Source organism: Cupressus sempervirens, chromosome 5 (assembly GCF_028749045.1).
Source record: "Cupressus sempervirens isolate cs-2001-9-10 chromosome 5, ASM2874904v1, whole genome shotgun sequence".
Lineage (NCBI taxonomy): Eukaryota > Viridiplantae > Streptophyta > Pinopsida > Cupressales > Cupressaceae > Cupressus > Cupressus sempervirens.
In genome coordinates, this window is record NC_143122.1 from 88666918 (window position 1) to 88811096 (window position 144179).

At 34.3% G+C, this 144179-nt stretch overlaps 2 pseudogenes; both read right to left on the bottom strand.

The window, feature by feature from the left end:
- Positions 1–49773: 49773 nt before the first annotated feature.
- Positions 49774–115027, bottom strand: LOC149554681 (chromatin remodeling protein DDM1-like; annotated as a pseudogene).
- Positions 115028–122063: 7036 nt separating this feature from the next.
- Positions 122064–125035, bottom strand: LOC149554682 (cytochrome P450 CYP72A616-like; annotated as a pseudogene).
- Positions 125036–144179: the final 19144 nt, after the last annotated feature.

The window sequence follows — 144179 nt, forward strand, 5'->3', positions numbered from 1 at the left end:
CATCGCGTATACACCAATGGATGGGGAACTGTTTACTACTCTCTCTTATAGTATTTGGCTCACTAGGTTTTCCAAATAATGCACATATACTACCTTTTGATATTTCTTTATTTTAACATCTTCATATGACAATTTATTTGCATAAAATCTTTTTCGTTCATCCCTCTTAGCCCACCAAATATCTAAGTAACCACTAACTGAGGCTATCTGAGTGTTAATGGATTCAAGGGATGATACCAATTGAGCCCTCATTGGATTGGTTTGTCCGGATTCTTTCAACCGAGCAATGAGTCTTTCTAATTCAGTTTTGCCTCTCTGTATTTCATTTCTTATATTTTCTTGTGTGCCTAGCGGAGGTCTTGCAATTGGTTCAGGTTGTGGAATTTGTTGTTCTTCTTGAGGAGGGTTTTGATTTTGAGGTTCTTGGGGGTTTTGTGGATTTTTCAGTTGATTATGGACATTTCCTGATAAAAAATCAATTGAAATCCAACTAAATAAACAAATCTAAATGAAATTTGTAAAAACCCTACAAAAGAATATCAAAAACCAATAAAATAATATGGAAAACATATTAAACAATGCAAAGTTAAGTTTATATCACTTACCTCATCATCGTCGGTGTGCTCATTGTCTTGGATTTCGTCGATGAGGAGGCATTTTGGCAAATGGTGGTGAATTTTTGCTATCAAACCCACGTACGCATTGTTAGAGAGCCAAAAAGAAAAATGAAAATGATGGGCCGTGGGTCTGCAGCCCATCATATAACTTTTTTGATATCAGAATTGCGTGTACGCACTATTGAAAATTAGAAAGAAAAAAAAAAACCTTGTCATATTTTTGGCACCACAACTCGGTGCATATGCCCTTAATATTTGAATACAAAAAGTTTGTATATGTGTCCTTCGCATTGACACATTCTTCTAGTTGCTTCTCAAAAAATGATAACTTCATGGCAATGGATTCTCAAAAATTAAATCATCTCCTAAATGTTTGTTCCTTCTAAAGTTCTAGTGTCTTAATATTATTTTGAACACTGGCAGCTTGACTCTCAATATCATTGCTAGATGGGTGTTGGATTAAGTTGGATAAAGCCTCTAGCTCATTTATCTTTGCCTCTATCTGACTATCCAAATCTTTAGTTAGTTTGTATGATAAGGTACACATAACATACAAAGCTTTCCTTTCTTGTTGACATTTCTAAAGTTCTTTTATGCATGTATCAAGATTGATTGATTTGTTCTTGATGTTCTGGTATATGGTGCTAAATAGGTTAGCATCATGGGAAATTTGAGCCTTCTCCTCTACAACATTCAGAAAATTAGTAAGCTCTATTGGCATTAAGTCAAGTTTGTTATTAGTGACAACACTTATTCAGATTCTATATGGTTAACGAGCTCTTTGAATAGTCTTCAATGTTTACCAAGCAATTCAATGGCTACCAAGCTTCTAAAGTTTACATCGAGCATTCAAAGGTTACTAAGTGTATTTAGGCAGTGTAAAGACCAGTAGTTCTTGCCAAGTAGTTCAGTGTCCACCGAGCTTTGTAGTGTCTACCGAGTCATCAGTTCTTGTCAAGCAAAGGCAGTGTTAATCGAGTGATGAGATGAGTAGTGTTTACCGAGTGTAGGCATGGTAAACAAGGAATGTAGTTTTCACCGAGTTACACCATATCTATCAAGTCACCAATGTACACTGAGTTTGAAACTATGTTGAAGTGATTAGTATGGACTGAGCCTCTACTTCTATCGAGTGCATGATGATGCCGAGTAATGATAGTGGACGTTGTGTATCAGAAATTCACCAAGTTAGTCTTCAAAACCCAAGTTTCTACATTTGGGCCAACTCATTAATATTAGTGTCAACTTGTGTAGTGGAAAACCTTGTAATTATGTGAATTGGGTTGGTATATATGTAATGTATTGTATCATACCCAATAGGAGAAAATTTTGAGAAGAGTGAATGTGAATGAAATGAAAAGGATGAAAAGGTGAATCAGTAGTAGATTAAAGTGTATTGGAAGGCCATTTTCAGGAGCAGCAAAGTTACATCTATCACATAAAGGTGATCAGTACTTCAAGGATCTTAATAATCAATTTAGTTGTAAGTCAAATCTATTGTTTCATCCTAACAGGTGTATTAGCTTCAAATCCTTTAACAGGGTGGACTTAACAATCTTTCTTTAAATCTCTTTACCAAGTGCATACTTCATTGTATGTTTGTAAAACCTCTAACAAGGTGGACCTAGTAGTTCTAATTGCTCTTAATAGGGCATATCATTAGAAGTGATCATTGTAAGCCTTAATAGGCCAACTTTATGCTGCAGTATTGAAGTTTTGTGGGTGTCATCCTGAAATGTCCCTTTTCTGATTTTATATGATTTCTCAAGCCTCTAATCAGATCTTTAAGATCAAACAATCAATATTTCAAAGATCCACCAATTTCTCAATAAACCCCAAATCGGGTATGCCGAAAATAGTGCCAAAAACTTCACAACTTCACATATTATTAGTATATCTGAAAGTGGAAATTTTTATAGAAATTTCAGTAGCATAAAAGCCTACAAAATGAAATTTTCAGATCTGTATAAAATTTACACAACAGCTCCCAAACGGAGGATAAAAACAATGTTGATCAAGCTCCCAAAAACAACATAGAATAGCCCGGAAACACCACAAGAACACTCATAATCTATCATAGAAGTATAATCATGACCAAATAAATATATTCATATCTATTTTAACATATAAAAGTCTGAAATACAGCAGCAACCAAAACTGATATGAAATACTCAACCGGAAACACCAAACTCTTACAAAAAAATACACCCGAAAAACCACAAATCTGCACTGTTCAGCACAAAGGCAAACTCTGCATGAGCATGTACATGGAATGGATTCAAACTCCCATCCTTAGCCTTCTTGGAAACTTTCAAACTCCCGTTCTTGGGTCTCCTTCTCCACAGGTTTGGCAGCCTCTGAAGAATAACAAAGAAATGAGCAAAAATCAAGTTCTGGAATGAGCCCAAAATGCCTCCAAACTCCTTAAAAGAAGGCATAATGCTAACTAATATCCAAGAGGGGTTAATAAAACATATTTTAATAATAATTTTCATTTATTAGTCCATTAGCTTCCAAAGATTATCCCCTTTTTTTGAAACTTCACCTTTTTGGGCCTGCCTGCCTTAGAAAAGATTATTATTTTTAATTATTTGAAAAGGGGACATGACAAGTCCTCCCCTTCCAAATATTGCTTGTCCTCAAGAAATGGTTGAACAATAAACCAATCAATCCACCTGGATCCCAAATGTAGTCATAAACTATACTATTTTCAATTAACACAGGCTTCTGCAATATCCTCTGCAATATAACCAAGAGGAATCCATAATCAAACTGACAATTACTGCTCAACCAAACTCCAAAGTCACAACTTCCACAGTCAGAAACCCATGAGACACAAACTTGTAGAACATCAAAACCCAAGTAAAGTGGACAAATCAAACTACCAACACAGTAAATACCATCAACGCATTCCACTAGCCTATATGGAATGTACAATCCAACTCTGCAACAATGGTGAATGCTCCCGAATGAAATTGTACCAAGTATGGAGAAACCACACACTATAAAAATCCTACATTGAACACAACTCTATAGATCACTGACCACTGTCTCATAACCATAACTCCCATGCACCCCTGATGGTGAAAAGCCATCACAAGATAAACAACAAGAATTGGAACCCAAACAGAATTTTCCTGCCATCAACTCCTCAACACAAGGATCAAATGCTAACTAATGTACATACCTTGCAATATAATTTTGATAAAAAAAACCAACCTCACTCAATAGCTCACCATGAACAAGTGATACAACCCACTGTGACTGATCACCAGCTAAGTCAGGAGATGTCATAGCCAAAGGAGTAGAATCAATAACAACACCCGCTGAAGCATCACTCTAAAACTCCTTCTCTAAGTCACGTATTATCAAGTTGTCAACTACAAAACCTATCGCCATGTCGTGCCCATCACAACTCTCATCTCGAGGCATCAAACTGTCCCATAACTAATTATAAGCACTAGGAAACAAAGTACATCTCTGTATCCATCATCTCATCAAAATGGTCATCAAAGGTAAATTGATGAGCATAACTCACAATGTAATGCTGATAGAATGTGCCAATCTCAGTTAGTGGCTCAGACTGCAATCCAGATGTAACTAACTGCAATCAATCACTAACCAAGTTGGAACTGACTACTACTTCTAAAGACATCGCCAAGGGAGTAGTATTACTAGCAGGAACCATGCCAACTATCAGCTCACCAACATAACACATGGTCTTTGATACAGCATCTCTAGTCTTCGTGTCATTAGTGCTAGAGGTCACCACCATGTCAAGCATACCACAACAATCTGCTGCAGCACCCAACTCAACTGAACTTGACTCTAGTGGAGATGAACCCGATATGCCAATGTTAATATCAAAGATGGATGCATCCCCATCTCCACTATCTTTGACAATCTCAACCATGGACATCCTCGATCATCAGACACCACAACTTGTGACTGTATAGAATCTAGTAAAGACTGTAGTTGCTCTAACTCCATGGTCACCTTAGCCAAATGAAACTGTGACTCCTTGAAAGCCAACTATGTACTCTCAAGAATCTCAGAAGTCACCTCAAGCTGCTCAGTAAGCTCACTCACTTCATCTTCCTTGGCCAACAATGCATCATATGCTATACTACCCCACTCCATAAGATAATCTCTATCAGCTACCAACTGCATATAATCATGTCTCAGAATCTGGATAGCCTCCCATAAAGAGTGGAACTCTGTCAAGGAAAGATAACTACCTCCCTGCCAATCACTAGTAGGAGAACCCCATCCATAAACTGCTAACAATTGATGAGCAGCATCGAAATGTTGGCAAGCGATAGCAATGTCTCGCTCACTAACTCTCAACTAATTAGACACATGATGGCATTGGCTTGACTGTCTCCTACAAACCTCCTCTGATGCACTGTCTAAAGGAGTATCCTCAAAGTTACTAGTCTCTAGAGTATTACCATCCATATCCTATGAATCAACTCTAAAGCTCATATCAACATATGGAGTATCAAAAACTATAGCGTTGCTGTCCAACTCCTTTGTACCCAAGGAAACTAAGTCTTCAAAACTGCCCACTGCATCCTCCTGGATGTCATCAATGCCAATATGATCCTGGGACTCATCTGTACACACTGCCAAATATGAAAGATCATCAAGACATTCCAGCAAGTATGGTCAACTAGATATGTGAACAAAGCCCAACACCAGTGTATAAACACTAATACCAACATCGGACAAGCTGCTAGCACAAGAAAAGACAACACCGTGCAATCTGATAATCAAATCCATGATAGCACCCAAACAAATATTGCTACCAAAAAGTGTTAAAGATCTCTAGTCAACTAAATCCCAAATGCCAATATAACAATCTCGAGTCCATATCTGCAAACTAGAATCAGCTGGTAACTCAAGCAAAATCCTCACTTGAGTAATATGACCAATACCAACTAACTTCACATGCCTGTCATGATGAGATAATGAAGTCACAATACTGTCTTTGTTCAATTTCAGCTGGCTAGACAAATCGTGTGAAGTACTACCAGCCTCAACCTCATGTGACGAAGCATCTAACTGTGCCTAGTACTCTTTCTCAGCAAAGTCATGAATGCTCAATGTTTGTTCATCTCTACTAGGTATCTCACCATCATGCACAACAACATCCTCATAATCATCATCTGAACCCACTATGCTGAAGTCACTACTTGTTGTAACTATACCATCTTGAATACCTGTGATATCACCCTTTAATGACCTATATACAATTGTCTCAATTTGAGTATCAAGTTGACCATTACTATCAATCTGCGTAATATCCTTTCTCACTACCTCCTGTGGTAGAGTAGAATCTGAGACCTCTGCCTGGCTATAAGCTAGTTTCTCAAACTCATCATGCAAGTTCTTGGTAATTGTGTCACCTGCCCTATGAGAAAATCTACCAAATAGAAATCTGGTCAACTTATCCACCTTAGCTAGGTCAGACAACATGTCATTCATCATACGGTGGTGCTTAACCAACTATTTAGACATGTCATGGCTTATTTTCCTAAGTTTATCTCAAATGTCTAAATAACCATCCTTTCTACTATTCTGACTCTGGATATCAATTGTCCAAGATCATGTCCTCTAAGACTCTGTACTATACCTATCCATTCTGGGTAAAGTAGAGTGTAACCCCAATATGTTATAACTTCTTTAAACACCAAGAACTAACATGCAAATGATTAGAAGTAGCATGCAACCATAGATTTTGACATGCAGCTGACTAGAAGCAACATGCAACCACCAAATTCACCAAGAACTAACATGCAAATAATTAGAAGTAACATGCAACCATAGATTTTGACATGTAGCTGATTAGAAGCAACATGCAACCACCAAATTCACCAAGAACTAACATGCAAATGATTAGAAGTAGCATGCAACCATAAATTTTGACATGCAAACTTCTACAAACCCTCGGGCTAGCAATATCATAGCTCTGATACCACTAAAATGTCCCTTTTCTGATTTTATATGATTTCTCAAGCCTCTAATCAGATCTTTAAGATCAAACAGCCAATATTTCAAAGATCCACCAATTTCTCAATAAACCCCAAATCGGGTATGCCGAAAATAGTGCCAAAAACTTCACAGCTTCACATATTATTAGTAAATCTGAAAGTGGACATTTTTATAGAAATTTCAGCAGCATAAAAGCCTAAAAAATGACATTTTTATATCTGTATAACATTTACACAACAGCTCCCAAACGGAGGATAAAAACAATGCTCATCGAGCTCCCGAAAATAACATAGAATAGCTCGAAAACACCACAAGAACACTAATAATCTATCATAGAAGTATAATCATGACCAAATACATATATTCAGCTCTATTTTAACATCTAAAAGTCTGAAATATAGCAGCAACCCAAACTGATATGAAATACTCAACTGGAAACACCAAACTCTTACAAAAAACACACCCGAAAAACCACAAATCTGCACTGTTCAGCACAAAGGCAAACTCTGCATGAGCATGCACATGGAATGGCTTCAAAATACCATCCTTAGCCTTCCTAGAAACCTGCAAACTCCCATTCTTGGATCTCCTTCTCCATAGGTTTGGCAGCCTCTAAAGAATAACAAAGAAATGAGCAAAAATCAAGTTTTGGAATGAGCCCAAAATGCCTCCAAACTCTTTAAAAGAAGGCATACCCCTAAATCATGTCCAAGAGGGGTTAATAAAACATATTTTAATAATAATTTTCATTTATTAGTCCATTATCTTCCAAAGATTATCACCTTTTGTTGAAACTTCACCTTTTTGGGCCTGCCTGCCTTAGAAAAGATTATTATTTTTAATTATTTGAAAATGGGACATGACACATCCCCACCCAATTTTACTTATTTGAAATTTTTTTGGGTCACCAAATATTGTGTTCAAAATTTTTTATGTTTTCAATTTCTCATGCATGTAGTAGATTAGATTTATGATAATTAGATTATGTTACTAAGTGCTAAAATTGTTAAAAGTTTTGAGGTTACTGATTCACCCATCCCCTCTCAGTAACCTAGCTAGTCTTAAATATTTCCAACAATCGGTATTAGAGCTTTGTGTTTATCAGGATAAAGTTTGATAGCTTGAGCAAAGATCAAGTACAATAGAGATATTCAGACTTGACAAAGCTATTGACAATGACAACCTAGATCTAGAGATGGCCATAGCTCAACTCAAGAAAGCAAAAGAGCATCTTTCCCAATCTCTAAAAAGGAGAAAGGAACTTGCAAATTAGATTAATGACCACTAGTATGTTGAAGAGAAGATTGAAAATTTTTTCCCCTCAAGCAGTTCAGATGTGATGCAGAGCCCTCTGTATTTATCTTCAAGGAATCTTAGTTCAACTCAAGGGATTCACAATAGTCTATTACACCCTCAAGGAACCAAGAACATCTCAAAGATTACAACAAAAAACCCTGACATTATACACCAATAAAGACAAAATCTTCACTCACACAATCAGATTGCTATGTCTGATTGCATTGTTCATAACTCCAGTTCTAAATATCTTCTTGCAAAACCCTTTGGAGGAGTTATTCCAAATTAGTAATTCTAAAACATATCCAAATTTGAGACCAATCCAATAATCAGGTTATAAATTATGTACTCTGAACCAAAACCCATTTTCTCTGTCATAAACCAGAACCAAAACTGGTAACCTTGCCTAGGGCATCAAATATCTTTCACAATTTTTTTTAAAAAAATAATCTCAAACCAATTCCAAATTATCCATCTATGATTCTATTTTCCAAATCTTTAATCCATTTATTTTTCCCATTCATATATAATTTTTCAAGCACAAATCCTTGCCTTCATCTTGAATGGATATCTTTAAAAACCAGTTTTCACTCAAATATTCATAACGTTCCCAAATATAAATGAAAATGATTCAAAACAGTTGGAAATGAAAGCTAGTTCACATATCTTTCCAATTAATATTATTAGAGGTCTTTATTTTCCAAAATATTCCTGTACCAAATGTTTCAATCTGACTGCAGTTGGGCATTCTCAAATCTGCAATTTACAAGCTTTGCCAAAACCTGCATAAATTCTTCATTTCTAAATGAAACAAATCCAAAACAATGCCAAAAGAAAGGTTATTCACTTTTCTATCCAAATATACAAAATTTACATGGTTTCTAGGCTATACATGGTCGTACAAGACCTGGAACCAACACTAAAACTGAAAACCAATCAAAATAACAACTCAGAATATTACCAAATTTGTTTCAAAATGTATCTATTCCTTTCATTAATGCTTTGGTTCGACCTTACATATAGTTTTATAGATTTTTTGGTTGGTTATAACTTCCAAACCACCCTTTAAACCAACCCATTACATTCTTTTGACCCTTTTGCATTCTTGACAATGTTTTATGCATTTTATGCATTTTTTTTTACATTTCATCTTTCATACAAACCCAACCTAGACCAACATTATGACTCAAATGACTTTAGATGGATGTCAATAGATCCATTCACCAATTAAATAAACATTTTTACATTATTTATCATATTAAGACCTCCTTTGACAACTTATTACAAATGGCTTCTCTAGCTTTTATATCTTTGTCTTCTTGAAATTTAGGTGCCTCTGCACCATACTCCCAACCTTGAAAAGTTTCCAAGTCCCTTGGAAACATGAAATCAATAACCTGCAAGAAAAAATATTAGATCAAAATCCTCATCTTTTCCTTTGACTCTTCACCATCATCACCAAACACCCTTCAACAACTCCTATGAGATTCCAAAAGATCAATTACCAACTCTACTCCAGCATCAAGTTATGCCCGCTTTGTGTCACAGTCCTAAATGGCCAGTTTAGGCTGGGTTAAAAGGAAAGAATAAATAAATGGGTTCAAAGACTTGGTTCAACCCCTTGGATCTCTTCTAAACCTTTTATTTTTCCTTCTACACCCTTCACTTGAGTCAAATCAATCAACTTGGGAGCGTGATCCTTCGTTTTCCTTCAAAACTAGACTAGACATAAGACTATGTTCAGCCTAGGGCTTGCTGGTAAAAATAGGTGCCCAACTCCTACAGCCCTGAAACTCTTCCATCTTTAATTCACCTCTCCTAAATTGCATTCCACAAAGCAGCATTGAAATCCCACGGTGGGTTTGCAAGTTAGGAGGCCATCTTGTTGAAACCCTCAATGTGCAGCAATTTCAGACCTACCTCTACTAAAATAGGTATAACTTTTAACCCAGAATAGATAAAAACTTCAAACCAATTGCATTAGAATGCTGACTCAGTCCTCTTTCCAAAAATATAAGATTTGTACCACTAAAAATCTGTACAGGCCATACGGAATTGAAAAAATAGAGAAAATTGCAGAATTTCTGAGTTTTATTCACCAAATGCTGTCCACCCGTCCGTACCATGGCCTTCCTCAGAATATTACCAAATTTGTTTCAAAATGTATCTATTCCTTTCATTAATGCTTTGGTTCGACCTTACATACAATTTTATAGATTTTTTGGTTGGTTATAACTTCCAAACCACCCTTTAAACCAACCCATTACATTCTTTTGACCCTTTTGCATTCTTGACAATGTTTTATGCATTTTATGCATTTTTTTTTACATTTCATCTTTCATACAAACCCAACCTAGACCAACATTATAACTCAAATGACTTTAGATGGATGTCAATAGATCCATTCACCAATTAAATAAACATTTTTTACATTATTTATCATATTAAGACCTCCTTTGACAACTTATTACAAATGGCTTCTCTAGCTTTTATATCTTTGTCTTCTTGAAATTTAGGTGCCTCTGCACCAAGATGAAGCCAATGATGTAATCAAAGAACTCCTAGAAAATAATGGTTCCCTAGAAGAAGAAGTAAGAAAATTGAAAAGAGAACAAGAAATTTAGTCAATAAAATTGTGTGAAATCTCAAAATAGAGAAATAAGGAAAAATAAGACTTGGAGGTAAGGAACAATGAAATTCAAAATTAATCTTTTCAGCAAGAAAGTCTTATCAATCAACTCTCTAATGCAAATGAAGAAATCATGAGTTTGAGATTTGAAAATGAAAGGTTAAGGAATGATTTAAACACTGAAAAGAAAATCAATGAAAGGATGAAAGTTGATCTAAATTTTGAAAAGCAACTCAATGAAAGAATAATGAAATCCCAAGTAGACATGGATCAATTAAATCAGCAACATGAGCAAAATCTTTATAAGAAAAAGGGTAAAGTGGGACTTGGATACATAGAAGAAGGTGAATCCTCTAAACAAGGTACTCAAAGGAATCAAAGACCTACTTGCAATTACTGTGGTAAGATAGGTCATACATCAAAAAAATATTGGAGTCATGGAAAGGAAAAATTTAATGGAAAATGCTACAATTGTAGTTAGCATGGTCATAAGGCTAATGAATGCAAAGAGAAACCAAAATTTGAAGGCAAGTGTCACAAATGGAAGAAACAAGGTCACAAGGCATATGAATGTAGATGTAAGATATTCAATCCAGCTGAATAATTTGTAAAGGCAATATTTGGTTGGGACTAAAATACTTGGTGTAGATGTCATTACTATGGATAATATGGACACATTGGTATGAATTGTGTTAGACATCACATGAGAAGAAATGATACTACCATAAGATGTTACACATGTACTAAACTTGGTCATATAGCTAAGAATTGCATGAATACAGGTAGAGTTGAAGATGAAAAGAAAGCAAAAGCTAATAGCATCAGGAAGCAAATGAGATAGCAGTGGATTCCTAAATCTACTGAGCAAGCTAGTTCAAGCGATCATAGTCATGTCACTCAAGAAGTGGGTGACTCCACCATTTCCAATTAAGTTCTTAAGGAAAAACTGGAACTGCATTATCATGGTCACATCTAAAACAGTTCTAGAATTAGAAAGAAAGAAAAGATCCAAATCAATATTCTAGATACAAGGGGATCACAAAAGTTCAGCATTAGTAATCATTGAGTAAGGTTGGGTCTTACCAAGTGAAGTCAGGAGAAACAAGGATATGTTTGGTTACCGAGTTACAAGTTTTCACCAAGCGATCTATGTAGATAGTTGATGATAGGCTATCACGCACTATATCATTATGGCTCTCAATTGTACCGAGCATTAATGGAAGTTTTTCATCAAAAGGCAAGAAATTGATTTCATTTCCATTGTGAATTTAGTATATTGCAAACAGAGCAATTTGAGCATCCCAACGATCTTGAGTAAAAATTTGCAACAAAAGTTTTCAAAGATTTCTCTCAGCTTATCAAGTGATCATGGCATCTAGCAGCAACAGTAGTAGAAGAAATCAAGAGAAGAGAGAGACAGAAATTTAGGATCATTGAAAGTGATAAGAATATTTTGACAGAGGCTATAGGTGTTGATGTTGATTCTTCTCAACACATTTTGTTGCAATTAGAAGAGGTAGTTAGAAAATTCAATGAGGATTCTAGTGGTCAAGATAAGTTGATGGAGAAAGTAGAGAAGAAGTTTGATAATAAAGTGCTTGAGCACATTGCTTAGCAAATAGCCATTCAGCAAGTAGAACTTTCTTTAATTTTGACAAATCTTGAATCCTCCTACACTAATGTGACATCTCTTTTGGCAAAGCTATGTGAGGTTACTGAGTATACAAAGGAAATTAAGAGCAAATTGAATAAGATTGATGAAGATCTAAAGGCTTGTGCATAGAAGTTGCAACTTGACCCTAGTTCAAGCTCTGCACACCATACTAAGATCAGATTTTTATTAGATATGCAGGTAGAATTATTGAGAGAGGAGGCAAGGATCTAGTCTACACTCATAGACATCCAAAACATGATCCTTCCTATCATGGATACAATGCAGAAGCACATTGCCTATTCTAAAAAAATTGATCCATGACAATAATTTTTCAATTGCAGATCATATGATTGAGCTCTCTACATAAGTACAAGTTGCTCTTCAAACCTGCAACCTTTTGCAAGAAAACTGGGACAAGACATCAACTCTTGTTCTTATGGTACATTCTGAATTTGTCTCATAGTTTGGTGTCTCTATTTAAGTAGATTGTGTATAAATCTTTGGCATTATTGTCAAAAAGGGGAGAGAGAGACATGTATGTACTTAAGGAGGAAAGATATTTGTATATATCATAAGAGAAAGATACCATACTAGGAGATATACTCAGTATGTTACTATGCTTGATATGATATGTATATTGTATGGGGGAGATATATGCAAAGGGAATGCATATATAATAGAGTTACAAAGAAATTTTTTGAAAAATCTCAAAAATCAGCATGCCATACCAAGATAAGCATCATACTATGTTGTATATAAGTTTTGGTTGATAAGTGTTTTTGTCACCAATTCCAAAGGGGGGGGATTGTGGCATTAAGTCAAGTTTGTTATTAGTGACAACACTTATTCAAATTCTATATGGTTACCAAGCTCTTTGAACAGTCTTCAGTGTTTACCAATCAGTTCAATGGTTACCAAGCTTCTACAGTTTAGACTAAGTATTCCAATGGTTACGAAGTGAATTTAGGTAGTGTGAAGACCAGTAGTTCTTGCTAAGTAGTTCAGTGTTCACCAAACTTTGTAGTGTCTACTAAGTCATCAGTTCTTGTGAAGTGAAGCCAGTGTTAATTGAGCGATGAGATGAGTAGTGTTTATTGAGTGTAGGCATGGTAAACATGGAATGCAATTTTCACCGAGTTACATTGTATCTACCAAGTCACCAATGTACATCAAGTTTGAAACTATGTTGAAGTGATTAGTATGGACTAAGTCTCTACTTCTATCGAGTGCATGACGATGCCGAGTAATGACAGTGGATGCCGTGTATCAAAAATTCACCAAGTCAGTCTTTAGAACCCGAGTTTATACATTTGGGCTGACTCAATAATATTAGTGTCAACTTGTGCATTGGCCGAACTTGTAATTATGTGAATTGGGTTGGTATATATGTAATGTATTATATCATACCCAATAGGAGAAAGTCTTGAGAAGAGTGAATGTGAATGAAATGAAAAGCATGCAAAGGTGAATCAGTAGTAGGTTAAAGTGTATTCGAAGGCCATTTTTAGGAGCAACAAAGCTTAGTACTTCAAGGATCTTAATCAGCCATTCAATTGTAAGTCAGATCTACTATTTCATCCTAATACGTGAATTAGCTTCAAATCCTTTAACAAGGTAGACTTAACAATCTTTCTTTAAATCTCTTTACCAAATGAATACTTCATTGTATGTTTGTAATACCTCTAACAAGGTGGACCTAGCAGTCCTAATTGCTCCTAACAAGGCAGATAATTAAAAGTGATCATTTTAAGCCTTAACGGGCCAATTTTATGCTATAGTATTGAAGTTTTGTGGGTATCATCCCCACCCCAATTTTACTCTCTATATGGAAGGTTTTTGGGTCACCAAATATTGTGTTCAAAATGTTTTATGCTTTCAGTTTCTCATGCATGCAATAGATTAGATTTATAATAATTGGATTATGTTATTAAGTGCTGAAATTGTTAAAAGTTTTGAAGTTACTAATTCACCCCTCCCCTCTCAGTAATCTAGCTAGTCTTGAATATTTCCAACAAACTCTTCATCAAAATTATTTAGCACTACCTATGCTCTCAGTTTAGGATCCAACTTAGTATGTTGTACTATCAAAGTACTATGCAATCTATTAGTCACTTCCATTAGTGATATCTACAAACTTTTAACTTTATTATTCTTTTGTAAATATTTGGATAAAGATGAAATTAGATCAGTCTGATCATCATCATCAATATCTAAACAAGCAAGAGAGAGTAGAGTAGATAAACTAGATGGTTTAGTCTCATCCTCCTTCTATTTCTTTGTTGCTTCCTTAGCTTTCCTCTCTTCCTCTTCTTTCTTTTCCTTTTCCTCTCTTTCTTTCTTCTCTTCTGACTTTTTCCTTTCTTCCTCCTCTATTTTCTTTTTCTTTACTTCTTTTGTGATCCTTCTCTTATCTTCATCTTCCTTTCTTTTTCTATCTTCCTCTAGCAATTGTTGCTTGGCTTCCTCTATCTTCTGCTTTTCAACTTCTATTAGCCTCTTCTCTTCCTCAATTTGTTTCAAATTTTTCTTAACATCTTCAGTGTCTGGTATATTTGGTTCAGAACCACCAAATGGATTGGTGTCATCAATGTTGAGAGTAACATTGGCTTGATCAATCTTTATATTGTCACCACTGGCTGACACTTTTGAGGTTCTAGGAGCTAGAGGAGATGTTATTTGTGACTCTAAAAACATCTTGTTGATATTTGTTGTGGTCTCCTTTCTCAACTTATCCCCCTCACATACCATAAATAAGAATGACCTCAACTGATTCCTTAGGTATGGTGTGAGGTTATTTGGAAATCTCTTAATCTCGTCTTCATCATCTATCTTGCGAATTTTCCTTAGCATACATTTCAAAAGTTCAAGGTCTTCTTCTCTTGCTGGAGTCTTCTTTTCTATGAGTCTCTCATAGACTTTCTAGTTCACTACTCCTTTGATATCCTTCATACTTAGATCATTTGCAATGATATGTCTCACAGTAGATATATCCATTTGATCTTTCTCAAAACTATTATATAGATCATAAAACTTGTTCATTTGAAACAAGTTTCCCTCATTTGCAATTGTTGTGTTTATCTTCTCAATCTTTGGCTTCCATTGTTGCCAAGCTTTTCCTACTACTTGTTTAGGTGGAGTCACCTTCTCAGCTTGCTTGGTTTCCTAATCCTCAACCTCTTCATCATCACTAGATTCAATTTTCAACAATGCTTTCTACCTCTTTCCAAGTCCTATAGCCATCTATTTGATTCTCTTAGTCTTTGTTGACACTGCTTCAACCAATCTCTCTGATTTTCTCTTGTGTTCACTAGGCTGAACATCAGACATTGCCACATAAGGAATGTTTTGTCCCGAAGTTGTCAATACACCTTGTTTCATTTTCTATCTCATGGCCTCAGATTCAATTTCTGTCATTCTGGCTTGAGATAATGCCTTCTTCATGATTGACTCAACCTTATTATGAGAATCCTTCTCCAAGGTTGCTTGATGAGCATGTTGTGCAATATCATCATATGTACCAAATCTATAATCAACTTTATCTATGTCTGAATTCAACAACAAGTCAATGTAGCTAACTACAATATCATCACTCAACTCATAGCTCAAAGGATCCAAAAGTATTTCCCGAGGTTCTACTACTTGAATGTATGTATAGTCTGTATCAACTAGAATACATATGTCCTCCTTGAACTTATCCACAATTGTAGATGCGATCCTAAATCTCTGTTTCATCTCATTTTGGAATGTCCTCATAATTAGATTAGCACTATCCAATACCTTGTTTGCAGGGTGCCTTCTACATACCTCTATAATCTTTTCCATAGTGCATCTGTCACTACTCATTATATTTTGTATTAACAAGTAAGGAGATCTCTTCAACACATGAAAGTACATGTGATTTATTAGTGATTGGAATCTAAATACATCATTCTTTGTTCTCTTAATCTTTTCAAGGTTTTCCAAGAGTTGCATCCTTAGTATTTCACTCCAATTAACTTGCTCTTTCTCAACACATATCTTGTAAGTTGCATAAATAATTCCTATTGAAAGTTCATTTATTTTAGAACTTGCACAAATTGAATAAGCAATAATTCTACTAAGAAATCTCACATCATCCTGCTTGATGGAGTTGATTACCATGGATTTCCCATTGTATACTACCTTAATGTAACTTTCTACTTTCTTCTTAACCATCTTTTTACCTATGGGTACACTGCCTTGTTTGCTAAGACCAGTTACCTCATATATTAGGTGGGCAAAAATGTCTACTACATTGTCTTGCATCCACAATTTGCCATCATGTATCCTACTCAATATGATTTGAGTCCATTCATCTATATCTAGCTCATGGTATAAATGATACTTAAACAAATCAAATTCCTTTAAGTGATCAAATCCGGGCTTCATAGTCATGTTGTGGTTAAAGACTAGTTCCATATCCTTATTCACATATTCAATGCCAATCGACTCAAACTTGCAGTTTAAATAATTTTCTACATCTTCATGGTAAACTATGTTGTTCAGAGTAATAGACAATGTAGAGTTAGGGCTTCCATCACTACGTTTTATGAAAACTACCTCAAGCTTAGGTTTATCCTCATTCTTGACACTGTGAACAATTGACATATCCATGATCTTTATCAACAATATCTTTTATTGAACAAATTTTGTAGAAAAATGATAAAATACCTCTTTCTAAAAATAGGGTTTGAGATGAAATTGCTTTGACAAGTTGCTTTTGGATGCTCTTTTCTTCGAATGTGTTCACAATGAAGTAAAATTCAATTATGTACTCCATTTATCCATCAACTTGAAAACTACATTAATTGCATACTTTGCAACTATGAAAAAGTTGTTATTTGTATTCTGCAATTAGATAACTACCCAAATTTGTCTATTTGATCTTCGGATGTCACCTAAGGTTTACTATGGCCTCCTTCCATCATTACAAACATTTGTAAAACTTTGCATCAAAAAATTCTCTAAAAAAATATACTTTTCATCTTTTGTTATAGAATCAACTTTTACTGTAGTACCAGTAACTCTAAATTTCATCATAACTTGCTTAGATGAGCTCCAAATCATAGGAAAGATTAGGTACCATCTAAACATGAGTTAATACACCTTTTCCCAACTTTTCTACCTCTAATTTGGTCTCTAACTAAAGTTCTCAAATTTTGATGCTATGAACAAGCTTCATTCAACTTGATTGAATCTCAACAACTAACTTCAATCTTCCTATCTTATCACCTAACTTTTCTTTTGAGATATTTGATCCTTTCATGAGTGCTTCATTAATTTCTTCTTGAATTTTACTCACAATGTTTCTTTGTTCTTCATTGTTAGATCCAGAGTTCCTTTAATGGTTCATTCTATCATTCCTTTTGTTTTTGAAGTTTCTTCCATTGTTCCTTCTATCTCTAAAGTTTCTATCTATTTTGCAGTACTTTGTTATGTGTCCAAAGTTGTTACACTTATAACACACGATCTATCTTCTGTCATCATTAGATCTTCTTTCTCTCGATGTCCTTTCATTATATCTTCTTCTATCTATAGGGTTAGTATTTCTAAACATTCTAATATTTCTTCTATCATTATCATACTTAGGTTTCCTATAATTAATTGCATTATGACCCATACCATGACAATTATGAAAATAAAAGTCCTTAACATGATTAAATGACTTATTAGTACAATCTCTTTTCATATGACCTATTTCATTACATAAAAAACACTTACCTCTAAATTCATACCTGGTTGTCTTGGAAGTCTCCATTTTCTTTGGTTCATCCAAGATTTCAACTTCATTTATTTTCTCAATTTATTTAGGTTTCTTAGAAGATTGATTAGATTCAATCTTATCATCAGATTTTTCTTTTTCTTTTGGATCTAATCTAATCTTAGGTTTCTTTGCAGACATGTTGATCTGATAACCAAGATCAATCTTGTCATAAGAAGGTTTTTGTATAGACATAGAATCATCAAGTTTTTCTCTGCCAGAATAAAGTTTCTCAAGTTGTTGTTTGCACTATGTCAATTCACCTTTCACAATAGTATTGTACTTATGGAGTTCTTTGTGATCTTCTTTCAATGCTTCAAACTTGGATTTTTTCTTGGCCAGACTTGCTATCAAATCTGTATTTTCACTCTTCAAATCAAATTCAACTTTTCTAGGATCATTTCTCAAAGTCAACTTTAGATTTGTAATCATCAATTCATGCTTCAAGATCTTGTACTCCATATTCAACTTTGAATAGTCATCATCAGTAGTTCTAGATTCAGTAGATTCAGGCTTTTATTTTAGATGTTTAATCTTTTCTTTCAACTGACCAATGTATACTTTGGAGTCTTCATATCTATCCTTCAACTTGTTTCTTTCTTCAATAAGGAGACCAATTTGTTCAAGAGCTTCTTCGAGGTTCTTCACCAACTATTCCATATCCATAGGGATCTTACTTAAGTTGTTAAGCTTGTCTAAAGTAGCTATGCTCTGATACCAATTGTTAGAAATAAGGATTACTAGGGGGGTGAATCAGTAATCTACAAACTTTAGTTGCCAACTAGATATTATTACTTACTTTAAACCATCCACAAAAAAGCAATAAAGTAATGCTTAATAGTAATAGTAACAATACACAAAGATAACTCATGACACCATATTTTGTTAACTAGGAAAACCCTAGCCAAGGGAAACATTGGTGGGGATGATACCCACTAGATAATATACTTATATATATATTCCTTGTTAGATGATGGACCTTGTTAGGAGTCAATGAGAAAATTTAGTATAGGGTAAAAGTACAAAGTTGTGTCACCTTTTAGGATGACTTATCAAAACAACTGCATTTTAGTATTTCTATATGAAAATCAATTTTTTTCAAACATATGATCTAGATAAATTCATCTGAGCTAAGTTATATATGGTCTCACACTTTTCCAATTGGAAATATCTATTAAATGCATGTTTTATACTAGTTTGTATACAATTATGAAAGAATTAAAATTATTTTAGAAAAATGATGTTTTGATAAATATTACTATTTTTTATGATTTTTTTAATAACATATAATCACTATTTTATAGAGATCAAATTCAAGAATATTCTCTAATCTAGGTGGATCTACAAGGCCTAAAATTTTCATAGTCTTAGAATCTTGTGAAATCAAAATCATTGACTAGTGCTTCTTGATATGATCCTAACACATTTTGAATCACATTGAAAGGAGGTCATGGTGAAAAGTTATGCTTGGTCAAAGTTTGGGTCAATTTGGCAAACTAGAGGTTGACTTATTTAAAAAAAGGTAAAATTTGATCAGCTCAAAACTAGTCAACAATGGATTTCATATTGAAGAGCTCATTAAGAGCTTTCTAACACATTTTTTTAGTGATGATGTTAGCATGACAATTGTGGGAAATGTGACATAGCAAGTTGGTTGGATTTTAAAATGGTCCTTATGGAAGTTGAACTCCAAACCTCCCAAACACAATAGAGTCTCCTTGGCCATTACATCATTCATTCAACTTTGGTATAGACATGCACATTATTTTATTTAAAGTGTAATAACTACTCACTACCATTAGGATCACTTTGGCTACAACCAAGGACAACCAAACATGCATTATCTATTATGCTACCTTGATTTTTGGGATTTCAACGTTTGTTTCTTGAGATGGGTTTTGAAAAATAGTACATGCCATATTGGGGATCGAACCTCTAACCATCCAACTCCTAAAATTGCTTTCTACCATTACACTATTTGTTACTTCAAATATTAGTTAGCAACATGTCTTCTTTAAAAGAATTTAGCCACCAAGCTTATTTAAAATAAGGGTTATTGTTAAAACTAACCTTTATTAATGAGATGGGGATAATAGTTTTTTTGGAAAAGGATAAAAATCACCATGTAAAGGAAGTTACAAGGTTGTTAAGTTGTTGTCACCTAATTTAGCTAACTTTCATGTATTTAAATGGGTGATAGCCCCTTTGTAAAGGCATGGGAGTTTGGAGATTTTTTCTAGAAGAATTATTGTAACTTTGGAGGAGAATTGTTTTTGAAAGAGTTTTACAAGGTGTTATTTTACACCAACAATTGTAAAAGAAGAAAGAGATTGTGAAGGCTCAAAGCTTGGATTCTGTAACAAAGGGTTTTGCTAGGCAGAATTAATAGAGTGGTCCCCCAATTGAGAAGTGGACCCAAAGATGTAGTCTTACCCGAACAAACTCTGTCTCAAATTGCTTGTCTCTTTATTCTCTTTCTTATTCTCTCAATTCTTTAAGATTTTATTATTATTAAACACACAATTGATTAATTGTGTTTAAAGCATACATTTTCTTGTAATTTCAATGATTTAAAATACATACCATGCAATTACTGCCTAGGTCTAGGATTAAATTTGTATTTGGATTAAATTTGTATTTGGATTAAATTTATAAAACTTGTAAATCCTAGTTTATAGATCAAGTTTGGTATCAGAGCCTATTTTTGCAGAGAAATTGTAGGTAGTGAATGTTAGTCAGGTTGAAGTTGAAACAAGGAGAAGGTGAACTTGAAGAGTTCAATCCAAAAATTGGAAAAAGAAGAACTTTTTTGCGAGTCATGACATCTGAACAAAATCTTTCTGATTTTGATGTGTAAGCCTTCTAGAGAGCTTTTGTGGAGTTGAAATCTTTGGTGAACATTCTTCTTCAAGAGAGGCATTAATGACAGTTGAGAAAGGTGAACAAGGCTAAGAAGAAGGAAGAAGCTAAATCTTCATCAAAAGATGACAAAGGAAAAGGAGTAGGAGGTGGTAGTGACCCTCTTGAACCTTCATCTCCATATTCTTCATCTTCTTCATCATCATCTTCTTCTCTAACTACTTCTTCTAAATAGAAACATTCTATGAAGACACCTTTGTTAAAGCTTGATGTAAAGTTTGATTTGCCTATATATAATGGTGAATTGGATGCTAACAAATTGGATAAATGGCTTAAGAAAATTGAAGTGTACTACAAGGTTCAAAATATTTTGGATGATTCTTCCAAAATCCAGCTAGCTGCTCTCAGAATGGGAGGTATTGCATTAGTCTGGTGGGAGAGTAAGTTCTAGGATGATCTTGCTACACATGGTAAAATCATTTCATCTTGGTATGAATTTACTTCTACTTTAAAGAAACAATTTTATCCTTTGGGTCATATGGAACAAGCCAATATGGACTGTCAAAATCTTAGGCAAGGTAAAGGGAAATCTATCAAAGAGTATACACAGGTGTTTAGGAAGAAGGCATTAACTCTTGGAATTCCTCTTTATACTCAAGATACTTTGTTGAAGTATATAGGTGGAATGCATTCTTATTTAAATCATACAATATTGATGTTTAGTCCTTCTAACTTTGATGAAGTGTGTGTTCAAGTGACCCATATTGAAGTAGGTGGAGGAAATGCAAGTTCCAATTCAAAGAAAGAATTTGTTCCTCCTAAAAGTAACAAGATTGGAAAGAAAGTAGCCATAGTGAAGAAAGAGGAAGGTGAAAATCCTACATGTTCACATTTTTGAAAGGAAGGACATGCAAATGCTAAGTGTTAGAAACTATATCATGAATTGAAACCAGAGTGGTTTAAGAATAATAACAAAGGAAAGCAAAAGACTACAACTATTGTTCAGGATCTTGGATCAAATTTTGATGATGAAACAAAGATATCAATTGTGGGTTTGAAAGGTAAATTTTTTGTTGGTTCTACCACTAATGTTTCATATGCTTCCACTTCAAAAATTCAAGTTGTTCTTGAAGATAGTAAAAGGTGTGAACTTTTTCATATAAGGGTGATTTCAAAGAACACTAAAATCAACACATTGATAGATAGTGGGTCCCAAGTTAATTTGATTTTAGAAGAAGTTGTTAAACTATTGGGATTGAAAACCAAGCCAGATAAGAGGCCTTATCCATTAGGTTAGATGTGCAATGAGAACAGATTGCGAGTCACTAAGTAATGTAATTTAAGATTTGCAATAACATCCAAATGCATAGACGAGGGTGAATTTGATGTAGTTCCACTTGACATCTATGGGATTGTTTTGGGTAGCCCATACTTATATGATAGGAATGTTGTCTTCTATAGGGAAAATAATAAGTATCATTTGTTTAAGGACAGAATTGAATATATTATAAGAGCTCATCATATGAAGAATGAAAGATCAATTGTAAATATAGGACATTTGAAAATGATTGTAAATGCAAGTAGTAGAATAACATTCATATCTTCCACAACTAATGAGGATCAGATGCAAGCAAAATCAAGTCTTCAAATAGTGATGGTAAAAGAGGATTTGACCGATTCATTTTCTAATGGTGTTCTTGTGTAGGGAATCCAGAAAGTTGATATTTTTTCTATTTCATCAGTTTATTCGGTGTTGTTTCTTTTTTTTCTACTAGTTGGTACTATGTGGATGGTGGATGCATCAATGAATATTGGTGAATGTATGGTTAATTGTTTCAAAAATGCTATCTCATTTTTTTCTATGTTTATGATGAGTCAAACATTCAGAATTCTAGCAGGTTGTACAAGTGATACTAGACAAGTGAGGCAAACATGCTTTCACTTTCATTCTATGCAAAAATAAACTTTTGGAGGTCTATAAGCTTCTCAGTGGGGAGGAATGATCCAGGTGGATCTACAAGGCCTAAAAATTTCATAGTCTCAGAATCTCTTGAAATCAACATCAGCGACTAGAGTTTCTTGATACGATTCTAATGCATTTTGAATCACGTTGAAAGGAGGTCATGGTGAAAAGTGATGATTAATCAAAGTTTGGGTCAATCTAGAAAACTAGAGGTTGACTTCTAAAACAAAGGTAAAATTTGATTAGCTCAAAACTAGTCAAAAATGGATTTCATATTGAAGAGTTCATTGAGAGCTTTCTAATGCATTTTGAATGGACGAAATCCAAGCTCGTATGCAAAAGTTATGGCCACATGAAATTTCCAGAAAAATAAAATAAAATGCAGTTAGTGATGATGTAAGTATGATAGTCATGGGAAATGTGACATAGCAAGTTGGTCAGATTTTAAAATGGTCCTTATGGGAGTTGAACCCCCAAACCTCCAAACATGATAAAGTCTCCTTGACCATTACACCATTCATTCAACTTTGGTATAGAGATGCATGTTATTTTATTTAAAGTGTAATAACTGCTCACTACCATTAGGGATGCTTTGACTACAACCAAGGACAACCAAACATCCATTATCTATTATGCCACCTTGATTTTTAGGATTTCAACATTTGTCGCTTGAGATAGGTTTTGAAAAATAGTGCATGCCATATTAGGGATCAAACCTCTAACCATCCAACTCCTAAATTTTCTCTCTACCATTACACTATTTGTCACTTCAAATATTAGTTAGCGACATGTCTTATTTAAAAGAATTTAGCTACTTGTCTTATTTAAAATAAGGGTTATTGTTAAAACTAACCTTTATCTATGAGATGGGGATAATAGTTTTTTTGGGAAAGAATCAAAATCGCCATGTAAAGGAAGTTACAAGGTTGTTAAGTTGTTGTCACCTAATTTAGCTAATTTTTATGTATTTAAATGGGTGATAGTCCCTTTGTAAAGGCATGGGAGTTTGAAGATTTTTTCTAGAAGAGTTATTGTAATTTTGGAGGAGAATCATTTTTGCAAGAGTTTTACAAGGTGTTATTTTACACCAACAATTGTAAAAGACGAAAGGGACTATGAAGGCTCAAAGCTTGGATTCTGTAACAAAGGATTTTGCTTGGCAAAATTAATAGAGCAATCCCCTGATTGAGAAGAAGACTTAGAGACATAGTCTTACTTGGACAAAATCTGTATCAAATTTCTTGTCACTTTATTCTTTTTATTATTCTCCCAATTCTTTAAGTTTTTATTGTTATTAAACACATAGTTGATTAATTGTGTTTAAAGTATAAATTTTCTTGTAATTTCAATGGTTTAAAATACATACCATGCAATTATTGCCTAGATCAAGTATTAAATCTATATTTGGATTAAAGTTATAAAACTTGTAAATCCTAGTTTACAAATCATTCTGATATAGAGTTTATAGTATTTTAATTAGATATAGTATATTGTAATTACAAAATTCTACAAGTACACCATGTATTTTAACACTCAAAAAGATATCGATCATGAGAAGGAGAAAAATATTAAATGATATTAATTTTTTTAAAAAAATATATGATGTTCTAGAGGAGAGAGTCCTCTTCTAGAATGTATAATTTTTCTTTTGGTAAGAATAGATTTGTTTTGAAAAATGTGGTGGGAGATGAAAACTATCAATTTTAGGTGAGTTGGAATTTGAATCATTATAAAAGAGAAAATATATCTCTAAAGCCAATTTTTATTTTTGATTGTTCTAGATATATATGTTATCTATAACATAATCTAAGATCAAAGGGAAATAAGTTTATTTTCATATAGTTTTGTGGTGGGAACTAGGCCCCTAATTTTTAGCATTTTTCAAAAACTAAAAATTATCTATAAAAATTAGGAAAATATATCAATTCTTATTCCAAATAATTATTAAAAATTATAATCATAAATTTCATATATTTCTACACATTTCATTAGTTTACTTCATTTTCAAATTTTAAACAATACCAGTTTTATGTTATTGAAGGTGAATAGTCATACTTTTGTTAGCCTTTTTGTTTACAAAAGGGTGACACAGGTTTGTGCTTTTACCCTATAACCAATCCTTGTTAGGATACTTTGAATCCCTATTAGGAGATTCCAATCCTATTAGGAGTTGTAGTATAATGTATGCAAGAAGAGCCCACTGCCCAAACATGCAGTTTCAACTACAAGAAGAGCTCATTGCTCAATCAAGTAATTTACTACTATTTTCCTTCCTTGTCTGATATTTGATCTTCAACCTAACCTTCGATCGCTAGATAAAAGATTTCATATATTTCTTTCACAAAAGTTTTCTCACTTAGCTATCTTACAAGATAGCACTAATACACCAATATTACACACTTCTTATCACAAGAAGTCCTTTGCATAAATAACATGCATTTACATAAAATACTATTGGGTTAGGTAAGAGCATGATTCACTTTTTCAAGTTAGATTAAACATCAATGATGTTGGACCTAATTGGAAAAGTAATTGTTTTGCAATCAAAACAACTCTTTCCTTCAATCTCGCTATCTTGCTTCATCAAAACACAATTAACTTTGATCCGTACAATACATACAAACTTTCAAGGCTATACACATCATCACCAACATGTATACTATCTCCATGTAACTTTGCTTGACATAATATGATATCTGCAACATGTTATAAACAAAAAAATACACTTTTGTAAACCAAATTCTATACTTCGACAATTTTCTGATAGCCAAATACTAAGTATCTTTATTTTCGAGGTTTCTTGTCAACATGTAGTGTTTCCAGTAATGACAATAATTTCATATCACTATTAGCCAATTTTCAATAATATTGGGAAGCTAGATTCTAAAGGGTAAATTCAAGGTTTGAGACCTTCGTGTCATCCTCTTATCTATTCTCATGAACAATTTGTGGATGATACCTTCCTTGGAAAATCTGAGGTTAGAGAGGTTAGAAATATTAAAAATTCTCTTAACCTTTATTCTTGTACAATTGGTTAGGCAATTAATTGAACAAGAGTTCATTATTTTTTATTAACACTCCAACTACTAGATAGGGTAAGATTGCTAACATTCTTGGTTGCTCTATTGGTTATTTTCCATGTAACTATCTTCAGTTACCTTTGGGATTGAATCCTCCAGAGATTTTTTGGGAGGATCTTATTATGAAATTCAAGAAGAAATTGGCTGGGTGAAAAGGTAATTTACTAAATCAAGTTGATAAAATTATTCTCCTCAAAGCTTATATTTAGAGTATTCCTATGTATGCTTTGAGCCTTTTTAGGATACTAGGAAAATTTGTTGATGCAATTGACAAAATTCAAAGGAGCTTCCTTTGGTCTAGTATAGAGAAAAAGAAGAGAATGGCTTTAATTTCTTGGGATAAGATTTGTAAACCTAAACTGGAAGGGGGATTGGGTATTAGATCTGCTAGAAGTATGAATAAAGCTTTATTAGCTAAATAGGGGTGGAGAGTGTACCATGATAAAAAGGAATGGAACTCTATCTGGGAACATAAGTACCTTTATGAGGCTCCTTCCCTTGCTAATTTTCTCTCTTATCCTATTGTTCCTTCTTCTTTTACAATTTGGAATGTGGTTCGGGGAACTAAACACATTTTAAACAAATGTTGTAAATGGAAAGTAGGTAATGAAGCAAGATTAGGTTTTGGGATGAATGGTTTCTGTATCATCCTCTAATTGAGGATTTTAATTGTAGGGCTTTTGTGGATAGGTGCAAATAGGTTTATGGTGAATTTGTGGAAAATTATTGGAATCAAAGTAAATGGTTCAATATTGATGACATTAATCAAGCTTTTTCTATAATCTAGTTGGCCCTGAATGTTGTTAGCATTTACCCTCAAAAAGAAAATTCTTTTGTTTGGAGGATTGAACCAAGAGGATGTTTTAAGGTCTCTTTTGTGTTCAAATCATATCTAGGAAACCCTCATATATGGGCTAGAGCTTGGATTAAAGGGCTTACTCCTAAAATCAATGTCTTTTATTAGACTTTTCTTCAAAATAGAATCTTAACTCTGGATAATCTACAAAAGAGATGAGTTTACATGGTGAATAGATGTTGTCTCTATAAGAAAGACTTTTAAGGCAAGAACCACCTTTTTTTAAAAAAAATTTTTTAGCCAGAATGTTTGGAACTATCTTCTCAAATTCTAGAATTTAAATTGGGTTCAGATCAATGATATTGATCTTTTTTTTCAAGGCTGGACTTGTCCTACTAAGAATGATGACATTGGTTTTCTTTGGAAGATTTCTCTACCTCATCTCTAGTGGTGAATCTAGAAGGAGAGGAATGATAGAATTTTCAAAAATAAGAAGACTCTTGATTGGGTTCTAGGTCATAAAATTATTAGAGCTATAAAAGAGAATTTCAAGTCTCCAAGGAAAATGTCTAATGAGATTCAAATAAATAATCCTATGAATGTTAAAGGAACTAATACTAAACAAAAGAATTAGATATAGAATGTTAAGTGGAGATCTCCCCCTAAGGGTTAAATTAAGTGAAATTTCGATGGCTTTTCCAAAGGGAACCCGAGAAAAGCTAGAAGTGGTGGTGTTTTGAGAAACCATTATAGTATGGTTGTGGATGTTGTTGTAATCCCTATAAATCTAAGGTAACGACTACTCTTTTCACTATAAGGATGGCTATGGAATCTAGTTTTTAGAATCTTTGATTGGAAGGAGATTCTCTTAACATCATTAATATGTTGAAAAATAAGAGCCCAATTAGTTGGAGTATAGAGGGAAGTATATTGGAAACAAAAGAGCTTATGAATAAATTTGATAATGTCTATATTTCTAATTTTTTTGGGAGGGAAACAAGGTTACGAATTGGATTGCTAATCAAGTGGTCTATAAGGAAACTAGGTTGGGCTATCAAGATGACCTAAGAAATGAAGTTGAGATGATGAAAATAGTTAATTATGATATGGCACATGCTAATGAAGGAAACATCACACAAGATCAAGGAATTTATTATGGGAAGTGATGGGTTTGTGGTGGATTTTCTGAGTATGATGGTACTTTTACATAATTATGGATTGTACTTGGCATGCATGCAAGGTTAAAGGTTTCTTGGAAATCATTAATAGCTTACTCTACTTTTTGGTTACCATATTTTAGCCCAGTTGCAAGTGCAGAGTCGAAGAAAAGATGGGAGGGAAAACAAGAAAGCAAGAGCCGAACAACTACAAATAATGGAAGGCAAATTTAGATGTTTGGGAAATTCTAAAAAAAGGGAAGGTCATGAATTATATGGAGAAACTTCAAGGGTATAAGAAACACATTTTAGAGGCCGTCTTCAAAAATTGGATTGAGGACAAGGTAACATTACATGGGGTTACTATGAGATTGTCAGAGGAGTTCATTGTTGGGGTTACGGGTCTTCTAATGGAGGGTCTTAATTTCAGCAAGGAAACTAGTATCTCAAATGCAAGATTTAAAAAATTCACCAAAACTGAAGACAAGGATAAAAGAATGGAGAAGAATGGTGATTTTTATGATCTAAACTAGATTAAGGTTATCTAGAGGGATTTTCTTTCATGTATCCATGAGTATTTTATCCTTGATGGTAGAGCTAAGAGAGTCCACAAGTTTCATTTTGTGTTCCTAAATTATTTTAGGTATAAAGATAGAATTTCCTTCCCATTCTACCTCAATTTCTCTCTAATACAAAGCCTCCAAGCATATAGGAAGAAGGATTCTCATCCTATGCTTCATGAGGGTTTAATCCTTCTTATTGAAAAGTATTGTAATAATAAGTTTGTTAAACCCTCTCCAACTTTGGAGAAAAAAAAGAAAGTGACTGGTAATGAACCCTCTAAGAAAAAGGTTAAAAGTGAGGAAGGCACAAGTGATAGTAAAGAGCACTGAAAAGGGTCATAAGAGGGAGATGACAAAGAAGAATATTGTGAAAGTGACATATTGTAAGAATTCTGCCAATGAGGACAAGAAGATAGAAATGGGAGACCTTAGCTCAAATTTGGAAGGTGTAAGGGTATGTATACTAGTAAGGACCAAGTAGAGCAGATCAAAGATAGAAAAATTAAATCAAATGTTGGGTCTAAAGCTTTAAAGGATGATGGGGGGAAGATAAAGTTCTTCCTTCTCCTCCTACTAAACCTAGTGAGGAGAAAATGGACATTGACAAAAAATAAATAGTGAGGGTAATGTCATTGTTATGAAAGAATAAAGTTTGATAAAGGAGAAGGAAGAGGAGTCTAAGGAGAAGTATGATGTTAATACTGAAATCCAAATCAATAATACTTCTATTGATGCTATCATTAGAACTGAAGATGATACCAAGGATGTGACCCACCATGCAAAACTCTCCTTTCTTCATACTGCCAAACTTAAAGTGGAAGCCTCTCTACAAGTAGATTCATGGCTATACAATGAAATCATGGCGCTCATGAAAAAGGTTGGAGTCATTTAGAAAGAACTAGACCATGAGCATGTTATTAGAGCCAAACTAGAGAAACTCCTCGGCAACATACCTAATAAACTTAAGGATCATGAGCTAGAACTCCATAAACTTATTAAGGAAAGTAGGAAGAGAATGGAGTAGGTCACTTCCAATTTGTGCATTGTTGTAGCTAGTTTGGGCAAGAAAAGCAATGAGAAGATTATATCCCCAAACACTATTGCGGTGAGGAGTCTAGGAGGGCCTAGCAAGAGAACAAGAAAAAGTATGAGAAAAAATATTGTTGATGCTCCCAAGGTTCCTATTTCTACCACAATTGATATTATCCAGGCTATTGCTGAAGCTAGTAAGGAGGTGGAGAAGAGCATCAAGGAACTGGTGTAGGTGCTGGTTATGGTTGCTAGTGTGTTGGTTGCAGATCCAGGTGTTTTTTCTGGTTCTTTTTCTTTTCTAGCTTTCTGTTTAAAAATTTTAGGTTCCAGGTCCTTGTAAAACCTGGGGGGTTTGGTAAAAACTTGTGGTTTTAGGTCCTTGTAAAACTTGTTTTTTTGTATTTTTGCTTTACTCTAGGTTTCACGTCCTTGCAAAACCTAGTTGGTTCTTAGTACCTATCTTTTTCTTTTGTTAAAGGGTTTTGAGTCCCTTCAAAATTGATTTTTACCTTAATCTAAAACAAAGTACCTATTAGGGTTAAATTTTGATTACTTTTGATTATCTACCCTATGAGGAGTCTGCTCTATTAAAAGCTAATAAGACTACTAAGAATACTTTTATAAAAGGATTTAACTTAACAATTAAGTGAGTACTTTGTTAGGAGATTTACAATAGGTCTATTTAGACCACTCTTTTAAGAAATTCACTTGATACACTTGTTAGAATGTAACAATACCTTGATCCTTCAGTTTTCACTGATATGTTGATAACATAGATCTTCTCTTTCCAATATATGATCACCTCACTGTGATTGATTTGTAATATCTCATGACTACATTACTTGATCCCCTTACTCCACAAATCCTTGAATCTTCCTTCAGCTTTGCATACACTAATTTGCAACTACATATTCTATCTTGAAATCCTTCTTTTATAGCCATCTACGAAACTTCTAGATCACAATTATTAATCGACATTCATCCTTTTTTCTACTTGACCTTTCAATTTTTTGATTAGTCCATCATACTCCATAGGGATTAATGATATGTAATCATAGGTGTAATTACTTCCTTTCTATTCACCTCAATTATAGAAACATGATTCATGCTCAAATAAATGGTTTACATGGGATTTTGTGTGATTCCAAAATAGTATACTCAAATTGTGTAATTCGACACATATACCTTCCTAGGGTAAAAGTACAAAGTTGTGTCACCTTTGAGGCTGACTTGTGAGAACAAATGAATTTGAGTATTTCTATCTAAAAATAAATTTTGTTCAAACATATGATCTATAGAAAAATTCACTCTAGATAAGTTATATATGGTCTCACACTTTCCAATTGGAAATGTCTATTAAATGCATGTTTTACACTAGTTTGTATCCAATTACTAAAGAAATAAAATTATTTCAGAAAATTGATGTTTCAATAACTCTTACTATTTTTTATGATATTTTTTCAATAACATATAAACACCATTTTGTAGAGTTCAAAGTCAAGAATATTTTCATATGTAGGATCATGGTCAACCAAACTATGGCCTTAAGTGGCAATGAAAAATCAGCAAATCAGGGTTATGTCAACTTGACACATAATTTGTAAGTGGTTCTAGACTTTATATAAAAAAGTTGTAAGAAAATAATTTGTAGAAAATTGAATTTAGTTTCTAAAATACTAGGCCTTATTGGGAGAAAAAAATAATTGATTGGTCAAAAGTTTGGATTTTAATGCAGTACTATGAAAAATTTCAGGCGAAAATAAAAAGTAGGTGTATGTCTAACCATCTTAATCAAAATAAAATGATAATATTTTTAAAATATAATTATAGATATAAAAAATAGACTCATTCCTGGATGCGACACATATTTTTGAGTATTTTTATTCCAAATAAATAATTAAATATGAATTTTTTACTAATTTTTTTTTTTTAAACTCTCATGTCTGACCACCTTAACTTATAGAAAAATCTACCAAATTTAATTTTTATTTTATTTTTCTTATACTAGGTGAAGCATAGAATGTGACACAACTTTTAGATTTAAAAAATTTTATACTGTTTGAAAGTTATAGCTATTTTTCAATCAGTATGTCAATCAACACTTTACAATTATCTTCATTGAAAATTAACTAATGAATACTTATCAAACTTAGAGTTTGACAACAATTATGTTGATACAATCTTGAGTGTTATAAAAAAATCCTTTTCATTTCATTCAATTTTGATGAAAATAACATTGTTAGATGGCTACCCGAAGTCTGAGTGTCAGTGAAACTCTTCTCAAACATGTTTTTGGGTTGACCAAATAGACTAGTAAATATCGAGCCTAATGAGATACCCAAAATCAAATTAGGTATCCAATTTCAAATTAGGTATCCAATTTCAAATTGGATACATGATTTAAAATTAGGTATCTGATCAAGTCTGTGAATTTTCAATTGAAATTTTGGAGGGAAATTTGAGAGGAAAGATATTCCAATTGCAATTTTGGAGGGAGGGAAATTTGAGAGGAAATAAATTTGAAAGGGAAACTTTAGAGTGTTCTAGAGGGAAATTTATTCACGGGGAAGTGTGGACATTGATATTATTATTATTATATAGTAATATGTATGATTATTATTATTAAATATAATATAGTTATAAATATAAAAATAATTATTAAATATATAAAGTAATATTATATGATTATTATTATATATAATAATATATATGGTTATTATTATTATTAAATTTATAATCTAGGAACATATATGATTATTATTGTTATATAATCTAATAATATATTATTATTATATTAAATTATATAATAATATATTATTATAAAATATAATATTGTCATAAAATACATCAAAAGGGGTCAAAAGTTAACCTATGACCCCTTTCGACGCATTTCATGACAACATATGTCCCTGGGGCCCCTAGTGACCCCTTTTGACGCATTCCCAATGGGTGCCTAGGGGTCTTAGGGACATGCATTATCATGAAATGCATCGAGAGGGGTCATAGGTTAATCTATGACTCCTCCTGATGCATTGGAACTAACCAAATGTATCCCTAGGGGTCTTAGGACCCTTAGGGACATAGGTTGTGATGAAATGCATAGAAAGGGATCATAGGTCATCCTATGGCCCCTTTAGACCCATATAAATGATTATAATATGTCCCTAAGGGTCCCAGGACCCCTAGAGACATATGTCGTCATGGAATGTGTCAAAAGGACCTATGACCCCTTTTGACCCATATAAACAATTATAATATGTCCCTAGGGGTCCTAGGACCCCTATAGACATATGTTGTAATAAAATGTGTTGATAGGGGTCATAGGTCATCTTATGTCCCCTTTTGACCCATATAAATGATTCTAATATGTCCCTTAGGGTCTTAGGACCCCTAAAGACATACGTCATCATGGAATGTGTCAAAAGGGGTCATAATTCATCTTATGGCCCCTTTCGACCCATATCAAGGATTAAAATATGTCCTTAGGGGTCTTAGGACCCCTAGAGACATATGTTGTCATGGAATGTGTTGAAAGGGGTCATAGGTCATCCTATGGCCCTTTTTGACTCATATAAATGATTCTAAGATGTCCCTAGTGGTCCTAAGACCCCTAGCGACATATGTCATCATGGAATGTGTAAAAAGGGGTCATAGGTCATCTATGGCCCCTTTCGACCCATATAAATGATTCTAATATGTCCTTAGGGGTCCTAGGGACCTTAGAGACATATGTTGTAATAAAATGTGTCAAAAGGACCTATGACCCTTTTTGACCCATATAAATAATTATAATATCCCTAGGGGTCCTAGAGACATATGTTGTAATAAAATGTGTCGAAAGGTGTAATAGGTCATCCTATGGCCACTTTCAACTCATATAAATGATTTTAATATGTCCCTAGGGGTCCTAGGACCCCTAGAGACATATGTCATCATGAAATGTATCGAAAGGGGTCATAGGTCATCCTATTGCCCCTTTTAATCCATATAAATAATTCTAATATGTCCCTTGGGGTCCTAGGTCCCCTAGTGACATATGTTGTAATACAATATGTCAAAAGGGCCCCTTTCGACCTATATAAAAAATTATAATGTCTTTAGGAGTTCTAGGACCCCTAGAGACATATGTTGTAATAAAATGTGTCGAAAGGGTCATAAGTCATCCTATGGACACTTTCGACCCATATAAATAATTATAATATGTCTCTAGGCATCCTAGGACCCCTAGAGACATATGTCATCATGGAATGTGTCAAAAGGGGTCATAGGTCATCCTATAGCCCCTTTTGATCCATATGAACGATTCTAATATGTCTATAGGGGTCCTAGGACTCCTAGCAACATATGTCATCATGAAATGTGTTGAAAAGGGTCATAGGTCATCCTATGGCCCCTTTTGACCCATATAAATGATTCTAATATGTCCCTAAGGGTCCTAGGGCCCCTAGAGACATATGTTGTAATAAAATGTGTCAAAAGGGGTCATAGGTCATCCTTTGGCCCCATTCAACTCATATAAAATATTATAATATGTCCTTAGGGGTACTAAGACCTTTAGAGACAAAGAATGACCTATGACTCCTTTCAACTCATATAAACTATTGTAATATGTCCCTGGGGTCTTAGGACCTCTATTGTGTCGAAGGGATCATAGGTCATCCTTTGGCCCCATTCGACCCATAAAAATGATTATAATATGTCCTTAGGGGTACTAGGACCCATAGAGACATATGTCATCATGGAATGTGTCAAAAGGGGTCATAGGTCATCCTATGGCCCCTTTCGACCCATATAAATAACTATAATATGTCCCTAGGGGTCCTAGGAACCCTAGAGACATATGTCATCATGGAATGTGTCGAAAGGGTTCATAAGTTATCCTTTGGCCCATTTCAACCCATATAAATGATTATAATATGTCCCTAGGGGTCATAGGACTCGTAGAGATATATGTTGTCATGGAATGTGTCGAAAGGGGTCATAGGTCATTCTATGGCCCCTTTCGACCCATATAAATGATTATAATATGTCCTTAGGGGTCCTAGGACCCCTAAAGACATATGTGATAATGAAATGTGTCAAAAGGGGTAATAGGTCATCCTATGACCCCTTTTGACCCATATAAATGATTATAATATGTTCCTAAGGGTCCTAGGACCCCTAGAGACATACGTTGTAATAAAATGTGTCGAAATTGGTCATAGGTCATCCTATGGCTCCTTTTGACCCATATAAATGATTATAATATGTCTATAGGGGTCCTAAGACCCCTAAAGATATATGTCATCATGGAATGTGTCAAAAGCATATAAATCATTATAATATGTCCCTATGGGTCCTAGGACCCTAGAGACATATGTTGACATGGAATGTGTCAAAAGAGGTCAGAGGTCATCCTATGACCCCTTTCAACCCATATAAACAACTATAATATGTCCCTAGGGGTCCTAGGACTCCTAGAGACATATGTCATCATGGAATGTGTCGAAAGGGGTTATAGGTCATCTTATGACCTCTTTCGACCCATATAAATGATTATAATATGTTCCTAGGGGTTCTAGGACCCCTAGAGATGTATGTTGTAATAAAATGTGTCAAGAGGGATCGTAAGTCATCCAATGGCCCTTTTCAACCCATATAAATGATTATAATATGTCCCTAGGGGTCCTAGGACCCCTAGAGACATATGTCATCATGAAATGTGTTGAAAGGGGTCATAGGTCATCCTATGGCCCCTTTCAACTCATATAAATGATTATAATATCTCCATAGGGGTTCTAGGACCTGTAGAGACATATGTTGTCATGGAATATATCAAAAAAGTCATAAGTCATCTATACAAATTATTCTAATATGTCCCTAGGGGTTCTAGGGCCCCTAGAGACATATGTCATCATGGAATGTGTCAAAAGGGTTCATAGGTCATTCCATGGCCCCTTTCGACACATTAATAATTATAATATGTCCCTAGGGTCCTAGGACCCCTAGAGACATATGTCATCATGGAATGTGTTGAAAGGGGTCATAGGTCATCTTATGGCCCCTTTCAACTCATATAAATTATTATAATATGTTCTTAGGGGTCCTAGGACCCCTAGAGACATATGTCATCATAGAATGTGTCGAAAGGGGTCATAGGTCATCCTATGACCCGTCAAGACATAAGTTGTAATAAAATGTGTTGAAAAGGTTCATCGGTCATCCTATGGCCCTTTTTGACCCATATAAATGATTATAATATGTCTTTAGGGGTCTTAGGACCCCTAGAGACATATGTCATAATGGAATGTGTCGAAAAGTGTCATAGGTCATCCTATGGCTCCTTCCAACCCATATAAACAATTCTAATATGTCCCTAGGGGTCCTAGTGTCCCTAGAGACATATGTCATCATGGAATGTATTGAAAGGGGTCATAGGTCATCCTATGGCCCCTTTCGACCCATATAAATGATTATAATATGTCTGTAGGGGTTCTAGGACCTGTAGAGATGTATGTCTTCATAAAATGTGTCGGAAGGGGTCATAGGTCATCCTATGGCCCATTTCGACCTATATAAATGATTCTAATATGTCCCTAGGGGTCCTAGGGCCCCATAGACATATGTCATCATGGAATGTGTTGAAAGGGGTCATAGGTCATCGTATGACCCCTTTTGACCCATATAAATGATTATAATATGTCCGTAGGGGTCTTAGGACTTGTAAATCATGGAATGTGTTAAAATGGGTCATAGGTCATCCTATAGCCCCTTTTGACCCATGAAAATGATTATAATATGTCTGTAGGGGTCCTAGGACCCCTAGAGACATATGTCATCATGGAATGTGTTGAAAGGGGTTATAAGTCATCCTATGACCCCTTTCGACCCATAATAACAATAACAACAACAATAATATTATATGATGTTATAGTAACAAATAAAAATAATATAGTAAAAATAATAATAATATAATATTATATTATATATTAATAGTTAACATAGGTCATAATAATATTAATAACATATATTATGTTATTATATTTAATAATAATAATATAATATAATAATACATTATAAGCTAATACATAACTCATAACTCATAACTCATATAATAATATTATAAGCTAATACATTATAGTAATTCATTTTTCCCTCTAATATTTTGGTACAATATTGGATATTTGATTTCATATCGAATATTCAATTTGAAATCGGGTATCTGATTTGAAATCAGATACCCAATTTTATTGGCATTATTTTTCCAAAATATTTCCCATTACTGCAGACCCGACAACATCACTTTTTGTGGGCCTTTTTAACGGGTTTTTAGAAAAGTCACATTTTGGGGCCCAAACAATCGAAAAAAGTTTGATAATATATCCCTAGGTGTCTGATATTGTCATCTAAATGTGGAGCAGTAGTCACGCAAAAGCAAGGTATCTAATGAAGACATTGCAACATATAGAGAAAGGGACAAAGTATAACACCAAAGGAAAAGACAAGGTATATTAAATGTGAGTCAAGTTGATGATGAATTGGTCGAAGGTTAAATCATAGAGTTAGATAATGAGTATGTGTAGTTGGAGAATGAAAATGTACCAATTGAAAATGATAATGGCAGGATTGAAAATTTAGAGAATGAAAGTTTGGAGGATGAAATGCTACTAGGTCATAATGTAAATTGCATGATTGACCATGCCAAACATGACAATGCACAGGAACCTTACATATCTCCTAATTATAATCGACATGAAAGTTCTAGAACATCAAAATGGATAATTGAAATTGATGAAATGACTATTACCAATTTTGAAGGGAAAAAATAAAAAAGAACCATTTAGTTATGGGCTTCAAGACTATATAAGATTTTTTTCGGCAACAAGATAGTGGTGAAGCAATGTCAACTTTTTATGCACTTATTAAAGATGCAAAAGATGAGACCTATGCTTTTCAAATTGAAGATTTGTGTGAATAAAAAATTGGAAAGAAATGCCATTATTATGAAGAATCTTTTTAGTGCTCTCAATAGCATTGGAAAAAATAGCATGGAGAAGGATAAGAGAGCTACTTGAAGGGTTATTACAATCTCTTTAGTAAGTCATCATTTGAGAAAGGGTAGATATATGAGACATACTTGTATTGACTTGAACCTAAATTGTACTATTTTGAGAAGAGCACTTAGTCAATGAGAGAAAATTGATGATCCTCTTCAAAATGAAACATGGGCTTTTGGTGGGAGACTTCCACATTTTGATAAGAAGCTATCTAATGATGTGAATAAAGAAATTATACAATTTTGGTATCAACCAATGCTAAAGATGTGTTAAAGTTGAGAATTGGCATCAGAGACCACATGCCACATCCTAAACACTATTTGGAGGTAAGTCAAACTTGTTGTTCAAACAATTTAGAGAGAGCCATCCAAGTCTCCATATATCACAAAGGGCTTTTGCATCTTTGAAGCCATTTTATTGTGTGCCACTTAAAATTTGAAATACATGTTGTTGCAAATATCATGTTGATTTTTCTATGCACCATGAACTATTATGCTCCATCCATTCTACTTTGCATAGTAAAGAAATGTTGGAGAATTGTGCTGCTAGTGGGCTTCTAAAATCATCAAGAGACTTTCTAGATTAATTTTTATGTCGTAGAGTTGATGATTGTTTCTTTTATAGAAATGCTTGCTTAAATGAAAAAGTGTTTAGAATGTGGTGGCTTATCCAAGTTTGACACATATTTCCATGAGGGGTGTGAACAAGATCTTGGAAAGACAATAGTAAAAAAAAAAGTATATGAAACGGTGAAATACACATTGAAGATTGGGGGCAAGGGATCTAGATGTGAATTAGTTGCAAAAAAAATTAGTTTAGCTAGTTTTATTTCAGATTTTAAGGAAAATCTTTTCTAAAAGTATGCAAGACATAGTCATAGGTCTCAGTGGTTGGATAAACAATTCAGAATGTGTAAGGAGACTTTTCCCATTGGCACTATTATATCAGTTGTTGATTTTGCTGAGAACTACACATTGCAACCTCAAAATGAGAAACAATCTTAGTATTATAGAAGATTATTAGAGAGTATCATTTTTATATGAGTGATGATAGATCTCACTCTCACACATTTGTGCAACATTGTTTCAAGAATTATTTTGATTTCTTACAGGAGCATGCAATTGCTATGGATAGACATATCATTTGGTCAGATAACTATACAAGTCAATTCAAGAATGCTTGCATGCTTTATTGGTTGTGTAGGATGCATGTAGAGAGTGGGGTGCCTTATATTTAGAGTTTTTTTGAGTCTAACCATGGGAAAGGGGAATATGATGGAGCAGGGGCATGTGTGAAGAGAGCTTTAGTTAAAGAGCAATTGAAGATTTCAGCAACAGAGCTTCTCGATGCATGGAGCATTGTTGATTGGTGTAGTTTAGCATTATCATAGGGGGGGTTCTTGATTCAGTGGTATGCAGGGTCTTTTCATTGGTTGAGGAAGGGTCCATAGGTGATAGATTAGATTGTGCTACAGTGAGAGACTCATCAAAAATGCATTCGTTCCAGAGCTTTGATTCTAGTACATGGACCATTTGGACACAACAACTATCTTTCTTTTATCCTAGTTGTTTTCAGTGTGATTGGGATCACTGTGAGTCAAGTGAGTGGGTGGACACATGGGCTCTACATTATCTTACTCCATTATCTATCATACCCTCTATCGGAAATGATGACATGGAAAGTTAACTTGAGCATAACCATCTATCAGATCTTCTTCAACTAGGACATGTCTTTGCATTGGTTGCACCATAGGGGAATGATGAGAAATCTAATTTTTGGTTAGCAGATTGTGTAAGAGGTAAACAAAAGCTTGCACAACTGATCACAGATGATGATGGATTCACATATCTTACTGGTTCAATGGTTTTCGCTGGAACATGATTGTGGACATACATGCTTAGAAGGAATGGAATTCCTGCATTTGAAGACTATCAGAAGCACAAAATAATTCCCATATATTCGCATCTTATTATTGCAACAAATGTAAAGTTGTTGAAGCATCAAGGAAGACCAAAAGCAAAAGAACTTTTTACTATTACTAATGTTGATTATGAAGCCCTATTGGAGACCCTAAAATAGAGAGAGGACCCTACTAAATACTCGACTAGGTATATTTACTTCTTATGCTATTTTTTTCATAATGATTTAATGAACCAATGATTATCTTGTTTAATACAATAATATTTTTTATGATATTGGAATGTAGGTACATCATGAAGAGTTGGGGGGGCAAGGTGCTGGGGAGAATTCCTAAGATTTATGATGTATTATGATGTAAAATGTGAAGTTTTTATATATATGGTTTTTGTAATAATGAAAAAGATAGGTTAAATTAATTACATATCCTAATTTTTATTTTGGTAGGTTCTTTGTAAGGAATTATAAGAGGAAGATATTGAACAAGTTCTTGCAAATCATATTTGCATGTGATACAAGGCTATAAGGACAATTTTGAGAGCATTTATAGCTATATGAGTATTGAAGCAAGGAGACAATGAAAGATAATTTCTTGTGGATATCTTATTACAATTTTGGCTTTTTTCTTGTTTGACATAGAGTACTTGAAAATATGGATGAACAATTAGAATACTTGATTCCTTAAAAAACAATTTGGGGAAGGTGTCAATAAGTTTGAATACTCATTCACAATGAAGCATTGAAACAAGAAGTGATTTTACAATGCTAATATTGTGTAAGCCTTTTACTATAAGTCTTATCAATGCATTTCATTTATTTTTATGGTGTGAGGTTTCCATTGTATATTTTACTCATTATTTTATTCTAATAATGTGATCTTGTATATTGTGAAAGTTAAACCCTTGTTTTTTTTCCTCTTTACCTATCTTTGAAAAGTTCTTGCATACATGTGTTCTTTAGGGTTTCATGAATTTATATTGCTCAAATTATACAATGGAAAAAAACAAAGTAATGGACATAAGACCCCATGGTGCAACTATAAGCCTTGGGCATCAATTGGTCCAATAAAGTGGATTTTTAGTTATTTCTACATTTTCTAGGCAGTCTAGGTGTTTAGAACACTAGTAGGGTCCCTAGGAGTTTGTGGAATCCATTTACAAGAAAATTTTCAATAAAAGTTGTCTTAGCGCAAAAATTGCAAAAAGTTGCTTAGCAATTTTTGCAATTTTCTTGACAACTTTTCAAAATGTAACTCATAACAGCTACAACTATCCATAGGTTGGTTTAATCAGTTGCAAATAGAATATAAAGGCTCTGAATATTTGAAGAAGGAGATAGATTTAAAAAACACATTGTACTTACTCTCAAATTAATAAAAACTTGTTGTTTCCAGTGCATTTTTTCAGATTTCTCACGTGCAGTACAAAACCAAATGGTTGAAGGGTGAACTTTTAGGATTGATAAGTTGTCACTATTCATTTAGAAGATCTTGGTTTTGGTTTGAAGTCCCTATCAATCCTTTTGCAAAAGATATCCTATTTTCTTGGTTGTTGGTCTGATTTCCCAGCATATATACTTGGAAAAGGGTACTTGAATCAACATTTGATTTCCCAGGTCCTTTGGTAAGTTTTGGAGATATTGGTCAAAATCTATTTTAGGAGACCTAATAGGCTCCTAGGTATAATTGAGAAAATTGAGTTGTGGGTTGTTGGGAGTGCAACCAATGGCTAGTTCACCTTGTGTGTGTTGAGACCAAGTTGTTCCAAGCCCTTGCTGGTGGTGGAAAGGCCTAGAATAGAAAAATCCTCATTTTTCCCATTTTGAGGGAGGTTTTCATATTTTCATTGAATTGGGTACATGTGGTTTTGGGTCTTACTTGTGGAAGGTAAGTCTAGAAACCTTTTTCAGTGTTTGTTAGGAGGAGAATCCATTTAAGGAAGTAGACCAAGTCTTTTGTTAAAATCCTTGTGAAAACCTTGAAGGTTGTGTAGGAGTTGGCTTGATCCTTGCTTCCATTGTGCTATCTCTACATCATCCATGGTCAAGGAGTCCCCTCCTTTTGTTAAGGTAGATCAAAGCTCATAACAACTATCAACCTACTGAATGCTCTTAAGAAATGGATCCAGCTTGCATTCATGCTTAGAATCATTAGGAAAAATGAATATACTCTAAATTTTCAGTAGCAAGGTTCTCACAATTTTTTTTACAATACTATAAAACTAATCTTCTAAGCTTTGGTTAGCTACCATCTCATTCATATTTTTTATTGTGATTATATGGTTTGAATCACATCTTCCTCATTCTGCTCAACAAAAGAAGGTAATGGCATTTTAAAATCAAGATAGTTGGTCCAAGAAGGCCTCCATGTCAGTTTGATAATTTGACCATGTAGGGACTCATATAGGGGTTTTTCTATTTCTTTTGCAAGGCTATGACCCCTAAAACTTGGAATCTCAAAAATAGGAGGTATACCTGGATATTATAGAGGATCAACATGCCTAGAGCTTGGAAATTCATTTTTGAGGGCCTCCACCTTAATGGGTTGGTTCATTGACTAGGAACACAAGGTGGTTGGGTCTTTACCTCTTGAAATTGAGAAAACTGCAATCTCATCTACTCTTCTTTTATAGTTATCTCTCTTGCAAGATATTCATCATACTTCCTTTTTTGCCAATCCATTTTTTGTTGATCTTGGTAAGCACACTCATCATTATGCATGTAATACCCTTAGGCCCACCCTTCCAACTAAGAAAAAAACTAGTTCTTAGTCCAATAACATTAATGAAATACAAGGTTGTTGATCATTCACATACATAGTACATCTAATAAAAAGAATTTTCAAGAATGCATGACATGTTTCCAAATGCATATCCATAAAAATGTACAAAAATGAAACTCTACAATATTAAAGGATGCTAGTCCCTCTGCACACACCCTTTAGCATCTCTAGAAGAGCTAGTGATTTTCGTGTGGATTCAATATCACCTAAACATGTTGAGCCCTTAGGCCCACCCATTTGAATTAGTAGGAAAATTGATTGGTTATCCAACAATGCTCATGCTAAGAATGCTTGTTAATCAATCACATACCAACCACATGTCATAAAAATAATAATAATCAAGTAACACATACATGAGGTATGCACAATCACTAACCATTCCATGCACTTTTTTATCACATCAATTCATGGAACACTAGTGCAGAGCACCTAATATTTTTTCTTTTCTTGATGTAATAAAGTCTAGGGATAGATCTTATGATCTCCCTATGACCATCCACATTTGTAATGGACACAAGCCCAACTATAAGCCTTGAGCATCAGTTGGTCCAATAAAGTGGATTTTTGGTAAATTTCATGTTTTCTAGGCAAGTCTAGGTGTTTAGAACATTAGCAGGGCCCCAAGGAGTTTGTAGAGTCCATTTGCAAGAAAATTTGTAATAAATGTTTTTGATAAGAAAAACAGGTTTTAAGGGATCTTGAAACCCATAAGTTTTACATAAACAAGGCTGATAATAAGCCAAAGAAGCCCAGCCAAAATAAAGGTCCAACAGCTAAAAAAAGACCCGAAGGCCCAGCCCAAAACAAAGGCCCACAGAAAGGCCATAAAAAAAACAAACTAAAACAGACTACAGAAAGCCTATCAAAAAGCCAAAAGCCAAGAAGACAAAAAGACAAAAGACAAGAAAACTAGTCTTTAGTTATCTTCTCCATTTCCTGCATAGTCGTAGCTACCTTGATTATCTTTTGCTGCTCCTTTGCCATTTGATCCTGGACCTTCTCAATGCCCTGATCCATACTGGTGAGAGTACTGATTGTGGCTTTGTCATCATCCAACCTAGTGTTATCCCTATTTTATCCTCCCTCCTCCACCAGCAAGCCCCTGTCCTTAAGTTTACCAGCAAGGGATTGGATGTTGTCATTCATCAAACTCAGGAGAGAAATCATCTGATTTGCCAAGTTGTGGTTGTAGTTTTCAAGATTTCTTAATCTCCTTTCATTTAAGCTTTCTCTATTTTCCTAGTCTTCCTGGCTATCATTACCTGTCTTATGCTTAATACTTTCCATTTGGGATACCCTTTCTCTAACTTCCTCTAGCTCATGGAAGAGCCATTTGATTGATCTAAAGTTATCAATCATACTACTGTGGGCATTATTTAGAAGGTTCATTCTAGTCTCCCTTGCATTTTTTGAGATGGCCAGGATTGTTGGGTCTATGAGCTCACTGAGCCTAGGCTACTCCAGGTTGTCCACTAGGATCTAAGGGTTCATAGCTTCCCTAAAAATCCCCATAGTAGCAGTCCTCGTATTGAAATTTTTCCAAGCCTTTATCCTATTTTTGGCTTGCACTTCCCCCTCGTTCTCACCAGTGATGACATTCGCTTTTTCCTCTGAAGGAGGCTGAGACTGGACAGGGGAGAGGGGAAGAGGAATAGCATCTGTCCTCTGATTTCTAGTCTCCTCAACTCTCACAACCTCCCTTTTCCATTTTTTCCCAAGTTTCTCCTCTTCCACCTCCTCCTCCGACACTTTGTCAGAATCTTCCGTATCCATTTCCTCCTCCTCCTCAGCATAACCCTCTTTTGCATGAGCTTGGCCATGATCCCTAGGGCTTTTCCTGTTGGGAGTTGTAGCAGTGGAAAATTTGTAATAAATGTTGTCTTAGCACAAAAATTGCAAAAAGTTGCTTAGAAACTTTTGCAATTTTCTTGATAGCTTTTCAAAATGTAACTCCTAACAGCTAGAACTATCTATAGGTTGTTTAAATAAGTTTTAAATAGCCTATATAGGCTCTGATCATTCGAAGTAGAAGATAGATTGAAGAAACACATTGTACTTGCTCTCAAATCAATAAATAACTTGTTGTTTCCAGTACATTTTTTTAATTTTCCACGTGTAGTATGAAACCAAATGGTTGAAGGGTGAACTTTTTACATTGATAAGTTGGTACTATTTAGTTATAAGATTTTGGTTTTGGTTTGAAGTCCCTATCAATCATTTTGCAAAAGTTATTCAATTTTCTTGGTTTCTGGTTTGAGAAACCCTTAAAATTAGAGTTTGGTCACAAAAATGACCCTAGCTTGATTCTCCATCAATGGATTTGCTTCCATTTTGGCATGGATAAAGTTAGGGATGTACTTTATCAAAATTTGGAAGAGTTGTGTTGGTGATTTTTGAGAGCGAGCCCTAGGTCAAATACTTCTATGTATTTGACCCTATTTTAGAGGAATTTGAATGGATAGAATGAAGGAAAGAGTTTGAGGACTTGGTGTCAAAAAAAAGTGCCCTTATTTGAGTTTTAAGAATAGCTTGGTAGAGGAGATTTGATTTCATGCACCCATTCTTGACCATTTTCCTTGAATACCAAGCCTAAAGTGGCTAATTAGGTCTATGTACTTGGTGCTGGTTGGGATATGCTGGAGTGGAGATGGTCTCTGAAACTTTGGATTTTGTTAGTACTTAGAAAAGGGTACTTGAATCAGAATTTGATTTCCTAGGTCCTTTCGTAAGTTTTAGAGTTATTGGTCAAAATCTATTTTAGGAGACCTAATAGGCTACTAGGTCTAATTGAGAAAATTGAGTTGTGGGTTGTTGGGAGTACAACTAGTGACTGGATTACCTTATTTGTGTAAAAACTAAGTTATTCCAAGCCCTTTCTGGTGGAGGAAAAGCCTAGAACAAAAAAATCCTTATTTTGCCCATTTTTGGGGAATTTCGTCCTATTTGCATAAGTTGGTTCATTGTTGCTTGTGTCTTGCTTAGGGTGGTGAGACTTGAAATTTTATCCAGTGGTTCCTAGGAGGAATATGCATTTGTGAGAATAGAACATACCCTTGGCTTAACCCTTGGAGTATTTTTTAAATTTGTGTGGGAGAGGGGCTTGTTTGTTGACTTCCATTGTGCTATCTCTACATCAAACACCAAGCAAGTATACATGAGATTTGTAATAACACCATTGGTGAACATACTTATTCATTAATATTGTAGTGCCACCCAAACCTTTATTCTTGTGAGGGTAATGTAGCCATGGACTCTAGCTTGGATGTAGAAAGAGATAATCATAACTATTATACCAATGTATTAGTGTTAATGTATAGCCATTTTATAATTGTGAATGAAATAACACCTAGCTACATTAATGGATTCCATTTAATTGGTAGGGATGGGCTAGCATACCCAAAAATATATATAATAATTGAGGTGGTTGTTAAATGTGGAGTTAATCGAATGAGAAACTAATTTCCTTGTCCATAATTATCATTGATGTTTTGGGCAACAATTGATATATTGTTTATTTTGGGCTATCATTTACCAAGTGGGAATAATTGAAGCCTTTGCTTCCTATGTTGTGGTTGTGAACTGGTTGCATCATTTGATGTATGATGCGTGCAGTGGTCTCAAGTTGGCATGTGAGTTCATTTAAGCATTGGTTCCTCATGTGTTGATTTGTTGATATGCTTTGTTTCCTAGTTTTCATTTTTCTATTTGGGGGTCTTGAATTTATGTGATTTGTCATCTTGTGTATGCATTTGGTACATGTCATGACAATCTATATGCACTTGTCTCTTGTAATGCCTCAATGGTTCTTTACTAAATGTGAATTTGTAAATGTGCTTTGTTAATGTTCTTATTAAAATTATTGTCATTGTGATGTATGTGAATGGTGTATGATGTTGACATTTTGTATTCCTTCTAACTGAAAACTTAATCATTTGTTGATAAATTGCATGCCAAGCACAACATAAGAAATGTAACACATATTTCCAAAAACACATCCATAAAAGTGCATAAAAATAACATTCTATGACATTAAAGGATCACCAAGTGTAACTTTGAAACTGTTGATCTTCGTATCGAACCTTTAACACCATAAGCTTCAGGTGGGTGGGTGAACCCTATTGACACCCTAGTTCTAGCCATAGAGACCATCCATCGTCTATGGCCACTATGAACCGAGGAGTCTCCAAGGTGCTCTAAGTGCATTTTGAGGTCGATCTTTTGAGGGTCGTAACTCAGAGCTCGTGAGGGCTATCAATGAAATGTCAAATTCTACAGGACGATGATGCTAAGGCCTAAAATAAAATATCTAATTTTTGAGAGATCGTGTTCCATTTGGGTTTGGCACAACAATCTTGATCGATGCCAAAACTTGCAGTGTGCCTCAATTCATAGTATCACCACAACATAACTTTGAAACCATTAATCTTGGCATCAAATCATCAGTGTCATTAGCTCCAAATGGGTAGGTGAACCCTAGTGACACCCTTTTTCTAGCCACAGAGACCATCCATTGTCTGCAACCACTTCATAACAAGGAGTCTCCAAGGTGCTTCGAGTGCGTTTCAAGGTTGATCTTTTGAAGGTTGTAACTCAGAGCTTATGAGGGCTATCAATGAATTGTAGAATGCTAAAAGATGTTGATGCCAAGGCCTAAAATAACTTATCTCATTTTTGAGAGATCACCTTCTATTCGGATTCGACCCATCGATCTTGCTCGATGCTAAAACTCGTAGTGTGCCTCAGTTCATAGGTGCACCACAATGTAACTTTGAAACCACTAATCTTGGCATCAAATCATCAATACCATTAGCTTTGGATGGGTGGGTGAACCCTAGTGACACCCTTGTTTTGACCATAGAGACCCTCTATTGTCTACAGCTACTCTATACCGAGGAGTCTCCAAGGTGTTGTAAGTGCATTTCAAGGTCGATCTTTCGAGGGCTGTAACTCGGAGCTTGTGAGGACTATCAATGAGCTGTCAAATACTACAGGATGGTGATGCCAAGGTCTAAAATAAAAAATCTCATTTTTTAGAGATCACCTTCTTTTTGGATTCGGTACATCGATCTCGCTTGATGCCAAAACTCGTAGTGTACCTCAATTCATAGGTGCACCACAGCGTAACTTTGAAACCACTGATCTTAAAAATGAATCATCAATGCCATTAGCTCTGAATGGGTGGGTGAACCCTAGTGACACCCTTTTTCTAGCCACAAAGACCCTCCATCATCCACAGCCACCCCATACCAAGGAGTCTCCAAGGTGCTCTAACTACATTTCAAGGTCAGTCTTTCGAGTGTTGTAACTTGAAGCTCGTGAGGATTATCAATGAACTGTCAAATGCTACAAGATGATGATCCCAAGGCCTAAAATAATTTATCTCATTTTCAAGATATCACATTCTATTTTTATTTGGCACAACGATCTCGCTTGATGCTAAAACTTGCAGTGTGTCTCAGTTCATAGGTGCACCATAGTGTAACTTTGAAATCGTTGATCTTGGCATCAAATCGTCAACACAATTAGCTCTGTATGGGTGGGTGAACCATAGTGACACCCTTTCTCCTATTTTAGAGACCCTCCATTTTTTGCAACCACCCTATACTAAGGAGTCTCCAAGGTGCTCTAAGTGTGTTTCGAGGTTGATATTTCAAGGGTCATAACTCAGAGCTCGTGAGGGCTATCGATGAACCGTCGAATCATATAGGATGATGATGAAAAGGCCTAAAATAACCTATCACATTTTCAAGAGATCACATTCTATTTGGATTCAGCACAATGATCTCACTCAATGCCAAAAATAGTGTGCCTTAGTTCATAGGTGCACCACAATGTAACTTTGAAACAATTGATCTTGACATCGAATCTTTAGGGCCATTAGCTCTAGATGGGATGGTGAACCCTAGTGACACCCTTATTCTAGCCATGGAGACCATCCATCATCCATGGCCACCCCGTATTGAGGAGACTCCAAGGTGCTTTAAGTGTGTTTTGAGGTTGATCTTCTAAGGGTCATAACTCGGAGCTTGTGAGGGCTATCAATGAACCATCAAATGCTATAGGAAAATGAGTTGTAACTTTTTCTTGCAAAGTGAAAATGAGTGAAAAGAGTCAGTTAGGGGTTTGAGCATGACCAAACAAGGTTGGAAACACCTATATAAGATGTGAAATGATAACATGCATTAATGAAGCCATTTTTTCTAAGTGGATCAGTATGGGTAATCTGATCAAAGTGAGAAATGTATAGATGTTATTCATATGGATATGGCATTGGGGAACCAAGTTATAAAGGTTTGATCCAATCAAGTATCTTAAGTTGGGATATTTTGAGGTCATGTTAAAATTCAAAAGTTGTGTTATGAGGATAGTAACAAAGTGAAGTGTTAGTTATCAAAGATTACGATTCTAGGAATGAGTTTGTGGTTGAGAATAGAATCTATGGTTAAGGAGTGGAGTCCTTAAGTGTTTTGAGATTAGATTTGAAGCCAAGAGTTAGTTTCAAGGTTGAAGGTGCAGTTTAAAATCAAATTTGGGGTTATGTGAACCTAGTGTAGGAGGTTAACAAGTGTTTTTATGTCATGATAGCACTTCAAATTAAACATTGCATCCAAATTTGATAATAAAAGTTGTTAAAATATTATTCAAAAATTATTGCATTTGAATCAAATATAACAAACATAATTAAAATTAATGATATTCCATAAACATGAACAACACACATGATCCACGATAAATTGAACAATACTAGATACTAAATTAATATGTATATCATTGTGCACATAAATGAAAAAAATATATATCAGTATACATGTATCCATAGAAAAATTACACAAACATATATCAAAGATCATATATCCATAGACAAAGTACACAAATATATGTCAAAATACATAGATCTATCTACAAAATGTGGCTGATCATGCCATCAGAATGTGTATAATATCAATCTTTATGTAAACAATGTGGCATATGCCATCTCAAAATATCTCATGATGCATCCTAAAAAAACTATACTATCCTAGGGTACTGTTGGATGATCAAAATGTAGCCTCTTTGCTATACTAGATGGATTAGATGCCTCCTACATAAACAGAAAAGGAAAACCCAAAGTTAGACTGCTAAATTTATATGATTCTTTGTATGTAACATTGAATTACTCAAATGCATAATTATATTTTTTTAATGAAGATTTATGCTATTAAAATTTTATAATAAATACCTCTCTTGTTGACCTCCTGTGCTGGTCAGGAGTCCTCTTGTATGCCTTGGCAATGTTTATACCTCGCTGATTGTGGCCTATGTATGTTCAAATATGTCTGTAAGATGAATCTACAACTTAAACTATAACATTTTAATTCATAGCATGCTAAATTTATAACATATTTAATTGTGAATTCAAACTACAACTTACTAGTGTAAGCTCCTCCTTAGGATATAGTAGCTACATCATCAAATCTATAGAACTCTCCCGTCAAAACTTGTGTGTACTAGGAGTCTCCTATGAGATGCAAAATAGTAGTTGTTAATATAATGGAAATCAGTTCTGAATTTATTTATGAAGATAAGGAAAATAAAAAATAAATAATACTTATGGGGCTCTTAGTGCAACTGGATATGCCTGATTATCTATGATGCAAAATTTGTATGGGCTCATTGCCAATAGCCACGCCCTATATACAATAAAGAATGTAATTAAATTTCATTACCACAAACATTTTACAAGAATGCATCAATATTTAATCAAATAGAAAGCACCTAATTACCTTTCCTTTGTCAATGAGTGTTGGCTCATCCCTTGTAATTTGTCCCCCAGGGATAGGTGGTACCTACAAGATAAAAGAAAGATTAGCAACCATATATGCTATAATATCAAATAGAAAAAAAATGAGAACACACCATAATGTGTCGTAGATGTCTTAATGCCAAATAAAATGGCTAAGAGTGTGGCATCATCAACCTATCTCAGCTCCTCCTCAATCATCAACTAAACATGAATGAAGATCACATACATGTATAAGTCAGTATGGCTTAAAAATTAAAATTACTCTATTATTAAAATTAACTTTAAATTACATATGTCATAAAAAAAAAATGTATACATGTATCGACATAGAAGGAGTCCATGCCTCTGCATTCCCCTCCTCTCTCGCATCAAAGTCTGTAGCCTCTACACATGTGTTTGGTGTATCCTTGTCTAATACAAAATGATACTCAAGAAGATCACCTTTGGGACCCAGGCAAATATTCTTGCACATAATGCAAGTGTGAGGCACAAAACGTGTGATGAGCTAGTCAATGATGAACAGGCACCAACATCATCAACACGGGGAGGCAAGACTAACCTAGTCTGAGATATCAACAGGCTACTTAGTTTATGAATGGCTCTAATGGTCTGAGAGCTAGCCTCTGCCATAATATCAGGATGCTACACTCGAGGAGGGGGGGAGACATCAATAGGGGGGACAAAAGTGCCAACTTTCTTCTACTAGGAAGAGGGTCTATCCTAAGGAGCTCCTAGTCCTACACCCATTTTGGGCTTCATGCTCCAATAGTTCACTTTGAGTTTCAACAAAAATTCTACATATAATTTTCTAAGGAAATAAAATTGCACCTCTAAATTTCTATGTGGAGGTATATCAAAAACCATCCACCAACAATCCCAAAAGTTTTCATGTATGGCATCATTTTTGCACCATTTAATTGATAGTTTGGGTTTTTTGTAGTCAACCAGTATACTAGTTTTTGGGTTCACAAAAAGGCCAACCAAATCATCTTTGGTTATATTGAGGGCCACAACCTCATCATAGTCCAAGCCATCATCAAATATCTCATGCATTTCATCATGCTAATGAAGAGCAGCATTTTGTTGGTTGTTAAGGGTTTCAATGTTATCCACTATGGCATTTAACGTGGATAATATAGGAGCCAATGTAGGTACATTATTATATGTTCTTCACAAAGCCCTCAATTGGGTGAGACTTTCAATTATTAAATCCTCGATTCGAGGAGGGTTTTGAGGGGGTAAATGATCATTTGGTGGATAGTTTTGTGGGGGCACTAGATCATTTGGTGGGGGGTTATGAGGAATAGTATTCCTTGCCTCATGGTCATCATTTTGATCAGCCATTCCTATTAATTTGTAAAACAAAATTTATATTAAAAAAACCTAAATTTTAACAATTTCTATCAAAAAAACCCTAAATTCTAACAAATTCAACTAAAACTAACAAATTTATGATAAAATTTATTAAATTTATATTAAAATTGATTAAAAAAATAAAAAGAACCTACCTTATATCATGTATCTGATATAAAATCTGATATCTAAGCCACTGAGCACAAAATAAACCTGTGAAAACAACCCATGGGTTATCTTTTTTATTATTATTAACACTGCTGGCAAATATCAGGTATCCAATATTATATCGAATATCCGATATAATATCAGATATTTGATACCAGCTGTTATTAAAAAAAAAAAGACAATCCACAGGTTGTTCACAAAATAAGACTATGAAAACAACCCATGGGTTGTCTTTTGTGTTTTTTTAATAACATTGAGAAATATCGGGTATCTGATATTATATCAGATATTCGATAATATTGGGTATCCGATATCAAATTGAATACCTGATAAGGGTTGGGCCTTACTTTCTAGGTTTAGTACCTGGATAGGTGAAAAAAAGTCAAAGTGGATTTTGAAACACTTTTAGGCGTTTTCAAACTCTATTTTTTCACATTGCCACTTTTTGGCACACCATGATCTTGCATATACCCTAGAGTTTATAGTGTTTTAATTATATATAGTATATTGTAAGTAAAAAATTCTACAAGCTCATATTTTAACACTTGAGAAGATGTCAAGTTTGAGAAAGGAAAAAAAATTAAATCATATAAAAAGTCAAAAATCACATGACGTTCTAGAGGAGAGAGTCCTCTTCAAGAATGTGTAATTTTTCTTTTGGTTAGAAAAGATTTGTTTTCAAAAATGTGGTGGGAGATGAAAACTATCGATTTTAGACAAGTTAATTTTGAATTGTTATAAAAGATAAAATATAGATCTAAAGCCAATTATTATTATGTTATCTATAACATAATCTAAGATTGAAGGGAAATAACTTAATTTCCACATTATTTTGTTGGTGGGAACTAGACCCCTAATTTTCAGCATTTTTTAGCAAGTAAAAAATTATCTTTAAAAATTCAAAAAAATATCAATTCTTGTTCCAAATAATTTTTAAAAATTATAATCCTAAAATTCATCCTTTTCTACACATTTCATTAATATACTTCATTATCAAATTCTAAATAATACTACCATTTTTATGTCATTGTAGATAAACAATTATACTTTTGTTAGCTTTTTCTTTGTTAGTCATGCTTGGTTCTTCATGATGTCTCTTAGCATGATATATTGTTAGCTTAAACTATTTTATCTCTATATTTCTTGTCTCATATGTTGGGCTTGAATTGCTCAACAACAAATGAAATGTTTAGCGATTACTGATGTGCTTGACAACAACTACTATTTTGCACCAACTAAACTTGTATACTTCTACACTATGTAGCTTGACCTTCATTATGGTTTGGCTGTAGTTGTCATGTCCCCTAATTATGGCAATATAGGTGAATGAAATAAAATAGTTTAATTATTTTAAATGAATAAATATAATTATAAAAATATATTTAATAATATAATATATTATTTGCATATCACAAGCCTGATAATATGCTTTAACAAACTTAATATGATAATAAGCATATTAAGTTAGTAGGTTAGGCTTTTTTTGATTTACATATGGTTCCTACTACTTCAGTTTCCAGGGGTATGAATGTAGCTTCAGTGCTGCCAATTGAATAGAATTTTTGGGAATTAATTGATCAAGTTTACTTGGATTTGGACTGGAGTCAATCTTCCTCAGAGTTTTGTACTGGCTTGGGCCCTCTTCCTGGTGAGCTAGGGTCACTTGAAGGTGGTTTTGGATCTGATTGGATAGATTTGTAAGATTTGTGTTTCTTGCTTGGTCATTGTCATGAAGATAGTGCTTAGACACTGCCAAAACGCCATGACAATTTTTGTTTTGTGATGAGGTGGTAGTTGAAATACCTCTTGTAATTATTTGTTTAAACTATCTATACTTTTGTATATATTAGGGACAATGCTAGGTTTTCTTCTCTAATTCTTTCCTAGTTGACCTCGTTGAATTAGAATTTATAAAATAATAAAATAATATAGTGGCTTGCCACTTTTGCCTATATATATATTATTGATATATTGTTAAAATAATATATGTTATAATATAATTATTAATATAATTTATATCTTATTATATTAATTAATATAACTATTATTAATATTATTATGAAAGGATGTGACTCTTTGAAATACACATATTTATATAGAATATTAAACAATAAAAAGGATATCATATGGAATATTATCAAACCTCAAATTATAAGGTAAATAAATAACGTCCTAAATCAAGATATTATAGTGGTATCAGAGCATGATCTGGCCATCCTATAAGATACAATAAAATCATCCAGTAGAAAAGACACCCATCATGGAAGATAACACATAGACATTTACTAAAATATTCAATAAATATTATTAAGAGCATATGTTAGATAATCATAGACTTGAACATTTGAATTTCTATCCAAGATTTAATGAACAACATACGTCGATGATAATGGAGGCATTATTTAGAAAGATGAAAGAAAAAACCATTGTAAAGTAGTAATTTATACTACGAATCCCAAGTAACCATGGAGAAAGATTACTCTTGAATAGAGTACAGGTTGAGCGACCAAAAAACAAATTGTTGTTGGATTTCAATACAACCCTAACTACAAACATACTTACATATTATTCAAACCAACTCTTTCCCTGAGCGTAGAGGATTAATTCATGACACATATTTTTTCTTTGGGATATTAATTAGAAATGTTGATACAATAGAAAAAGAGATTAGATCAATGGTACATAATCAAGACTGGGTGCACGATCGATTCACATGCCATTATATGGACCAATATCATTGAATCACTATTGATAGAATTCAAAATATCAACTTTGATAATTTTCATCAAACTGTTGAAGAATAGAGTAGAACACTATTGAAAGTGATAAGAGAAGAAACTCATATTATCCTTTCAATGTTAACTCATTAGAAGATACCTCTCAATTGTCGTGAATCAAATGTAGCTAGCACCATATACATGATCACATCCATGGAAGTTAGAATGGTAGTTTTTATAGACAATTTTGTATTGATTAAAATCTGCAATATAAATAGGGAGGGAGGAAGGATATTCCTATCTTACTTTATGCAAGGGAAGATGCAAATATTCATCTATATTGGGACAAAGTAATCATACAACTCCATACAACAAGGAAATAATGGATAAAAGATGACAATTCAACATTAATCATATTCCAGAAAATTTATGCTATAAACTTAAAAGGGGAGACAAGAATATTGTGCAAGAAAATATTACTTAGACCACCCAAAAATCCCATTCAAGAAGCAATGACACATAATATTAGGTGTCCTAAACGCAACAATTTTCCCAATGGAGATGGTATTGTGTAATGTTAGAGGAAACAAGAATAACCTACAATGGCTCCACTAATTTCTAGCAGTGTGTGCTAATAGTGATGACAGAAGCAAGTGAAAGGCATCTTGAGGAAGAGCCAAGGTAAACTTTAAGAAAGCCGCCTCCAAAAAAGATATAAAATATTGGCGAATCTTTCATTATTGTGAAAAAAAAAAAAAAATTTATTGGCAAATATCTCAATTTTTTATTCTAAATATGATTAATATTGTCGATTATTTTCAAATCATAATTTTTTTGTTTAAAATATTGGTGAATCTCAATAATAATAGGAAGTTCATTAATCATCATGGAATATTACAAATCAAAATTGAACATTTTTTACCTTGTGGAACATTATGAGGATCATTACATATACTTTAAATCAATAGTGAAAACTAAATACTGGTGATATATCCCTAAAGTAACTTGGTAAGTGCAAGAAGTTGGGTCTCACTTTTGGGCAAAAAGTGGAAGTTTTTTTCCTATTTTTGAAATTTTTCATCAATTGATGTCAAAATTTGAGGCATTTAGAGATTGAATATAAAAAAACTTTAGAAATAAAATTTTTAGTGTTTGGAATCTAGTTTTTTAATATGTAATTTATTTGTGTACTCATATGATAGATTTTGTTTTTGGTATGGATCTTTAAAAACCACTTTTTTAAAATTCTTGTTTTAGGACCATACCACACTCGTGTATGAACACCATAATTTGACACAAATAAATGAATTTTTGTAAATCCTTTTAATGGGAGTTATCTAATACACCAAAGATTCATGACAATATTTTTTCTTAATTTTTTATTGGTTAATTCTTTATTATTAATTATTAATTGGCTATAAAGGTAAATTTTAAAACCTCTCATGTATGGACACCATAATTTGATCAAAATTTCACTTTTTCAAATATTATTATTTTAACCTCAAAATAATTGTATGTAGATTGATGACATATAATTTAATTTAAGAAAAAATTTAAAATAAAAAAGTTATTAAAGTTTTAGTGAACTTTACCATTTTACATTTAGGTACAAGCTTTCATTAAAAAATAATGGAAAAATAGTAAATAGAATCATAGCACTATAAAATTTATATTTCTAAAATCAGGACAGTGAGAGCTCTAATGGGTTTTTGTTTCATAAAAAAATTTGATCGAAAAGACCCTCTAAAAATTATGGCAAGGCGTGAATTTGTCAGTTAAATGCCTTAGCCAAATCTTGAGAGGTCAAGGCATAGAATTGGTCTCACCAAGCCTATCCCGAACCAAAATCTGAGGTGGGAGAAAAAAATCCCACCCAATGTTGTAAGAAACAAGTACCCATTATTTGAATTTCAAAAAATGGGTACCCGTTTTGAAAATGTCAAATCGGCATAGAAAATCCCCCAAAAAATCAAAATTTTAAATTTTTGAAAATGGGTACCCATTTTTTAAAAGTAAAAAATGGGTACCCATTTTTTGAAAATAGAAAACGAGTACACAATTTTTTTTTAAATGGGTACCTATTTTTTAAATTTAGGACCAGATGCCTGAGCCTAAAATGGGTACCCATTTCTAAAGGAGCATAATCTCTATCCTCAGACTTTTGTAGAATTGAGACCCAACTCCTTGCTTCTATTGAATTATTTAATAATTATGATAATTATTGGTCAATTCAATTTAATTTCTCTACTAATATATTATATTTAGGTGACTCAAATCTAATCATGTAATGAATATTGTGGTGAATATTTGAGTTTAAAATTTTCAAGCACATAAATTATTGAGCAATTTTAAATATTCTAGAACTAAATTTTATAAAACTATGGTGATTTAGATTGTACCAAATCTTAAATTATTAGCCAAATTACTAGCCAAAAAAATCTAAAATTAGCCAATTTGCAAATATTAGCAACTAGAAAATACCTTGGGAAAAACATAAGACCATTAGCCCATTAAGTTTGCAGCAGTTGGTAACAAGGATCACACTATAACTAGGTAAGAAAGCATTGAAAGTTAAAGAGAAGTTATTATGCACATGTAATCATTAACTACACATCAAAGGAAAAATATAGGGAACACCTCATGCATTGACCATAATTAATGGCAATACATGAATATTATTACTACTCCATCTGGCAAGCAATAAAAGAGGATAAATAATTATAAATGGGAAACCATTATCGAGCACATGTCAAATACAAATAAAGGTGACAAGGAAAGTGACATGTGAACGAGCATCCAAAAGAAAGCCAATTGTGAAGCTCTCCATCTCCACATGGCATTCATACCAAGAAAAGCATCAATATATTATCTTCAAAATTGGGATGAATATGTCGATGATGTGCATACAAGCCAAGAAAGAATGATGGAATCATTAGAACAAACAAAGGGGGCATGTTACGAGTGGTCAACATCATTGGTTAAAGGAGTTAATAACCACACAAACAAGGTAGGTAAAGGTGAGTGAATTTTATATATTATTCAAATTATAACTAAATAATATTACGAAGAATTAGAGGTTTATTTTTAATAAATGAGAAATTATTAGGAGGGGAAAGTAAATGTGGTATAGGATAAAATAAAATGAATAATGAATTATAAAATGTAAATGATAATGATATAGAGTACTAATATAGTAAAATTATATTTAATTATTATTAGAATTCTTTAAAATAACTGAGAGGGGGGTTGAATCAGTTATTCAAGGTCCAAAATGCCTTATTAATACCTTTTTAATGAATCCATACCTTTTTCATCTGTTCAAACTTAAATCATTCATATAAGCAAATTACTGTAAATTAACATGCAAAGATAAAACATTCAAGATCAACACATGACACAATGATTTACGTGGAAACCCAATTTGGGAAAAACCACCAGTAACATGCTACTTGATTCTCGCTCTTCTGAAGTGATGCCCTGTTAAAAGCCTACCCTGTTAAATGCTTACAACACACTGTTAAATGTGACCTTGTTAGAGGATTTCACCAAACTGTTAGGAATGGGCCTAGTTAAAGGTCTTTAGAACATTCACTTAGAATGTCACCTTGTTAAAGGATTTATCTAATGGCTGTTAAACCAACCTAAGTCCATAGGATTTATCTTACTGTTACAATTGCTAGAAAGTAATGATAATGGTCTTTTGATCTGACATAACTTACAACATACTTTGCAGATTTTAGATCACACTTTCAGTTCAATCCTTATGCTTGGCTTCAATCACTTCAGCTCTGACTGCTTGTCTCCCTCTCAAGCTTTATCTCCTTGAGTCTTCCTACTCATTCTACCAATGCAATCATCCTTGTGGTCGTCTATCCAAATAGAGTTCTTGTGTTATCTTTTCCTTAGCTTATTCTTCAGCATTTCATGCTTTGATGCTTGACCACGGCTCTCTCTCTCACTATCCCCTCTATTCCACACTATTTTCCATTAACTTATGTCTTCTTATATACAAGTCTAATTTTCCTTTGCTGCTCAATTCTCCCTCTCTAATTTTAGGGTTTCAAAATGGATTAGGTAGGATACAATGTATCTACCCCATATCTTGTTTTCTTTGCCAACTGTATCTTAAAAATGTTCTACATGGTGTTTTGTGCCACCAAATCATCATTCTTATCTTCCTTTTAATTCACAAATTTCTAGATAACAACTTTGTCGACTTAGATCTGACGAATCTTTGATTTTCTAAATAATGCAGCAACTTGGCATTATTGAGTTACTGGTGCTCGGCACCTCTATGTTACTCGGCACCTATACCTGCTTGGCACTTGGTTCTTCTCAGCACTTGAACTTGCTCAGCACTTGAACTTGCTCGATACTTGAACTCGACACTTGATTCTTCTCGGCACTTGGTTTTGCTTGGCACTTAACTAGGAATTTGCTCGGCTCTTACTAGCTTGCTCGACACTTACTAGTGAACTTAATTTGAGCTTTACAAAAGACTTAGCTAAAACCTTAGATCTTTGATATGTTTCAGTGTGCTCATTCTTTGTATCTTTTAGTATGTCATCCAATACATTGTTTCATTAATGGCTTGACTAATCCTTGTACTTCATTACAACATCATAACTTCAACCTTTCTCTAGGTGTTCTAGTTACATCTTATTGATTGCCTCCACCTTGACAATCAACTGATTGATGGTATTTGGTTCACTAAAGCAATTGTCATCCCTGCAAGTAGCAAGTTTGACATCAATGACAAAACAATGATTGAGGACATTCTTTACCAGTTCCATATATTATTCCAACAATTTTTCTTATGATCATTTCAATCATTTCCAACAATCTCCCTCTTTGGCATTGATGGCAAACCAAACTGATCAAGTAATCAATTCAATTACCACCAAGATTGTATTGATTTGCTGCATTTTCACTACTGATCACATATATCTCCCTCTTTCATATATATCTCCCTCTTTCTTTGCATTTATCAATTTTTTACATATTTCTCTCTCTTTGACATAAATGCCAAAGATGTAGCATCTTTATCATGCAAAATATAAGCTTTGGCTACTTGTTGTCTTTCTCCCTTTGTCACCATACTTGTGACTGATTTAGAGTTTTTGTTCCTGCTGTCATCCTTTGCATCAACCTGTTAATATTTCAATGATTTATTCCTGTTGATGCAAGGCAGCTTCCTTGTTGTCTTAAACTGCTTGAGTTAGGGGTATAACCCCCAGCTTGCCTCTAAGATATTCATAGGCATCCTTGGGCAATGGTTTGGTGAAGATATCTGCAGTTTGTTCCTTTGTGTGAATGTATTCCAACTTCACTTGTTTGTCTTCTACCAATTCTCTGACATAATGATACTTGATTGCAATATGCTTGGTTTTTGCATGCATCACTAAATTTTTGGATATGTTTATAGCACTTTTATTATCACAATACAATATCACCGGTTTTGTTACTTCTTCTTTCATTCCATTCAATAGATGTGTGAGCCATACAATGTTTGTACAATTGATTGCAGCTGCCACATATTCTGATTCTGCAATGGACTGGGATATACATGTTTGTTTCTTGCTAGTCCAGGTAACCAACCTTTTGCCTAGAAATAATGCACCTCCACTTGTGCTTTTTCTGTCATCAATGTTTCCTCCCCAATCTGCATCTATATATGCATTGAGTTCAAATTTTCCATTCTTTTTGTAGTATAGACCAAAATCATCAGTCCCTTTGAGATATCTCATCATTCTTTTTACTGCTATTAGATGATTTTCTTTAGGATTAGCAGAGAACCTAGCCACTATTCCAACTGATAATGCTATGTCTGGTCTACTATGTACAACATATTGTAGTTTTCCAATCATGGATCTATACATTGTTTGATTGACTTCAGCTGACTCATCATTTTTGGATAGCTTATTTCCTATGGCCATTGGTGTGCTGACTGGTTTGGATTCCTCCAATCCAAATGTTTTAAGAATTTCTTTGATGTATTTTGATTGTGTAATAAATATTCCATGTTTGACTTGATGAACTTGCAATCCAACAAAAATTTTGATTTCTCCAAACATAGACATTTCAAATTCATGCTTCATTTTGTCAGCAAAGCCTTTGCAAAGTACTTCCTTACCACCAAATACTATGTCATCCACAAAAATTTTAGATACAATAATATCTTTACCTTGTTTAGCTTTGATGTACATGTTATTGTTATCATTAGTTCTTTCAAATCCAATTTGCACTAGATACTTGTGAAGTCTCTCATACCATGCTCTAGGTGCTTGTTTCAAACCATAGAGTGCTTTATGTAACTTACACACCATATCTCTATTGTTTTCATCAACAAATCCTTCTGGTTGTTCAATGTAGACTTCTTCTTCTAGTATACCATTTAAGAAGGCAGATTTTACATCCATCTGATAGACTTTGAAATCTTTGTAGGTAGCATATGCAAGTAAATTTCTTACTCCTTCCATTCTAGCAACAGGAGTGAATGTTTCTCCATAATCTATTCCTTCTTCTTGAGCATAACCCTTGCATACTAATCTAGCTTTATTTTTGGTAATCTCACCATTCTCATCTAGTTTGTTTCTGAATACCCATTTGGTGCCAATCACATTCTTGGCAGTTGGTCTGGGAACCAAACTCCAGGTTTTATTTTTTCTTATTTGATCAATTTCTTCTTCCATAGCTTTATACCAGTCGCCATCTTGTAATGCACCGTATATTATCTTGGGTTCAAATTTTTTGATCAAACATGATTCATGTCTTAGTCTGTTCCTTGTCATTGGTCTTGCATCTTTGTCACCAATTATTTGTTCAGCAGGGTGATGTCTTTTTACATATTTGGATAATCTTGGCTCTGTCCTTGTTTCCATGTTTGATCTTTCAGATTCAGGATCACTATGCACTTCATTGTCAAGTTGTTCTTCATCATGTATGTTGTCTTCTGAATCGAATTGTGCATTTTCTTCATTATGTAACTCGGCTTCTGAATGCAACTCAGCATTCACTAGTTGTGAATCGGTTGAAACTGACACTTGTTGTTGACTTTCAATTTGATTGACATCATCCTCATCAGCAGTCATTCCTTCATAAGAATATAGAAAGGTTCTGTATTTTTCCATTTTCTATAGTTATTCAGCTTGGACTTCTGTGTGCTCATCAAAGTTTACATTTGCACTTTCCACAATTTCATTAGTGTTAACATTCAAACACTTATATGCCTTACTTCTTGTGGAGTAACCAAGAAATATACCTTCATCACTTTTTGCATCAAATTTTCCATTTCTAACATCTTTAAGGATAAAACATTTGCAACCAAATATTTTGAAATGTTTTACATTTGGTGAGTAACCATACCATAATTCAAAAGGTGTTGTATTTGTATCTTTCTTGACTTGTACTCGGTTCAATGTATGAACAGCTACACTTATGACTTCTATCTAGTATTTTAGAGCAACATTCTTTTCCATCATTAATGTTCTGGCACAGTTAATTACAGATCTGTTTCTTCTTTTAGCAATTCCATTCTGTGGGGGAGTTCTAGGAGCTAATGTCTGTCTTTTGATTCCATTTTCATTACAAAATATCTTGAGTTCATTTGATGTAAATTCACCACCTCTATCTGATCTTAGACATTTCAAGCTTTTTTCAGTTTCCTTTTCAACTCTGGCCACATACCACTTAAACATTTGAAAAGCATAAGATTTTTGTTTTAAGAACATAACAATCATCATCCTGGAATAGTCATCAACAAATAACATTATGTATTTATCTCCTCTATAGCTTTGTATTTCCATTGGACCACATAAGTCAGTGTGAACTAACTCAAGTATCTCTTTAGATGTATAGTTTTTGCTTTTGAAACTTGACTTTGTCATCTTTCCTAGCTGACATTGTTTACAGATGACATTATCAGGCTTCTTCAATTTTGGTAGCCCTCTGACTTTCTTCATTTTACTAATTTTGACCAGATTGTCAAAGTTGACATGACATAATATTCTATGCCATAACCATTCATCATCAAATTTTGCAAATAGACAAGAAGCATCATCCATATCAAGGTAAAACAAATTACTCTTTGTTTGATCTCCTTTTCCTATTAGTTTACCATCATTGTCATAGATTTTTGCAGTTTTGTTTTCAAATTCCACTTTGCAACCTATATTGCCTAATTGTGAGACACTCAGTAAATTGTAGTTTAATCCTTCAACATAGTATGCATTGTCACATGAAATTTGGTCTATGAGCTTAATGGAACCTTTTCCTCTGATTTGACATGGAGCATCATTACCAAATCTAACACTATTTCCATCATACTGAGTAAAGTTAACAAACTTACTTTTGTCTCCTGTCATGTGATGTGAGCATCCACTGTCTATGATCCATCTTTCATTCTTGTTTATACATGTCACTAGTGATATGGCTTCTTCTTCATCAAATTGGTCCTTCATGGATACATATACAACTTCATCATCATTATCATCAGAATTTTCTTCAACAATATAACACTTCTTACGTTTTTCTTTGTAGTCTCTCTTGTCATCATCTCTTCTGTTCTTGTATTTGTTGCCTTCCTTAGAATCCTTTTTCTGTGGACATCTTGCAGCAATATGACCTACTTCATTGCAATTGAAACAAATGATAGGCATCTTACCTTTGAATTTTCCTTTGCCCCTGTGAAATCTTCTAGCGAGAAATGCTTCCAATTGTTCCACATCTTCCTCATCAGTGCTACTGTCACTAAATACATACTTCATTTTTCTTCCTTTCCTTGATTTCACCTATTTGGCATCTTTTAGTGATAACTTGGCCTTAAAAGCTGATTCAACATTTTCAAGTTTGTAGTTGCCAAAATTAGATAACTCAAATGCAGTGAGTCTACCTATTATACCTTCAAAGCTTAGATTATTTCCTGGTATATATCTTAGCTCTTGTATTGCTGATACTCTAATAGCATAGATAGGAAGCAAGGTTCTTAAGAACTTACTATTAATAGTATCTTCATCCAGTTGACCATTCAAGCATCTTATTGCACTTACCACTTCCTTTATTCTTGCACCATACTGAGCAGTGTTCTCATTTTCTTCCATTTTCATGTCATCAAATTTTCCTCTGAGACTTTCTCTTTTTGCTCTTTGTACATTCTGATCTCCTCCATAGATTTTTGATAGGGCTTTCCACATTTTGAATGCAGTGTCACATCCTTTGATATCATCAAATTTAGCATAGGTGAGTGCAGAGGCAATTTCCAACATTGTCTGGTTGTGTTCTTGTTTGTTTTTCATGTCTTCGGCAGTAGGAGCACCTATTGGATCTACATGTTTAGTGACAATTGAATTTTGGGCATAATATCTTATGGATCCAAGATGTAGCTTCATCAAACTTTGCCATGCAACAAATTTGTCTTTGTTGAGCTTGGGAACTTCTCTCTTTTGCATTTTGATCTTTTCTGCTAGTAGTCCCTTTAAACTGAATCAGCAGTCATGCTCTGATACCAATTGTTAGAATTATTTAGAATAACTGAGAGGGGGGGTGAATTAGTTATTCAAGGTCCAAAAAATTCCCTATTAATACCTTTTTAATGAATCCATACCCTTTTCATTTGTTCAAACTTAAATCATTCATATAAGCAAATTACTGTAAATTAACATGCAAAGATAAAACATTCAAGATCAACACATGACACAATGATTTACGTGGAAACCCAATTTGGGAAAAACCACCAGTAACATGCTACTTGATTCTCACTCTTCTGAAGTGATGCCTTGTTAAAAGCCTGCCCTGTTAAAGGCTTATAACACACTATTAAATGTGACCTTGTTAGAGGATTTCACCAAACTTTTAGGAATGGGCCTAGTTAAAGGTCTTTAGAACATTCACTTAGAATGTCACCATGTTAAAGGATTTATCTAATGGCTGTTAAACCAACCTAAGTCCATAGGATTTATCTTGTTGTTACAATTGCTAGAATGTAACGATAATGGTCTTTTGATCTGACATAACTTACAACATACTTTGCAGATTTCAAATCACTCTTTTAGTTCAATCCTTATGCTTGGCTTCAATCACTTCAGCTCTGACTGCTTGTCTCCCTCTCAAGCTTTGTCTCCTTGAGTCTTCCTACTCATTTTGCCAATGCAATCATCCTTGTGGTCATCTATCCAAATAGATTTCCTGTGTTATCTTCTCCTTAGCTTATTCTTCAGCATTTCATGCTTTTATGCTTGACCATGGCTCTCTCTCTCACTATCCCCTCTATTCCACTCTCTTCCACACTATTTTCCATTAACTTATGTCTTCTTATATACAAGTCTGATTTGCCTTTGCCACTCAATTCTCCCTCTCTAATTTTAGGTTTTTAAAATGGATTAGGTAGGATACAATGTATCTACCCCATATCTTGTTTTCTTCGCCAATTGTATCTTAAAAATGTTCTACATGGTGTTCTGTGCCACCAGCTCATCATTCTTATCTTCCTTTTAATTCATAGATTTCTAGATAACAACTTTGTCAGCTTAGATCTGATGAATCTTCGATTTTATAAATAATGCAGCAACTCAGCATTATTGAGTTACTAGTGCTCGGCACCTCTATGTTACTCGGCACCTATACCTGCTCAGCACTTGGTTCTACTAGGCACTTGAACTTGCTCGGCACTTGAACTCGACACTTGATTCTGCTTGGCACTTGGTTTTGCTCGGCACTTAACTAGGAGTTTGCTCGGCTCTTACTAGCTTGTTCGGCACGAACTAGTGAACTTAATTTGAGCTTTACAAAAGACTTATCTAAAACCTTTGATCTTTGATATGTTTTAGTGTGCTCATTCTTTGTATCTTTTAGTATGTCATCCAATACACTATTTCATTAATGGCTTGACTGATCCTTGTACTTCATTACAACATCATAACTTCAACCTTTCTCTAGGTGTTCTAGTTACATCTTATTGATTTCCTCCACCTTGACAATCAACTAATTAATGGTATTTGGATCACTAAAGCAATTGTCATCCCTGCAAGTAGCAAGTTTGACATCAATGACAAAACAATGATTGAGGACTTTCTTTACCAGTTCCATATATTATTCCAACAATTGTTCTTATGATCATTTCAATCATTTCCAACAATTATTTATTAATATCAATTATTCTAAATAAAATGATTCAAGATAAATTGAAAATGCATGTTGTTGAGGAAAGGATTAGGTAAGTAAGAGGGTAGGGCTGATCCCTAGGGCAAGAGAGGGATGTATTCCACTCTTGGGTTTAGGCTTATCAAGCTATGGGACCCCACTAGAAATACCCGAGTACTCTAGTAAGGCAATCATTAAGAAGTAATGATTCTAAAATAATCCCAAGATTATGTTAATCAATAAGAAACTAGGTGGGTAAGAGGGTAGGGTTGAGTCCTAAGGAAAGAGGGCTATATACCAACTCTTGGTTTTAGGTTTATCAAGCTATGGGACCCCACCACAATGTTTCAAGGACTGTGGTATGGTATAGCATCTAGGCATGGTGAGGGATGGAAAGCACCCATTTGAAAGGTGGGGACCAAGGTCTTGTCAAGTATTTAATGTAGTTCTTTGTCCAATCCCTGGGTGACTTAGCCTATACATACAATGTAATCAATAGGATATGAATATATACATATATGAAGAATTATTTTGATGCAATGATAATCTTTTAAATTGATTCCTTGGAAAAATAGGACAATATTATAAACCTTGACAAGTAGGGACATTATAGTGGAGCTATCTTTCCTAATTAAAACTATTAGCTTCTTTTGAAAGTATATTCATGTGTACTAACTTGTATTCCTTGGTGTAGGATTTTGGATAGAAGTACAATGACAAATCATATTTTTCTTAGAATAATTTTATTATATTATAGGATGATATTTTCAATATGTGTATACATTGTGTATGCTTCATGTCTTCATGCATTAATGTGGCTTCTTCATGTATGCCTCATGTCTGCAAATACTCATATATTTACTTCATGCATTACGACATTAACTAAATGCATACATCACGTATTATTGCATCCTAGTGTATTACTTGTATATTGACTTCACAAGAAAGGTTTAGTGTAAAAAGTCAATGCTTGTGGACAAGCAATTTGAGGAAGGATGGACTGTCATGTCCCCTAATTATGGTAATATAGGTGAATGAAATAAAATAGTTTAATTATTTTAAATGAATAAATATATTAAATTATTAGATTAAATGACTATATATAATATATTATAATTTCATGATGAATAAATATAATTATAAAAATACATTTAATAATATTTAATATTATTAAAGAATAAAATAATATATGTGATAATATAATTATTAATATAATATATCTTATGATATTAATTAATATAACTAAACTTATTAATATAAATATATAATTAATATAATTATATTATTACTAATATAATATAATTATTATTATGAAAGGACATGACTAGTTGAAATACACATATTTATATAGAATATCAAATAATGAAAATGATATCATATGGAATATTATCAAACCTATACAAATTATAAGGTAAAGAAATAATGTCCTGAACTAGGATATTACAACAAAATTGATCAACAAACTCTTCCTTGTGAATGACTTTAAGTTTTTTTTCACTAATTGACAATACTAAGATTGCCTTTAGGATCAAGAGTCATTTCATGTTCACATGTTGGTTGGAGGAACTCAAGGGTTAATACCTAAATAATTAGAAGTAATTCATCAAACCTCAAGTAAAATATAGTCCCTAATGTTATTTCATGTTTTTCAACATAGTAGCCTGAGCATTTAATTTTTTATTGGAAATGGGTCCAGTTGATATTAACATGGCCCTCAAGTAGACTGAAAGCCAAACCTCCTACATGAGAGGCTTAGAACTTATAGCTATATTGTTCAGTATTCACCAAACTTTAAGATTCATGGTGGAAGTGTGATGATAGAAATAAAATGGGATACCTTAATGAATATATAATTCAAGACCAAATTTTTCATTATGAACACATAAATCAATTACAATACATGCAAATGAATAGATTGCTAAGTTGCATAGATTACAAATATTGCTAGCATAAATTATCAAATTCTTATGAATGATAGGGATATTGCATCTCATTATAAGAAGAAGAGAAGCCATAATGCCTACCAAGATATGTTGGATGAGATACATGAGAAGGATCATTAGTGTGATCCACTTTCAGATGTCAAACGTTTAGCCAAGAAATTAAGATTTATTCTTGAGAATTTCTCAAGAATTTATAAAATAATATATGAAAATATTAGTGGGACACTTGAGTGTGCACAAGGTTTGGAACTATTATTGAAGGCATAAAGTATGATTCACCAAGAGGGAAGAGGACAAAAAAGACCTAGAGATGAGTCAGGACCCCTAGGTAATGAACCAATTAAGAAGATAATGTTGAGAGTGGTCTCAAGATGTATCAAATGAAGAGATTTAAAAGGGGATTTGGAGCACCAATGATACATCAATGTCAAGAAGCTAAGGATCTAGCAATGAGAAGCTCATCTCCTTAATCCCCAAGACCACCCACTCCACCTTCACCATCAAGATGACACGATGATTTATTTATTGAGAATTAGGGAGTCTCAAAGGGTGTGATGTCCACCTTGACCATGGAACAACTAGGAGATGAGAATATCCTTGAGGAGGAAGAGGAGGAAGAAGAAGGTTCTATCTATGTGCCTAATGATTCATTGACAAGGGGAGCTCCTATCATGCCAAGAACACCTATCTCAAACATTACCATAAAATAAATAAGGGGAGTTTTACCTATGGATGTGAGAAAAAAATATTGTAGAGCTTTTCTAAAAGATGATGAATTTGTCAAATTAGTAGCTTTCAAGAAATTGTTATGACAATATTACAAGCTAGAATGTTATCAAGAGATGGAGTGTAAAGACTACCCCTACAAAACTAATGCCACATCAGCAATCTCCATAAAATGTGGAAAATTCAACGAGAATCAAAGTCATTTGAATATTGACCAATCAACATTAGTTGATTAACTATCATTAAATTTAACAAAAATGATACATATACATATATACTCAAATCTAAAAGAAACCATATTTTCATTACCAGAATACCAAGATGTACTGATTATGTCAACCATTTTGACAGAAGCTCAAGAACCTATCTAAGAACACAAGAGCAAAAATATTGTGGGATTGCTTTACCACCCTACCACAAAGCCATTAAGCTTCCTTAAAATCTATCCTGACATGAAAGATACATAGCCCAACAACAAGATAGTCTAAACAAGAAAAACTAAGAGAACAATAATGGAATAGTGTGGTTAAAAGAAATCATGTCCATCTCACAAAGAAACAAAAGAAATATTCTTTCAATTTTTTGAAAGTATATTGAAAATCATAATACCATCATATTTCACAATGAAGTGTAAGGGACATCCATCATTATTATTTCTCTCAGGAAAAGCCTACAAATAGTAGGTCATTATGGAACATAATCAAACATTATAATTTTGAAGACCATAATCCTTGAACTCAAGAATGCCAATGAAAAAATAATAAAAATCACATGATTTCAATAGTTTAATGCATTTACTTGATTTTGTACCTATGTTTAGTAGTAATTTTTATAGAAAAATACAATTTCATGACTAATAAAACAAGAATAACACACATTGAGTTCAATTCATAAGGATAACTATACTCATTTTATGCACTATACATGATCACATCCTCAATGTTTTTAATACAAGTCAACACATAACATACAATCAAAATTGGTATTGAAACTTACAAGAGACCTATGTCATTCAAATCACTAGGATCAAAAAGCTTATAACATCATATGTTCTTATTTGATATTTATTGTTCTCTGGATACATACAATAGTACAATAGTGATGGTGTTTTTGCATTGGAATTGATAAAATATAGTCATGTTTTATTTTTTCTCATCTCTAAGAAGTCTATGTAAATCATTTAGTTAACATTTTCTACTATATTAGTTGATAATGTCTTCAAATCATGTAGCTTGTTAACAAAATTACTTTCCTATTCACTCATTGCCTTGCAAGGATAAATCAATGAGGATCACAGTGTTCAACCTTATACTTAACACCCCATAAGGAAACAACACACTCACACTAATAAAGGAATTCAATAAATGTATTATGAAATGTTGAAATAACAAAGAGTTTCTTTTTGCACTATCATCATATAGGCATAAAATAATTCAAATTCTTATTAACACCTACGAATCAAGGTTTGCACTCACACAATTTTGTTTATACCATTAGGTATGGTATTCATAACATGCAATAAATACAATTTGTTTAATAATCCAACACATTAGAAATGCTCAAAATGATGTCTAATAACCAGTCTAATATCCCCCCTCATATAATTAAATATCACACTTGACTCAATGAATCATCACTCAATTGTATGTGTTATGCATTTCACTTGATCTATAATTTCAGTTCCATGACTCTAGAAATTTTGTCAGTCTAATCTGATAGAAATAGTAGTAAGATATACATAAGCATGATGTATAACTCAACCACTATGTGGGGAAACATACCATTTGTTTATTTGAGAGCTTTTGGCAAATGACTCTTGTAATAGATATCATATTTCTATAAATCACAAGATTCAACACATAATCATGTAAGAAAACACTATAGTCAAGTTTTGACTAACATTGAATAGAGTGACATAAAAAAAAACACCATTTCTATTTCATTATAATCCTACTAGATGAAAGAAATCATTGTATGTATCAGTTGAGAGAAACTTGAGTATTATCATTTGTTGTTCCCATATCACACAAGTTTTGACATACATTCATACCTTTTCTTGGCATTCTAATATCAAGTTATTTAGTAATAGTGCTCCCTAGGATGGTAGATGATCCCCAAAAAAGGATGACCCAAGTTGTGTCCTAAAAAATTTCTAAGTTAGAGGCAAGTAATTTTTCCTATCACAGTGGTGGCCTCAAATTGACCCCTATCAACAGGGATGGTTCCTTAGCCAACATCCAATTAGTGATAACTATATCATTCACCATACTAGGAATAAGAAATCATGGGTCTAATAGGTCACATGCATACAACACAGAGAAGATGAGTGTGTAGTACACATTTTATAGTAATTTTCCAACAACAATTGTGAATTAAGGGACATAAATAATGTAGTCAGCCAAGAAAGCTCACGCTTGGTAAAATAAAGATTTTATTTTTATTTATGTTTCTAATCAAGTACATGCCTTTCATGGATGATAACCAAACAAGAAAATAAATGTTAAAAAAGTTGTAGAATACAAGAGCATCAATAGCTAGATAGTAGTAAATGATTGCTAGTTGGAAGACTAACAAAGAATCACCCATTCAACACATACACAACCTTGTATGAATACCAAGCATCTTGAGAGAACAAAAAATGTCTAACTAAAACACAATAAAAGACAACTGAATGAATAATTTCCAATATAATTTTTGATATGGAAAACATATAAGCACTTTCAATATTTTTTAGGAAGACATTGTCAAAAGGAGGGTACCCAGAGTTGCTTGGAAGATAGGCATGTTCTGGATACAATCCCATAACTCTCTCCATTGATCCTCCATATGTTTCCAACACCACTATCTCTTTCCTCCCCAAAAAGTGACTTTAATTTCTATCGTGTCGAAAAAAATTGATGGGAAGAAAGGGGATGTGGTGGTTATATTCGAAATAGTTAATACCACAACTATCCTTAATCATATGACAAAACCATTACCTTCTTAACTATTCACCAATACTTCTTATAGGAAAAATGATCTGATTAATTGAATAAAGGATAAAATAAATTTGATAGAGTACAAGTGGCAAGAAAGTGAATGATAATTTTGGAAGTTAAAATATGAGTTGTGACATGGAGGAGAAGAAAGCAAAAAATCTAGAAGTTAATGGTGATAACCTCATGCAGGAAATAGAAGGTTAAATGATGAAAAAGTTTGAGGCTATCACTCCTAAAGAGAGGTGGAAATTTTTGAAAGAATCATGGGTTTTACTTTTTCCAAATTTGAATTTTGTGGATGTAGTATTTTTTAATTCAATCATGCAAAGAATGAGGTCAAAAATACTTGTTATCAATTAATCAGATAGGCCCATGAGAGTTATGTTCTATAGTGAAGATCTTGTTGCCTTGGTCACTTGGCCCTTCTCTCCCTCTATCACTGGAAAAGAAATTATTGATGAATACATTGGTGTCAGAGATAGTGTAGTGTTGCAAAGAGTAGGAGACACAAAATTTCAAGAGTTCACTAGTAATTTGAAGCAAAAATTTTCATATCTTGATAAGGTTGCCAAGGAGTGTGAGAAAGATCATGGAAAGTTGAGCACAAAGTTTAAGAATATTTCTAGTGCTTACCAAGCTCAATTCAAACTAAGTGTTATCCTAAAAGCTAAGGTATTTTAAAAAAATTAAAGGATAGCTTAGTTGGGGGGAGCTAGGCTAGCAACTACAAATGAGACTAGATCCTCAAATAAATGGAGTATAGTGATTGTTACATTAGCAACTTCTTTTGTGCCCATACAAAAAATCCCACCTAGTGAGAGAAGAGATGCAGATGCCTTGATCAAGGAAGTGGTGGATTTGAAGATGATTGCTGAAAATGAGAAAAACAATTTTGAATTCAATAGATATCTAATTAAGGAACAACTTTGAGGAATAATTTTGAGGAATATAAGGACACACTACTCCCATCCATTAGGAATGAGGACAAGAAGATAAAACAATTTGCAAATTGGACTTGAATGAATCAATAAGTAATATAAATGAGTTGGTGAAGGAAATAGCCAAGGATATGAATATGGTCCTTTCCAAAACATACATTACAAATTTAGTTACATATTGGTTATTTTATGATAATTTTTATCAAGAGGTTACCCATGCAACTATCAAATACAATCCTTACAGAAAGGTGGCTGATCAGATCCTTGCACACTCTTGGCCTAGTAATGATGAGTATGAAGAGTGGGTGAAGAAATATATCCTAGTTGATGATTCAAACACTAAGGTCCCACCTAAGCATCAACTAGCATAAAGATATTTTCTTCAATAATAACCTATGGTTAGAAAGGAAGAAAATGAGTCACATGATCCAGAACTATCAACATCAACCTTATAAGAAGGCTTAACTATTTTGATGCTTTTGATTCTACATGTCTTTACCTTTTCAAAAAAATTCTATCAAATTGTAAAATGTGCATCTTTTCTCTCCAAATCTAAAGCTTGTTGCAACCCTTCCATATAAAAGGTTTCCTAAGACTTGCAAAAATGTCTGAATTCATTTTCTAATGAATGCAAATGTTTATATTGGTCTTGTACTTGTATTTGTTTTAAAATTCTTATAAAGGAAAAATAGAATGAAAATAAAATGTTAACAGCTTGATCTATTTTGGGTTATTCTTTAATCTTGGAATTGACATCACAAATGTGTACATTTCAAGAAGATTCATACTAAGAAGTGATTCATGCAATTGTAGGATTTGAATCTTGTCTCTTGTTGTGTTATCCTCATATTTTATGTGATTCAATTACAAAGAAGTTGAATCTCAGCTGTGTTTCATTTAGAATGAGATATTATATCTTGTTTTGTTGGAAAGCCAATGGATTAAGTGTCATAGGGTTCATAGAAGATTATGATAAGTATGGGATACAAACTATGCATTAATCTTCACTTACAAAGTAGTTGAATAGATCTTCTACTTGTGATGTCAAGTTTTTATGAAAATACTAATCCATAAAGCACTAAGCATAGTATTGTTGTTGAGCATATGTTGAACCTTCCAAAGTTTGAAATTAAAAAAATAAAAATAAAAATTTACTTCAAGTTATATTGTAGATTGAATAAAGCCTACCCTCACTTGGATTAAAGATTATAAGAGTGGAGAATAAGTTTTTGTTTATCTCTTTTATTATCTTTAAGTTGGAAGAAATAAGGGTAACTATCTCCTCTATTAGGGATTATAATGAGTATATTATTATGATCAGAATGGAGCTAATCCTAGGTATACCTACTTAAATCTTGCATAGTTTAAAGTGGATAAGGTTGAGTTTCCTTGTTAATTTTTCCAATTGGTTTATTAGGGTACATTTGTCATGGGAATTAGCTAACTCCTAGGTATATGCTAGTAACCAAGGTGGTCTCAGTTTTTAAACTTTCAGTTTCAGAGGTTGAACCTTTTTGAACCACTTCGAACTGAAATTCGAAGTAGTTCAAAGTAGTTCGACAGTTCAAAGCAATTCAGTTCAAAAATACAGAATGGTTAGAAAATTTCAAAATTCTATCTCAATGCATTCGCCAAGTTCATTTTGTTAGTCCCATGACTTCAAGAAAGTGCAAGGGTGTGAATTAAGATGAAGTTCATATGCAGTGGTTTGAAGTGTTTCAGTAGTTCAAAGTGGTTCAATAGTTCAAGGCAATTTGAAATGCAGAATGGCTAGCTCAGGAAAGCTCAAAATTTTGCCAGAATTCATAATTTAGTTTCAGTCAGCCCAACAATTCAAAAGATGTGAAAGTGCATATCAAGATGAAGACTTGGTTCGATGGATTCAACTACAAGACTTCCAAAGTACAGAAACTATTATATGCAGTATCAACCTTCATAGGAAGTTTCATGGATTTAGAATTCAATTTGGGTGTTTGGTGTTAATATTGTCAGATTATAAATGTGGTGGTATTTAATTAAAGAAGGACCATCCATCAAAAAGAATAAGAACAAATTGGCACCTCCCTTGAAGACAACAAAATTTTCTCTTGAGTTTGGTAGATGTATGGCCATTGAATCACATTAAATTAATTGTTACACATGTTGATTCTCATTAGCTATTGATTTATGGTAAGGTTTATGTGTAATCTCCTTGCATTTTCATATAAGAATCTCATAAAGGAGACCTAAGGGCATGAACTGTAGAGCCTATCATTCATAGGAACACAAGCTTATTCTTGAAAATGACAAAAGATTGATGAAACCTTCACATATTGCAAGACCACCAGGAAAGTCCCAAAGTAGAGCATCAGCAATTCCTCATACCAGAGTTGCAAAATCCTCAAGTGTTGCATGAGGAACAGATCGTTCTTCAGCAAGATGACTAAATGGGCAATCAGTAATATTTTCATATTCATCTATTGTAGTCGACACTTCTCGGAGGAAAGGAACTCAAAGATCAGTATCTGTTGATTCCACTCCAGCATCAATATGTCGGCAATCAATTTCTCACCCTCAGGGTGTCAGTAGCCAACTCTCGGGCTGCTCTTCGTTGTCAAAATGATGGCAGTGACATTGTACGTTTCTGTTCAACAAGTATATAATACAGCAAATGTGTCATACATTAAAGTACTTTTACCAAATACCATTCATTTTAATGAAACTCAATCACAATCATTCATGATTATTTGGTCATGTAGCCATGCTGGCCCTTTGTACAAAAATGTATCCAAGCCTATGCCAACAAATGTTTCATACTCGACTTTCATCCAGGCATTTCACCGACAGATATGTAGATTATATAAATTATTTTTTAAGCATGATAGTCATGAGAGCGGCTCAACAGTAAAGGGGGAACTCTCCATATTCCCAACACATGTATTCCTCTCTTATATATGTTCCTCGATACAGGAAGATGCCGTGGGTGATAATAAATCATACCAGAATATACAGTTATGTGAAAAAGTTGTGGTGCTAAGTTCATGTGCAGATATGAAGAATAAGTTCTATCATAAATGTGGATGCATCCAAATCTTGATGATACAATCTAATTCAGTGGAGTCTCTAGAATAGTTATAACAGATAGGCCGTGAGCTATTTTGATAAAATACATCGCTGGTGACAAGTGTTTACTATTTAAAAGAGTCTACCACAAAAGTACCTTGATGAATTAGTATGAAATGAATATATTACATATTCATTCAAATATATTATATATTATGTCAAAAAATATTCCCGCGTGCCCCAGGACTCCATTTAGAATGGGAAAGGTGATATATTATATTTCAATCTTAATGACATATGTCATCAGATTTGTTACCTAACATTTGATTAGGAGTAAAACATTACAATCAAGCGAGATTGGAAATAAAAGAGGAAAAGAAGATCAACAACAGTTCCAAGAATTAGTTATGAAATTGAAAGATCACGAGAAGGAGAAAGATTAAATAAGTGCATAGTAGAGTAACATGGTTCCACTTTCACTTTTGAAAGCTACAGACTGTGTGTTGTTAGCAGGAGGAGATTTCTCAATCCTGAGGGAAAGGAATACAGACTTTGAAGCTGTAGCAGAAAAGAGCTTTACTTGCTAAACTTTGTGTTAGTGATTAAAGGGAATTTTGATTTTGAAATGTAATGTAGAGGAGATGGTTTTCATTTTTTGATGCATGTGTAATAGGATCTTTGTAGTCTTTTACATTTTAAAGAGGGGAGGTTTGAAAGATATCTGCAAATTAGAACTTTGAGTCTATGTAGTTTTCTTTCCATTGATGGTTATGTTGCTATAACTTTTAGTTTTCTTTAAGTGCATCAGATGTGCTATTTTCTATATGCATTTGATATCAGGATCTTTTGGAAGCTTTGATTCATTTTTCCTCAGGAGAATGGAAATTGTTCTTTAACTTTTATCCTTTGAAATGCAGTGTACAATAGGTTAACTTTGTGTAATCTATTTTATTATGTTTCCTTTCTTTTTAGTTCTTAGGTTTCACATCTACTTTGTGTTTACAGGTAGATGTTAGATATCCTTTCATGCTTTCTGGTAAAAGCACCCACATTTAATTCATTGTAAATCTTGCATGGGGAGCTGTACCCGATAAAATTCAGAGGAAGGTTATTAATCTAATAATAACCTATCCAACTGTTGGTGTCAAGTTGTCATTTCACTTGGGCATTCAGGGTCAGATTTCCACATATTCTCTTGAAGGACAATATGTTCACCAACAGTATATTATGCATATGATAAGGTAGTTCTATGGTTTCATAATGCATGCCCCATTTCTCCTAGAAATGGGGGGCCCCTAGTAAATTTGTCTCCTAGATTCCTAGTTTAGGGTTTGGGTCATTTTTGGACTCCTCCAGGAGTCCAAGTCGGGCCTTAGTCTTTGAATAGGGAATTTTGGAGTGTCTAATTAGAAGGAAAATGGATTTTTTTTAGTGTCAAAGTGCTAAAAGTGCACACTAGCATGCATGCATTACTTCTAAAGGTGCGCAGGTGCACTTAGTGTGCTCATCTCCTTTTGGAGATGTGCACATGTGCACTTGTAGATAATGTGTACCTACAAAAGGTGCACAACTACAGAGGTATGCATCTAGGACTAGGGTCTATATAAACCCTAAACCCCCCTCCATCCCTTATTGTTCTATGTGCCCTCCAATCTCCTGCACCTCTGCACCATCAAATGTCCAATGCCCATCTTCACTATCGCCTACACTCACCACAACCAAACATAAGGTTAGCTTAAAAATGTAAGAAGGTGTGCACATGAACACCTCCTCAAGGTGTACATGTGCACCCCTTCTTTCATCTCTAAACACAAAACCTAAACCCTAAAATCTAACCTAAAACCTAAGTCACAAGAAGGTGCATACATGTGCACCTCCTTGTGGTGTGCCTGTGCACACCTTCTTCACTAAACATCAGACAACTAAATATAAAACACCCAAGGAAAAGGTGTACATGTGTGTACCTCCTCAAGGTGCACACATGCACAAATTTGGTGCTTTCCAAGACATAAAGCATATTAGGGTGCACACATGTACACCCCATTAAGGTGTGCATCTACACACCCTTGTGCACAAAGTTTAGTCAAAGAAAAATACTAAGTATTTCCACCACCACAAATAGCACTTGTATTGTGTCACACCTCACCAAGGTGTGCAGATGTGCAACTACACATAAATGGCCATTTAGGTTCCATTTAGTGCACCTAGTACACCTATAAGGGCATACTAGGTGTGCTAAGAAACATAATAGGGCATGGGGGGGATTTGAATGAACACTTACTATTTTGGCTATTTTTGGGTTTTTTTTTTCATCTCTTTAGGGTCAATTAGGGTTGGTTTTAGGTCTAAATTTAGATTTCTTGACTAATGTCTCCTCTCTTGTTCATATAAGATGGCATCATCATCCTCTTCAATGGCATAGAAGATACCTCCAAAGCCCATTATTTTCAAATACCAAGGTGCACTGAGGAAATCCTAGTTTCAAGACGAGCATTTTGAGATTAGAGATACCAAGATTGAACATATAAACTAGAACAAATTCTTTGCAATCTACAATAAACCTAAATAATGATCTGAAATGGTATCAGTGTTATCAGGTTAGCTCTAGTCAACACAACATCACATCCTACTGTATATGAGCAATGTTAGTATGCTAATAGAAACCAAATTTAAATAAAGCTTCTACAAACTAAACAAAATTCATAAACTTCAAGATAGACTAAGATGAGCTCTCAATTGAGAATATGAGCCATTAATGGACTCTCTCAATAAGAAGCTCTCTTGTTGAGTAGCTTTATCTAAATGGATAGGATGTATGCTCAATATGCTTCCAAAGGCTTCAATGGATGATTGTGGATTTTTGGTGTGGATAGATGGCTTTAGTATGGATTTGGATCTCAAAATAGCACTATAACTTTACTTCATGGATTGTGTTATTTTGCAAAGGGGAAGGATCCAATTTATAGGCAAGAGGCTTGAGGGATTGAGGGCTAAGATGCAAGGATGGAAAAAAGCTTATGGAGGGCTCAGATTGCATGAGAGGAGAGCACATGGATTGTGCTTCCTTATAGCCAATCAAAGAGTGACACATGTCACATGGTGAGAGGATGGAGGAAACGGAAAGGATGAGTCAACAAAGGAGGCTCAAGGGATAAAATCTTCATAAAGACCCTCATAATGGCTTGTAAGAGCAATAAAAGGGCTTGCAAGAGTCATTTATGACCTAGTGGACTTCATAAAGTTTTATGGTTGAGATATTTTGAGGGTGATGAGAGAAATTTTTACTTGGACTTGATTAGGAAGGTTTTAAGCTTGCTTAAGCTTGTGCAAATGATTAGAGGATGGATTAGGATGGTTTAGGATTAGCTTAGGGATAGGCAAGTGGATGGCAATTAATGAGGGTGGGTGAAGGAGGAGATATTTGTTAACTTTGGCTTGGGTTAGGAAGTTTTAACTCATGTTTAGAGAATGTGACAAGGTTAGGAGGGGATTAGGATTAGTTTTAAGGACATCTTCTAGAAGAGTCTAGACTTTGGATGAGGATAAAAACTTTCTAGAATAGTCTAGAATTTCCTAGGATGAGGATGAAGACTTTCTAGAAGAGTCTAGAACTTCTTAGGGTGAGGATAAATTAGATTTTTAGAAAATAAATAAAGTTTTATTTATTTCAAGGGTTTGGGTTGAGGAGATATTTATTAAAACTTTTTTAATAAACATGAGGATTAATATTTAATCTTAATTAAATATTTTGAGTTGGGATTAGGGGTAGGAAATGATGGGATTAGCCTTTAATTAAAATTAAAGAAGGATTCAAAAATTTTGGAAGAGGTTAGTGGTCTTAAGGAAATTGGCCAAGTTTTGGGCAAAAAATAAATTTTTAATTTATTTTAGAATTTTTGGTCAATTTATTAATTAAATAATTAATAAATAAGGAAATAATGTTTAAATAAGATTTAAACATTTTTGGGAGGGATTCCTTAATTAAATATTTTTAATTAAGATAAAGGGATTTAATGACATAAAAATTAATTAATTAATTAATTAAATAATTAATTAATAAATGATGATGTCATCAGGACTTTTTCAGAAAATAAAAATACTTTATTTTCTAAAGGTTTTTAGGTGTCTACATTTTTCCCCTCTTTGATGTGATGCCGCAAGTGGCATGGCATCAAAGATAAGAAAATAAGATGCCCAAGGCTAGAGCAGAAGAGGAGAGAATGGACTGCAAGTTGCCCCCCAAGAAGGCGGCGGGGAGAGAAAGCGAGGCTCGATGGCTTCTTGAAAAGTATAATAATCTCGGATGAACAAGGAAACTTAGATTGGCAAAGAGAAGGGGCTGAATTAGCTCAAACTCTCACTATGGGAGAATGATAAAGGAGAATCAGATGCAGAAGAGGAAGCAAGCTTAAGACTTTAGGGAAGGTGGAGGATGAAGGAGCAGAGCGCTATAAAAAGGAATCCAAGATAGGGAGATGGATGAGGGGATTATAAAGCTGATGCAATAGGATTTCAAAGAGATAGATTGGCGGAAGATGGGTTTTGGAGATCCCTAGGACTAGGATTGTGGATCTCGAAAGATGAGGCTTGGTGGGTTGATTTGGATTGGTGGATCCCTAAGAATAGGATTGTGGATCCCTAAAGCTAAGAGTGATGAGTGATTCAAAGAGATACTGATGCATAAGCTGGGGTAGGAGAGACGGATGTTGGATATGGATGGGGGATAATGGAGATGAAGGAAAACCATTGAAGCTTTTTGAGCGGGGGGATACTTCAAAGAGAAGTACAACCATGTAGTTGAGCACTAGATTTGCTATAGGACTATTGGTTAATTGCCAAGGTTACCAAGAACATCAAGGCCTGTTCACCAACTATCCAAAGGACTGACAAACTGACTCGAAACAAACACGCAAGGGTTGCCCGAGCATCACACATGAATCCCAGAGGAAGCAGTGCAGAACCGACACTGGGTAACCCACAAGCAGAAAAGAAAAACAAAAGAAAGACTTGATCAAGACCTTACGCTCTAATTACCCCATTCGCAACATACCATGATATGGAAGATCGTGGCAACCTTGAGGAGGGAACAAGGAGATTTCTTGGAAAAGATACTTCAAGACCCAAAAGGGGAGATTCCAAATCAAAAGAAAGTGAAAATCTAAAAGAGAGCCATTTGCCAACGAGATGGGTAGGACGAGGTACTAACGGACCAAGATTAGACTTGAGAAAAGCTATATCCTACAAGGACCTATCGGAGAGCACCTAAGTTGGTGGATCGGGATGAGTGGTGCATCTGGCAAGCTGAACTAAGAAGGATAACACTTTGGTGACAGGAGATCTAGCTAAAGGATGCATTGAAATAGCTAAACAAGCTGTGCAGTGTGTACAAGATGCTGATCAAGGATGAAATGACATGAAAGCTAGATAGATACAATGGTACTAAGTTAAAGAGGATGTACAAGTTGACCAACCAAGATATGTTACAAATGTAAAAGTTTGTTCATGTTTTGGTTTTTTGTGAGATGGAAATGTTTGTGAAGGATGGGATGTCTATAATAGTTGATAGGTGGATAGGTAGATGGTTTGCGAAAAGCTTAAGGAAAATGGAATTCTTTGGGTGCATGTGATAGGATACAAGCTAGGATACAAGATTATCTACAAGCTGGAGTATGGTACAAGCTTTGGACAAGATTTGGATATACAAGGTATGGTACAAGATTTACAAGGTATAATACAAGCTTTGGTAAAAGATTTTACAAGCTGTACAGGAGGTATTTACAAGCTTCATCAGATTTTGGATATTTGGTTGGAACACCAAGGGAACAAGCAAGTGTGTCTAATGGGATGGTGGGTGAATGGATGAGGGATAGGATAGTGATAGCTAATGGATTAGTCTTTAGTACACAAGGTGCCTGAATTACCAGGTTTTCACCAAGGTACCTATCCAAGGCGCTTGAATTGCCAAGTTTTCACCATTGGACGCTTATTTCTCTTTACTATTTTCTTTTTGTATTTTTCAAAAGCTAGGTATACCAAGGATCTTCAAGCATAGAACTTCTTGAGATGAATGATGTTAGTAGGATCATTCAAGAGTTCTCCTTCCGATGTAGATAGCTGATAGGCTCCAGAGCTAAAGGAAGCAGTGACAACATAAGGACCAAGCCATGTAGGTTCAAACTTGCCTTTCTTTTCTTGATCTACTTGGACTTTCATGTTTTCTTTAAGGACCATGTCACCTGGCTGAAAGTGTCATGGAAGCACCTTCTTGTTGAAATTCCTTTTGAGACGAGTTTGATAGACTATGAGATGATCATAGGCTTGTTGTCGCTTCTCGTCTAAGAGATCTAGCTGGGTGAGCTGAGCTACTCTATATTCTTCATCTGATATTTGCCCTTGCAAAGATATGCGCAAGGAGGGAAGTTCAACCTCTATAGGTAGTACCACTTTGGCACCATAGACTAGGGAGTATGGAGTTGTGCCTATGGATGTACGGAAGGAAGTTTGATAGGCCCATAGGGCTGGATTTATTTGTAGGTGCCAATCACGGCCGGAATCATTGACAACTTTCTTTAGAATTTTGAGGAGGGTTTTGTTAGTTGCCTCTGCCTGGCCGTTACCTTGTGGGAAATATGGGCTAGAAAAGTGGTGATGGATGCGAAGGGAAGTGCATAATTCTTCCATGTTGAGATTTTCAAAGTTACCTCCGTGGTCGGTGAAGATGGTGGATGGGATGCCGAAGCGGCAAACAATGTGGTACAAGATGAACTTGGAGACCTGAACTCCTGTAGTTGAGACTAGGGGGACTGCTTCCACCCATTTAGTGAAATAGTCTGTAGTTGTTATTATCCATTTATGTCCATAAGATGAGAGGGGTGTGATAATTCCAACTAGATCAAGGCCCCAACAAGCGAAAGGCCAAGGTGGTGCAATAGGCTGTAGATCCTGTGCTGGAGCGTGCACAAGATTTGCATGCTGCTGACATGGGAGACACTTTCTGACAAAGTCACATGAGTCTTCTTCAATGGCAGGCCAATAGTAGCCTGCTCTAAGGATTTTTCGCGCTAGGAAAATACCACTCGTGTGGGCACCGCAAAGTCCAGAGTGTACTTCCTTTAACACCATCGCGGCCTCATTTTGGTCTAAACATCGAGAGAGAGTATCGTGATAACCCCGACGATATAGGGTATTGGCTATGATAACATAGTAGGATGATTTTTGGATGAGGTTCTGGCATTGGGTATGTGTGAGGTGAGGGGATATGATACCATCGTTAAGGTAAGCGTGAATCTCATGGTACCAAGGGGATTGGGGACCAACCAAGATACAAACACGATTTGAATCCTCATTTGCATAGGCGGGTGTGAGGAGCTACTCCACTAAAAACTCATACTGTGTAGCTGCTTGGGGAATTTCCAAGAGCGAGCCTATAGTAGCCATAGCATCTGCTGCTTTGTTCTGTATTCAAGGCACTTGTGTAAACTGAAGCTTTGTAAAATGTTGGGTTAGCTGATCAACTAGCTCTTTGTAGGGTAATAGCTTTTCATCTTTGGTTTGATATTCATTTAGGGCTTGCTTGATGATGAGCTGAGAATCGCCAAAGATTTGTAGCTCAACAATGTTCCATTCTGCAGCTATCTTTAATCCTGCTATGAGGGCCTCATATTCAGCTATATTGTTGGTGCTAGGGAATTGTAGCTTGAAGGCTTTTGGAATGTAATCTCCTTGAGGTGTGACCAAAAATATTCCTGCCCCTGATCCATGAGATGTGTATGAGCCATCAAAATAAAGTTTCCATGGGGGTTGTTCTTCAATTAGACAGATATGCTCATCTGGAAATTTTGTGATCAACGGATAAGCATCTATTAGAGGTGCATCAGCTAGGTGATCTGCTATAGCTTGCCCTTTGATTGCCTTTCTATCCACATATTGGATGTCAAATTCACTAAGGAGCATAACCCATTTGGCCAAACGGCCTATAAGTGTTGTTCTAGAGAGCATATACTTGAGAGGGTCAATCTTGGAGACTAGTTGGATGGTATGACTTAGCATGTAATGGCGAAGCTTTTGAGTTGAGAAAACAACTGCCAAACAAGCTTTTTCCATAGGAGTGTAATTGAGTTCATAACCAACTAGGGTTCTACTATGTAGTAGATGGCTCTTTCTCTGTTGTAGTCATCAAGCTGTGCTAGAAGTGCCTCTAGAGCAGTAGGTGTTGCTGATATGTACAAAATTAGGGGACGACTAGGAATTGGTGGAACCAAGATAAGGGGATTGATGAGATACTTCTTGAGATGGTCGAAGCTGCACTGACATAAAGGATCCCACTTGAAGTTCTCATCCTTCTTCAGTAAATGTGAAAATGGTGTACACTTATCTACAAGCTGGGAGATGAAGCGCCGAATAGATTGGAGCTTTCCTTGAAGAGAGTGAAGCTATCGCAGTGTCTGGGGAGGAGGCATGTCTAAGATAGCCTTGACCTTCTTGGGGTCGATATCTATACCTCGTTTAGAAACTATGAAGCCTAGAAGCTTGCCAGATGTGACCCCAAAGACACATTTCTTGGGATTCAGCATGAGATGATATTTGGCTAACCTATCAAAGACTTTCTCCAGGTCAGCAAGATGATCCATGAAGGTATGAGACTTGACCAAGATATCATCCACATAATCCTCCAAAATGCTATGGATGAGATCATGAAAAATGGCTGTCATAGCTCTTTGATAGGTAGCCCCAGCATTCTTTAGGCCAAAAGGCATCATGTTGTAGCAAAAGGTTCCCCAAGGGGTAGTGAATGTTGTCTTATGTTGATCCTCTTCTGCAATCTTGATTTGATTATACCCAGAAAATCCATCCATGAGGGACAAAATTTCATGTCCAGCTGTAAGATCTACAATCATATCTATGTTGGGCAAGGGAAAATCATCTTTTGGACAAGCTTTGTTAAGATCTCTAAAATCAGTGCAGATTCTGATGTCACCGGAAGGTTTAGTGACAGGGACCATGTTGGAGATCCACTCTGAGTAGTCGATAGGTCGGATAACCTTAGCAGCTAACATTCTTTCTAATTCATCTTTGACCAATAATGCCACCTTGGGGTGCATTTTTCTAAGCTTTTGTCTGACGGGCTTGATCTTTGGATCAACTGCAAGATGATGAACTACAAGCTTTGGATCAAGTCCTGGCATGTCCTGATATGACCATGCAAATTGGCTAATGTTCTCTCTTAAGACCTCAAATAGGAGGTCAGCTTGGTCTTGTGATAGGGATGCAGCAATGTGAACAAGTCTGGGGATCTCTGAAGAACCAATGTTGACTTCTCGAGTATCCTCAATTAGAATAGAAGACACCTCTGGTCGATTATCTTGAGGAGGCAATGCTAAATCCTCATGTTCTTCTTGTGGCTCTGGATTTTCTTGTTGAGGGGTTCTCTTCGTTGCCTTAGCTAGTCTCAGATTCACCTTAGTTCAAATTTTGGGTGTATCGAAACTAGGTTGGGGAGTTTCTCCAAAATACCCCTTAGGATCTAGCTTGTAGATATAGGCAGAATCTGGCTTTGTTTTCTTGTGAGGAGTTTCAGCTCCCATGAATCTTAGAAGTGCCTCCTTTGATGTGAACTCATCGATGTGTATGACACTTGGTTGGTCCCAATCTATGAGTTGTGGATGGGTGAGTGGTAGGTCAATGAGGTGGATGGATAGTTCTTGGAGAACAGAGTCTCCAAGGGAGATTTGGTCTAGGATATCGTCATAGGCTCTCTTTTCCACTTCCTCAGGAATGTCTTCAATTTCGACAAGGTTGCGGTGAATGTTCGAAAAAGCGTGACCATTCTCATTGGTGCCCCCAGTTGTGGGTATGCCAAAGCCAAGACCTGACTTCGATTCCCACTTATGTGCGTCGATGGGGCACTGCATGCCTCTTTCTTCTGGTCCTAGACCACCACCTTGATAGTTCCATTTGTCAGTGATGAGCTTATGTTCGTGGGGATACTTTTGGCTGAAGTGTTCAAGGCGTGCTTGATTTCTTTGAGGTGCATCCTTATGTAACCATTTGTTGATATCTGGAGTGAGCTCCTCATGAAGAGGGATTTTTGAGGATATAAAGGTTGTTGGGCCAAACTGTTTGTATCAAGGAGGTGGAATCTCCTTAGCTTTGTGATATGTTGGTCATCCATGGGCATGTGGATCAAGTGGGAGTGCCCCGACAGCAAATGCATCTGACAGACTATACTCTCCACAACCTTTGTTATTGATCTTCACGGTAGACAGGGTAGAGGCGAGGATGGTTTTTGGGTCATTATAAGTGTGGGATGGGCTTGCGATGGATGAGCCGATATCAATACCAGGGCAATGGTTTGTATATGAAGCTTCAACCACATTGCAGTAAGCAAAGGGTTCTGGATCGGCATGGATGGTTACCTCAGTGCCTTGATGTAGAAATTTAACGCACTGATGGTAAGTGGATGGAACGGCTTTCATGGCATGAATCCATGGGTGACCAAGGAGGATGTTAAATGGTAGGTTTAGATCAATAACATGGTAGAGTGTCTCTTGGATGACTGGCCCAACCTTGATTGGCAGCAAAATAGTTCCTTCTGTGGTTCTTTCCAAGTTGTCATAAGCTTTGATGGTGATAACCTCACTGATGATATCTGCCTCAGTATACCCAGCTTGTTTTATGAATTTTAGGGTGCAAATATTCAAGGCTGATCCATTATCTATCATTACTCTTTTCACAGCAAAGTTGGATACCATGATGGCTATGCGAAGCGGAAGGGTGTGATCTGGCTCGACCACGGGTATGTCGGTGGGTTTGAATGATAGGGCACATGAGGATGAGAGGTGTCCAACAAGATTACAAAAATCAGTAGCATTGATATCAAAAGGGACATGGGATTCTATGAGAGCACTGTCAAGGATGTTCTTGTACACAGGACTAGTGCGAAGAAGGTCTAAAATGGAGATTTGGGCTGGCATGTTCCCAAGGTGTTCCAAGATATTGTATTGGCTTTTTGATGGACCTGATGGTGCTGGTGAAATGGGTGGGCCTGCGATGTTAAATTATGCTCTTCGAATGGTGACTGCACACTCATTGTTTGGTCCTTGGATATTGATAACATTGACAGAAGGCTCTTTCTCAGATATACAACCTATAAGGCTACCATAGTCTATATAGGATGAAGTGTGGTCATTGTTCTTCCCATGCTGTTGGTTTGGCTGATGGTTGTTGGTGTTGTTGTTGTTGGTTTGGATAGGTGCTTTTCCAAGATTTTGGTTGTGGTGTGGAGGAAAAGCATTTTGATAGATCTGTAAGCCTGCATTGGGAGAGGTTTGGGCACCAACAGTGATTTCCTTCTGATCAATGAGGTCTTGCACATAGTCTTTCAATTTCATGCATCTGAGGGTAGTGTGACCTTTTACCCTATGAAATTTGTAGTACTCATTATCTTTGTACCATGCAGCTTTGGATTGGCTTGGGTCAATTTGCTGGGTAGGAGGAAATTTCATGAGGTTTTCCTTGACTAATTTCTCAAAAATGGCATCCAATGGCTCACCAAGGGGTGTATAGTTTCTAGGTGTAGGTTGGAATCTAGGTTTTTGTCCTGCAGCTACATTGATGGCATTAGCTTGATTGCTAGACCCTTGAAAGTTGGTTCTTGGATTGTGGTTTTGATAGCTTTGGTGATTATGTTGTTGGTAATTGATAGCTTGTTGATTGTTTGGTTGATATGGTGGGTTGGACAGGTTTTGAGAAGGACCAACAATATTCACATGTCTGGTGTCAGTGATGCCATCTGTTGCAACATGCTTGTTTTTGTTCCAATACCTAGACTTGTCATTGGAATGTGATTGATTTTGGTTGGCTTCCTTGTAAATATTGACCACACCATCTTTAATGAGTCCTTGCTCAAGGATCATTCCTTTCTCTTTGATATCTTTGTAGGTCTGCAAACAGTTCATGGTCATGTGGTGAGCCAAGCTAGGATGGGCATTATCAATAAACATTTTCACCACATGGTGCTCTAGCAAGGTGCAAGATATGCGGGTGGTAAGGGTTTTCCATCTTTGCAGGTATTCAGCAAGGCTTTCTCCACCTTTTTGCTTAGTGTGGGCAAGGTCAACTATTGATAGCTCTGTTTCAACAAGATGGGCATATTGGGCTATGAATGCCTCAGATAATTCCGAAAAGTTTTTAATTGTGCCATAGGGGATTCTATAAAACCATTCAAGAGCTGGTCCAGCCAAGCTTTTGGGAAAAAGGCGCAAGAGGAAGACATCATTGTATGCTACGTCCTGGCAATGCATGTAAAATTCTTTGATATGTGTGACAAGGTCTCCTTTTCCTCTGAATTTGTCAAATTTGGGTACCTCAAAGTGTTTGGGAAATGGTGTCATGGTAATGGCTCTGTCAAATGGGTAAGGACACACATTCTCAAACTTGAATGTCTTCAGATCATTCCCTTCTTGGATGGCTTTCAGAGCTATCTTCATTTGCTCCCATTCTAAATTGATAGGTGATGGCTGGGGTGCCCCCAATGTAGGAGTGCCTTGAGGTAGGTATGTGCTGGATGGTGCCACTGAATATGGATGGCTATGAGGGATTTGCTGATAGGGATTGTACATTGTTTGGGCAGCTGCATGGTGGATGACAGGTTGCTGAGGGGGAGGTGGCGCATATTGTTGCATGTGCTGCGAGGCTTGCTGTTGATATGGGATTTGAGGTTGGGATTGAGGAGCATAAGCTGGTTGTGGGATAAATGGATTGCTTTGTGGAGGTAAGGTATAAGATGGTTGTGAGGCTTGGGGAAAGGATCGTGGGGCTTGTGGGGTTTGACCAATATATGTGGGTTGTGCCCCCATTTGGGATGGTATCTGCAAATAATTGGTGGTTGGTTGGGGTGGTGGATTACCTCCTAGAAGTGGCATTGAAAAGTAGTTGGTAATTGGAGGTAATGGATTAGTTGGTGGTGGAGGTGGTGGGAATTGAAAGCTTGGGAATGGAACTGATGGGGTTTGATAGCTTTGTGGTTGGATTTGGAAGCTTGGTAGAGTGGTGGCAGGGGCTGGGGTCACTTGGGAGCTTGGTAGAAAATTGGTAGTAGCTTGTGGGATTTGATAGCTTTGTGGAGTGAGGGTAGTAGCTTGTAGATTTGTGGCTAATGGTATTGAGCTCCCAAGACCTAATGGAAATGATGGGATTGTGCTTTGGGCTGTAGTGAACAAGCTGGGGGTGATGAAAGGTTGATTACTTGGCCCCATGGGTGGCATCCCTATTGTATATTGCTGAGGTTGGCCAAAGATGCTAGCACTGATTTAGGAGATGGGTGGATTTGGAAGGCTGGGTTGGGGAGCAACAGCAGCAATAGTGAAGGGGGTGAATGGTGAGCTATTTTGGGTAAAGGGGGTTTGGAGCGGAGAGGTATGAACCAAGGATGGAGTGGTGGTGGCTGGGTTGGCTTGTGGCATGGAGATTTCAACTTGGGTGGATGATGGTATGTTTGGGTCTGTTGGATCATATGGATTGGCTGGAGGCTCTTCTTTTGGCAGATATTGAGGATAATTTGGATCATAAGAGCCTATGGGTGGTGGTAGCTGCCCAAACAATGGGTGAGATGGATCTGATAATGGAGAGGGTCTTCAAAGTCAAAGGTTCCTACATTTTCCCTTCGAAAATTAGCCATGATTGTCTCTTTGTTCTTGTCTATAATGGAATTTACCAATACTGCATTTCCTGGTTGGTTCATGAAAGCTTCAATGTCAGTACATGATGGCATAGCTTTCTCTAGGCTGAAGGATGGATGAGTGCTCAAGGGGGGTGAGGCTATTCGATCCAAATGATAGGGCTCCATTGTTTCTTTCTTCTTGGCTAAGCGAGTGACGGGTGGCAGGAAAAATGCTCCTAGGGATGAGATGCAATAATGTTGATGGATGCAAAAGGGGGAAGGCTTCTCTATGCAAATGATTTCCTAGGTTAAGGCAAAGCTATATGACAAAACCTAAGGAGGATTGGGTTGGAGATTCTAACTTCAAAGATATGTTGCCAAAGCATGAAAGGTCTGCTTTCCTATGTGCAAGCTTGGTGGTGATTGTGTCAACTTAAGGATAGACTGATGATCCTTTAGGAAGAACACGAGATTGACCACTTGAGGATCCCAACCTTTAGCTCAAGGTGATGAGGGATAACAAGTGACAAAGCTGGATTACCCTAGACAAAGCTCTGTCAAAGGGATAACCTTGGTGAGATTGATGGATTTGGAAGATTTTAGGAGTGGCAAACTTTTGGCAAAAGTGACAACAATTTTGAAAGCTTCGATGTGCAGATTTTGGATTGCTGGCTAGATGGTTTGATTCTAAATGAGATGGATGAGCTAATAATGCTTAAGGGGATAACCTAAGATGGCTGGCTTTTCTACAAAGATGACTCTAAAGTGAATCTTATCCAAGAGGATGTGGAGAAACAAGGGGGTCTAATCATAGAAATCATGCCTTATTGGTAAGGCATAAGCAGGATTAACTCTTGGATTTTGGCTAAATTTGATGGTGCGCTCTAACCAGGCCTCTTGAAGTGCTTTGTCGGTAGCTTTGTCCTCTGCTTTGTGGAGTTTGGTAATTCGTGGGCTTGGTGTTATTTCTTTTCTCTTGGCTGAAAGTTCTTGGTATGCTAGAGATGGTTTGAGTTTAACTTTGTGGAACTTCTGTTTGGGTTTGGGTTGCTCTGACATCAATTCCTGAATCTGCTTGGCTTTGAGAGATCTTGGTTGTTTTGCTTCAACTCGTTTCAACTTCTGGAATAGGCAGTGACTACGCTAAGTATGCCCTAAGCTAGGATTGACCAAGTTTGGCAAACATTCATTCAACAAATAAAATATCAAGCAATAGATGGAAACAACTAGATAGAAGTTTTTGATTCTTAGAAAGTGACACTTGCGCCAAGGAGTGTGTATGTTCTACAAATGTTTTGATTAGTCACCTCAAACACATTAACATCCTAGATGGTTGTCTACAAGGCTGATAGTTGGTTTAGCTAAGGAGTCCTCGATATACCCAAGGTACGTGAGGCCCAAATCCGTAGATGAGATCAAAAAGATGTCACACAGCCGAGAGGAGCGGTAACCCACTTCTCCTCTTTCACTTCTCAAGGGTATAAAGTTCCTTGAGGCTTAGCCCGAGTGACAAAATCTTGATCTCAAGAGAGGTGTCTTTTGATTCACCTTTCGATTCTTATACTCCACCAGAACGCTGGAGTTGAGGTCATCCAAGGGGTGATGAAATCCCCAAGCAGGCCTCCTAAAAAGAAACAAGGTTTTGGATCCTAATCTTATGCACCCAAGATGGCCTCAAAAGACAACAAGGGGAGAGAAGACTTGGATGACCTTGGGCTAAAAAACACGCTTGTTCTTTTACCAACTGACGCTTAAGTTTTCTGATCTAGACTTTGCAAGCACTCATGTTTAAGATACAATATTTATTCCAACTTGAAGCGCCAACAAAAGTAAATCGATTGAAGAATGCAAACAATAAGAAGAGTTAGGGTCAACAAAAGAAAACTCGCGTGCCCAGAGGCCCTCCACATCAAGTATCGATTAATTTTCTTTAAGGCATTCAAGATTGAGTGTGAGTTTGTTTTAAGCCCAAAAAAAAAGTGTGTGAGATTCGATTTCAAGCGCGCGCCCGGAGGCTCTCCACGTCAGTTGTTCAATTTTAGTGACCAAACTTGAAGTGTGATCGATTTAATCTAGAGTTTTGATCATTTGAGAATTTTTATAAAGTTAAAGCAAACATTCAAAGACCAAGTGAGTGAGTTAGATTGTGGAACATTTAACACCTTTTTCAAGTAGACCCATCCCCATAAATGGCACTGAGATTGCAACCAATGGTTAATATTTGATGGATGATTAGAAAAGAGGTGAGTCCAAGGAACTACTCAAATTGATTTTTGCAAATTTGTATTTTAACTTAACAAGGTTTCTTAAATGTCCAAAAATCAAACTTTACCTAGATTGCATGTGGAAAAGAGATTTGTTTTGTTCAATTTTTAGAAGCTCCAAATGAAGTGTTTGATATTGCAATGGTTAATTGATCCTTAGAATTCAAGATTGGATTTGTTGTTTTAATCATGCATTCAAGGAAAATTTGATTTTAATCCTGGCATTCAAGAGTGATTTTAGCAACATGCATTCGAAGACAAGTGGTTAAACATTCAAGTGTTTTCTTTTGAGCATTCAAGATTGAGATTTTTTGTGTTGTTTTAAGAACTTTGAAGTGCTTTGTTTTAACCTTAGATCATTCAAGATTTTTTGGACTCAAAAGTGAAAATAACTCTTTGGACTTTGGTTTCCATTCAAGATTTTGTGTTCTAGTTTGCATGTTTTAAGCCCAAAAATGATATTCCTAGATTGTTTTGATGCATGAAAAACCTAAGAAACATTCAAGATTTTGCAATAAGACATTTGTTTGGAATAAATAATAAAGCTTTTAGGACAATTTTTGGCAACCATTTAGGACTCTTAGTTTTCATGAGATTTTTTAAAAGAACTTTAGTGTGCACTTAGTGTTGATTTTGAATCTTTTTGAAATGGAAACTTGAAGTTCTTTTTAAATTCCCAAAAATGAAGTGTTCCTAATTTTGCATGAATGCATCTAAAACCTTGATGTTGCAAGGATGCAAATGATTATATTGGTTTAGTTTCACTTGTTAAAAGATTTTTTTTTTTTTGCAAATTTTTTATTTTTCAATGGATTTAAGTATGATTTGGGGGTTCATTTTAAGCACTAAAAAGAAGTGTGTATGATTTTGCTTCCTTAAAAAAAAATGGCCAAGATCTCCCACAAGAAGAAGAAGAAGAAGTAGATGGAATAAGAAGAATATAGACAAGAAGAGGAAGAAGAATTTCAAGTTCTTTGTCCACCTATAAGCTTGAAAAATCTGCAAACACTATGAGATAGATTATGAGTTCCTTTGTCTTCTTCATGCTCATGTGGACCTACAAAACCAATTTATACAATCCTACCAATCACAAAAACAAGAAAAATTAGCCAAAATCAGCAAATAACATACAAAACTTGACTAAAAAAACTAATGAAGATGACCCATGCGTGGTCCCACCGGGCATGCCAAAATGTATATGAGCAATGTTAGTATGCTAATAGAAACCAAATTTAAATAAAGCTTCTACAAACTAAACAAAATTCATAAACTTTAATATAGACTAAGATGAGCTCTCAATTGAGAATATGAACCATTAATGGACTCTCTCAATAAGAAGCTCTCTTGTTGAGTAGCTTTATCTAAATGGATATGATGTATGCTCAATATGCTTCCAAAGGCTTCAATGGATGATTGTGGATTTTTGGTGTGGATAGATGGCTTTAGTATGGATTTGGCTCTCAAAATAGCATTATAACTTTACTTCATGGATTGTGTTATTTTGCAAAGGGGAAGGATCCAATTTATAGGCAAGAGGCTTGAGGGATTGAGGGCTAAGATGCAAGGATGGGAAAAAGCTTATGGAGGGCTCAGATTGCATGAGAGGAGAGCACATGGATTGTGCTTCCTTATAGCCAATCAAAGAGCGACACATGTCACATGGTGAGAGGATGGAGGAAAGGGGAAGGATGAGTCAACAAAGGAGGCTCAAGGGATAAAATCTTCATAAAGACCCTCATAATGGCTTGTAAGAGCAATAAAAGGGCTTGGAAGAGTCATTTATGACCTAGTGGACTTCATAAAGTTTTATGGTTGAGATATTTTGAGGGTGATGAGAGCAATTTTGACTTGGACTTGATTAGGAAGGTTTTAAGCTTGCTTAGGCTTGTGCAAATGATTAGAGGATGGATTAGGATGGTTTAGGATTAGCTTAGGGATAGGCAAGTGGATGGCATTTAATGAGGGTGGGTGAAGGAGGAGATATTTGTTAACTTTGGCTTGGGTTAGGAAGTTTTAACTCATGTTTATGGAATGTGACAAGGTTAGGAGGGGATTAGGATTAGTTTTAAGGACATCTTCTAGAAGAGTCTAGACTTTGGATGAGGAGAAAAACTTTCTAGAATAGTCTAGAATTTCCTAGGATGAGGATGAAGACTTTCTAGAAGAGTCTAGAACTTCTTAGGGTGAGGATAAATTAGATTTTTAGAAAATAAATAAAGTTTTATTTATTTCAAGGGTTTGGGTTGAGGAGATATTTATTAAAACTTTTTTAATAAACATGAGGATTAATATTTAATCTTAATTAAATATTTTGAGTTGGGATTAGGGGTAGGAAATGATGGGATTAGCCTTTAATTAAATTTAAAGAAGGATTAGAAAATTTTGGAAGAGGTTAGTGGTCTTAAGGAAATTGGCCAAGTTTTGGGCAAAAAATAAAATTTTTATTTATTTTAGGATTTTTGGTCAATTTATTAATTAAATAATTAATAAATAAGGAAATAATGTTTAAATAAGATTTAAACATTTTTGGGAGGGATTCCTTAATTAAATATTTTTAATTAAGATAAAGGGATTTAATGACATAAAAATTAATTAATTAATTAATTAAATAATTAATTAATAAATGATGATGTCATCAGGACTTTTTCAGAAAATAAAAATACTTTATTTTCTAAAGGTTTTTAGGTGTCTACACCTACATCTATTCAGTATTCAGAAATAATAATGGCTCTTGTAGAAAACTACTTGACCAAAGAGAGGTTCATCAAGAGTGCCACAGGGGAGATAGTCCTAGACCTCTGCCCTCAAAATATTGAGAAATTATTGAACATCTTCCTAGAGCTAATCAATATTTGTAGATTTCTTATTATGGAGTAGAGAGATGTTACAGAGAGAATGAGAAAGAAGCTAGAGAGATAATTCAATCGTCCTTCTTGATTGATAGAACACCATTGAGCTACAGAGTTAGCAAAGTAGACATGACCTAGGGTTATATGAAAGATGACATTAGATAGGCCATTGTGCTTTTGAGCAGGGTTATGAGACTACTAGCAATAGGACACCTTCACATCTAGATCATCTACTTCATACAAACCATTAGGATGATAAGATGCCAATAGACTAGGCTACTATCCTAAGTGATAACTTAGATGAGCAACTGGTAGCTATCAAAGTCGATCCAAAATTCTACTTGACATCATATTTGGTGTACTTATTGGTAGCTAGAATGATAGACTGCCCAGGACTTTATAAGAAGGGAAGCATGCAAGATGCTAATTCTTGGCCTTATGTGGTGTACCCTCAACTGGTCAAGAAGAAACTCTTAGAGTAGAGAATAGAATACATGGTGGTGAATGATAGTTTCATATTTGCAATCATCTAATTTATTGAAGGTGGTTATGTTAAAAGGATGTTAGTAGAAGTAGCAATAAGGATCATAGAGATCGATGCATACTACATCCAAATCAAAACATTCACCTACCTAAGGGTAGATGGTACATTGGAAAACCCTAAGAAGCTACCAAAATATCCATCTAATAGGATCATTTTGCTGAAGATTGGCTGAAAACTCACATCTATATATGACAGAGTAAGAAAACAACACAAAAGGACATGGGTATGTCCTATCATGATCAATGCTTTTGAGCTCAAGAAAAACAAATTTATTGCAACTTTTGATTCTGGGTGGGACCAATATCTACTAGAAGAGTACAACTCCCCTCGCCCCTACTTTGACAACATAGGGATGGTACAACATCTAGTAGTTAAGTAGTTTATACATGCAGATGTGTTAGAAGATCATTGGATGAATGTAGTAGATGACTATGATATCCACATAAGGGATCATTGTAGTATGACTCTATATTTGGTGGAGAAGGTTCTCAAAATGAAGATCTCATTAAAGGCTATTGAGAAAGATATAGAAGAAATCTTGTATCCTCTATACAATAGGGTCAAAATTTATGAAAAGCCTATAATGAATGCGGAGATTGAAAGAGATGAAAATGAAGACATCAATCATAGAGCCAAGAACATAGTTTAATTAACAAAGGACTGGATCAAGAAACCTTTCAAACTTGATCCACTTCCACAAGATATTCCTCTTCAATCCATAGAATGCCCTAAGAAGGGTAAAGGTGCAAAATATATAGTACCAACCTTCCCAACTCAATCTCCTATGAGGTTGGAAATGGTGCATCAAAATGAGCAAGAGGTTGAGTATTTTGAAGTAGATAGTGATGTCAAAAGGAGGAGAGATCCTAAAAAGGAAAAGAAGCAGATAACTTAGGATCAAGTACCTCAAGAAGAATAAATACAACCTACACAAGCTAAGCCAGAAGTTCAAGAGCCCAGTAAAGAGCCACAAGTACCTCCACACATAGAATAGATATAAGATGAACAAGTAGAAGAAGGGAAGCTAGAATAATAGAGTGTGTCACTAGCATCTACACAAGAGGAAGAAGCTTCCCCCTTAGCCCAAAAAAGAGAAAGAATTGAATCATAAGTGGCGAGAACAAGGAGGAGAAAGTTAAAGAAGAAAACTACTCCATCCCCTTAGGTCCCTAAAACAATACTAGATGTTGAAGTAGAAGAAGAAAAGGGGGAGAATATTTAATAAGTTCCCTTATGTCAAAGGACTCACTCCTTTGGGGCATTAGAAGAAGAAAAGTGAAGAAGCTCAACCTTGATGCCTTCATTTTCTCAAAAGGAGCCTATTCACAGTTCAACATCAGAGGATTTGTAATAACAATGGGTAATTTTGATTTCATGCCCATAGGTACTAAGATGGTGAGAGAGAAGATAAGAGCTACACCCATGAGTGAACTCTTAAGAGAGGATAGGGATCAAATCTCACCTCTACATTAAGGAGCTCTAGGAATCCCACCACCACCATCTTACTATGTAACTTTCTTAGACAAAGGATCAACAACACCACTTCCTTAGGCTATATAAATAGAAGAACAAGCAATGGAGGAAGCCAAGCCCTAGCAACTGCAAGTCAACGAAGTATTAGAGGAAGGGAAAATACCTGAAGAGCCTCAACAAACTCCTTACGATACAAAGGCTAGGAACTTAGCCCAAACAAATATAGAGCCTCCAACTAGTGATATTTCTCAATGACAAAAGACTCAAGAGAGGATAGATAAGAGAAAATGGCCTATAGTGGAAATCACCTATTCAGTTAAGTACACGTCTCCAATGGGCACTGCAATGACATGGATGAAGAGAGACATTATGTTTCAACAAAAGAAATAGATGGATTTTGTTGACAATTGGCTAATGGAGATATGTAATTGTTGACATTTATGGAAACACATGATGTACATGCTTACAATAAACCTTGAAAATAAAGATACTTAGCTTTTGGTACTCAAAAAATTGTCTAAGTATGAATTTGGTATACAATAGTGTATTGTTTTGTTTATAACTTATTGCTAATATCATATTATGACTAGTGAAGTTAGATGGAGATTGTATATACATGTTGATGATGATGTGTATAACCTCAAAAGTAAGTACAAACTATACAAAATAAAGATAATTGTGTTTTAATGAAACGAGACGATGGAATTTAAGGAAAGGATTATTTTATTTAGAAAATAATTACTTGTCCAATTAGGGTCGACATCTTAGAGGATTTAATCACTATGTTAGGAGTGGCCTTGCAAGCTCAGTCTTCAAAAAAATTCAATGGAACTATCACCTTGTTAGAGGATTTACAACTAGATGTTAAACCAACTCTACTAAGAGATGTTGGAATCATTGCTACAATGGTAAGAAAGTAACAATGAAATGACCTGAATGAGATACAACTGAATTTCTGATTATAGATCTCTATTTTGCTTCACATTAGATCCTTCCTGATTGAATATAATGTTGCTGCTCCTCAAGGATATCTAACCGTCCTTCAAATTCACTCACACTTTCCTCTCCAAACAATCAATACACTTGCATAGTCACTCATTACATTAGAATCTCAACTTGACCTTTCTTGTATACCATTCAAATTATCAAGTTGGCTCATTTACATCTTATAATGATCAATAAACATTGCCACAACTGACTAGAATCAATACTCAAAATAATTAAACTTCATATCCCAAATTAACAAAATCCTTCATTGGTTGACCCTGCTCGGTAGACATTGGTCCTGAAATGATTTCTTGTGTTGACCATTAGATGCTTGGTTAACACTACGAACTTGCAAAATCCTTAGGAAACTGAGTGAACTTAGTGAGCACTAACTCTAACCAACTTTCCTTCATTAACCATGAGAACTCAATTAACACTACTTTCTGTCATAATTTCCTTCGATGCTCAAGTGAGCTCAATAGACACTATCTTCATAGAGTAATCTCTAGGAATGCTTAGTAGACAAGGAAAATCACCTTGCTAACCAAGTGAGCTCGGTAAGCACTGTCTACCAATTGATATCACAATTGTGTAACATCAAAGACAACACACAATTAGATAATTGTATCCAACGATCTCCCTCTTTGGCATTGATGGCAACATAACATGTCATAGCACAATGAAATTTGAAAACAAGTCTTTCTCTGATAGAAAATTTCTCCCTCTTAGATTTTACTGACAAACTTCTCTAATGCAGTAATCTCCCTCTGTGAAGGAATTACATAGCTTCTTCTCCAAAAAGATATGACAGTAAACTCTCCCTTAAACAAATTTTAGAAAGATATGATAATAAACTCTCCCTCTTTGACAACACATGCCAAAGACAACACATACCAAATCAGTATCAATGTACCTTGAGTATTGATTCATATGCAATGTTTCCTTGACTATGCTACATCAATTGATAGATCTTCACCTTGGTTCTTGTTGATGCATCACTAAAACTTTATTTTAGTGAGCTTTAGATAGGGGAATGACCCTAACTTACCTCTTAAATACAAGAATGCATCCTTAGGTAATGGCTTGATAAATATATCTGTAATCTATTCTTTTGTATGAACATATTCCAATCTAATTTCCTGTTCCTACACCAATTCTCTGACAAAGTGGTATTTTTATAGCAATATGCTTGTTTTTGGAATGCATCACTGTATTCTTTGATATGTTAATTGCACTTTTATTATTGCAAACATGACAACTGGTTCTTTGGTCTCCACCTTCATGCCTTCCAACAACTATTTAAACCAAACAATATTAGAACAATTCACTACTGCTACAACATAGTCTGCTTGTGTTGTAGATTGAGATGTGCAATTTTGTTTTTTTCTTGTCCAAGATACCAACCTTTTTCCAAGAAAGAATCTCCACCACTTGTACTTTTTCTATCATCCATATTTCTAGCCTAATCAACATCAGCAAACACTTTTAGGTGTAGATTTCCTCCAAGTTTATACCATAGACCATAATCTTCAGTACCTTTCAAATATCTCAAGATTCTTTTGATTGCCATCATATGGTTTTCTATAGGTTTATAGCCATACCATAACTCATAGGGAGTTTTAAATGAGTCCTTCTCCAACTGTACTCAGTTTAAGGTATGAACTACAGTGCTAATAGCTTCCTTCTAGTATTTGATAGCAATGTTATTTTCAATCATTAGAGTCCTTGCACAATCCATGATGGATTTGTTCCTCCTTTCAGCTATTCTATTCTACTCAGGAGTTCCAGGGGCTGATACCTATCTTTTGATTCCTCTTTCAATGCAAAAGTTATTGAATTCATTACAAATGAATTCACCACCTCTGTCTGATCTTAAGCATTTCAATATTTTCTCTATTTCTTTCTCTACTCTGCTAGATACCATTTGAATTTCTCAAGTGCTACTGACTTTTCTCTAAGATACATAACAATCATCATTCTTGAATAGTCATCAACAAGAAGAATAAATTATTTTTTTGTCCAGTATAGCTCTCAATTCCAATAGGTCCACACAAATTAGTATGCACAATTTTCAAGATATATTTAGATTGATAGTTTTTTCTTTTAAAATTAGTCTTTCCCATTTTACCAATCTGACAATTCTTGCATAGACCAACATCAGGTTTCTTCAAACTAGGAATGCCTCTCACTTTCTTGAATTTGCTTATCTTTACCATGTTATCAAAATTTACATGACATAACCTTCTATGCCATAACCAACTTTCTTCAACTTGAGTAATAAAAGATGAGCACTCACCAAGATCAAGATAAAACAAGTTACCTTTTGTTTATTTTCCTAATCCAATCAGTTTTCCTTTGTCATCTAGTAGTCTTTCCTTGCCATGCATGAATTCCACCTTGAATCCAATGTTGATTAGTTGTGCCACACTAAGCAAATTATGTTTTCTTCCTTCAATCCAATAAGAATTATCACATACAAGTTCTTTGGTTAATGATATTTGTCCTCTCCCTTTTATGCAACAAGGTTCATTGTTTCCAAAAATTACACTAACACCATCATAGTCTTCAAAGTGTTCAAACTTTGTTTTGTCACCAGACATATTATGTGAACATCCATTGTCTATGATCCATGTATCATTTTTTCTCACATGAGAGATAAGTGCCATCTTATCTTCTTCATCATTATCAAGTTCATCTTTCACAGCAATGTAAACTATTTCATCTTCACTATTATAAGAATCCTTAGCCATAAAACATGTCTTCTTACCTTTGTCCTTGAATGATTTGAAATCTTTCTTACCATTGCACTTGTGACCTCTCTTCTCATCCTTGCTTCCTTTTTTTGGACACCTAGCAACAATGTGACCATTTTCTTCACATGAAAAAGATTATGAAAACTTTACCTTTGTATTTTCCTCTACCTTTAGAATATTTCCTCGCAAGTAGAGCTTCAACAACTTCAAGGTCACTATCAGAACTTTCCTCTAATTATTCTTCACTTTTTGATTGAGTTTCCTTTATTTTCTTGCCTTGTTCTTTGAGTAAAAGCTTGGCCTCAAATGTAGATTCAATATTCTTGGAAGCTGGAACATAACTGTCATAGTTATCTAGATCAAAGGTTGTCAATCTTCCTACTAAGGTATCCAAAGTTGTCTTATGATTTGTATCGCATCTTCTTTCTTGAATAGCAGATACTCTAATTGTATAAATGGGAAGCAATGTTCTAAGAACTTACAATAGTTTCTTCCCTGTGCTCTCCTCTAGAAGCTTTGATCCTTTCAACATATTTCACAATGCTTTCATCCTCTCTCATTCTCATCTGATCAAATTGTCATCTAAGACTTTTTGCTTTGGCTCTCCTCACATTTTCATCATTACCATAGATATATTTTAGCTTGTTCCACATTTCAAAGGCAACTTTGCAATCCTTGATATCATCAAATTCCTCATAGCTTAGAGTAGGTGCAATGTCTATCATCATGGTGTTATGAGTCTTTTTCTTAGTAATGTCACCAACAGATAATGTACTAGAAGGAGTTGTGTATTCTTCATCAAGGTATTTCAATCCTAAATCACCAATGGAAGCCAGATGAAGTCTCATGAGTCCCTGTCATGCTGAAAAGTTATCTCTATTAAGCCTTGGAATTTCTCTCTTATAAGATATCCTGGCCTTTAGCTTAGGTCCTTAAAACCTTTCCTGCAAGCGCCAAAATCTCTGATACGAATTTTTGGAAATATAGATAGGGTAACTAAGAGGTGGGGGTGAATCAGTTACCACAAAAATATTTTCATAGATCTTTTAGATGTCTAATAAAACTATTTACTATTGTCACTCAGTAAACATAATTAAAATGTTGTAACTCAATAAATGTAGTGTATGTTATAAATTAATAGATCATAAACATTCACAGTGATTATCATGCAAGCACAAAAGAAATAACATGAACACATGAGACACCAAATTTAACATGGAAACCCAATATGGGAAAAACCACCAAGTAACTAGCTATTGATTTTCACTCTTTTGAAGTAAGCCCTATTAGGATCCAACCTGGTTAAAGGATACAAAACACACTGTTAGGTGTGACCTTGTTAGAGGATTTAATCACCCTATTAGGAGTGGCCTTGCAAGAGGTCTTTAGAACAATTCAATGGAACTATCACTTTGTTAGAGGATTTACAACTGGCTATTAAACCAACTCTACTAAGATATTTTGGAATCACTACTACAATGGTAAGAAAGTAACAATGAAATGACCTAAATGAGATGCAACTAAATTGCTACTTATAGATCTATGTTCTGCTTCACACTAGATCCTTCCTGATCGAATATAACTTTGTTTCTCCTCAAGGATATCTGACCATCCTTCAAATTCACTCACACTTTCCTCTCCAGACAATGAATACACTTGCATACTCACTCATTAAATTATAATCTCAACTTGACCTTTCATTTATACCATTCAGATTATCAAGTCAGCTCATTTACATCTTATAATGATCAATAAACATTACCACAATCAGCTAGAATCAATACTTGAAATAATTAAACTTGATATCCCAAAATAACAAAATCCTTCTCTAGCCAACCTTGCTCAGTAAACACTAATCCTGAAATGATTTCCTATGTTGACCATCAGATGCTTGGTTAACACTGTGAACTTGCAAAATCCTTTGGAAACTGAGTGAACTCAAGGAACACTGAGTCTGAAAAACTTTCTTTCATTAACCATGAGAACTCTATCAACATTACTTTTTTCCATAATTTTCTTCGACTCTTGAGTGAGCTCGATAAGCACTATCTTCATAGAGTAATCTCCAGGAATGCTCGATAGACAAGGAAAATTTCCTTGCTAACCAGATGAGCTTGGTAAGCATTATCTGCCAACTAATATTATAGTTGTGTAACATCAAAGACAACACACAAATAGACAATTGTATCCAATAAGATAATCCTTCATCTACTATACTACAACTCCTAATTGGGCTAGAATCTCCTAACAAGGACTCCTTATACTAAGTTTTCTCATTGACTCCTAATAGGGTCCATCCTCTAATAAGCAACTTTTATATATCAGTATATTGTCTAGTAGGTATCATCCCCACTGGGGTTTTCCCTTGTCCAAGGTTTCCCTAGTTAAAAAAATATGGTGTTATTAGTTATCTTTGTGTATGATTTCTATTACTATTCAACATTACTTTATTACTTTGTTATGTATGGTTTAAAGTAAGAAATAATATCCAATTGGTGACTAATGTTTGTATATTACTAATTTTCACCCCTCTCAATAATCCCAACTTCAGTAAGATCCTTCTGGATATGGAATAGTTAATGAAAACCTTGAAGAGGCACTTGAACAAATTGATCTCCTTACTAAAGAAAGAGATAAGCTAAAATACATATATGAAGACTCCAAATTAAAACTAGTGATGGTGACTATTCAAAGCTGAAGATAAAATTAATGATCTTGAAGTGTGAATTGAAGATTACAAATCTAAAGTTGACTTTGAGAAATGATCCTAAAAAATTTGAATCTGATTTGAAGGCTAAGAATGAAAATCTTAGAGAAAGTTTAGCAAAGAAGACATATGAATTTGAAACATTGAAAGATGATCATGAAGAACCTTACAAATACAATACTATTGTGAAAGGAAAATTAACTCAGTGCAAGAAACAACATGAGAAGCTTTATTTTATTAGAGAAAATATTTATGATTAAATGTCAATAGAGAGACCTGATTATGATAAGATTGGTCTTGGCTATCTATTAAACATGTCTGCAAAGAAACCTGAGATTAGATTAGATCTAAAAGAAAAAGGAAAATTTGATGATAATATTGAATATAGTCAATCTTCCAACAAACTTGAAGAAGTTTCATGAGACAAGGAAGTTGAATTTTAGATGAATCAAATCAAGTGGAATCTCCTAAGGAAACTAGGTATGAATTTAGAGGTAAGTGTTTTTCATGTAATGAAATGGGTCATATGAAAAGAGATTGTACAAACAAGTCATTTAATCATGTTAACAATTTTTATTGTCATAATTGTCATGGTATGGGTCATAAAGCAATTGATTGTAGGAAACAAAAATATGATAATGATAGAAGAAATAGTAGAATGTCTAGAAATACTAACCCTATAGATAGAAGATCTAATGAAAGAACATCGAGAGAATGAAAACCTTATGAAGACAAAAGAAAAATCTTGTGCTATAAGTGTAACAACTCTAGATACATAGCTTGGAATTTTCATGCACCTGATGAACAAAAAAATCCTAGAAGTAGAACACCGGTATGTCAGTTATGTAACAACTTAAGACATACAACAAAGCATTACAACATGGACAAAAATTTCAGATATAGAAGGAACAATTGAAGAAAATTCAAAAACAAAAGGAATGATGGAAGAAATGTCAGAAATGACATAAGGAACCATGAAAGGAAATTTGGAACTAACAAAGATAATGAGAAACAAAGGAATGTAGTAAGTGAAATTTGAGAAGAACTCAATGAGGCATTTGAAAAAGGATTGGACATCTCAAAAGATAAGTTAGATGATTGTGACATAGCAAGATCGAAGTCAATTATCAAGTTTGATTCAATTAAATTTAATTAAGCTTGTTCACAGATTTTGAAAACTTCATTCAGAGATTGAATTAGAGGTTGTGAAGTTGGAAAAAGGTATATCAAGATAAGTTTAGATGATACCTAAACTCAATTGTAATTTGGAGCTTACCTAAACAAGTTATAAAGGAATTAAGAGTTACTTGTATTATAGAGAAAATTAATTCTGTAGCAAAAGATGAAAACTATGTTTTTCCAGAGAATTTCATGAAGTAAAGTCTTGTGGAGTTTTTTCATGATCAAAGGAGGCTATGGAAAACCTCAGGTGGCATCTAAAGATCACATAGATGATCTTGACTAGTTACTTGATTATAAAATGTAATTGACAACTTTTTCATGTTTGCAAAGTACACAATTAATGCAAGGTCAAGTTGATGGAATAGATGGAGTACAAACTTGATTTTCACTTCATTGCAAATACATCTAAGGTAGAAAGAACTCAAAAGTGACTTGTCAAGGCAATTTCAAAGAAAACCCTATTTCTAAAAAGAGGTATTTTATCATTTTTACACAAATTTATTTGGTAAAGGCTCATATTTGATAGAATCATGGATATGTTAGTAGTGCACAATGTTGAGAATGAGGATAGAGATAAGTTGAAAGTTGTTTCCATGGAACTCGTAGAAGGAAACCCTAACTCAGCATTATCCATTACTCTGAACAATGTAGTATATTTGGAAGATATAGGAAGTTAACTTAATAGTAAATTTGAATCTATTGGGAGTGAATACATGAACAAGGATATGGAATTAGTTTTCAATCATGATATGACTATTAAACCTAGATTTGAACACTTGAAGGAATTAGACCTGTTCAAATACCATTTCTATAGAGAATTGGACATAGATGAGTGGAAAAAAATCATATTAAGTAGAATGCATGATGGGAAATTATGGATGCAAGATAGTATAGTTGATATTTCTATCAACCTTATTCATGAGGTAGTTGGTCTTAGTAAACAAAGCATTGTATCTATAGGTGAGAAAATGGTTAAGAAGAAAGCTAAAAGTTATACTGTATAATGGAAAGGCCATCGTGATTAGCACCATTAGGCAAGATGATGTAAGATTTCTAAGTAAAATTATCACCTACTCTACATGTGCAAGCTCAAAAATTGTTGAAATGTTAGTTGAATTCATTTTTGTAGCCTATAAGATATTTATTGAGAAGGAACATGTAAACCTTAGTAAAATTCAAAGAATGCAACTACTTAAGAACCTTGAAAAGATCAAGAGGACTAAGAATAGTGTGTTTAGATTTCAGTCACATATTATTTGATGTGCTTAAAAGATATCCATATTTATCAGTCACAAAGACAATGAATAGTGATAGATGTACACACTAGTACATTTGAGGCCATTTTTCGAACATTATTGGTCAAAATTTTGACCCAAATTTTGACCAAATTCATCCAACCCATTGGTCGGAATTTTTTCAGTCCATATTTTGACCAACCTATTGGTTGGTTGAAATTTCAACCAATAAATTGGTCTAAAACCTTCCAGAGCCATGGCGCAAGTTTTGTTAGGAATTGGTCAAAATTTTGACTAATGAAGGTAGAAAATTTTGACCAATAAAGGTAGAAATTTTGACCAATATAGGTAAAAAATTTGACCAATGAAGGTAGAAATTTTGACCAATGAAGGTAGAAATTTTGACCAATGAAGGTAGAAAAAATTGACCAATGAAGGTAGAAATTTTGACCAATGAAGTTAGAAATTTCTACCAATGCCTGGGTGTAATTTTTTTTTCAAGCATTCTATAAAACAGTTCACATGTCTTGCATGTGATATGACATTTTGCATGCATTTGCACTCTCTCATCTGGCTGATGATGGATTACAAAGAGTTCTCTGAAATAATGATGCTAAAAAACACACACAATCAAATCCAAAACAAACTTGCATTACAAATGGCTTGTGGAAATCTGATATTGTTAATTTTGCATGCATGTCTACCAAGACAATCACAACTTAAATAAATATGTTTAAGTTGTGATTGTCCTGGTAGACATGCATGCAAAATTAACAATATCGGATTTCCACAATCCATTTGTAATGCAAGTTCATTTTTTATTTGATTTTGTGTGTTTTTACCATTATCAGCCGAATGAGAGAGTGCAGGATGCATGCAAAATGTCAAATCATACGTAAGGCATGTGAACTATTTTATAGAATGCCTAAAAAACATCAACAGTAACTAATTAAACTATCATAAACACCAACAGTAACTAATATGCTTCTTCATTAATATGCTCAATACAATAAGCAAACTTGGCAACTATGCACATCAAGTTATATGCTAAAAGGAAATCATTTAGGAGATACAGAATTTGAACAACCATATGTTAAGATTCTACATTTTGTATCACTTGCCTAAGTCTGACAGTTGAGAATAAGTTCATCATCCTCTCTGTAGTATGTTTCGATGGCTTGCACATCCACAAAAGTTCCAACGTCTCAAATTGTAGAATATGAATTGTTTGGTAGCGAATGGACATGATTGACGATAAATCATCATATAAAAAGACTCCCATGTGAAGCATGAATAGCAAAGGAAATGAATATGGGTGATAGGGAAGAGAATTCAATAATAGAGACTCTTAACTTTAGTTACAATCATGATATGGGTGATGCAGAACTGCCTCTTAGATTCATGTTCCATCCCACTGATGAAGAGCTCATAACACATTATCTCATTAGAAAGGTTTTAGACAACAAGTTCACAGGAAGGGCCATTGTTGAAGTAACTTATAATACATGTCAATTTTGATCATTCCATGAATATCGAGCCCCCATAATCATGGAATGATTTCCATTATTCTTAAATTCTATTGTAGCAAGTAAATAGATAAAAGAAGTCACTGGTTCTGCAATTGGTGCAGCAACAAGTTTAACACAATGTGGAAAACATCAATTAGAAATGTGGCTGTTTAATAACTCCTATCAATGCATTAATAGAGGAAACCAATTTGATTTGAGACTCCAAAGGATCAAGGAAATCTTGTAGAAATTAAAGTTTTATTGCTTGTGGTATGACACCAGTCCATACACTCGACTCTATCTTCTATATTTGTAATAGCAGCTCCCTCTTACATATATAAGACTTCACAATATAAACAATTCAACCAACTGTCATTGGGTTGAAAGGTTCCTTGTCAGATGAATTTGAACTAATGGTATCATCTGAGGAACATCCACAAAACTTCTAACAAACAAAAACCTTGATGATGGATTCAATATCTGCCACCAATTTAAAAAGATTCTTACCTATCTAAGCCACTTGTTGGTTCATCCAGAAATAGCAACCTTGGCCTCATTAGAATTTCTAAGGAAATACTCACTCTTCTCTTTTCTCCACCACCGATTCCCCCCAGGTGCCAGATTCCTATGGGAGTGTTGGCACATTCCTAAAGACCCATTTCCACAAGTGTAAACTCTACTAGTGTTGATTTCTCTAACCAGGACATTTTATTAGGGAGCCTTACACGAGCAGAGTATGCTATGCTTTCTCTCACCGTCAAGGTCCCAATTAGAGTATCATCTTGAGTTAAATATGCCTACAAGAAAAAAGAGGAGAGGAAAACAACACCCATGTAAGAATATAATATCAAACATCAACAATTCACCCAAAAAATAGTTCTTTATTTAAATCATACAGTTGTTCCAAAGGAGAGCTTTTGCTTTTGGCCATTCAGCTTGATAGATCTAGACTGAAATGCATTAGCTGCCAATCTACCTGATTTCCACAACACAAATCAAACATCTGTAACGCCCCGCCAAGGGATCCAAAAGAATTAACCTAAAGTTTCACTAAGTTTGCTAAACATTTTTTTTTTTAAAAGTAAGAAAGTATGACATACACATCAAACACATAGTAGCGGAAGCAATAACATGTAATCATCGACAAACATACATTGCAAGTTACATTTCTTAAAGATCCCAAGACGTTGAGTCACGTTTAAATTTAATTAATTCTAAGTCTAACAAATACCACATAAATATGATAGAATAATCAGAAGTCCCATTTCCATATTATACATTTGTTTCGAATGCCTCTTGGCAAATTAATTCGGAATGCTCAATCATCCACTGTACAAGTCACAGCGTATGAAAGGCTTAAAAGAATATACATATGTAAAGATCAATATACAACATCCTTAAATCCATGATACAAAGTATAGTAAAAATATATGAAACTATTCACCATACATGATACATCCATACATCCATAATGATAAAACATCTATCATAAAATCTAACCATCCATCATAATAATCCAAGAACATAGTGAAGGTAAATGCCAATCACGAATACTCCAGCCACGGTGACCACGGAATGGATCTCAATGGTAAGAGTAAAAGCACTACCACCCGACCACGTGGAACCTAAATGGTCCACTCCCACCGCGCTGAGGAGATAGTCTCAAGTCCCAAATAGGATAACAAAACCTATAATCATAAATACTCTCTAAGTCCAGGAAATCCTATAAGTATGCTAACTCAAGGGTTCCTAAAAAGATCAACATCTAAATCCCAGAGGTACCACAAGACACGTAGGAAACCTAATATGCAAGTGGGAAAGTGTCATCGCAAAAGTCACGTAGAAGTTACCCGAGCAATCCCTTAGGAATCCAGGGTCCCTACTGATCCTGCGGCCACTAGTATCCTCTCGTACTGACGAGGCATACTATGGAATGCAAGGTCGTAACCAAGCGTTCTCTCTACCCCATCCTAGTCTGTACTAGCACTCATGGCATGGGAGAGAACATACAATTATCTTGTTAGGTTCATTTTCTCTCATTTAGTGTAAATGTTTTCACTTATTAAAAATGACTTACAATGGGTTTCTCAAGGTAGCCTCTTAGGGCTCCGACCCCCATTGCAAGCCACTCCCCGACTCTACACATAGATAACCTACTCTAGCTCATGAACTCGTAAATCAAGGAATCATAATAAAACCACCTCAGTCCTATACAAGCAACTGAAAAAAATCATAAAAAGATAATCCACAAAATTACATCAGTTCTTCATGAGCAACGGATAACATCAAATAGTAATCATGTAATCACGACAGTCCTCTATCAGCAACTGAAGGCATCAATGATAAGTCACAAAATCCAATGGTTCTCTAATGAGCAACCAGAAAGTAATACAAGTATAACTGATCGAGACTCAGAAATGGTTAACAAATATAACTGATCAAGACTCAAAAATGGTTAAGTTAGGTATTCTCAAATACATACACCTCAGCTTTACACAAGGAAAATGGAAAGCAATAACAAACAGTAAACACAATCATGTCATAGAGCACTTCATCAAATTACCATGGTCAAGTTAAGAAAGATCGAGACCAAATCATCATGACATCACATTCACAACCCCGAGCCTCTGGTAACAACCTGAACTGGTCAACGCTAAACCAACCCCAAAACATTCAAAGTACAAAGACAACATCAAAGTCTCAGAGATTGGATCTGAAAGTATATTATTTGAGTTAAGGTAAGGTTTATGTTTTAGTTTAATGTCGAATTCAAGTAACAAAGTTTTCACAACTACCCTTTTACGAATAACCCATTTCTATAATAACTTTCATTAAATCAATATCCAAATTTATAATTTAGTCAAATAAAATTCATTATTAATTAACTTAATTAAACTAATTTTAATTAAATTAATCAATATTCATTTGATCTAATTACTTATTTTAATCTAACCATTAATTGTTAATTTATTAATATTTAAGCAAAATTATTAATAAATTAAAATTTACAACTATATCTATGTATTTAATATTTATTTATTAAATATTAATAAAGTTTAAACTATTATAAAATTAAATATATTATAATTTTATTATTTGAAAATTCTAAATAAATAAAATTTGTTTTAATAAATTAAAAATTATATAAATTAAAAAAAAAAAACGAAATCGAAATCGAAATTTTATATTTTTTCTTTTATCACTCAACGTTTATAGCCCGTCGGCTTTGGCCGCAGGCCTGCAGTCACAGGGCCTGCGGCGGCAGGTACTCTATACCTGCCGTCGTAGTACCTGCGACGCAAGTACTGTCGGCCTCCGACAGTGGGGGGCGAGTACGGGGTGATTCCCTCCCCCCCCACTATATATATTATTATATTTTGTTTTATTTTATTTTAATATAAATAAAATAAGTTTTATTTTAAAAATTAATTTTATTTAATTTTTAATAAAAATAATTTCTTCCAAAGGATGAATATGTAATATATAAATATATATATTTATATATATATATTTATTTTTTTAATTTTTTTAAATTTTTTTTTATTTATTTATCTAGAACTTTTCAATTTAAAAAAAATCAAAACCCCTACTAAATTAAATGTTAATTTCTAAATCAAGAAAACAAGGGTTCTAATAATTCATCCAGTCTCCATGGATACAGAAATTATTGAAGAGAAATTAATAAATTCACAGTATCGAACTCTTAAAACTTTCATCACAAAGAATTTAGATCTACAAACCCCAGACACGAAGAAGACAGGAAGGGATAATTGCATATTTAATGGATAGTCAAAACACAAGACCCTACCTGATCCTGATGCTATTATGCAATCTCCAGGAACTGTATGCAAATTCACTCCTCTCAATAACCTTCCCCTCCAAGACTTTCTTCATATCAGCCTTCTGAAATTTGCTTCCAAAAATTGTCCCCCAAAAATTTTTGACCAAATTCCTCTCTCTCAAAAATGAACCCCCAAAGTTGTGATAAGCAATTTCTCCTCAAGTCGGGGCACTAATTGTGCGTTTACCCGAGAAGACTCTTTGCACAACTCAGTTAACTCCAAATTAACTTTTATTATCTTTTCTAATTCTTTTGCATTCAACTTTCATGCACATTAAGTTGAATGATTAAATAACTTTATTTAAAATTTCACTTGACTTCAATTCTTAATTTATTACTTTAAATATGATGTGTACTTTTAAGAAATTAAAATAACATTATTAATTTTTATAATTTAATCTTTTAATTTAAATTCTTAATTTTAACTCATGTTTAGATCATGCGATCTAGAATTCTTAATAAATTAATATCTTTCAACTTTTAATTTATTTTAGAACTTAATTGATAACATATTTAATTAATTTAAATAACAATAATATTTAGCATTTATTTAAAAATGAACTCCAAATATATTATTATTAAATTAAATAAATATTATCCTGTTCTAAATATATCTTGAACTTTAATCTCCAACTTTAATTCTTTTATTAAATTAATTAATTAATTAAAAATATAAAGATATCATAATAATTCTTTATTAAATTAAATCATTAATTAGTCTTTTTAATTAGACTTAATTAATAGAAAAATACACCAAGGACTCATAAAGAAACATATGAAAACCCATCATAGAAAAATACATACCAAATCAAACAAAAGGGTTATAATCACGAAATTACATCATTTGATGCATTCGGAGGGTACTTAACTCAGATACTTGTCCTAATTTTCAATTAGGACAATTGGCTAAAGGGTTAAGGATTTGGACTTAAGAGTTTATCTCCCCTCTCTTACCATTGAGATAGTGTGATAGGGTACGCTCATCCTGACAATTCAGGGAAGTTCATACCCGGTACCTGCAACTTGCATAAAATCCACGCATGTACAAACACAATATTCTAAGCTAAACAGACAATGGCAAGAAGTGGTGCATCGTGTAGATCCCGACTAGCAGGTGATTACGACTCCCTTCCTTAACCATATCAGAAACACCATACATAAATAAAACAGCACACACACCATACACATGCAGTATGGGGTAAGTATCCATAAGAAACACATGGAATAATGAACCATCTAACTAATCATCATCGATAACTAAAACCATTGAATAATCATCATACATGCATGAAATATAGAGTACCAAGTAATCTCATCATATAATAAACTGAGTGTAAACATCATCTGATAATCTCTAAAATAATAATACTACTCATCAAACATAAATTGGCCTAAAAGAGTTTGGCAATCATATCATAAATGTAGCTCGAAAATGTAAACTAGGGGTAGGCACTACAACATCTAAAAAGCTTCATGAATCACAAATCAAATATGAAATTCATCATCTACTTGATGGGAAATGGAAACCCAATTGATATTACCTACAAGGGCATCCAAGAGAGTAGGTTTTCTAGAGCCAGAGGAGCCCATGAGAGCCATCAAGGTGCAAGGTGCCACAAATTGTGTTGCTCAAATGCAACAAGGGTTATAGTGTTCTTAGGGTGTAATTGATGGTGTTTTTGCACAGATTTTTTTATGGTTTCAAGCAATTTCATTTTCAAATAAAATCAGGTTTCAAACAATTGTAGTGCATGCATGTAAAATCAAGTTTCTACATATGTACATGTGATAATTGTAGTGCATGCATGTATCCACATATATATGCCAATTTGTGCATATCCTACAATTATGGAATGCTATAAAACCACATTTCTTTGAGGTATTCCATTAAAAATTGTATACATCCATGTACACACACAACTATATACATACATATAGATATTATATATGGACATGCATAAAAAAACATGCATACATACACACACACATACATGCCATGTGTATTCTTCCACAACTTGCATACATGTCCACCAGGCTAGTAGCAACTACAACATGCAACAAAATATTTATTATTTATTCTTTGTAGCATATGGATACAAAGCACAACAATCAATACAAAGCCAATTCAAAGCACAACAATCAATACACTTTGCAGCATATGGATAATTAACAAAGTAGTCAGCAACTACAAAAACAATTAAATATGAAGACTGAAATTTGGAATTTGACAAGCTAACCTCAAAGAGTGAGACAAAAGTAGAAGCCATCATTGCAAATGCTTGTCTGGCATCAAATATGTGCACTCCCCATTGGAATAGATAGGGAATCCTTATCCTGCAGAATAACAAGAATGAATGAAAATTGTTTTAAAAATTTTTATCTTTTAAAACAAAATTACTATATGATCAAATTACAAATTTTCTCAAAAATTATCCAAATTCATCCTGGTGATGTTGACACTAAAGAAGGCCAATGAACCAAGCTACTATTGATATTAAAATAGAGAAGATTTCATTTCCCACATTAATACCTTGATACTTAGGAGAGACATTGCGCAACTCACAATTTCATGCTGCATACCATATTTAGTTACATCTAAAATTGAGGCATGTGGACAGAGAAAGCAAGCAACACACCAACAAAATACACTTTTTAGAGTACATCTATGTCCTGAAGTCTTCAAAAGTACCATATCCATCTGTATATCCACCTTGATAACTTATGTATTTGGCTTCAAAGTTCTGATATTAAAAGACATTAGAAAGATGCAAATTACTCCATATATTGCAACTTTTCACCTTTGTGACATAATTGAGTTGTCTAATTTCTTCCCTGAGTAGTTGTAGTTTTAGATTTCCAAGCATGTAGTACCCATTTAGACTCTAGAAGATCTTTTCAATAAATCCAATACATTCAAGTAGTAAGCTCTATGAGATATAGATTGGCAATACAACCAATAAATTTCTGATTCATTTTACCAACTAATTGAAAATGTATGTAAAATTTTCAAACACAAAAACTGCATAGTTCTCAAGTTAAAACAAGAAGATATTAATGGTTGCATACAAAATTAAATGCAAGATTAGAATATTAAAAAATAGTGCCATATTGCAGACCAGGCTGAAATAGAAATTGTGCACTCAAGACCCTCAAATTTTAGAACTGGGCATCATATAATTCCCATATCAATGCTCCAAGAAATCTTGAGATTTCTCTCAAGGATAGCACCTAATTTCATTAGAGGTCAATTTATAACAAGGACTTGCAAAATGTACCACATATCCTAACATTCCATAACTGTGGCATTTATTATTCCCTAAATGTTCGCAAGCAATTTTTTGCTTGTGTTAACTTGCACTACCAGATCTCATAGTAACCTGCATAATAAAAGAGACCTTTGGGAATTTTTAACCATTCTTTGAGAAGTTTCAATTATTTTTCAATTACAAACATCATAGATGTTACAAGAGAAACTTACCAATGATATATGCCTAAGTCACAATCTAGATTTACAAGCATAATAAAAGAGACCTTTGGAAATACCACAGACCTACAAATTTTCCACCCCTCTTCATAAGAATTCCACCAACCAGAGTTTCCCAGTAGTCTCCAATAGTTGAACAAACAATCCTTACCTCCACAGAATGAGTTGTGATAAGCCTATAGACATGTAGAGGCTTTGTTTGTCGAATCCTATGACACCGGTCCATTTCTTGCAAATCCATTTGAGGATTCTGCATAATCAAACTTATTATATTGATATAATTACAATAAATACATACAAACAAAATTCAATGCAAGTTCATAAAAAAAGTTCCTGCATAATAAATAATTTGTTCTACTCTGTAAACATGCATTAAAAATGCATACCACAATGAAACTAATATGATAAGATGTAAACTTATATCTTACCCAGTCACTGTCATAAATGATACAGGTATCTGTAGCAGTGAGATTGATCCCAAGCCCACTAGCTCATGTGCTTAACAAAAAGATATGAAATTTGCTTTCTAGATCATTAATATCATTGATTTGTATTGAAAAAGACGTTAAAGAAGAATTTGTAAGAAAATTGCACATGCTTAAAGATAGTATTCCAGCAAGTCTAGAACTTTCGTCCATTGAGAAAATATCAAAATCTATAATCAATGTACAATTTTGGCACCATCAAAAAATCATGCTTAGAAACTACAAAGTGCATGCCCTAAAATGCAGAAGCACACAGAACTTGAGAACATCGAGCAAACTCTTATCTTGATTTTTGTGTTACTTGAAATTAGTATAAGAAACTTAAGGGCATAGTAAAAATGAAGGTTAAATAATGCAAATTGTTATTGGTACCTTATGTTTTTGAGCTTTCAAATGCAATATAATTTTTTCTAACAAGCCAAATTTGCCACACTACTGAACCAACTGAGCCACTGGTGGGTAATCAACTGAAGAGAAAGCTTAATGTTAGACATAACACTAAATCAATTTGTCGCACTAGTAATTAGTTTCAAAATAACCATGCTCAGTTACTAATTAAAACCTTACTTGATTGATCAAACTATGATTCCAACAGATTAGGATGGTTGCAGTTCTTTCTCAATTGAATCATCAAATTGTTTAGCTTTATTATGATGCCTATGCCTGAAATAGATGAAGGAAGTCATACCAAACTTTTACTATTCAAGAAAATAAGACTGGCTAAGTGGCTGATAGTACAATTTAATAAAGGAACAAAACTTATGCACGAGCTCTATAAAATAACTCTTCCAAATTAGAGAACACATTACCCTACCTCTCTCTGCCTTACTTTGCATGTGGGCCTCAAGAGTTTTATTGACTAAATTCTCTTGGATCTATTTTTGATGTTCCATCATATTTGCATACAAGATTTTTTTTAAAAATTTGGGAGGTTTTGTTCCACCTCTTCCTTCAATCTTCTGAGGAGAAATGGCTGAAGAATCAAATGAAGCTTTGAAATTACCTGAAAAGGCAACTATTGTCAATCTCAAGTACAACAATAGAAAAAAAAACATAAAATTAACTGCTTGAATTTGAAGCATACTTGAACTCTTCTCTTCTCTTCTTCCTCTTGACCCATCACATTGCTCTATCTCCCACCAATATCAAACCTTAAAGAAATTTGGCATAAATTAGCATAGTAAAGTAAGAAAGGCCTTAAATGAGAAGATCACATGCTTTCCTACATCAAAGCCTAGAAGTGATCATATCTTAGTGATCATGAAATGATAATAAAGAGTACTAATCACTAGATCTATAAAAGGTAACAAAATCATAGATAGGGTCCCCCTCTTAATAACAGAGGGATGGAATGGTCAAAATCCCCAGGCATTCAAATGTACCCAATAACTAGATAATGATTGTCATTTATAGCTCATCACTACAATATCAGCACAATATAGAGAGGTACACGTTCTCAAATAGGAACACCTTACAAGAAAGAGAAGAAGAAATTATTGGATCAAAATACTAATAAACCTATTTCCCTATGATTAAAATACCATGACAAAATAACTCTACTTATAAGCGTCTTTGCTACCATATGTAATTTAACTCCTGCCAATCAAAGAAAGCTAGATGCAGCTACACAATCACTATGCCCTTAATATTTTGAGACTGTTGTAGATTAATTTCATAAACATGATATTTAAAGTGTCCAAAATTACCATCGAGCCAAACTTCTTTCAAAATGAATAGGCTTATTTTGGACTAAAATATAGTTGTTTCTTGCTTTTACTAAAATTCAGATATATTAGGCAAACCAAACCCTGATAGTCTCACATACTTGCAAAAAAGCTGAGTAATATTATATTTCTTCAGACATGCCACAGCTACAACATATGTATGCATCTGCTCTGAATCACATCATAGTTTCGACAAGGAAAATTGGTTGAACTACCTAGATTCTAAATGGTAGACCAAATTTCTATAGTGTGATGGATATAATATATCATGCAGCATTTGCATTTGCTAGGCAATAATGAAGAAGCAGGATCTAAATTTAAGGAATCAATTTTGATTTGGTGAATGAAGTGAGATGATTTAATTAATATGAATTATTTCAATTTATCTATTTTCTGAGTAATACACTTTGGACTCTATAGCCATATAAAAAGGAACCTACCCACTTCATTTCAAATCATAAACTCAATCAGTTCAAACAAATAAAATAAGGAGCAAAGTAAATCTATTTACATCAGCAACTAACCATTTTTTAAAAAGCCAAATTTGTGCACAATGTTGATCAATGTTCATGATTAGGGCTGTAAACATTGAAACTAAGACTGCTCAATTATACAAGTCCAGATTTTGGTGTGGAGAAATCAGCTCTAAAGGCTACAAGCTACTGACTGGTATAGTTAGTACTATTAACTACTACTACCACTACTACTGACTGACCTAGCCTCCTTCTGCTCCTACTCGCAACTAAAGTATTGTATGTAAGACACTTCTACTACATAGTGTATACAAGACCCTTCCTTTTCCTTTTCCCTTTCTTCCTTCTCCATTGAAAAAGATCACTGCAGAAACATAGATCACAAGGGCACATCAAAAGACAAAATATATATCCACTCTTGAATCATAAATGAATGAATGAAGGGAAAAACTAGGTGGCAGGATAAATTATAACATAATCAATCAAAATTTAATGACTTTTAATTCCCATTCCATTCCCCCAACTCAACAAAAGCTTCCATTGTGTAGCCCCTTGGTTTCTCTTTATCATTGATTTGTGTATGCAAAAAGGAGAGATAGAAGAGCCCGTGGTCATAACAGCACATCAAATCCATGTACAGCAATGAAATCCACTGTTCAACGCCCGCTCATTCATGACTTTATATTCTTACCTTCCTTGGAAAAATCCCAGATATGCACTGTGCATAAAAAATTGAATCAAGAGAGTTAAATGCAAAGGGATTTACACTAGAAGATATGCATTGTGCATAACAAAAAGAATCAAGAGAATTAATGAAAGAGGATATACATGTAACAAAGATTGTATGTTAATGATTGCAACCCATCAGCTGTAAATTTGTTCTCATACCAAAGCAAATGATAATGTGCTAGTTTGTTGGTCCCCTGTAAATGATAAAAAAATAGATCAATTTTTTTTATAATACATGGCAAAGAAAGCATGACAAGTATTCAGATGGTTCAATTCTTGGTTCTTTTGGAAAAAAGGTTGAGTATTGGTCCCTGATTTAAGTTTTAAGTTTCCAGATTCATCCTAGTGATGTTGACACTAAAGAAGGCCAATGAACCAAGCTACTGTTGATATTCAAATAGAGAAGATTTCATTTCCCACATTAATACCTTGATACTCAGGAGAGACACTGAGCAACTCACAATTTCAGGCTGCATACCATATTTAGTTACATCTAAAATTGAGGCATGTGGACAGAGAAAGCAAGCAACACACCAACAAAATACACTTTTTAGAGTACATCTATATCCTGAATTCTTCAAAAGTACCATATCCATCTGTATATCCACCTTGATAACTTATGTATTTGGCTTCAAAGTTCTGATATTAAAAGACATTAGAAAGATGCAAATTACTCCATATATTGCAACTTTTCACCTTTCTAACATAATTGAGTTGTCTAATTTCTTCCCTAAGTAGTTGTAGTTTTAGATTTCCAAGCATGTAGTAAACCCATTTAGACTCTAGAAGATCTTTTCAATAAATCCAATACATTCAAGTAGTAAGCTCTATGAGATATAGATTGGCAATACAACCAATAAATTTCTGATTCATTTTACCAACTAATTGAAAATGTATGTCAAATTTTCAACAAAAAAATTGAGTAGTTCTGAAGTTAAAACAAGAAGATATTAATGGTTGCATACAAAAGTAAATGCAAGATTAGAAGATTAAAAAATAGTGCCATATTGTAGACTAGGCTGAAACAAAAATTGTGCACTCAAGACCCTCAAATTTCAGAACTGGGCATCATTTTCTTTTTACCTAAAGTAGGTTTGGAAATAAATCAAAATATATTCGATATTGCTTATTCATCAAGAATTATGAAATGTCACCAATTGAAGCCATTCGATTTTTTGTGGAAGTGGGAAAGTTAGAAAGTGGTTACCTTGTCAACTGAGGTATTTTGCCTACAAACATTATTTACACTTCCATTATCACCCTTGGTAGAGAACTTCACCCCTTCCTTGGTCATAGAAATAACAACTGCATGAAAAATAATAACAATATATTAGTACCTCTGCAAATTTTTCAAATATAAAACTCACATAAAAAGCTCATTTTTTTGTGTCCAAAACTTCAAAAACTCCCACATCAACAACAGGGCAAGGCATGATCAAGGTTGTATAACCATACAACATTAATGTTCCTACCCTCTCACAAATCTTGGTACCAATTCAAATAAAAATTTCACTAACATAAAACAAATAAAAAACTAGATTCATCCAATGCATAATATGATGTCCCAAACTAACAAACAAAACTCGTACAAGTATAGCCCCCAACAAAGTGTGGCTCTATGAGACATTTCATTTTAGATACTAGCAAAATCAAAACAATCAACACTTTAGTTCCTTTGCAAACAAAGAAGTAGTCTAATAGAGGTAAAAAAGAATGAACTAAAGAAAGGGTAACTGGGATAAGTAAAATGAGCTATAAATGCTTAAAATCACAAAATTGCTTCTATTTCTGCAGTACTTCCCCAAACACAAAGGTAGTCACACCTATTAAATAAAATTGTTATACTACAAACATAACAATAAAAGGAACAATTTGATAAGACAATTTTAACTGGCATTTTTGACAAATTCTACAAGAATGCAGATGAGAATAGGGAAGTACAAAAGCCTGGCACCTTGAAATAGATACAAATTATCTAAACAAAGTAAAATTCCTTTCCTATCTCACTTAATATACAAAATAGGCCCAACATCATACTTGTGTCACCAATGGTGCTCAAGTCTTTGCAGATACAAGAAAACTCTTGTGATGGCATCCTCACAATGGATTAATACTCTGACTCAGGAATACCCAAATGTTTAGTGTCAATATCCATTAACTTCATTTCAAAGTTAGAGATCTTATCCTAGTCTGATTCAAACATATTAATAATTTGTAAGAAACTAGTCACATTTATTTCTCATTTAGTTTCCAAAAATATAAATTTAGAAACAACAAAAATAACAAAATAAACTTTGCACCATGTCGTTAGATATATCAAGGAACAACAAATAACATGAACACTTTATCTTTCACAAGGAGACACAAATCCAATTCCAGTTTTACAGCATAATACATGAAGAAAAGGCTTGACATGTAAAAGTCATGCAAAAACACAAATCTTACATAACACAGAGAGAGGTATAATCCCTATCCCATTTGATAGTCTTCTCTCCATGCATACAAATGACTGATCATAATCAAGAACATGAACAAGGAGACACATTGAGAAAAACTACAAGACATCAACATTTAGAAAAATCTAAAGAAAATCTAAAATTCCAATGGAAAAGTCCAAGGCCCTTTGAAAGTTAACACTTCATTTGAAAAAAGTGATAACAAAGTTCAAGAATATAAAGACTAATCTGTCCAAATTAATTGAATAAGAAGTTAAATAAAAGTCTCTCAAGAGCTTTTTGAAGAAAGAAACTATCTTGGGACTAAAGAAAATATCTCATTCACATCTAAGGCTTGGGAATTTATCATTATCACATCCTTACAAATAAAATAAAAATATAAAAGTACACTTCATGAATCTATCAATGTCAAATCCTTGCAGACAAAGTACCAATATGACAGTACTGAATATTACACTATACACTTCACTCCTTTTCTATCCTTTAATGTTGTTTACTTTTAACAATAATGATATAGCTCTTTAATTGGCAAAGGCTTATGAAACAAAATGCTTTCAAATTATATTCAACCAATTGCTTTCAGAAAATTAGAAAGCCCCAAGTAAAAATTGAAATATATGATCTGTAAGAGATGTCAGATAGAAGTTAAACCCTTAGACTGTCTACAGCTCTCAGTAACAACTCCAATCTTGGAGACACTTAAGCATGTTCATTGGTCTTTTTTAATTTGGTTTTGTTGTCATCCCTAGGTGCAAACAACTTCGCACTTACCCAGTCATGCTTGTAATGGATCTTATGTTCACTTTGCCTCTCTGGAAAGAGATCACAATGTAGCTAAGCCCAACAAAATAGATATTTGGCATCAATTCCTAATCATAAATTTTTTATTCAACAAAAGAGATGGTATTAGGATTACCACATAGTAGATTTAGATGTTGTTGACATTCCAACACTTATTCAACACTTTTTGAACCAATGGAGGATGTTACAGCACAACCTATGGTAGGTTCAAAAGATGGAGTTGGTCACTGGTGCACTATCTTCAACCCATAGAGATTGCTCTATTCATCAAAAATGCTACCACTAGGGGGGAAATGTTAAGAGATGGAAACAATACTGTTGACGGCCAAAAGTCACTTGTAATATTCAAAATGAACATAGATTAATTATGCAGGAGACATGTGCTACCAATAAAAATTTAAAACCATTAAAATCTAATCCTCCACAGGCAAAACTAGACACAGAAATTAAATCAAGATCCTTTACCTCTAACTAGTTTTTAGGGATCCATCCAAGTAGATGAAAATTTTAACAGAGATTTTGGTATCCATTTTAAATCAAGGATTTGATAACTACCCACTAGATCAGGTGGGTCCTTGCCTTTCATAATTGATAAAATCTTGCACAAAATATTCATCCAACGAATTGTCAATGATTGAAGAACTCTGTCATCTATGCATTAGTAGCAAAGTTTTTGATGTGGACAATGCAGTATGGTGACACCCTACAACAATGCAGCAGTGAACTGGCCATATCCTCTCTTATAATTTAGGCATATCCATTTACCCTTCAATAAGTACCTTTTAAAGTAAGCAAACAAGTGTCAAGAAAGTGGGTCAGAAAGGTCACCAGTTTATCTTGTTCTGTTATTTGATCTTTTGTGATTCACACATACTTTATTCTTATTTTCACCTTCCTGTCACCACCTCGCTTTCACTGATGGTCATATTTTAATCGCCTTTGGATTTTTCCTCCTTTCTTCATTTGCATGAACATCCTGATGATGGATCACATAGTGTGATCTGAAACATTGATGATAAAAATCATGTTTTTTAAATGTTTGATGAAGTGTCTAGACAAATTCATCTATGTTTTCTAAATGTTTGATGAAGTGTCTAGAAAAATTCAATGATGAATTAGGGTTTTTATCCCATAAATTCGACCAACAAAAGCAATAAATATGAAAGGTTAAACTGCATTGAGATATCACATGTGTTGGCTAGACAATTGAGTATGGCATTGCTACCTTCTAAGATATAAGTCTTATTAATCAAAATGTTGATCTCTTTTGATATCCAAATGTTATTACTTTTTTTTTTTAATGTGGTTTTAAATTTTAATCCCTAGGGCATCTAAACTAGCCTTACTCTCTACATCTTCTACATCTTTTGTCCCTTGTACAATCTTGATTTGCTACTATATTATTTTTTAATTTTATCTTCCTACCTATTCAATGTTCCTTTTATGGAGAACTTAACATGATCAATTTAAGGGTTATCTTTTTGGTAGGTTGGTGTTTTGAATCTAGTACCCATGATCTTTGCACCTTCTGCTAACTCATTCTGTACCTAAAATCAATATTTCAATAAATATAGTAAAGAGAATGCCACTATTCTGCTAAATAAACTTATTTTCTTTTTCTTTGGCTTGAAGACCAACTTCTTTATTTCACACTTGTAATGCACACTCTAACAATTCAAAGAAGTATATGGGATTCTATTCTTCTAGCCTTTCTTAGACTATTCCAATTTTGGCCCTTGACATTCCTAGGCCTTTTGCACAAGTACTTCTTAAAAATGACTGGATTGTAGTGAGATCGTATTCTTCAGTTTCAAATATTCCTAAATCAATTCCAGTAGAATCGAATTCCAGATTGGAAGACAACAATTGGGAAAAAGCATAACTCCTTTTTTTTTTTCTAGTCACTTGTACCAATTTATCGAATGTTGAGATTCAAGATAGGAAAAACATTGTAAATTTGTAATGGTCTGACATTAGTGTAACTTTTGGAACATGATTTGAGCTCCATGTAGTGGTTGAAGCATGAAAACCAATATAGGGGCATGAATATATGTAGGGGAGAGAAAAAATTAGAAACGCTGCAAGATCATTATCAATATCACCTTGGCTTCAATCAATGCAAAATTTTGGCCTATACAGATTCTTGGTCCCAGCCCAAAACTTGTAAATATAGCACGATGGGTAGAGGCCTTTGAAATCCCTTCACTAAATCTTAGGGGATTGAATTCATTGGAATCTTTCCCCCACAACTCTTCATCATGGTGCACCAAGATAGTTTGTAGCATAACGTTTGTGCCTGTTGGGATAGTCAAGTTCCCTTGCTACATATTTTTGCATGCCTTTCTTGTTATAACTGTTGTTGGAGGATAAAGCTTCAACACCTCATACAAAATCATTTTCACCTGAAAATGAGTCATGGGTTATACTCCTTGGCAAAGATTGAACTTGTAAAAGCAGTTATTGTACACTAAATTGTTTTGATGATGAATGATAGAGTAGATCAAAAATGTTATTGCAAACGAGATCTTATACAATATGATCTAGAAACAAAATAGTAATGATATATAATGCAAAAATTTAAACTCTATTTATTCTTACAAATTTTAGGCTAGAGAAGGCATCAAATTTTGGAGTTTCTTTGTTGAAGATTTGAAGCACTTCCTCCCTTGCTTGACCTTGCCAATCTATGTGCATTCCAAGTACAATGAGTGTCCATGTGAGTAAAGTAGCAGTAGTCTCACTCCCTGCAGTAAAGAAAGTCTTGCACTCATCAACCATGTTTTGAAGAGATAAGCCCAAAATTATCTCTGTCTTTCAATTCATTCTTATAAGAATTCATCATTAGACCCAAAAGATCAGTGTCATAGCTATCATGTTTCCTCATCTCAACATTCTTTTTGTAATCAAAGATCATCTCCATCAATGATTTTTCAATATCGATCTCTAACTTTCAAGACCTTAAATTACTTGGAGTAGGAAAGAACCTTCCAAAAATTGAAAAAACAATAGTAAGAGACATATTTTATATCTGAAATATGAAAGTATTGATTTAATGTCCACCTTAATGATGTTCAATGGAAATATATAAGATCAATTATTCATTTAGCCAAATACCCAATAATGTTTCTTAACAAAAAGGTACTAGTATAAGAAGGAAGGAGGTACTACACTTCCTAGAACCTGGAAAATACATTTTTTCATAACTTTTACCAGCTAGAAAGGTTAGTTTAGCTAGCATGTTAAATATGTGTTTTTCTTCCTCAAAACTAGAACCAAATGTTGTCCGGGCTATTAAATCTGAAGTTAGGCATCAGAATTCTTTTGAGACCTCAATTTCTTTCACACCCTCAATGATTGCATTTTCCCATTTCTCCAACATTATGGTAGTGCTAGTTGCCATCACTGGAACCATTAATTGACAGAAATCACCCAATAAGCTTACTACATATTCTTTGAATTCCATAAACTATATCTATGAGAAGAGATGAAAAAAGTTTCTGGTTTGATTCATCCTAAGATAATTAGTGCTCCTGAGTTATATAGCTTTTACCTATAGAGACAAGAAGACCCAATTAAGAAAATGGTGACTTTACACTTACCTTCAAACTTTCTAAATGAAAGGCTAGATTGAGAAGTCTCCTTTGACGAGCCCATTTGTCTCCCTCAGATAGTGCAAGGCTATAAGTTCCAGCCAAGCGTTTCAATTGAATTGTGAACTCAGGCTTCTCGTAATGCCCAGACTTATTGGACAAAATTTGCTTCATAATCTCTAGGTCATGAACCACAAGCCTTATTGCAATGCCCAACCAATACACAAATATCCTACCTAATCACACATTAGGGAGCAATATTTTATTCATTATGATGAGATATTCACAATGCACAAAGCTGTAACTCTTGTTCTTAATTCACAAATATACTAATCGCATCAGAGGAACAAGATCATATTATTTTTATCAGATTTCCACAATTCATAATCTCTCACTCTATTTTCTTATTCACAAATATCCTACCTAATCACACCAACGAACAATATTTTATCACTTTATTATATTTTCACAATTCATAAAGTTGTCGCTCTATTTTTGAATTCACAAATAGACTGCCTAACAACATCAGGGGACAAGATTTAATTACTATTATCAGATTTTACAATTAATTTAACTATCACTCTTGGTTTTGAAATCACAAATACCTTGCCTAATCACATCATGGAAATCTTGCTATCAAATTTTCACAATTTGCAAAGCTACCACTCTTGCTTTTTAATTCACTAAACATATTTTGCAATACATAAAACTTGTCACTTGTTTTTGAATTCACATAATTCCTGTCATGGAACAAGTTTTCATTTATGTTCTTAGACTTTCGCAATTCATAAGTTGTCACTCTTGCTTTTGAATTCATAAATACCATGCCTAATCACATTTGGAAAATAATTTTAGAATTCACTAGTATCCTACCTAATCACATTTGGAAAATTGTTTTAGAATTCACTAGTATCCTGCCTAATCACATAAGAGATGAAAAGAATGATCTGAAATGATAATGGGAAAAAAATTCAAACAGGAAAATTTCAAAACAAAAGTCACCGAATTTTACAATTCAAAATACACACAACCAAATTGGTTCTTCAAATTGAAAGGTTGTTGCTAGGATCTTTACCATATTGTTTTTCCTAAACATCAAAATGCAGAACCACATGTACAATATCGTGGGGTGTGATCTTGGAGGGAGTTGACTTGATGTGCTTTTGGATTTCAAGTAATTCTTTTGTGCTTCCATAAAACAGCCTATAGGGCAGTCCGTAAATACCTTGATTTTGATAGAACTTCTAAGTGTGAAGAGGCTCCCACCATATTTTCACCACAATATTCACCAATATAGCTATCAATATGAAACTCACAAAGATTAAAACCTGGCACCAAGAAACATTTAGATCCATCTCTGTACTGCAGAATCTCTAGTTTCCTACTATTCAAGGGCTCCTTTGCGTTAATGGGAAGCAAGAATCATCTTTTATAGATAACATTCTATTTCATTTTCTTTAAAAGACCCTGAACTTACATTGGTTGATGACTAGGGAGAGCTAAAATCCCTTATCCATAGCAGGGTTTGGATCCACTTTCAACACCAGCCCTACCCTCTGCAAAAACTATGTGAAAATTCATTAAAACCTGAGGAACCCACGCAAATGGAAATGAACCCGTGCATGAAAGACATGAAGCGAGAAATGTTTCTTTTTTTAAAGATGTATAAGCCCCATGTTGGTCAAAATTTTGACCAACACGAGCATGGATTTTTAAAAAAACACATTTTTCCTTGCCTATTTCAACCAATTTGACCCCATTTTAATAGATGGTCAAAAATTTTGGTCTAAAAATGGGGTCAAATGTACTAGTGACAATGGAGAAGATCACAAAAGTATGCAGAAGACATCCTATAGATAAGATATTGGATAGTGGAAACCTGATAATGAGGACATTTCAAAATGAAATGAGATAGAGATTTAGAATTGCACCTACAATTGCAGATAAATTTAAAGATAACATTTGTGTTATGATTGATATATATTTTACTTGTATACAAGTAGTAGAAGCTTAGGAAACATTTCTTGATCCCTTAGGTTATGACTTGAGTGATGATATTGCAGTTGGATATATTGATTTGTTGTTGAAATCAAAGAAGGATAAAGAAAAATATAGATTTGGAACATATGATGAGATTACCCAATTAGCTCATAAGGCATCCTTGGAGAAGGCTTCTCACAAGAAGATAGAAAATATTATGAAGAAAGCTTTATCAAAGGACAGTATGACTGAGAGTGAGTCTGAGGCAGTCAAGAAAACCATGAAATAAGGCATACTAAATATACAACCCTTGTTAGTATCTATTACAAAGATATCTTTCAAAAAAAGCATTTCATATGCAGCAGTGTACAATGTGCAAACAAGTGAGCTGAAGAGAAAATCTAAGAGATTAGTGGAAGTAGTGACCACAAAGACTAAAAGGGTCAAGCAACAAGCCACCGAACTAGGCAAAAGACAAAAGACATTGTTGACAATTGTTGATTCTAGCAATAAAGAAGAAGAATAATAAGAAGTCAAACAAGTAGAGATAGTAACAAAGCAATTAGCAAGAAAAGATTGACAACCTTGGAAGCCAAAGATAGAAAAGATAAACTTAGCTATTGCTATTGAGGGTAACATTGTTCAGATGAACAAATTTTATGATTTGTATAACAACTTTGAAAAAGATCATATTGATATCTCTACTGTGAGATACATTATAGAAAATAATCTAAAATTGAAGGATATTGAGGGCATAGTAAACCAAAAAGTCCATGGTAGACTTATTAAGAAGCAGGCACCAACTACAGAAGAAGATTTAGAACTTTAGAAGTCTATGCTAAGAACTATTTGCAAGAATGATGAAAAAGAAGAGATCAAGAGATTATTGAATAATCTTGCACCTTATTTGATAAATAAAGTGAGACCATTTTTTTTTATGGCAGGTGAGAAGGACAAGTTAAGAAGTGAGATAGCAATAGCTATAAGTCAGATGTTAACAGAATCTAAGGCAACATCTCCACCAATACCAAAACTTTTGAAGTGTTAGTGAGTGATGACACTATGTAGATAGATCAGACCAATGTTACCATTAACATTGATGATACTAATTCATTTGAAAGTTCAAAACTTAATGAATCTAATACTGAGGATATTGAAGATAAACTGAGGAAAATTGAAGAGGAGAAGAGATTACTTGAAGAAGAAAAGAAGAAAGTAGAAGAAGCCAAGCAAAAATTGCTTAAGGATGATAAGAAAAGAAAGGAAGAGGAGGAAAATAAAACAATAGTAGAATAAGAAATAAGAAAGAAAATAGAGGAAATCAAGAAGAATAAATTGGAAGAGGAAGAGAATAGAGAAAATGAAAGGAAGGAAAGAGAAAAGAAAGAAGAAGAAGAGAGATGAGTCAAATAGGCATCTAAGAAACAAAGGGACAATGATACTAAACCTTCTAGTTCATCTACTCCACTTTCACTTGGTAGCATAGCAACTGATGATGATGATCAAACAGGCTAGATCTAATCCTTATCAAAACATATTCAAAAGAACAAAATAGTGAAGAGCCTTCAGAAAACCTTAATGGAGTTTACTAACAGACTACATAATACTCTACCTATACAACACATAGAAGTAGATCTAGAACAGAGGGCACATGTAGTGATAAAGTAATTTGATGAAGAATTTAACAATTTGTTAAATATTGCAGAAGCAAAGGCACAAATTTCACATGATGCTAACTTGTTTAGAACCATTTGCCAAAATATTAAGAATGATTTGATAAGTCTTGATACTTGTACCAAGTAACTTTAGAAATGTCAATAGGATGGAAAGATACTATAAATTAAGTGTACCCTATCTTATAAACTGATTAAAGACATTGACAGTCAGATTGGAGGAAAGATGAATGAGCTAGAGGCTCTATCTAGCCAGATTTAGCATCCATCTTTGAAGATTGATGATTTTGAAGGACAAGTGGCCAACACTCACAATTATATCAGGAAACTAGAATTTTGGAAGGAACAAATTTTGAAGAGAATATTGGATTTTAGAGAGTCTATTGCTTTAAAAGTATATTTTTTTGAGAAACAACTGGAGGAATGTGTCAAGGCTAAGGAAACTTATTCTAACTTTTTGTATTCAGACCTTAATGCAGTTGAGATTGTATTATATGCCTTATGTGCAATTCTCACCTCTGTAAATCCACCAAGAAGACATGGACTAAAGATATGGATAGTCTAAAAGAAAATTTTGATGATTACATGAAGATTCTATCAGTTTAAGATAGAAGCACAACATTTTTTACAGAAAATGGGCAGATTTTGAATAGTTTTTGACATTTTAATCTTTGTCATTAATGTCAAAGGGGGAGAGATACAATAAGAAAATTGTAAATTAGGTAAAGAGGAGAAAATTATATTGTAAATTATAATGCCAGGGGAGCATATGTAAAGATGGACAAATTGTAATAGATGTAATGTGAATGTGTTGTTTATTTTAAGTTTTTGATACTTAGCCAATTTTCCCTATTTTGTTGTCATTAATGCCAAAGGGGGAGATTGTTGACAATTGGCTAATGGAGATATGTAATTGTTGAAATTAATGGAAATACATGATGTACATGCTTATAGGAAACCTTAGAAATAAAGATACTTAGCTTTTGGTACTCAAAAAATTATCTAAGTATGAAATTGGTATACAACAATGTATTGTTTTGTTTATAACTTGTTGCTGATTTCATGTTAAGACTAGTGAAGTTAGACGAATATTGTATACATGCTAATGATGATGTATATAACCTCAAAATTTAGTATGAATTGTATGGAACAAAGACATTCATGTTTTAATGAAATATGATAGCAAAATTGAAGGAAAGGATTATTTTGTTTATAAAATAATTGTTTGTCCAATTAGGGCCAACATGTTGGAATTACAAGTGGGAAATACAAACTTCTAGTGGGGGGTGAATCAAGAGTTTAAACTTGGACCCATAAAACTTTCACCATTCATGAATCACATGCATTAACATACTAAAATACATCTAAAACATGTAAGCAATTAAACACACACGCTTGACACCAGATATGATTACCCAGAAACCCTCCAAATGAGAAGGTAAAACTGGGGTGGGGATGACACCCACAAATTTTTAATACTACATCAATAAAGTGTAGCCAATTAGGGTTACAATGGTTTGACCATGAATCATGATTTTCCCTATGAAAGGCCTACCCTATTAAAGGCTTACAAAGACTGTTAAGTCCCACCTTGTTAGAGGATTTCAACACCCTATTATAAGTGTGCCTAGCTAAAGGAAATTAGAACACTCACTTGGAATGCCACCTTGTTAAAGGATTTAGTAAAGCCTGTTAGGACTACTCCACCTAGGAGATTTAACTGAAATCACTTGTCAAAATGTCTCAGCATAGATCTTGTGGTTGACACTTGCTTTCCTAATTATAGATCACCTCTATCCAATCTCTAATTAATCCTTCATGATCTGATGTATCAATGTTGTATCCTTTATCCTCTATTCTTCACTTAACTAACTCTACAATTCCCTCTCACTGCTAAGACACCTTGAATGCTCTACAAACTATCTTGTTTTCTCCTTTAATTCAATCATTTACCCCTTCACAATGCTCTCATTTTCTTCTCTCTCATAAAAAGTTTAGGGATTCATCCTCCTTAAGAAGACTGAGGTGGCTTAGGGTTAGGTATGAATCTACAACTGAGATTCATCCATTTTGTCACTTAAACCTTCTCATTTTCTGATTGGCTGCATGTAATTTCATAGGGAATCTACATGTAGATTTGTCCTTATCTCTAAAGAATTGAAATCTAAGCCATAACAAACAAATATGTCCAATCTATGTTACTCGGCATCTGTAGTCATTGATGCTTGACATCTAGTATTCACTCGATGCTTGAATCACTCAGCATGTTCTATATGCTCAACACTTGAGTGACTCGGCACATGAGTGAATCGACATGCATTGCAACTTGACATGGTCTTGTATTTACATGTTATACTTAGCATGCATTACTAGTTCGACATGAACTAAGTAAATTTCTTAAGTATGTTGACACTAAATTTTCAAAACCAATCTGAGACCAACATGACATCCTAGATGTTTATTCTAAGTTGGAAAAGTGTATTATGGTCTTAGTCAACCTAGAAATTTTTTTTCTAAAGGCATGTTATATATACAAAGGACATCTTGTGAATTCAACTGTGCTATTTTGAAGAAGTTATGTTGAGAAATTGTATGCAAAATTTTGTATAAGCTATTTTGTGATCTAAGATTGAGATAAAGATCTAATATCAATTGAGGAAGAAGTTATAGTATTTATATTCCAAAATTCTGATTACTTGTTTAAGTAGTGAGCTCTTCTTGTAATTGGAAATGCATATTTGGGCAGTGGGCTCATCTTGCATCTATTGTACTACAACTCCTAACAAGGATTCAAAGTATCCTAATAGGGACTCCTTATACTAAATTTCCTCATTAAGTCCTAGCAGGGTACATAATCTAACAAGGAACTTATATATCAGTATGTTATCTAGTGGGTATCATCCCTACTAGGGTTTTCCCTTGGCCAGGGTTTCCCTAGTTAAAAAAATATGGTATTATGAGTTATCTTTGTGCATGGTTACTATTACTATTCAACATTACTTTCTTACTTTGTTATGTATGGTTTAAATTAAGAAATAATATCCAATTGGCAACTAAAGTTTGTAGATTATTAATTCATCCCCCCCCCCCCCCCCTTCCCCCCAATAATCCCTATTTCTAATAGATTTAACTATTGAGGAGGGAATGAGGGAGTTGTCCAAATCCATCAAGAAGCTTGAGGCACCTACGAGTGATGAATGAACACTGGCCTTCATAATGAAGAATCGAGATTAGGACTTTCTTGTGCACATAGCTATTCCTCCTTAGCATGTTGACACCAAACAATTGACTCCTAAGGACTATCAAATAAAGGAGATTATGTTGGGTAGACCAATGATAGACACTACTAAAGTGATGATCACTATAGGGATGAAAGAGATGTTTAAACATATGGACCAAGATGAGTCTAAGTTGATTGCATTTTGGAAACAAAAAAAGCTTTTAAGAGGCTACTTGCATGGAGTTGTGGGCCCTATAGACCTAGATAATCTGGAAATCACTCTTGCTATGGAATTAGAGAGGAAAGAAAAGGGGATTGTATAGTTAGATCCATTTTTGGAGGCATGTCTGCAATGGTGTGATGATTTTGAGTAGAAAGGTGTACAAATAATACAGGAGAAATTGAACCTACTGCACCATATTAAGTCAAATGTAGATAAGTTGCTATCCATAGTGAATTGGGATTTTGGATTGATGGATTAAGTACATACCTAGGCTAAAGACCTACAAGCACTCCAATCAATAAAAGACCAAAGGTATCGTACACTCATGGAAGTATTCATTGCCGAGGATCTTGATAAGTTGGACGACTGGATAGAGAAGATATCTACTAGAAATAAAGTCATGGAGGGTCTACATGTAGATATTTAAAAAATAAGAGACAAAAATCAAGAGAAAATTTTGGAAGCAAAAAGATATTATAATGATGCTTTCTTTGAGATTTTTGAAGATGAGTCAAAGACTAAACTCAATACAGTGCAATCAATAGTCCAACAATTTTGAGGAACTTTTGAAGATGCTTCATTAGATGAAGATACTAGGCAATCATTCAAGACTGAAAAGGCATTGTTGGAGATTGACACTAAACTTGAGGATTTTGTGGCAACTTGAATAAAAGTCAAAAACTATCATAAATTAGTAAAGGATAAATATAGAGCTTTTTATTTTCCAAAAACTGCTCAAGTGATGGAGATAGTAGAGAAATTCATGAGCAAACATCTAGACATCATATTTTGGTATAAAGGGGAAGAAAACCTAGATGATGGAAATTTAGTTTTGCCACTTGGGAAATTTCTTTATTTTTGGAACCTATCATCAATGTGTGCAGGTGCACAGGTGCAATTTTCACAGAGGTGTGTTGACAATTTTGAAGAATTAGTGCGCTAACAGTTAATTGCCAGTTACTATTTTAAGATCATTCCATGCATCAAAAACACATTTTGACGGCAATTCAACTCCCAAAAATGCTCAAAGAAGGCCATGCTTCCAGTGACTCTTAGATCCTCCTACAACTTCCTTCTTCTAATCTCCTTCTTCTTTCATTGTTTTAAGTCTTGCAAAGGTTCATGCACCCATTAATTGATATAAACAAGGGTAGAGATCTTCTTAGCAACATTTAGAGAGTTAATTTGTATATAATAGATTTGTTTTATTAGTTTTTAGTATGAGTTGAATTTTAAGAACTCTCTCCTAACACAAAGGGATGAGATGATTTCTTATAAATATATGCATGTAATATGTACTTCAAGCTATTATTTTGGTGTAATTATATATGTTATTAGCACTCTCATTTTGAGTATAACTATTCTTGCTAGAGTGTGTTATTTTTCTGAATGCATATTCATGAATAAAAATGGAGCCAATGGTTCTATTGTGTTTTTATGATTGTGTGATCTTTTAGTTCTAGTTTTTTCCTTGTGTTAACAAATTTCATGGATGTACTGAGTTGGAGAAAAGATCACCTATTGTTCCTACATAGCTTCTTGTCTCACATGAGTGCACTTTCTATGGCCTTGCAATTTGATGAGAAGTGAAACATATTTCAGTTATTATTGATGTTCTCATTGATATTTCATGTGTTGTTACCATGGTTTATGTCTACTAGGAATTTGTATTTCAAGTTATTTTCATTAATCTCTTGTTAATTTATCTTTGTTATTTTCTTTGATAACACTTGGTTAAAATAGTAATTCATATAGTTGCATTGATAAATTACATTCATCAAAAAACAAAAAAAAACAAAAAAATATATCTCTTTTGTGGTTACTTTTCAAAATAGCAGATCAAACATCTTATTTGAAATTGGTCAAACTAGCAAAGCCCTCCTCATGAACATACATATTTATCTTCAATTGAATGGATTTTAGTAGGTCACAAGATCACCCAAAATCTTAAAGTTGATCCTAGATTATCTTTTCAAGAGAGGAGTTGGAAAGGATTCTTGTCATTAAGCATCATACAAAATAAGAGCTCAATAGAAGAGGCGCTAGAAGAAGGGACCCAAACCTTTCAAAAGAGAATAATAACTCACTATTTTGAAATTCTGTAGTTTTCAAAAGTTCAATAAATTTTCCATCTAAAATTGCTAGAAGGTGGGTTGTTTTGAGAGAGTGTTCTTCTACAAAGGTGTGCTTTTTCTAGAATTGATGTAAACTACAAGATCTTGATCCACCATCTCCTTTTTAGAAAGCTTTAATATTTTAGATAGCGAACTAGAGTTCTTAGAACTCAATCATTTTTGTAAGCCTTGCAATGATAAAGGACTACCAAAGGACTACCAAAAATTCTACCACTTCCATTCCAAATTTTATTATCTCTAGTTCCACCTCTAAACCAACCTCCACCCATCATTCCACCAAATCCTCCACCGATGGCCTTTTTTGCAAACATGGTAGATTCACCAATTAACTTGCAAGGTGCACTTAATGACCTTCCCAAGAATCCTGAGAAATTTTTCCCAAGGTTCATCTATGGATAGACTCAAATTGCTAAGGATCGTATCAAAGTCTTTAAATAAATATGAATTCAAAAGCAAGTTCAACAAGAGAATGTGGTCCTCCATTTATTCCCATACTCATTAGGAGAATTTTTCTTTAACTAGTATGTGAATTTTCCACCAGGATGTATCTAGAATTGGACCACCTTTGAAAATTTGTTCCTTGAGAAATTCAAAACATTCATCAAACTAGTTGTGACACATCATTAGTTCATATCAATCAAAAGGGATCCAAAGGAGACCATTTCACGATTCAATCATCTCTTTAATATGGCTTATCACAAGTTGAAAACACCTTATACTATACCCATTGAAGCTGTAATCCATATTTATCTTAATGTTATGGACCATATCACTACTATCTTTATAAAAATTCTACCTTTTGCAAATATTGACACATTAGAAAAGTTCTTTGATGAAGCAATTACCTTTACCAAGCAAACCAATCCTAATGGAGGAGGATTGATGGTTCTAGCTCAAGCACCTACAATAATACCAACCTATCCTGATGAAACACCAGTGATTCCTAGTCAATTCATTCCAATGAATCCAATCCTACTACAATAGGCACTAGTTGTACTACTTCCAACCATAACTTACCTAGGATATGAACCTCCAAAAGATACTTTCTTTGAGCATACGGCAGCAACGTCCACTAAAGAAGAAAATAACATTGCATCTGAGATTGGTCAAATGAAGAAGACTATGTCTCAAATTACCAAAAAATTAACCTATTTGAGATTTTCACAAGAAAAATGTTAGAAGCTAGATTTGTCATTGTACCAAAAGATCAACCTATCAATGCTCGATACAACCACTAGAATTATAGAACACAAAAGGAAATTAAGCCATGTCATGAATCTTGAAGAGGAATGATGGTAGTTAGTCCAACAATCCCCCTCAATGTTACCTAAGGAGATTCAAACCTATGACTAAGCTGTAATGCCACTTGTTAGAAGCTAGAGTTTCATTGCACCAAATGATTGACCTATCAATGTTCGATACAACTATTAGACTTATAGAACATAGGATGTAGTTAAGCCATGTCATGAATCTTGAAGATGAATGATTATAGTTAGTCTAGTAGTCAGAAAAATTACTTTTAGAGAATGAAGGTAGCCCATTACAACAACTATGGTTAGAACTACAACAAGAATTTTAGTGGAAATAACAATATGGGAAATAACAATGCAAGGAACAATTACAATCCTCCAGATCACAACAATAGTTTTCAAAGGTAGAATCAACAATGAAATACTCATCCAAACAATGGAAGCATCCCTACTAATAATAAAAACAATGCTCAATCTATGCATATCAACCAATATGATAGTAGCCAAAATGTTCCTAACGATGGTGTCTCATATTTCAATGGAAATCAAAGAGTGAACTAGAGTTCACAAGAAAATAATGGTGAGTTTTCTATCTAGTAAAACACTATGATGTTAGAATCTTATGATTCTCCAAAAAATCTTGAAATGGAACAATCAGCTAGTAAAGAATTCACCTTTTCGTTCAATCAAGAATCAAATCTTGAACCAAAAGAGATGCTAGCTTTTCAAAATCACAATCATAATTCTTACAACTTATGTAACCAAAGGGAACCTATGACTGATGGGATTCCTCCTGCCTTGCATCCAACACTGCTTGATCCAAGAGCTAATAATAATCTAGTGCCTACCAAAGCACCCTACATTGGGCAACAAAATCAAAATGAAGGGAACATGCCTACAATCTTGAAGAATCCTATATGGGAAACTGAAAAGTATAGTGCAGTGGAAGATCTAAAGAGAACCAAGGCCAATATGTCCATTTTTGATATGCTACAAAATTTCCCCAATCAAAGGGAAGCAATGTTGAAGGCTCTTGATCATGCAAAGGCAACACCTAACACAAAATATCCCCTCAAAAGACAACATCACAACAAGTCAACATTTTTGAGGCAATGCCTACCATGTATAAAGACAAGATCAAAGTGGCTCCTTTTTTTCGCAGTCTTCAAATTTTTAAAAAGAACCTCCTCAATTTTCTTATAGATTTAGGAGCTTCGTGTAATCTCATGCCACTTTTGATTACTAAAAGGTTGGGAGTCACTCCTCAACCCTCAAATCTGATAGTGATACAACTTGATAAGACAAAAGTGAAATTTATCAAGGTACTAAAAATTGTTAGACCTTTTTTTAACTATAGACCCTTGAATTCAAGATGTTATAGACATACATGTGGTAGAAATCCTTGAAACATATAGATTATTGCTAAGTACATAAGTGAAAATTTTCTTAAGAGCATGGTTCTCAACTGATTTTACTCAAGTATGGCTACCTTGGAAGGGACTGAATAATAAGATCAAGATTGATGTTGAGCAAAAGATAAAGATAATGATTGCAGAATAAAATGTACCAAATGAGGTAGCATTTTTCCAAGCTAAGTTAAGCTCCTTCAAAGTGATGTCTCTTGACATAACTTTAGCCTAGAGACATGACCATATGATTAAATAAAATGGGATCCCTATCCCAAAAGAAGAACTCATCACTCAATTTGTAGACAATATGATTGCAAACTTACAATGCTTAGGTGAGGAAGAAGACCCAAATATTTTGCTTCTTCCAAGATTCTATAGCTTACACAAATTCAGTCATTCAGAATTTGAATGCTCACATTATTAGGAAGAATTTGCTAGGGTACTCGCTTAGATAATGCAATCCAAAAATGGTCAAATTGCAAATGAGGTACAAAAGGAAAGTTCAAGTTCCACACACACATCTAAATTTGTGGGGATTGATGAAGAAGAAACAAAAAGTTCTAATGTGTCATATAGTGACATTTCTTTAGATGGTATGGTTTATCTAATCCTCCACCTAGGATGATCAAAGTCCTAGGGAGAATAAATTTTGTAAAAGGACAAGGTTGGACCTCAGTGGTTGTTCATGTGAAACCACCAATTGATAAAATCACAAAATTAATTGGGGAATATTCAAAATCAACAAGAGAAACAAACAACCTCTGTATCAAAGATAAATTGTGGCAACTCACCAATTCCACCATGTGAAAGATTGCAATGGATCCCAAAGAAATAATATTTTAGAAATCGAGTGAAAGAAAAACTATGTACAAATAAACACAAGTCCAAAAAGCCCGAAGAACAACCAATTTGGGCACTCAAGTTTGATGGCTCTAAATGAAAATTAGGAGCTAGCATAGATATTGAATTAATTAACCACAAAGGTAGGTCCTTTTATGCAGCATATCACTTACAATTCATATTTTCTAACAATGGTGGAGTATGAAGCCTTGATTTGTGGACTTCTCTTGGCATTAGAGAAAGATGTCAAAGCTATCATAATTGAAGGAGACTCTCAGTTGGTCATTAGCTAGGTGAAATAAATATAATCTTGCAATGATAGATGACTACTTGCATATTGGAAAAGAGTTTGGGACTTGTTGGAAGATTTTGAAGCCTTGAACATAACATCCATTCCAAGGAAGAAGAACATGGTATCCGATGTCCTTGCCATTTCAGCAAGTGCATTGCAACCTATTGAAAGAACAAAGCTACAAAGCTTTTTAGTTGAATTGGTTTCTTCCCCATCTATTTCAAACAACATTACAAACTTCCAAGTCTTCTAAGATGACCATCATATTCTCAAGTTCAGAATGTCCAATGGCCTTTTAAAAGGACAAGAGATTGATGATACTCCTAATGAAAAACCAAAAGATGACAAGCTAGATGATGAAGATGGGATTATAAATTTGAAGACCAATACTATTCCTAAGGGGATGGTAGAGTTGGAATGCATCTTCGATCAAGATGAAACAACATGCAATGAAATAAATGTTGAAGAAAAGGGGATTAAAGAATGTGATTCATATAATTTGGGCACGGAAGAAGATCTTAAGTTAGTAACAATAGAAAAGGCATATAACCCTCAAGAATGAGAAAGTATGCTTCAATTGCTTATAGAATAAAAAGACATCACAACGTGCATAGTTATGAAGAACTCAAGATGTATGATCTTGGAATCATCACTCATGACATTTTGTTGAATCCTGATGCCAAATCCTTTTGTTAAAGACAAAGACCAATGAATCTCATAATTGAACCTTTGATAGTGAAAGAATTCCAAAAGTTACTTGATGCTAAAAGTATCTTCCCAATCCAACATTCTACATGGGTGGCTAAATTAGTTCTAGTAAGGAAAAAGACTGGAGAAATTGTCCTTCGTGTGGATTTTCACAATTTGAGCTTGGCTTCCCAAAAGGATAATTACCCTTTGCCCTCACTTGATGAAGTATTGGAGATTGTGAATGGGTCTAAAAGGATGCCTTTTCTAGATATATATTATGGATACAACCAAGTAATAGTAGATGAAGAAGATAGATTGAAGATTGTATTTACAAAAAAATGGGGAACCTTTGCATGTTGAAGGATGCTTTTTAGATTGATCAGTGCAAGAGACATTCCAAAGAGTGATGGATGAAGCATTCAAATGGCAAATAAACAAGTACATAGTTATCTACATTGATTGCCTCACTATTTTTTCTAAATATAGGAATACTCATACTACAGACTTGAAACAAGAGTTCAACCAATGTCGAAGGTATGGCATATCACAAAATCCCAAAAAGCATTCATTTAGGGCCATGAAAGGAAACCTTCTCAATCGTATTGTTTCTGAAGTTGGGATATCCATTGATCTTGAAATACTAGAAGTAATTCTTAATCTGTCACCTCCTCATAGTCATAAAGAAATAAAATCTTCCTTTGGAAAAATCAATTTTGTACGTAACTTCATTAGTTCATTTGTTGAGATAGTACATCCTCTTAATGACTTTCACATGAAAGAAGCAAAGACTAAATGAGTTCCTAAGATAAAGAAATCTTTTGAAGACATCAAAGTAGTCATTTATATGGCCCTAGTTCTTATAAGTCAAAGTTATGATCTACTATTCAAAATCTATTCATTTGCTTCAGAACATTCATGCATTTGGATTCTCACTCAAAAGAAAGACAAAGAGGATGAGGGACCCATCACATTCATGAGTTTCCCACTAAAGAATGTTGATTTTAAATATTCTAAACTTGACAAACAATCCTTCACATTGATAAATGAAATTAAGAAATCTCACCATTATATACTTAGGAGCAAGGTATATGCAAATGTGCTCGTTCTTGTGGTTAAAACATTGTTGATGTAGAATGAATTAGGTGAGAAATGAGGATATTGGATGGCTATATTGCAAGATTTTTATTTGGGGATTCAACCAATGAAGTTTGTAAGAGTACAAGGATTGACCACAATGATAGCTGATAATGAGATCAGTAATGATAATCAAATCAAATTTGATAACAAAATCAACACTAATAATCAACAAAAGATCATAGTGTCTCAAGTGGATATTGATCAAGGAATAATCACCGATGTTTGGTATCATGGTATTGTTTGCTATCTTTTGTAGAATAAATACCCCAATTGGATGATAGTTCCTAGAGCAGAGGACTCAAGATGAAATGTAAATCCTATATGCTACAAGATAGAAAACTTTACAAAAGAAACTACGAGGGGATTTATTTGAAGTGTTTGGGATGCAAAGAAGTGAAATAAGTTTTGGAATAGTTTCATGATAGGTATGGCATGGGACATGGATCAACAGAAGGTACAATTCACATGATTTTGGGATCAGGTTACTTTTGGCCTACCATCATAGGGATATGTTTGAACATGTAAATTCTTGTCACATTTGTCAAAGAAGTGTCAATAGAGAAAGACATCCAGCTATACCACTATGACTAGTGTTTGATGTACACTCTTTTGCTAAGTGGGGGCTAGAATTTATTGCTCCAGTAAACCCACCATCATCTACAAGACATATGTCAGCCCTCATAGCTACAGACTATTGCACATGCTAGACAGAAGCTAAAACTTTTCAAAATTGCACAATAAAAGTGGTTACAAATTTCTTGGAGGAACACATTGTCACAAGGTTTGGTATGTTGTTCTTCCTTGTATGCGATAATGGGTCATATTTTTTGTCAATCTTTCTTACTCAATGGGCATTAGACAATCAAATCATAATCGATTTCTCCTCTAATTAATATCTCCAAGGGAATGGTGTGGTTGAGTCCACCAATAAGAACTTGATTACGATGAAAAGAAATTACTATAGGAAAACCCAAAAGATTGACAAACTTAGCTAAAATATGCATTATGGACAAATAGAGTTAGGATGAAAAATGCTTTGGGAATATCTCATTATTTACTCATTTCTGGACAAGAAGAAATGTTCCCACTTAACCTCAGGATTCCAATATTGAAATTCATGAAGGAATACATTGAGGACACTAATAGAGTTTAGATCAGATTAATGAATCTCTTTGAATTGCATGAGAAAAGAACAACAACTTTAGAGCATATGGTGAAACATCAAGCTATCATCAAATGGTGGTTAGACAAGTGAGCTATAATTAGATCTTGTTCTCATATGGGACAAAGTGAAAGAAAAGTCGGGTAGTCACACTAAGTTCAATGCTTGTAGATTAGACCTTATCAAATTGTGAAGATTTTGGGTGAAAATACTTCAAGACTGAGCTCCTTACAAGGGGAATTGGTCCCATTTCCAATCAATGACTAGTTCCTAAAACATTACTTTGAGGCCTAAAAGTGGAAAATAATTTTATTTCTGCGATTGTGCTCTTTTTTGCAAGTTTGTTTTCTTTTAGTTGTGTGTTTTCTTTAAAAGGTCATGTCTTTCTTTTCCTATCGATCTGGGGGTTAGGTATAATCAAGATTCTTTCTTGATGCATTTCATAAATCACTCCTTGTGGTTTTGATGTTTAGGAAGAGGTATTTCTTTGTCAAATCATTTAGATGATTTTATTTTAATATAGATAATTTTCTTTTTGATATCTTTTTTACTTTGGCATATTCTTTTATTTTGATTTAACCTATGTTTTGTATTTTAAAATTTGATACAGATTTCTTTCAAACATAAATCTCATTGCTTCTTTCTACATGCCCATTTTTCTTGTAACAATACCTCTCATATTTGTTATATGTGTGCACCTATAAATTGATTTTATGGAATTATCAGACAACTAAATCTATTCTCTCTCTCTCTCTCTCTCTCTCTCTCTCTCTCTCTCTCTCTCTCTCTCTCTCTCTCTCTCTCTCTCTCTCTCTCTCTCTCTCTCATCTTCTTCATCTCCCTTATCATGGTTTCTATAGCATTAGTTATGAGAGTTTTAATTTATGTTACAATTGTGTGTAGTTATAGGGTAATGAATGTGATATGTTTACCACTCGATCTAGTAGTTGAGTGTTTGATTACATCGAATGACTACAATATTACAAATGGGTATAGCATTTTTCCTAATAGAACAATTTGCAAAGCAACAAAAGTTATGTATCCTTTAATAGAAGATGAAATCCTAAGCCATGGATTGCAAATGATATTGAGAAGAATTAGAAGATAAGGGTGGTGAAAAATTATTATCATAGTATTTCCAAGCTTGTTTCTCCTAGAGGAGACACTGGTTTTCTCATAAGTACTAGAGATTTAGATCATTTTAAATATTTATTTTGACAAATTTTCCATTTGAAAGAGTGTTGAGAGTTGGGTGGTTTTGAAAAATTTACTTGAAAGTGCTTTTCAACATGGGCTTTCTCTTTTTCATTCTCCATACTTGGAGGGTTTGATGTTTGGTAGCATGTTGGGCATTAGGGCTCATGGCAACTCTCTCTTTGGAAAAGGTAGTACAATCCATGAATATGTTGTAGGGATGAGAATAGTAGTCCATGCTTCTTGAGAAGAAGGATATACTATAGTCATCCATCTCATAGAGGATGATGAGGATCTCAATGTTACTAAAGTTTCTCTTAGAGTTCTTGGCATCATATCTTAGGTGAATAAATTTTCCTAGTAGAATAATTTGTAGCTATTCAATATGAAAGGGGCCTCATGGTCTCATCTTGTTTCAATGTCGAAGCCAATGTCAAAGTTATGCACTCATCAAGACTTGATCCTTGGTGGGCATCACATAAAATTAATTATTGAGCTATTATTATTTCTCCTAAATCTTGTTAAATTATTTAAGCTTTTCCTTTTCTCTTCACCTTTTCTATTTTATGACCGCTCCACAACTCCATGCAACTCTTTTCTTCCCCTTGAACTTAACAAATTTGTACTCCTCTTCTTCATCATCTATATATCCTTCCTTTTTATTTTCCTTGCATACTTCCTAAACCTAATTAGGGTTTGATGATGCTTCATCTTAACTATTCCTTAAACCATTTTGAACATTAGATGTCATCCTCGAATCTTGTTATCTTCCCCATTAAAACTTTATTTTTATTTTGTAGGTGAATACATAGAAGGTCTATCATTTGCAGAAATTTGGTTTTTTCGTACTTATTATGATAGTTTTAGTGTGCTTTAGTGATTGATTAGGTGAAGATTGGAAGTGTCTCAAAACATTCTCATTTTATGTCTCATGTCTTTTTGCATCTTTTTGTAAGTAATTATTGTGCCAGTTATTAACCATGTTATCTTGAGTGTTTTGGTATTTTTTATGAAAACTAGATTTCCTCTTCAATACTTGTCATTTGCAATCATATGATGGAATATTTATGTACAAGTGGTTCATAATAGGTTGTGATATTAGAGCTATTTCTACATTTGAATTGATGTCATTTTATAGATGTTCATTTTCATACAAAATGGTACCCACTATAGGTTTATGTAGTCAGGGTCTCAATCTTTCATACTATTTCCACTTATTAGTCATTTCATTTAAGTTTTCCTTATCCTCATTCCTTGAAAATTGAGTGGTTTAGAATATGAACCAGGTAGGAGTTGACCTTATCTAGAGATTCATTCCAGATTATAAGTAACCCATTGCTCTAATTCAACACTAACATCACTTCACCTTTTTTCTAAACTCATGTTCCATGATTCCTTAACTCATGCCCTTTACTTTTTCTTTTGTCTAGATTTGATGAATCTCTTGTTGTATTGATCACGCCTTTGATTTTCAAACTATTCCTTCTTTTACCTATTTGTTCTATTTGTTGTTTTGAATAGTGTTCCTTTGTTTTGATTACATGCTTGCTATATCCTTTGTATCAATAGTGTTCTAGTCACCCGATAACACCTCTCCTTTATTTCCTTTTGTGATAGCTCATCTTCTATTATTTGATATGACATATATTTTTCTATTTTCTTAACCAATTCACCTATTGACTATCATTTATGATTTTTATTATGGTATTTGCCAATAATGAAAACCATACTCAAAATCTTCAATAATAACATGTAGATGATTTCATCAAGTAACACAATCATCAAGGCATGCCATCAGATAACGAGTGACTCAATTGAATCCATCACAACCTCAATATCAATCACCGATCATCAATTTATTGATTTTTTCTCAAGAACACATTACATTTTAACCTATTCAACAACTCTAACATTATTTAATATATCACTTGTCTTTACACCAAGCTCACACTAGTGAGTTATGGTTATAATTATATCACCTTAATAGTATTGTTTACTATATTTTGGGATTTTTCCACTTGAATCGTTGTAGATTCAACACACTAATCAAATCACCTATTGCTTGTCACTAATTGTTCTAGTAGTTGCATTGTCAGTTCAACCAACATACCTTTCTTCACTTCAATAGTAGTGGTCATACCATGGATCTTTAAAGATATTATCATTTCTCTCCTAATGATCGCTACCAATACAACTCATTGTACCACCTTGTTCACCATGTTTATGATCTTCGCAACATACTAGGAATACCAGGTCAATATTTGACATCAATAATAACATAATAAAACCATCTAAAAATAAAATTTGTAGGCTGACTGAATGATGATGGAAGTAAAAATACTTGCGATAGATCTAACTTCTTTTGAATACATAATTATTAAATTATTAAATCCTATTATCATTATCAAATGAAGAGATTATTATTCATGAAGTCAATCAAAATAATGATCCCGGTGCTACGCATCAACTCCGGTTCGAGTCACACGAGGTTTACCACAAACCCCTTAAAGGGTGAGTGAGTAGCCGAGTTGGTGTGAAGGCGAGTCGTGAGGCGTAGTGTTAGGCTAATGATCCCGGTACTACACATCAACTCCGGTTCGAGTCACACTAGGTTTACCACAAACCCTTAAGGGTGAGTGAGTAGCCGAGTTGGTGTGAAGGCGAGTCGTGAGGCATAGTGTTAGGCTAATGATCCCGATGCTACGCATCAACTCCGGTTCGAGTCACACTAGGTTTACCACAAACCCTTTTGGACATAACCAAGCGGTGGGAGGAAGGTTTTTGGGATGGAGTCTCTGAGAAGTGTTGGCTGCCGGCTGGGCTAGGGTTTTTCCCCTAGCCTGTTCTTGGTGTTTGATCTTTAATATTTTTCTGTTCTGTTTGGATTGTTAGCTACTGGACATAATTTTCCGTCGGTGTTTTTGGAGATCTTCTGCAGTCAATTTTGGATTGGGGGTTTTATTGTTTGCATGGCAGGGCCTGGGATTTCTTCTCCGTTGGTGAGAACAGATGGTTCTTCTCCAACTATGCATGCAATGTGATCTGAATCGTTTTATTCAAGGGAGAGCTCCAAGCTGAAAAAAGTTAATGGTTGTCTTCTGCGTAGCCATGATCGCCCTGTTCTGGTTATTCCTCCAATGGTTGTAATGGAGGACATTGATTATTGGACCAAGCATGCTTTTGTAAGGAAACTTGGCAATAAAGAATATAACCGTTTCCACATAACCCATAATAGATCTAAAATAAACACGGAATTAAAATCCACATGCAAGAGAATAGACAACATACCCATAA